Source organism: Mauremys reevesii, linkage group 1 (assembly GCF_016161935.1).
Source record: "Mauremys reevesii isolate NIE-2019 linkage group 1, ASM1616193v1, whole genome shotgun sequence".
NCBI classification, from domain to species: domain Eukaryota; kingdom Metazoa; phylum Chordata; order Testudines; family Geoemydidae; genus Mauremys; species Mauremys reevesii.
This window is the reverse complement of record NC_052623.1, coordinates 204,146,792-204,279,408: the sequence shown is the minus strand read 5'-3', so window position 1 is coordinate 204,279,408 and position 132,617 is coordinate 204,146,792. Positions and strand designations below refer to the sequence as shown.

Sequence of the window (132,617 nt, the reverse complement as noted above, 5' to 3'; positions counted from 1 at the left end):
AGTGGCTAAGGGATATGTAAGAGGTGTGGAGGATGGGGGTACAAGGTAATGGCTTATGAATATTTTAAGGTTATTAATGCTATGGAGAAAGAAACAGATGGGGGTTGGTACATAGAAGTGTGACTGGGAATAATGGGATAAAACTAAAAAAAGGATAAATTGAAGCTGAATAGCAGGTAAACATCTGGTAGGAAGATGTATTAGGGTGTAGTATAGTCTTAAAAGGAAAGGGATGGAATCTGCACTGTATTGTTGTACGCTATTATTTGAATTACTGTAGCATTTAGTAACCCCAGTCATGGACTAGGACCCTAGTGTGCTAGGCGCTGTACAAACACAGAACAAAAAGACAGACCCTGACCCAAAGAGCTTAGAACATAGCAAACTAAAGGCTAGAAGTTGTCCTGTAGGAGACAATCCTGCATTAGCAGGGAGATGGATTGGATGGAACCGAATGTATCTTTTCCATCTCTAGTTTCTATAATTCCTCTGGGCTGGGTGAGGGTGGGAGATGGATCGAGGAAGCAGAGGTGGTGACTGGCTGTTCCTGCTGCCCTTGCTCCGCTCCACCCCTTTCACTTACCCATCTCTGGCACAGCTCTCTCCTAACACCTGGAAAGTAGTCAACGTAACATTGCTGGAAATGTTCAAGTGAAGGGGAAAGGTTAAGTATCATGTTACTAGTATGGGAGACCTTATGCTGATGAGATGAGGTCATGTTTCTACGGGAGTAGCTTTACTAATGACTGAGCGTTATTACAGGCCTTAGGTGCTGAAGGGCGTGGCTACACTTCGAGTTGTGGGTTTGGTTCTGAATTTAAGGCGACATACTGGCGCTAGCTCTGATCAAGCTAGCATGCTAAAAATAGTGTCACTGTAGTGGCACAAGCAGCAGGAGGGGCTAGCTACCCATCAGAGACGATAGTCATGTATTTGGGCTGCTAGCCCCTCCCGTGCACTAGGTCAATCCCAACTAGCTCAAATATGTCTCTGACTGGGAATCACACCCCAGCTTCTCTGTAGACATACCCGCCGTCACTTTGGTTTTTTTGAAAATGCATGCAGAAGCCTAAGGAAACACAGACCGGGTACTTGTGCAGTGAATAAAAGGGCTGAGCCTGCCTCTTGGGCGCTGTACTATTGGTAGATGGCCCAGGTTGAGAGTCTCTCTTTTTGAATGCATGTGTCACAGAAGTCATTAGCCAGGGCCTGAGGAAGGGAAGAGACCTGTGATACCCAGGCCTAAACAGCTGGAAACCACCAGCAGCCTTTGAGCTTCAGATGAAACCTAAACCTTTAAAGAAAACAAAGATCAGGCAACCTCCCTAAGCAGTAATGTGCAACACCAGCGGGTTTGTGACTTTGGACGTTTTCCACGAGGAGGAAAGCAGATAGCATTTGCTGTCTGCCTCTTCCTTTCCATCTCTTTCCAAAACCTGAAAATCAATGGAGGGAGGGGAATAGGGTTACAACAAAGATTTCCCATTGCCTTATTGTTCACTTGTGCTGCCCCCATTTCTCCTCTGTGAGCCTGTTGCCCCAGCACGCACCTCCCCTACCTGCTGGCTTGCTGTGCTCATCACTCCAGGTCCCACATCTGACAGAGGAATGTGGGGGGCCCTTTCATCCCCACATTCCAGTGACAATCACCCAGATCCAACCACCCCTACCAGGTGGTGAAATCCTCTCTTGCTCCCGGAGTGATAAGTACCTTGATGCCTCTTCCTATGAAGAAAACCTTCCTGATCTCCCCACAGACTGACTAGACATAAGTCAAGCCAATTGGATTTCAGGTTTGCAAAGCCAGGGGTGTTTGGATCTAGGTCCCATTTTATTCAGATCCCGAAATGGGGGATTGGATAAACAGTTCTGGCTTTGGCTCATCTGACCGCTCCAGCTCCCCAAGCCCTCCCTCACCATCACCTTCCTAATGGCAAATACCTCCAACCTGCCCAGCTTCCAATCCCTCCATCCAATCCCAACCGCATTACGTAGGTTGTGAAAATTAGCCGGGGTCCCCACTCATTTGACTTCACATTGGGGCCTACACAAGCAGCATGTGATCTCACATCCACAGTAAAGACAGAGGGGGTCCCAGCCTGTCCATCCCATTTGTCATATTTGCCATTGTTCCCCACACAGGGGTGGATTAAGACTAAACAGACTGTGGGTCAACAAATTTCAGGGAACACCCTCTGCCATCAATAAACACACACTCTTCTTCCTAGCCTAGCTGCCCTCCCCACCGTAAACCATTCCCAAGTCAGGCCAGTTCAAGCACACCCCAGCAGGCCGTTAGTGGTGCACTCTATCACTGTCTATTGCCTTGCCTCTGCCTCACAGTTGAGCCTTCATCTCCCCTACCACTGACCTCAAGGGCTGGATTGCAAGGATCTGACTTTAATGCAGCCCAACCTCACAACATTCATTCTTCTCCATCTGAACACCCTGACCTACTACCCTCAAAACATTGGAGAGTTCCAGTGCTGTGCTCGCCCACTGAGGGCCTTACACACACTACACATACTAATAATTAATAGGGGGCCCCGTTGAGTAGCTCGGGGCCCTAAGCAATTGCTTAATCCGCTTATGCCTAGCACTGGCTCTGCTAGAGACGCCACCTTCTCTTTTGTGGGCCTACGCCTGTGACTTTGCAATGCACTCCCTTTCCAGTGTCCACCAGGAATGACCATTGGGCCATCTTCCAAACAGAGCTATTCTGTGTCCTGTTTGGCTTGTGTTTGTTTGCCAGCAGTGAAGATGGGAGGGCTTCTCAACATCTTGCAATGGTGCACTGATCCAAAGCCCATTGACGTCAATGTGACTTTTCCCATTGGTTTCCACGGGCTTTAGATTAGCCTTTAGTTGTTATTCTGCCTCAGACAGTGACCGATGCCAGATGCCTGAGAGAGATAAGGTTATCCCCTCTCCTGCAACTTAATAATGCATCTAACTGTGCCTATTATACCATGGACTTTAGTTTCTCCCTGACCCAGCTCTCAGTCAGCGTATATCTTCAAGCATGAGTACTGGGAGCCTTGGACAGAGGAAGGTGAGTAGTGTGAGAAAAAAACAAAGTGTTTTCCTCCAGGATAAGTGATAGAGGAAAGAATGAGTCTACGGCTTGTTTATTATTTGACTTCGCTTGACCTCTACTATGGGAAGTAAGGAAGGGTAATTGTTGAAAATAGGCTGTGATCCAAACTGTGCTGTTCAAGAAAGGGAAAATGGACAGCCAGCCATATGCACAAACAGATGGCTCATTCTTCTAATTCGTTACATTGACCAACCCCCAGACACCTCGCCTGCCACCTTGCTCATTTCAGACTATTGTTTGAATGGCCCAACTTGTCTTCAACTCTCCCTTGATGTCCCTAAGTTTTCTCTCCGGGCTATCTCAGGGACCTAGCGCCTGATTCACCATTGCCCTGCCCCCTCTGTAGCCATTTACACCGGCACAGAGTGCGTGTAAAACACTGCTAGATCAGGGGAGAAAGCCTTAGCTAGTGTCAATCAGCTTAGCTCCATCAACTTCAACAAAGATGTGCTGATTTACACCAGCTGAGGATCTGGTCCCAGAACTGCACCACTCCACACCCACTTTGCACTTAGTTTGTACTGGTGTGGCTACCAGAGGTGAAAGGCAATGGTGACTCGCACCTGTAGTTTCCGCTCCCTCTTCTTATCTAGCACCAGCTGGCAGCCTCCTTGATGTCCCTTCATACTGTCTCACAGTTGTGATGCACGATCCTTCTCCGCCGCAGCTCCTGTCATCTGCAGCGTCCTCTGTGTATCTCTCTGCCTCATCAGATCCTTATTTCAAATCTTTTCTGAAGTCTTTGACCATGCTTCAGCTTCTATCTCTGCTTTTATTTCACTCTATGGTAGCATCTGAAGATACAGTTTGTAGGAAAGAAAACAGGAAATTGCATGGTAGGCTTCCTTTCTGTGGTTCAGACATCATTCTGATTTAGTCTTCACTGTATGCACGCACACCAAAAAAGCAATCAGGACTTTCAAAAAATACCATAACATAGAGACCTGCCCTGTTGGCAACTTTTTGTTTTAAGCATTTGCAGATGGAAAACGTGGACATCCGCTGCATATTCTTTTTCCCTGTCTGAAATCTTACATGCGAGAGGGATTGCTGTAGAATTTCTAGAAAAGAAGAGGCTGCTCAAAGCCTTCTATGTGAGGTGCTGTGTTGCAAGTGGTCCTAAATTCCTTGGGTTCACACATAGAACTGAGACCCTGGGGAAGAAAAATGGCACTAAGTAGCTGAGGTGAATTAAATGAATGATGTTGCAATGTTGTCTTCTTTATCTTCAAGAAAAATAGGTTCATGTGTTAAACAGCTTTTGAATGATGTCTAAAACATGTGTGGGGATTCAAGGCAGATCAAAAATGATTGATGACTTCAACGAGCAGCAGCAAAGTTCAGTTCCTACCCACACCCACCATCTTCCACTAACATGCCTCTGCCTGGCGCTAGAGGGGCTAACTCTCTGAGTGAGGGGGGATAACACTTACACACCATACATGGCGGAGGGTGTTAGGGCAGAATGAAATGCTTTGAGATCCTTAGGTACAAGATGCTATGGAAGTGACAAGTATTATTATAATTATCTCATTTGTTAATTTCCCACTCATCCCCATTTCTCCACTTAGTCCTTGTCCCCTCTGGCCAACTGGTAACACTTTTGACGGTGCTGTTTGCAAGGTGGACACCTGTCCTCCACCCGTCTACATCTATACTTGCAATCTGTATCTATCTTTCTTTTTAGGTGCCTGTGAAGGAGTCCCACTCACTGCAGTGGCTCCTCCTTGTGGCTGGGTCTAGGAATTAGCTTTCACCCCTCTGGTCCCCCCTTCCATCAGCAGCTCACACTCTGGCCCTCTCTATCTCCATGACTTGGGGTGCTCCCTCTTCATGACTCAGCCCTCTGGCCAGGTCACTATGGGTATATGCACAGTGCAATTAGAAACCCTTGAATGGCCTGTGCCAGCTGATGGGCTCGCAGGGCCCAGCCTGTGGGGCTGTTTAATCACAGTGTAGACTTCCGAGCTTGGCCTGGAGCCTGGGCTCTAGGACCCTGCAAAATGGAACTGCCTCAGAGCTTGGTCTGCAGCCCTGTGCTGGAAGTCTACACTGAAATTAAGCAACTGAGCCCTAAGCAGCTGGCATGGGCCAGCCGTGGGTTTTTAATTGCAGTGTAGACATTCCCTACATAGTCCCTCCTTGTGAGGTAACTAAGTCTCCCTGGACAAGCTGTCCGTATGTCATCTCAGGCAGTCCTGTTACAGCTCCAAGTCCTGTGCCACTTTGCCAGGCTGGCAGGGGAACCCAGACCCTCCTGCTACTGTGGGTTCCAGTCTAGGGATCCTGTGACTAGCGAGCTAGGTCTGCTCAGTCTCAGACCCCCTGGGCTCCTTCCTACTTACCTCTAGCACCTTGCCTATCTCTGTGTTTACCACCAGAGCTTCCACCACCCTCATGTAGCTATTTCAGCCTTCTCAAATTCCCTGGTCCAGGGCAGGAACCAGGGCTTACTCCCCCTCCCCCCCGGATCTCCTCCTTGACTCTGAGTTTGGCGAACTCCCTTTCCCCCCAGAGACTGAGTGCAGGCGTCCTCCCTGCAGCCCCTTCCTGCTCTCACTCCCTAGCTTTATACTCCTATCCCAGTTCTTCCCCCAGCTGGGCTTCATCTGCAATTATTGCATATCAACTCTTGGTTTCCCCTCCAGGTGCAGCATCTAAGGTTAATTGGTCCCTTCTGGCCCACATTAACCTGCTCAGGGCTTGCATGGGGTGAACACTTCATCACAGAGCCCTACATTATAGTACCTAAGCACCAACTGGACACTAGCAAGTGGCCTGGGATCAGTTCATTTCACACAGGTCACCAGCTGGCATCTGGTTGAAAGCTGAGCTGGGGCAGCATTGAAAGGAGGGCTTGGGAATGGGATTCAGAAGCTGAGCTATCCAATCCCCACAGAACGCGTGAAAAATTTAGATGTGAGCCCAAACCAAAATCCTGGATGTGAACGCACCCAACTGTTGGGAAAGTTCAGATCCAGATCCTGGGATGGTGAGTCAGGCCCGTCTCTAACTACAGTGTATGTTTTTATTCACTTACTTTCACAATCGCTTGTGGTCAGGAAGTAGGTCATATCCTGTAGGAACAGGAGGAAGCGACCCGGCTTTGTGCATGAACCGCTAAGAACGGAAGTTTAATGACAATGGCTTATGGCTCTTCCTCATTAGTTTACAAGGGTTGTTGGATAGGGCCCAGCAGGTGGTATGGCGGCCAGAAGTCTTATGCTTATGAAAAGCCTGGGGCCTTCTTCAGTGGGTTTTGTCCTGGATGGTTTGGGCCCAAAGCAGAAGTAACAAAATGCTCTTCATGTGGTAATTCCAACAACATGCACATCAGCAGTTAGCTGGAAACTTTGTGAAGGAGCCTGTTCACATGAGATTTCCAGCTCAAATTTAGACCAAAGAGGTTAAAAAATAAAAAAGCACTCGAACTTTGGGATATAGCCAAATAAACCTCCAGATCCTTTGAAGTTCACCTGTCACTGACTGACCGTGCCCTCGCAGCCATTGAATTGACTACTTTCATGACTAGAAACAGGGCCAAGTTCTGAGGTGAGTTTAAGTGAGTCTATGCTGGTCCCATTTGCACCTCCTTCCAGACACTCACCTGGTAAATTATTCCAGTCCAGACTCAGTGGATCAGCTCCTGAAATGATGTGTAAGGGAGTATAAGTTACCTGTCAAAAACTGAGTGATAATTGAAGTTGGTATAATTTACATGCCAAGGATACAAAAGAAGGTATAAATTACACCATCTTAGCCTCATTCCTACATTTGGCTCGTAGTGCTTAAATGGAGACCAAGGGGGCAAAAGCCTGCATCTCCAGGAGGAAGAAGTGAGTTTCACCCACAATGAAGTACTGCAATACAGAAATATAACAGATAGCTACAAGATACCTGCTGCTATTCCTCTACTCATATGCACCATAACAGCAGATAACCACCATCCTTTTCCATGTAGGGGCCATCATGTTCACCTTGGACTTTCTCTTCATCCACCCTTTGCTCTTCTTAAAGAAAGTCATGTAAAGTCTCCCCATTCTCCTCCTGGAGCTTCCCCACCCTCTGGGCCTGAATGTTTCATCTTAGAAAAACAAGACTGCGGAGTTGGAATTACAAGTGGGAGAATAACCCAAAGAAGGGTAGTAGTAATAATAATGCTTTTCACTTCCATGGCTCTTTGCATCTGGGGATATATAGGTACTTTACGCACCCCTACCACCCTGGGCCCTGTATGGCAGGTATGTGTTATCCCATTTCGCATGAGTCACGGAGAGCTTAGGTGACTTGTCCACGGTCACACAACGAACCAAAGGCATAGAAAGAAAAAGAACAGAGATCTCCTGACACCCAGACTTCTGCTTTAAACCACTAGGCCATGGAATCTATTGCAACCTGTGTCCCACAATTCTCCAGTCTGTGTGTGACTGGTGTGAGATAACCACGTGTTCCAAATAAAGGGAGGTCATTGCAATAAGGCTCATTTTCAGACAATTTCCTTAGTTAGATTTTTAACATTCGTTCAATGTTAATAATCTAAGTAGTTATTTGAAAGAGAGATAGGGAAGTTTACTTTTAAAAAAGGGTGTTAGAACAACAGTGTCCCAGGGAAGGTTTAGAAAGGAAGGAAAAGTGGCTTTGTGGTTAAAGCAGGGACTCAGGAGACCCATGTTCAGTCCGTGGCTCTGCCACAAACTTCCTGTGTGACCTTAGGGAAGTTGTTTAGTCTCTCTGTGCCTCAGTTCCCATGTGGCTAATGCTGCTTCCTTAATAGGCAGCCAGTTTAAAATAAACAAAAGGAAGTATTTTTTCACACAACGCACAGTCCACCTGTGGAACTCCTTGCCAGAGGATGTTGTGAAGGCCAAGACTATAACAGGGTTCAAAAAAGAACTAGATAAGTTCATGGAGTCTAGGTCCATCAATGGCTCTTAGCCAGGATGGGCAGGGATGGTGTCCCCACCCTCTGTTTGCCAGAAGCTGGGAATGGGCGACGGGATGGATCACTTGATGATTACCTGTTCTGTTCATTCCCTCTGGGGCACCTGACATTGGCCACTGTTGGTAGACAGGATACTGGGCTAGATGGACCTTTGGTCTGACCTAGTATGGCCATTCTTATGTTCTTATGTTCATTCATCAAATTTGTTTGTCTATGGTGTTGGTCACTCATCTTTGACCACTAAACTAGATCAGACAGTTGTGCTTTCTGGTTCTCATGCACTACTACAATGTTGGTGTCTTTGGATTTCCAGTGAGATACAGGAGAATGTTTAAATCCAAATTACTTTCAATCAAATAAATAAATCATACAAATCTTAATAAAAGAAATACACCAACACGTACATTTCACTCAAGCCTCTAAGAAGTGTGTCTTTTACAGCATACATACAACTACTTGATTTTGGCTAAATCCTGCAGTCTTTACTTGGGAGAAGCAGTGGGAACTAGTCTTTGGAGCCAGACACATAGGGTAAGATCCTGGCCTTAGTATGTCAGTGACAGTTTTGCCACTGACTTCAGTGGAGCCAGGAACTGTTCTAGTTCTGCCATAGTGAAATTGAGATCGCACCACTGAAATCATTGGAGCTATGTCAATTTACATCTGCTGAGGATCTTCCATCTGCTCTGTGCCCACAGACAAGTCACTCAACCTCTCTCTTCCTGAATTTCTGCCATCTGTAAAATGGGACTAATACTACTTTGCAAATTATTTTGAGATGTACAGAAGAAAAACACTAATAAAAGTGCAAATGATGATTAATGACAATACTGAAAAGCACACTTTTGGGTTCAAGGACTCCAGGATTTGGGCCCTGATGCAATGACCATTGAAGTCAATGGGAGCTTTTCCACTGACTTCAGTGGACCTTGGATCAGTCCCAAGGTCTCTGTTGCAGAATGTGTTAGCCAGTGTTTTCCACTTATGTCACTTTCAGATCACTAAACCCCACCTGGAGTTTGATTGGCCTCACTATATCAATGCCTTTGAGCCTCAGAATAGAGGGACAGGACCAGCAGAGAAAGATGATCAGTGAAAGTCTGACCAGCTGGCGGGGATCAAGAAATACAAGAATGGAGTGAGTGAGTGCCTCACTTCAGACACTTGAGTTAAGTAATGTGTTACAGTGCTACTGTAAATAGGATTCAGTGGAGGGGATGCTGCCTGGAAGCCACTATGAGGCCATAAAGCCATGATGTTGAAAAACCAACTTGTCTGGGTCGTGTAAAGTAATCTGCAAAGTGATCCAACATCTGAGATACCTAAACTTTTCACCTAGGTATCAAACCAGCAGAAAGTCTTGATCTTCTATCAGCCATCAGGCTTTACCAGATGCTTCCACTTCTTCAACCGCCATCATCCCGAAGGAGTGAAAGTGAAGAGACATTCAGATGTCTCCTATGCCATATCACTCATGGTCTGAACTAAAGGGTGTACAGATAAGTAGGGTGGCCAGATAGAGCAGAGAAGAGAATCCAGGAGTTCTGACTCCTAGTCCAATACTGCAAACACTAGTCCAAGAACTACTGGAATGCCAGAAATGGAAGATGCCCTTACGGTTAAAACACTGGACTGAGACTCAGGAGATCTGACTTCAGTTCTCAGTTCTGCCAGACCTCCTGTGTGATCTTGGGCAAGTCACTTACTCACACTGCACCTCAGTTTTTTCATCTGCAAAATGGGAATAATACTTCCTTCCTCCCATTCTTGCCTGTTTAAATTGTAAACTCTTTGACTGACAAACACAGTAAGAGACTGTCCTTGACCCAATCTCTAGCTATCAGAGATCAGGAGCAGCCCTAATGTGGGGGATGAATTATCCCACATCAGACTAATGCAGGGATCTTATACCTTCTTCTGAAGCATGTGGTGCTGACCACTGTCAAAGACAGGATACTGGATTAGATGGATCTCAACTCTGATCCATTATAGCAATTCCTATGTCCCTAAATTAAAGCCTTTTGTGCGACCCCTTTGTGTAGAAACTCTTATTTTTGGATTAAAAATGCCTTATATCAATGTTCTTAAAATAACCAATTTAAAATGCTCCCCACAAGGGAGCTGCATGGATTTAACTAAATCAGTTTCCCAACTCATTTAGCTAAACTGGTGTATAAAATGCATGTGGACAAGGCATCAGTTTGACAAAAGTGTTCCCTGAAGCTGCATCCCATGGGCTTTGTGTGAAATGCTTTTTCATGCTCTTTACTGTGCCTTTACTTGGATCCGAGAAAGTATAGAGGTTCTTGTTCCTGTGACAGAATTGATAGGATCAAAGATGGAGCAATTACTTCCTCCAAGTGCATTGGATTTGCAAAGAAACCTGATTCAAAAATGGTATCAATTTTTAAGCAGTGCGTAAGACTGGGAAATATTAAGTGCAGGACAGGATCAACGATAAGGACATTTGTAGCTGAACCAAAAAGCCACCTCGATCAGCACTAGTTCCGTTTTGGCAGCTTTCTTGGTATGGACGTATTTTTAGGATGGAAGAGCAATGAATTAAAAAGCATGTTTACCAAGGAATGCTGCTACATTGCCAGTGATTACATGGGCATCACCTATTAACTTTCTAACTAGGATGAACAACTTGTCTAATCATGAGCTTAATTTCCTGTAAATGGCACAACGTCTAGCAGAGAGCAGAATGTAAACTGAGAGCATTCTCAGATGTCTTCAAGTGCCCAGAATATCTGGACAGAGACTAAAACACTGACAGATACATCAGGAATTCTCATCATCCATCCACCAAAAATATTCCATTGGCCTTAACAGATAAACAAAGACTATGATAATATGGAAAAGATGAGTTAATGACAAGGTGGAACAATGTACATTCAGGCTGAGTCAAATCCACGATTGTAACTGAGTAGCCAGATAAAGTATAGATATGAGTTGATCCATGTGATTTAAATCAAGCTGTAAATTTGAACAGTATCCAGGGAAAACTGTTGAAGTGGCAACTGTATTCTCCTAAGTAAAAACATATTTGGTATCAGTTGTGGGACATGCATTTTGGCAGGTAAAGTTAGAGGAGTCAGGCTTCAGGGTAGTAATGTAGTTATTATTTATTTGCATTGCAGTGATATCTAGGCCCCATTGTGCTATGTGCTGTACCAACACAGAACAAAAAGACGGTCCCTGCCCTGCCCCCAGGGAGCTTGGGTACATACTCGGCTTGCTAGCCTGTTCTAAAATCTGTGCTGTCACATCTTCACTACTATTGTTACTCATTCTAGCTTGATAAAGCTGGTGCAAGTATGCCAGCCTGCTCTGCAATCAGACCTTCACTTGAAGTGTAGACATATCCCAAGTGTGAAATGAGAGACCACTGCTAGTTATAACAATTTGTCAGGAGAGCACACACAAACAGACAATTAGTGCGAAAGGTAATACTTGTGTTACACCATTTGGAAGTTATATAGGCCAGATTCTCTACTGCCTTGTACTCTGTGTGGTTGGTGTAACATGTTACCAGGTCAGAGTGGTAGTGTCCTGGACCCACCTTGCAGAAGTGTAAATAACCATGCAAGGTGCAAGGCAGGGGAGAATCAGGATCTACGGGTTTAAGAAAATGTTTTCTGGTATCAGTTCAAATGAAAACCAAGATTTTTCTACATAGTAGCTGAGGAATGGGGATATGAGGGGCGGGGCATGTCACATGTGGGGCAGAGGAAGGTCCTGCTGCAAAGGGCCTCAGATTTTAAGAGGACAAAAGCTGAGGCCACTGACCCCATTAAGCAGCTGTTGGGGATGGCTTAGAACATTCAGATAGCTGCTTGCAGACCTGCTAAATAAGCATATCCTCCTGTGAGTTACTGCACCCATACACCAGCTTGATGCTAGGCCTATTGGCTAAGATTTTCAAACGCCACTAGCAATTTTGGGTGGCCAGTCTGAGATGCCTTAAGGAGCCCTGATTTTTTAGAAAGTGCTGGCCACATCCCCACCCACCCTCTCTTGGCAAATCAGGCTCCTTTAAGGCATTTCAAGTTGGGCAATTAAATTCACCTGAATTTTTGAGGCACCCAAAATCACTAGCCTTTTTGTAAACTTGGCCATTGATTGTAATCACTGGTTTTAATACAGCCAAGGTTTCTGTGTAGGGAACAAATGAGAAAAATGTGCACAAGCTTTTTGTATTAACTCAATTTGCAAGGGTGGGTCAAGCAAGACTAGGGTGACCAGACAGCAAGTGTGAAAAATCAGGACAGGGGGTTGGGGGTAATAGGAGCCTATATAAGAAAAAGACCCAAAAATCGGAACCGTCCCTATAAAATCAGGTCATCTGGTCACCCTAAGCAAGACTGGGGCTCCCTCTGAAACCCCTGGATTGAGCCAATGATCCAGTGTGTAAATCTTTCCTTCTTTCCCCCAAATCATATACTCTGCCAGCAGGTGGGGCTCAGGCTTTTGACCCTAAGGGTCAGACTATTCATGCCCTCAGAACTGTCAGAAATCTCAGGAAGGTTGGTGGTGCTGTGACTGTAGGTTAGCAGTGTTAGATCAATTTAACCCTGCACCCGTCCACACAACGAAGCCATTTGTGTCGACTTAAAGGGCTCTTAAAATTGATTTCTGTACTCCTCCCCAACAACGGGATTAGCGCTGAAATAGACCTTGCTGGGTCGAATTTGGGGTAGTGTGGGTGCAATTCGACGGTATTGGCCTCCATGAGCTATCCCAGAGTGCTCCATTGTGACCGCTCTGGACAGCACTCTGATCTCGGATGCACTGGCCAGGTAGACAGGAAAAGCCCCACAAACTTTTGAATTTCATTTTCTGTTCGGCCAGTGTGGCGAGTTCAGAGGTGACCATGCAGAGCTCATCAGCACAGCTGACCATGGAATCCCAGAATCACAAAAGAGCTCCAGCATGGACTGAACAGGAGGTACTGGATCTGATCGCTGTATGGGGAGAGTAATCCATGCTATCCAAACTCCGTTCCAAAAGACAAAATGCCAAAACATTTGAAAAAATCTCCAAGGGCATGAAGGACAGAGGCTATAACAGGGACTCGCAGCAGTGCCGCGTGAAACTTAAGGAGCTCAGGCAAGCCTACCAAAGAGCCAGAGAGGCAAACGGCCGCTCCGTGTCAGAGCCCCAGACATGCTGCTTCTATGATGAGCTGCACGCCATTCTGGGGGGTGCCCCTACAACTACCCCAGCCTTGTGCGTGGACTCTGTCAATGGATTCTCACACAACAGGGATGTGGATTTTGAAGACGAGGAAAATGAGGAGGAGGAGGAGGTTGAAGATAGCGCACAGCAAGCAAGTGGAGAAACCGTTTTCCCTGACATCCAGGAACCATTTTTCACCCTGGATATAGTACCCTCCCAACCCCCTGGAGGCGGGCTCCCAGACCTAGAAGGCAGAGAAGAGACCTCTGGTGAGTGTACCTTTGTAAACATAATACATGGTTTAAAAGCAAGCGTGTTTAATGATTAATTTGCCCTGAAGACTTGGGATGCATTCGCGGCCAGTACAGCTACTGGAAAAGTCTGTTAACGTGTCTGGGGATGGAGCGGAAATCCTCCAGGGACATCTCCATGAAGCTCTCCTGGAGGTACTCCCAAAGCCTGTTAGCCACGCAGCGTGGGGAGGGATGAAGCGATCATCCCAGAGAATTGGGTGAGTGTGGGGGGTTTAGTTGGGTTTGTGCTGCACGTTAACCTGAAAACCGCAGCCCCTTCTTTTAAATGGCCAACCCATTTTAAATGGCCAACCCAACAGGTGCTTGGTATGTGAAATGGGGGCGCTGCTGTTTGAAACAATGGGGTCACCAAGGGAACGTGCCAGCTTCCATTTCCCATTGTACGTTGATATGGACAGGGGTTCAGTCCCATGGGGAGGCATAGTGAACTTAATGAGGAGTGGGGTATCTATTCATAGAGTTACAGTGGATATGGGGTTCCTGTTCCTACAGCAGGAGGATGCATGCTCCTCACCCATGACTAAGGGGAAGAGGCTCTGATTCTCTAAGGGGGCTGTGTTAGTATCCTTCCCTCCCCCACTCTGAGCTGTCAGCCAACATAAAGTAGCTTGTTCTCCACCCCACGTGGCACTAGGGCAAGAAATGTGAACATCACACTAGTTTTTCAGCCTATCCCTGGCAGGGGTGGGACCCCCATGAGCCAGTGGGACCTAGCAGCTGCAGGGTTGACAGCATTGCCTGAACCTACCCTACTGGTACAAGCATAGAAGTGGCTCTTGCTAGCTTTGAAGCTTGCCCTCTGCACTCCCCATCGCCTTCTCAGTGTGTTCTTAGTGCTTCGCTCTCTTTGTTTTTCCGTTTCACATGTGGCTTCCTGCCAGTTTTGCTGAACTCTGCAAACCGTCCCTGACATCAGCTTTCCATAGTCATTGTTCCTCTGTGTAGTGCTCTCAGCTAAATGGGAGCAGGTTATTTTGGGACTGACCTTTGCTGTCTCTTCTATAAGAAATCGAGCAGCTAATGTCATGTTTATTCTATTGGGAAGAGGGGCCTGCATGAATGGAAGGCCTAGCAATGGTTGCTCAGAAAAACACAAACTAGATGGTGGGAGACCCGGTAACAGTGGCAGAAATAATATATTTTCAGAAATAATTGTATATAAAATGGAACAAAATATGTTTTTTATTAAAAATGCTGATTTTATTAACTGGAGACTTTGTGCATTCGTAAACCATTCATATTAAGATTAGAAAAGAAGGAAATTATGTTATATCCTTAGGGCTGTATTTCAACAGGTAGTGGTCAAGAATGCATGCAAATCCCACTGTAAATTTGTAGAATTCCTATTGAGAGTTTTTGTTGCCTTCTGCATAGCTCTTTGAAAATGCATTTTATTTTGGTTGCTAGAAGAATCATTCAAAATGGAATCCACTTTTAAGGCAGTCGGTGTGGAATAGTGTCTGGTAGCTAGAGCACAGGAATGGGACTCAGAATCTTGGGTTCTAGTCCCACAAACGTAATAGAAAGAGCCACAGATCAAACCATTGAATGTCTCTGTGCTCCCCTTTCTCTCTCTACTGGTAAACTGCAGGTAATGGGGCTTGTCATGAGGCATAAATTGTGCTTGAGATCTCTGATGGAAAATGTCATGGATGTGGCTAAGTATGATCATTGCTGGGATGTGCTAGTGATGGATGAATTTATGGTTTCTTGAAGGTGAAACAGAAAAATAAGGTTTATGGTCCCAAACTGCTAATAATATAGGCCATATTCTACCCTGAATAGAGCAGGTCAAAAAATGTCAAATTTAGAAAAATGTTAGCCAAAAAACAAATACATTTTTTACAAAAATTTTCATGAAAAAACCCCCAAAAACCCTGTTGTTCAACCAGCTCTAGTCCTGGCCACTGGGAATTTCCAAAAATCCGAACACTGCTCTGAATGCACTAAACAGAGGCCAAGTCCTTTGAAGGTCCAATCCTGCAATTTACAGTGTGTGGGCAGACCCCTGCATTGGCACGTAGTCCCACTGACTGGCTCTGCATGGGCACAGCAGTTCAGTCATTAACAGCAAAATTCCAACACTCGTGTGTGCATCATGTGGCAAAGTACCTGCTTCTCCTCAGCAGGCTCAGTCCTTTTTAGCCTTGGAGACACCGGCTTGGGCAAAGCAAATCCTTCCAAGTAGCACAGGGTCTGGCTGATCCTTCCCTCCCAGTCCATCCCTTGTGCTGGTTTTCTCCCCTTCTGGGGACAGAGTGCAGCCTTCCTTGCTGGAAGGATTCAGAGCCTTGCTGCACCTAACTTGCTGGCAGCTTTTCTGCTTCTCTCACTCTCCACCCCTGCTTCCATGCCAGTGAGGGTTTAAAAAGATCTCCAGCAGTTGGGGCCAGCTGAACCTAATTAGTTCCCTGGTAACTCCTTTTCCAGCTGAACCTTATTTTCCCATGGCTATCTCTCCTCAGTGGATAGGGAGAGGCCTTTTAACCCCCTGGGATGAATTACTACTCCTCCTTTTGTAGCCATTTGTCCTGGGTTTGCAACATAAGCTACACATGCATCCACACATACTGTTCACAGACAGGTAAATAAATATGTGCTAACTGAAGGTCTCTTTCTACGGTCCTAAGTAATTCCATTGATTTCAGTGGAATACTTCAGTTAGCAAGGCCTAAGGGTTTGTGGGATCCTGGTATTAGAGTCATTTACTGTACTAATATTTTCATAGATTAGATTAATAGATGTCTAGGCCAGAAGACACCATTCTGATCATCTGACCTCTTGCACAATATAGGCCACAGAATCTCACCCAGTAATCTCTGCATCAAGCCCATCACTTCTGTTTGAGCCAGAGCACCATCTTTTAGAAAGCTGTTCTCTCTCAATATAAAGACTGTTGGTGATGGAGAATCCATCTGGTTTGAATGTGCTAACTTTTTGTGGGGGCTCCGGTCATTTGGAGTGAGAGGTTGTAGGGCACATCCTTCCCTCAGATGAGCACATGCAGCTTTTGTTGGAGTCAACCCCTTGGGTGGAGCTGATGGGAGAACATATCCCTTAATAATTATGTCCCACAGCTGAAGAACCAGTTTGTGACTGGAATTTGGAAAAGCCAGGTCTGTTTCAGATTAAGAGAATGTTTTCAGCATTTATGCTTGATGCTGTCTTAAAAGAACCACAACAACAAATGTTTGCTCTGTAAAATACCCCGAGTCTTTTGGAAGGGGCAGTGGGGGATGGGACAACCACTATATCCATGCAAAATAAATCTTGTGTCCAGGGTACAGAAGACAATAGAGAAGTGGGGAAATAGAGTAGAATATGGAAGGGATGGGAGTTAAGTTACAATCTTGCCACAGGAAACGAAGGGCTTTGTAGCTGTCGCTGCTCAGAAATACTACATTTTTTTCAGACATGCGGTTTTCGTTAGCTTTGTTTTAAAAAAAATGTACAACTCCAGAAAAAAAAAGTGTCAGTGCTAGAAAATGAAAAGTTTAAAGAACAATAGTTCAAAACTCCCAAATATTAAAAAACCAAAAGGCCTGGTGTATTTGATTTGTGTCTGGCAGGGCAGATAGAAATAGGAGGGGGAACAATTGGCTTTTCTGTCAGTCTACCTCACCCCTGATCCCTTTTATTCCCCAGTGCTTTATGTAACTCAGATGTTTGTTTCGCATTAGGCTTGTCAAATGGCAGCAGTATCTCTGAGCAACTGTTTAAGTAAGACTCTTATTTTAACATGGCTTTGGATAAGGAAGGTTTTTTTATTATTATTTTAAAAAATTTATTATTTTTTCCAGTGGAAGCTTATTTTAATTTTACCTTAGAGGGAGAATATCGATATAATTGATACCCTAACCTTGGTTGGGGATCCAAATAGAAATATTTTCATGTTATTTTACTGTCAATGAAATACTTTTTTAAAAAATGTGAACATTCCCCTATAGTATTGAAATCTCAAACAGGGAGAGGGGTTAAACATGGAAGTCAGGAAATGGATAATGAAATTGACCAGCCTAATTTCACTATAGAATCGTGAAGAACAAAAAAATTGAACAAACAACATAGAAAGTATAAAGTAAATTATTGACCAAATTCTCCTCTCAAGTTCATTGGTGTAACTGTTAATGCAGCTGAATCAGTGCATGTGAGAGGAGAATTTTTGTTGCATATCTGTTTGCAGTTCGATTGAATGTGATGTAATAGTTATTGGGAAGGCTTTGAAAGTTGGATTTTGATAGGCACTAGATGGCGTTGCAAAACAGTTATGTTTCGGTTTAATGAAAATGTAACCTTTGGTAACAAGTTATGGTTGTTATATATTATACTATGTCAAGCTTTTGTCCACTAATGTCAAGAATCAGGGGGTAGCCGTGTTAGTCTGTATCCATAAAAACAACGAGTCCGATGGCACCTTAAAAACTAACAGATATATTTGGACATAAGCTTTCGTGGGTAAAAAAAACTCACTTCTTCAGATGCAACCACTCATGTTCACTCAAACTGGTCTGAGTTCAAGCTTTCTACCTTTTTTTTAAAGATTATTTAACTTAAGTATAAATGGACTTGAGAGCATTTTCTGTTGAATTTGATGGAAGAAGACATGGTAGAAACTCAGCCAAAGGATAAATGAACTAGAAAGGACTATTCACAAGCTAAACAGAGTCAGCAGCTGAGAATCCTCCTATTTGTATTTGACATTATAAATATTTGGCTGGAATGTGTGCTCGGAGAATAGATGAATTCTGGAACTGGAGGATTCTATACACAAAAGGCCTGATATTCTTTTAGTTCAAGGCCACTCCATACTGCTCTCGCAGCGTGAAATGGCTTTAAGGTGGGTACCTTCATCTAAATGAGAATTGGGGCAATAACTCTGAGGCTGTATCCACACTTAGGTTTTATATTTCAGATTATGGCCGTGATTTGGCAAGGTATTCTGGCATGTGCCTAATAGCACCTGATTAGTCCCGTTGGTCCCAGTTGGGGTCTAGTGCAGTTACACTCAAAGTGATTTTGTAAAAACAGATCCCATGTTTATCATGTCTCAATGACTCCAGATCAAAATGTGCTCATTTTAAAAGTAAAAAGCTGTTTTTCTAACTGCCAGCCCTGCAACATCACCCTGAGATCTGAGAGTCAAGCTGGTGTCCTTCCATTTCACACAGTACCAACAACAGTTCTACAGACCCTGTAGGCCAGATTTGGCTCTACCTTATAACTACCAATTGTCTTCCGAGTCTGTCTGATGCTGTGATGCCTCATGGGAAACAATGAGGTTGGCAGATAAAATGATTTTTGGGGAGGGGGGACATTTCTAGATTGCATTAGTAGTTTAGTTAACAAATCAGTTCATGATCCATGAGTGAAAGTAGAATCCAGCTCCATCTCTTGGGGTTGTGCTAGCTCTGTGGGGAAACCAGGAGGAAAGAATAATGTATTTTAGGCCTGGTCTACACTAGGACTTTAATTCGAATTTAGCAGCATTAATTCGAATTAACCGTGCACCCGTCCACACCAGAAAGCCATTTAATTCGACATAGAGGGCTCTTTAGTTTGAATTCTGTACTCCTCCCCGACGAGGGGAGTAGCGCTAAATTCGACATGGCTATGTCGAATTAGGCTAGGTGTGGATGCAAATCGAACTTAGTAGCTCCGGGAGCTATCCCACACTGCACCACTCTGTTGACGCTCTGGACAGCAGTCCGAGCTTGGATGTTCTGACCAGCCACACAGGAAAAGTCCCGGGAAAATTTGAATTCCTTTTCCTGTCTGGACAGTTAGAATCTCATTTCGTGGTTGGACATCGGGGTGAGCTCAGCAGCACCGGCAGCAATGCAGAGCTCTCCAGCAGAGGAGTTCATGTAATCTCTGAATAGAAAGAGGGACCCAGCATAGACTGACCGGGAAGTCTTGGATCTGATCGGTGTGTGGGGCGAGGAGTCTGTGCTTTCGGAGCTGCACTCCAAAAAACGGAATGCAAAGACCTACGGGAATGTCTCCAAAGCTATGAGAGACAGAGGATACAGGCGGGATGCAACGCAGCGCCGCGTGAAAATCAAGGACCCCAGACAAGGCTACCAAAAAATCAAAGCAGCAAATGGACGCTACGGAGCCTGCCACCACTGCCCCACCAGTGACCGTGGACTCTGACGATGGGACAGTGTCGACGGCCAGTTCCTCGGCGATGTTCGCGGACAGGGAAGATGAGGAAGGGTTTGTGGAGGACAAGGCAGGCGACAGCGCTTACAACGCTGGTTTCCCCGACAGCCAGGATCTCTTCAGCACCCTCACGGAGATCCCCCACCAACCCTCCCCGGCCGTTAACCTGGACCCTGAATCAGGGGAAGGAGCAGTCGGTAAGTGCTTTAAACATGTAAACTTTTATTATTAATGGAACAGGAATCTGAAGTATGTGAAAAGGAGGTCTCTCTATATATGGGGATAGAACAGAAATCCTCCTGGGAGATCTCCACGAGGTAATCGAAAAGCCTCCGCAGGAGGTTCCTGGGGAGAGCTGCCTTATTGGGTGCTCCATGGTAGCACACCTTTCTGCGCCAGGCTTTCATGAGGTACTCAGGGAGCATTGCCTCCCCGAGCACGGCTGCATAGGCCCCTGGTTTGTGCTGGCTTTCACACAGCATGCGCTCTCTATCTCCTTCAGTGACCCTCCTCAGGGCGATCTCGCTCGGCGACTCCTGCATCTAATTAGGAAAATTACCGTAATGTTACACCTGGTCCAAAGTATTTTTAAAAAATCTCCAGACAGACGGCATAGCAGACAGTCGGCACGCTGCTGCGTGACAAGTGTAACAGAAAGCCAAAGAATCAAATGGACGCTCATGGGGTGGGGGGGAATGAGGACGCAAGCTATCCCACAGTTCCCGCTGTGTCCGAAAATCATTTGCATTCTTGGCTGAGTTCCAAATGCTTCTAGGGTCAAACACAGTGTCCACGGTGGTTCAGGGCATAGCTCGTCAATGTACAGCCACCCCCCATCCCCAGAAGGAAAAGGGAAAGAAATCGTCTCTTGACTCTTGTAAATGTCACCCTATGTGTACTGAATGCTGCTGGTAGATGCGATGCTGCGGCACGCTACGGTAGCATCCTCGCCCCCCCTCCCCCGCCTCATGGGTGACTGACGGTGCAAAATGACTGGTACCCGTCCTCATCATCGGCCTTGCGGTAGATGGTGTAGTGCAATAGGACTGCTACCTGTCCTCGTCATCAGCCCATAAGTAGACGGCCTGCTAACCGTCTTCATCATAGCAACAGGGGGCACCCCCTGTGAATGGCACGCAGCTCGTCATTCCTGCGGGATCTGACACAGAGCGGTTGTGCTCTGTAGTTCTCTGATACACTGCAACTCTAGTACAGTTGCCCCATATTCTAGGCGGGACTGTTTCTATTTTTAGATACCATAAAGGAGGGACTGACTCGGGAGTCATTCCCAGTTTTGTCTTTTGTGCCCCCGGCTGATCTCGGCCATGGGCACCTATGACAGCAGCAGAAGGTGTAGTGCAATAGGACAGCTACCCGTCATCACCTTGCCAATTTACATTGGCGTGGTTGATGGTGCAATATGGCTGATAACCATCTCTGCTGTCATGCAAAAGCAAATGAATGCTGCTGTGTAGCGCTGCTGAATCGCCTCTGTCCGCGGCATCTAGTACACATACGGTGACAGTGACAAGAGGCAAAACAGGCTCCATGGTTGCCACGCTATGGCGTATGCCAGGGCAATCCAGGGAAAATGGGCTCGAAATGATTGTCTGGCGTTGCTTTCCCGGAGGAAGGAATGATTGACTACATTTACCCAGAACCACCCGCGACAATGAAATTTGCACCATCAGGCACTGGGATCTCAACCCAGAAGTGCAAGGGTCGGGGGACACTGCGATGGGGTGGAACAGGGGCAGAGTTTATGCTTTCAGGATTGTCTGCTGCAGGAGTGCGGACGAGATAGGTGCTGTGCATGGTGTTGTTCACAGACACAGACTAGACTGTGTTCATTGTTCGCAAAAATGTATCTTTGCAAGGAATTCACTACCTTTTTCCCATCACACAGCTTCGACTGTCTCCAGACCTGCCACAGCATCCCCCTCACAGAGGCTGGCAAAGATTAGGTGGCGAAAGAGAAAGACACGGGACGAGATGATCGCTGAAGTTATGGGGTGCTCCCGAGCCGAGGCGGACCAGCAGAGCCAGTGGAGGGAGACCCTCTCTCTGTACCAGCGCTCACACAGCGAACGGGAGGAGAGGTGGCGTGAGGAAGACAAGCAGGCGACTCAAACACTGCTTGGACTAATGAGGGAGCAAACAGACACGCTCTGGCGCCTTGTGGATGTTCTGCAGGACCGCAGCCAGGAGGACAGAGCCCCCCCACAGTGTATCTGCAACCGCCCTCCCCCGCCACAAAGTCCCATACCTCCCGTCACCCAAAGTAACCAGAAGGAGTGGCGCCAGGGGCCGTGAAAACTGTCACTGCACCCCAGCAGAGTGCTCAAGTACCCAAAAGCTCTCATTCCCTAATTTTTGAGAATTCCTTCCCTTCCTGACTCACCCTAGCCCCAATCCCAGTTTCATCCCCTGACTGTCTGGTTAATTATTAAAAATACTTTGCTGTTAATTACTGTTTCCATCATGGTTTTTTTACACAACGCTGCGTTTGAAGGGGTGGGTGGGTGGGTGGGGAAGGGGGTAGGGTATTGCATAGGACAGTCACCTTTAGCAGGGTACAGAGACGGGGGCAGGATCAGCAGCAGGTCACACACACAGTGCAGTCAGTAGGCACCCTGGTCGGTATGGGAGGTGGTTTGCAGGTTCTGTGTGGGTCGGGGGGTACGTGACTTTGTAGCGGGGGAGGGTGGTTACAGATCTCATGCAACGGTCCCTGTCCTGGACCACAGAGCCACACAGCAGAGGAATCTGTATCCGTCCTCCCCCGCCACAAGGCCACATAGCCCCCACACACAGAGTCCCAAAAAGGAAGGATGGCAGGCTCCATTGAAACAACCAGTCCAGCACTGCAGAGTCTGGGAGCAGGAGCCTGTCATTCCTCGAGTTTAGAGGTGGTCTTTACATCACCGCACACCCTACCCAGCACAGTCTGCGTCCCAGTTTCAACCCTTTAATGCAAAGTCATCAATAAAGAAACCTTTGTAAAGTTACAGTGGAACATGTATTTTATTTTTAAACGTGTGTTGGAAGTGGGGGAAACGGGGTGGACGGGGTATGTAACTGCAGATGCTAGTCAACAGTAACTTGGTAAAGAAACAGGGGCAGGTTCAGCTTCTCTGTAAAGAAACTGAACAGTCACAGGTCACGCTGCTCGCTGGTACTTGAAGAGTTCCTTGTCGCTGTGCAAGGCGCCTGCATAGGGCTTCACGAGCCAGGGCATTAGCAGGTAGGCTGGGTCCCCGAGGATCACTGTAGGCATCTGCACATCCCCAAGAGTTATTTTGTGGTCCGGGAAGAAACTACCTTCCTGCAGGCGTCTAAACAGAGCAGAGTTCCTGAACACACGCGCGTCATGAACCTTGCCCGGCCACCCGACGTAGATGTTGGTAAAACGTCCCCCATGGTCCACCAGTGCTCGCAGCACCATTGAAAAGTAACCCTATTTCTCAGCAGCTGACTGTGGAAGAGGTGGACGATAAGGTGCGAGGAGTTGACAACGGCCATAACTGCAGCGGGCTCTGTGCTCGCAGTGCTGTGGCGCCCGCGCTATCACTGAGCAGAAAAGCATGCATTGGGGGGAAATCCCAGAATTCCAATGGGCAGCGGGGAGTGCGGGAACTGTGGGATAGCTTCCCACAGTGCACCGCTTCCAAAGTCGACGCTGGCCCCGTTACTGTGGACTCACACAGTCGAATTAGTGTATTTAGTGTGGATACACAACTTCGACTTCATAAGGTCGATTCCACAAATTCGAATTAAGTTGATTCGAAATAGTCTTGTAGTGTAGACATACCCTTAGTCATGACAATCAGCAGCTCTAACTCTGATTCTTACAGGGAGCAGATCTCTTGAGTAAGAAAGGGATCATATTTTACTTAGAGTAGAAACACACTTTCAACAGTGTGGGTCTCTCTATTTTCATTTCTGCCTTCTAAGGTCTTTATGGAATGTATGTATTTGATACTTCAAGGAATGAAATAACAGAATCATGGATGTTACAGATGGAAAAGGCCTATTAGGTCATCTAGTCCGCATTCCCACACCAACACGATATTCTCTAGTGCTCTGCCCAGTCCATTTTTAAATGATTCAGACAAAAGGAATTCCATCATTTCCCTTGGGATACTACCGCACAGGTTTAACACATCTCATTACTAGGAAATATCTCAGAATAGTCAGCCTACATTTATCTTTGTTCAATCTGATCCCATCCCTATAAAAATTCCTCTACCCCTTTGGCTTTGAGACTACATCTCCCTCTTAGTTGTCTTTTGCCCAAGCTAAATGTATTTAGTTCCTTTAATCTCTCCTCCTAAATCAGTCCCCCAGCTCCTTAATCATTTGTGTTGCTCTTCTCAAAATAAGTGAAGTCCATCTCTATAAATAGCTCAGGTTGGTCTTCCAACCTGCTGTTATTTTTTCCATTCCCATCAGTTCTTGTCATTTTATAGCCCACTCTCTGCTGTACATGATGGTATGCAGATATTAGTCATACAAACGTTAGACATTTTTGGCCACTACTGTACCAATTAAGTAATACTTCTTTAACATCAAACTTTGAGAATTAACCTTAAAAAAAATAAGCAATGGAGGGTTTGCGCTCTCTCTCTCTCTTTCTCATTTTGTTCCTTTTTGTTGTTGACTTCTGACCAAACCTTTGTGCTTTCTTCCATGCTACCCCGCACACTTGGGAGGTGCTCCCTGTAAAACATCCACAAAGATACCTCATTATCCTCCTTCAAATTGCTTCTTAAAACTCTTCTTTTCAGTGATGCCCCAAAAAGTTTGTCAACATCAGGTCACTGGTGTGCTGAGACCGCTGCCGATCACACTGGCCAATATTGTCTCCGTGTTTCCTTGCGATCCCCTGTCTGTCCGTATCCACCTGTTGTCCCTTGCCTTATTCTTCCACGCAAGCTTTTTTATTTGTGTTTGTACACCAAGCACAATGAGCTCCTCGATACCACCACAATACAATTCTTATTCTTATTATATTAAGTAAAAAAATCAACCCCCATTTAAAAAACCCCAGATCCTCAATAAATAACACGAGGTTATATCAGAAATGGTGATGTACTTCCAGTGACTGGATTTAGGGCTAGCAAAGACCAGATCAATAGACACTGAACTAGGAATAGGCCTGAGGATATAATAGGACATGTTATCAAGAATTGACAAGAAAGAACCAGATTCATGATACAGAGACCCCAAACCTCAATTAAGATCCATTAATGTGCATCCCTGCACCTGTACAGTGTCCCATTGATATCAGTGAGACTCTGTATGGCCATAGGTGTCTGCACTAGAGATCCCAGTTCAGGATCAAAATGTAAGTTTGTTCCCCTTGTTAACATGTAATCTATGTTGTGTTTGTATTTTCTGGATAAGGTTTTGATATTGTTGAGGGGGACAACGAAACTGAGTGTCAGGACTCCTAAATTATGTTCCCAACTCTGTTCTAGACTTGCTGCATGGCCTGAGACAAAGCTATTTGCCCTTTATGTGACTTAGTTTCCCTATCTGCATAAAGGGTGTTTCATCTTTAGAACTTGTTCTGGAAGCTATTAAAAATAACGAAGAAAAACTGGTCACACTTTAAGGCTCCATTTATAAATGGTTGATAAACAATTAATAGCACATGCATAAAAGACGTTATAGATAGTTATAGTCTTCGTTGTAAGTAACCTAGGGAACTATTGGCCTCTATAACATGTATGAAAATTGTGTAACCATTTATTTTTCATCATTTATTAACCCTTTATGAACTATTTATAAATGGAATCTTCACATAAAAGTGTGACTGAAAAATGTATATACTCTTTCAGAGAAAGAGGAAGGCTGGTTTTGTGGTTAAGGCACTAGACTATGCTATAGACCTAGCTCTGCCACAGACATCCTGTGTGATATTAGGCAAGTTGTTTAATTCTGCTGTGTCTCAGTCCTGCATCTGTAAAAGGGGGAGGAGGGTATTTCATTCTCCCACCCTTTGTCTGTTTTGTCTGTTTAGACCTGGGTTCTCTTACATAATATTTTAACTCTGTCTCTCTGTCTAACTTCTTTCTCTCTTTTTTCTTCTTTCCCATTTTCTTTAATGTTTGAAAAAATATGGTCCCTCTAAAGTGTTAATCTTAATTATATAATATTATCTATATACACAAGGTGAAATCCTGATCCTAACCCTGTTGACATCAATAGGGCCAGGATTTCAATCTCTCTCCATATGATATGATTGTTCAACCATGAAGATAAGCGAGCAAAATCAATATTGGTAATATTCATCTTTAACATACATTTATTTGAAAAAAATCTGTATACAAAACTATGTAAAGTTTATGTTGCTTATTGTTATTAGAATGAATTCTCAGTGAGATTTTTATCTTTGAGGAGGGAGTGTCTTGCAGTTAAGGCACAGGCTGAGGCCTCAGACAATTTGAGTTCCATTACCAGTCCTGCTACAGACTTCCTCTCACTGAAACTTTGTGGGCCTCAGTTGGACCAAAAGAGCAATTTATTATCTGCATGTAATCCTATTTCCTGCTCCCACTCCTCAGATTTGTAGATGATAACACTGGCTAAAGTTTCAAGCCTTAAACTGACAAGAAGACAGGGATTTGCTTAGTTCTCATTCAGCTTAGGCATAAATTCAGCAAAGCATGTAAATATATGCTTAACTGTAAGTCAATGGAACTTGAGTGCTTTGCTGAATCAGGACCCTAAAAGGGTTTGAATGTTGTCCATGGACCAGTAGTGAATCTTGAGGCGAGCATGTGTGTGTAATATCTTTGTATACAAGTAATACTTTACATATTTTGCCATCAAAGCCCTCTATGAACATTATAATGAATTCCCAGACCAAAACCAATTAGTAACATGTAATTAAAGTGGAGGATGGGGAAATAAGGGAAGCACATTCAAAGAATGTTGTTGTTTGAAAAATTCGGACATTAGAAAGCCCAAACATTAAATGTTGAGGCAAAATTTAAAAAAAATAATAGTTTGGGTACTATAGAAATTCACATATTAAAGTACCTCAACCGTCTTATATTGTGTCCCTCATGAATAGCTTGTCTTGAGGGGCAGGGAGAAGGATGTGTGATCCTGAGACCTGCTGGTTAGACACATTGGACTTGGACTCAGGAAATCAGGGTTCTGTTCTGAGCTCTGCCACTGGCCTGATGGGTGACCTTGACCAAGTCACTTTGCCTCTTTGTGCCTCAGTTTCCCCACTGGTAAAATAGAGATAATGATACCAACCACCTTTGTAAACCCTTTGAGCTCTCCTGGTCAAAAGCACTAGGAACTATTGTTATCTCCACATGATCCCAAAGTATTTTCCATAGCTGATACATACAGAAATAGCTTCAGCCATATCTGAGGGGTGGTGTGTGACAGCTGATTAACAGCTCACATCAGCACTACTCAGTCATAGCCAAACCAGCATATAGCCAAGACACTGGGGCTAATCCTCTCTATTCCTGTGAAAAATATCATGGGAGCTTTAAACAACGGCTGGGGCCAACCTGATTTGCTGTGCCTAAATTTGAACCAAGTTTAAATAGTATAGGTCAGAGGTCAGCAGCCTTTCAGAAGTGGTGTGCCGAGTCTTCATTTATTTACTCTAATTTAAGGTTTTGCGTGCCAGTAATACATTTTTTACGTTTTTAGAAGATCTTTTTCTATAAGTCTATAATATATAACTAAACTATTGTATGTAAAGTAAATAAGGTTTTTAAAATGTTTAAGAAGTTTCATTTAAAATTAAATTAAAATGCAGAGCCCCCCCGGACCCAGGCCAGGACCCGGGCAGTGTGAGTGCCACTGAAAATTAGCTTGTGTGCTGCCTTTGGCACACGTGCCATAGGTTGCCTACCTCTGGCATAGGTCAAGCAGTTTGACTCAGATAATGTTGGAATTGAGTTCTGTTTAGGAGAGTCTGAAAAACGGAGCAGAGAGAGAAGAACCAATGGAAAAAAACCTGCGAGGAAATAAATACAAAGAAAAAGCAGACATTACCTCTGGGGCACCTTCTGATGCCAGCCTTGCTTTGGAAGACTCTGCAGTCCCTAATATATAACACAGGCAATCCTCTATCTTGAAAAACCCCTTTTTTGATCAACCAAACCACGCTTTTAAAAATCCCAAACGAACATGGATTTTAATTACAGGCCAAAGAAGGTTGACAAACTGGAACTGTTGACACAAGGCCTGGTAACCCAAAATAGCTTGCAGTTTGCTGAATCTCAAACCCTGTGGTATCAGCATCTTTAATGAGCACAAGGGTTCATCTGCTGTGGCTTACACCTCCAGGAAAAGATGGCACCTCCAACAGCACTCCTGTAACCCTGGGATACATGGGGTGAGGCACAGAAACAGTAATCAAGATTATTGTGAGTGTGGCTCAACCATTTGTGACTCAGTGGGCTAAATTTGTCTCTTATTTACCCTGGTGGAATTCCATTGAAATTGCTCTCCCAGAGTAGCTGAGAAGAGACTTTTGCCTGTTACATGAATGAGGTTTTTGTGTTGTGTTTATTTCACTTCCTAGTGTAGCAACCCATGACTTCATACACGGAGACACCACAGTCATCAGTGGTGACCAATCCCAGGAACTTAGCACCAAGAATTCAAGCTCCTGCCATTTGAGCTAAGAGGAATTGCTTCAGCTGTGTGCAGCTGCTGTGCTCTGGGCTGGAACTTTCAGTCTAAGTCCATTTTGTACTACAAAGTGATTGGAGATGACCAGCAGAGAATTTCCTTTGTGTAAGAGAACTCTCTGCTAAGAGAAAGCTGGCATGGCATAGTCACCTCCTGCATCAGATACTGCCCCCCCACCCCGAAAGGAAGGGGAGGGAGAGAGCATGTTGGGGAAAGGGAAGGCATGGAGCACCTTTGCAGCTCTGCACTGGGGCCATCAGTTAGGGTGACCAGATAGCAAATGTGAAAAATCGGGATGGGGTGGGGGGTAATAGGAGCCTATATAAGAAAAAGCCCTGAATATTGGGACTGTCCCTATAAAATCGGGACATCTGGTCACCCTACCATCAGTCAGCTGCAACTAACTCCTCCCACTGCACAAGCAGACACACTTGTGAAATCTGGCTCATTATTGTCACTGGGGTGAGCCACTTGAGGGAGACACGATCACATTCACTCAGCCAGTGTATTACATTGCTTTAAAAAAGATACCAACTCGCATTTTATGGGTTTCGGGGACATTTCTCAGCTGTAATACCTTGAGGGATGCAAACAATAGGACTTCTCAATGCGGCTGTACTTGGTGTAATTGGGATAATTTGGCTCTATATTCATTTTGGAGTATCCTAAATGGTAAGACTAGGGAGGGCCAGATTTTTTCCTGATTGAATTAATGTTATTTGTTCAGAGCTGTGTAAAGAGGAAAAAGCCATTTCCAGTGCACAATAACATTTTTGGTCCAGCAAACTTAGGAACAATATTACATATTCATAAGTGGCCATAAATGGTGATCTTTATATTCATTAACTGTCCACATGTACTCACATACATTCAGCTTTACTTTTTTTATGGATAATTCCAGCCGCACTAGTCAATATAGGGTAGAAGTTATATCAGTGCTGGACAGACTATGTTTTGATCTCCCTGGCTGACGACTCCATTCCAGATGTTAGCCAGACCCAGAACAAGAGATGTGTCCATGTGACAGCTTCATTCTCAAGAGGAAGTGTTGTAAACCTGACAGGGCAAGGTGCTGAGTTCAGGGACAGCATCAACACAGGCCCAAAAAAATACCCAAACACTGAAATCTCATTGCATCCAAAATAAAGCCTGGCGCTTTTGGTTACAACATTGCCAAGACATGGATTATTTTTTTCTAAAAAAAAGATGTCGGCATCAATGCCATCAGTTTTTATGCTGAGTTCCCCATGGATTTCAGGGGAGAGTTTGACTTAAAAATTGAAGGCCCAGTACAGACCGTCATATTTATCAACGATTCTTTTTTTATTTTAATCTGGTCAAACTAGCCATGCAATATTTTCTTTGTCAAAATCATGTTAGAATCATAGAAGATTAGGGTTGGAAGAGACCTCAGGAGGTCATCTAGTCCAATCCCCTGCTCAAAGCAAGACCAGTCCCCACTAAATCATCCCAGCCAGGGCTTTGTCAAGCCAGGCCTTAAAACCCCCCAAGGAAGGAGATTCCACCACCTCCCTGGGTAACCCATTCCAGTGCTTCACCACCCTCCTACTGAAATAGTGTTTCCTAACATCCAATCTAGACCTCCCCCACTGCAACTTGAGACCATTGTTCCTTGTTCTGTCATCTGCCACCACTGAGAACAGCCGAGCTCCATCCTCTTTGGAACCCCCCTTCAGGTAGTTGAAGGCTGCTATCAAATCCCACCTCACTCTTCTCTTCTGCAGACTTAACAAGCCCAGTTCCCTCAGCCTCTCCTCATCAGTCATGTGTCCCAGCCCCCTGATCATTTTAGGTGCCCTCCACTGGACTCTCTCCAATTTGTCCACATTCTTTCTGTAGTGGGGGCCCAAAACTGGACACAATACTCCAGATGTAGCCTCACCAGTGCCAAATAGAGGGGAAAAATCACTTCCCTCGATCTGCTGTCCATGCTCCTACTAATGCAGCCCAATATGCCATTAGCCTTCTTGGCAACAATTGGAAACCATGTTTTTTAATTCAGGCATTTAAAGTAAAGCATAGCAAAATTATTATTATTCTGCAACAGATCTGAACTCACCCTTTGTGGGGATGATCTGCATTTTTGGAATTTGTCAGCTATTGTAAGTGTTAACGATAGGGTAATTGCATGATGCCTTCCTAAAACTGCCCCCTGTAGTTCAAGTGGATAAAGCATTAATTTCCCTGAATCTTTGTGCAGAGTTGTTTAACAACAGTGGCTGCGTTTCACTCATGGGGAAAGAGATTCCTATATAAATACATTTATATGGCCTGATTATCCCTCCAAATTTTCTCCATGAATAGAGAGTGCAGAAAACCCACTATAAATGCTCAGACTCCATCAGAGGGAAGGTATCTGAGTCTAAGTAGCATCACTCCCCCAACTCCATACAGAAGCATTTTCACACATGAAGGGACCCATTGACAACAATACTATACACGGCCCTACTGCTAGAGGAATGGAGCTCCGGGAGTAATGTTAAGAAGCCAGTATTTTTTAGCTGCCCTGCACATTGCTCCACAGGTGGATATACTCATTCTGGGCCTGATCCAAATCCCACTGACATCAATGGAAAGATTCTCATTCACTGTGGATCAAGCTCTCAGTTCTTAGGCTCTGACCCTACAAACGCTACTGAGCATAGGCTTACTGCCGTGACTATTGATTTCAAATAGTAAGTGCTACTCCGCAGTAAGTGTTTGCCGGTCAGGCCCATAATTTGTAATCCACTTTAAGATCCTTGTGGACAAATGTGCTATAGAAACTTGAAATATTTGTATTCATTGTTATTGTATAATTTTATTTCAGTATGAATGTACTTGAAGCGTATGAGGCTAGACACATGCTACAGCAAAGTGCCTCTAACTCTGAAAGGGAGAACGACAAAAATGAGAAAAGGTTAGGGAAATACAACCTAGGAAATACTGAAAAGGTAAAAGAGCCTAAGAGAACTCACCGGCGCCACAGCATCACCCTCTGTGAGTGGGGCAACCACCCTCAGATTGTTAAGGCAGCCCATAGCCTTGGTGCACCCTGAACTCTGCGCCACTTCTGGGTACATGAAAAGCACCCTTTTTGGGCTATGGCTGACAAGAAGGCTATGCCCCATCCTGTTGGCGTGATCATGATGGCTTAACCATGGTGATCCATGTGTCTGTAACCACTAGGCCGAAAACATCATTTTCTGAACCTAGCTATGAAACCGTTGACCTTAAAACTACAACTGGTTCTGAACTGTGAAGCTTATTGGCACAGCAACACAGCCCCCTGAGTGCCCTGTCCTCTTCACCAGCTCCCCATGGAATACCAGCTCAAATTTGAAGTTTCAGTCTTCATCACCAAAGCCCTCCACGGGACTGAACCAAGTTTCCTGAGGGAATACCTCATCCTACCTGATCTTCAACTTTTGTTACAGCCTTTTCTTGTATCACAGCAAGGCTTGGTCCAGGCGAGATTTGTTCATGCACAGTGTAACAGGGGGCACTCACCTCATGAGTGCCTCATAGTGGCTGGGTGAGGTACTGCACTCTTTTTCCTGCTCCTGGCACCTGTAGGTTGCTGACCTCGCTTAGCAGGTCTTCAGTGGCTCAACCCGCTGGGCAAGTCATACAGTCAGAATAAACCCCTTCCCGGGCAGCAATGAGTTCAACAAGCTGTCTGCCCTCACCAGAGTCTTCAGCCCTGTCTCTGGGCCCTTTAAATCCAGCCCTTCGTTCAGGCTTCTAAAGGACCCTTGTCCCCTTCCTGGGGCTTAGGCCACTTTGCCAGTCACTGGTGGTGGGACCCAGGCCTGCCCACTACTCCGGTCCCAACTCAGGGACCCTATAAACAGCAGTCACATACTGCTCCCTTCAGTTAGTTGCTGCTACTTCTTTAGGCCTCTTCCCACGGGTTTCCTTTACCTCCGTCCGCTACTTTAAGGTTACAGTTCTCAGGTCCTCTCTCTCCCTTGTCCAGTAAATGCAGCCCGTCGAGCTCATCTGGCCAGAGCAAAGCTCCCTTCCTCACACCTCTGGCCAGAGTAGAGCCCCCTTTCTTGCACTTCTGGCCCCATCCAGGAACTTCCCTGCTAAGGCCCTGCAGCTTCTTTTATCTGAGCCTGGATGCTTCTGTGTAGCCTTTCTAGGCAGGCCTGAAAACCCCACCTTCACTGCTCCTTCCTGGCGCAGGATGTGATAGGACCACAGGGCCTCCAGCAGGGCCATGGACACCTCATCATACCTAGAAAGCATTCCAGTTTGGGATCATCCTGATTGCCCCTAGCAGGTTGTTCCAAAATCCACAGTGGAGGAATCCCTGCTGAGAATGTTCAGCTTCTGACTCCTAAAAAATATCACCCTGAGCCTAATACTGACAGCATCTTCAATGAGAGCAGCTGTCTCACCAGATCACGAGCAGAAGGGAGGTCTCTAGGGAAAGGCAAATTTCAGTACTTTTCAAAGGTTCTGTTCTAATGGCTGGCCTTTGATCGCAAATCTTGGCAGGAAGGGACTTTCCCAAAAGATGCTCAGCACTTCCTGTTCCCAGCAGAGCTGAAAATACCTTAAGAGCAGCCTTTTTTGCTATAAGATGGCATCTCCAGTCCTGGTCACTTCCAGATAATACATGGGCCACGTGGACGTGAAAACTGGACAGTGTTTAATTAAACACTGAATCTCCATCCACTTTTTTAGACGTTTTGAGTCAGCTTCTTAGTTTAGCCAAACAGTTCATCCATTCATAGATTTTAAGGCCAGAAAGGACCATTATGATTTAATCTGGCCTTGTCCATAACACAGAGCATAACCATAACAACCTCACCCAAAATTTCTGCATCAGGCCCATAATAGCTGTTGAGTTAGAGCATTCTTGATTTAGACTTCCAGTGATAGAGAATCCACCACCTCTCTAGGTAATTTGTTCCAATAGTTAATTACCCTCCCTGCTCAAATGAGCCCACCTTAACAAGTGACCCAAATCAGCCTGTTTAGATGATCTATGCCCATCATTATTTATATCTCCACCAATATCTGCGTCATCTTCAAATTTTACAGTACTGATAAAGATATTGAACAGGATTGGGTCAAGGACAGGTCCCTGAAGGACCCCATTAGAAACACCCCTGCAGGATGATTACTTCCCATTTACAATTACTTTTTGAGATCTATCAGTTAACCAAGTTTTGAACTGGGCTACACTGATTTTGCATAGTGCTAATTTTTTATCGGAATATTGTGGGAGTAAATCACATTCCTACAGATGTCGTAGCATATTAGTGTAATAGAATGTACAGTTGGACAATCCCTAACTACTGCAGTCAATAGATCTGCACCAACAGATCTACATCATGACCCTGTGCCATGCATGGTGGCTTCTCCTTGGCTGAGGAAGTCTAGACAGGCAGCTCTTCTGAGCTCATCAAAAACCCTTGACATCTCACTGTGCCAGAGTTGGGAGCCTGGTGGAGTGACACAGACCTCCCAGCTCCAGCTAGCCAGGGAACAACACACCAGGGGCACTGGTCTAACCACTGTTGTTTGCCTCCAACTTATTGCTTTGCAATAAGCTTCTGTTATTAAGCCTGATCCTGGAGGGGGTTGGGGGTGAATGCTCTCCACTCCTATTAAGAGATTAATGGCACACTACAGGATCCAGCCCTACATCAAGAGCAACCCATGAACCACAGAAATGTAACACTGCACCCATATGAGCGTAAAATAAAAACACCAGCAATGTTTTCCATAGCACTTGCCAACTTAAAACAAAAACAAAGCAAAGAAGAGACAGAGAGAGAATGAATATGCAAATACTTTGAAACAGAGGGGGAAAGTGTAGGGTATTTCGTTTTTTTAAAAGGCCACTTAAATTTGATCAGACATTTAATCTAGGATTTGTAAATAAAACTAGGCTTTGTAAAAAGGAATTATGATGATGATCATCATCATCTTTTCCAAATCAAAGAGCAATAGCAATGCTTCCATTCTAGTACTTTTAAGTGTTGTATATCAATTACCAATAAGTGATGTTTTACCACCTCTTGGGTATTAGTCAAGAGTCTGTGGACCAAATCTTCAGCTGGTATAAATCATCTTACTATGTCTGTTTGCAATGGAGCTATGCCAGTTCACACCAGCTGAGGATCTGCAGTCAATAGATCTACTCCGATTTACACCAGCTGGAGATCTAGTCTTTGCACATCTCTCTCTCTGCAAGTTTGCATCTTTTTGTTTTTGACTTGTATAATTCACACTTCTGTGAATCAAAAATTAATATAAATATGTATTTAAATTTTTTGATCCAGTTTTTAAAAATCAACTGACCCTTTGGTTATTTGCAAATTAAAGACTACAGCAGTTGTGGATGAGAATATGAAAGATAAATTGACTAGAAACTAAGGTGAAATTGACTGGTCTCTTTTTATTTGGGATTGAAATATAGAAAGTAAACAAACAGTGAAAATGGGGGGGGGAATCAGGTTTTTTTAAAAAAACTCTGCTTTTAACTATCTAATGTGCTGTTATTAACACAGGTAAGGAAATGAGTTTCTTAAGCATGTGATTTTTAACTTGTTGGTGTCATTTTAGTGGAATGAGAAAAGAAGACAAGGAAGGGAGGGCTAGGCGGGGAGGTCAAGCCAGTATGAGAGCTTGAGGTGCTTAAAGAGTTAAGGTCGCAGTCATCCTTTTCTAAAGTGATTTATGATGATGATGTGAAAAGTTTCAACCCCCTAAGAAATTTCCTCCGCCCTCCCTCAGTGAGTTGAAGTGGGAAGGAGGCGGTGTTCTGCTGATCTGTTAAATTCTTAGTGAAGTTTACCTCATTTCCAGTGGCGGCTGCTGTTTGAGTTTGGTTTAGATCAGGGCTGAGGTTATCCTGACATTTCTGGGATCACGTCTAGCAAAAAGGAAGAAAAAAAAGAAAAGATTGGGGAAAAAAAAGTGAGGAGAGAAAGAGCAAGCTAAAGGGGGCTTCTTTTCTCAACATTGCATTCCTGTGTTTTGCTTCAGCCTGGAAAATATATTAATCCCAGTGCTTTTCCTCTCTGGAAACAAAGGAGCTAAACTAGAGTGAGGAGGAAAGGAGTGATTAGAAGGATCATGGAACTTTAAAAGAGAGAGATTCAGAAACAGCTGAGAGTTCACTTTTATTAGATGAAATGTGTCTCTCTGTGTGTGTGACTGATACAGAAACAAGACAGACCTGCAGGTAAATGGAGCAGCAAAGATCACAAAGGAAATTCCCTTTCGCCTCATCCCACTTGTCAAGAAAGTGAAGAAAAACAAAAAAGTAGAAGCTCCACAGTGAACCGGACATTCTCTGGAGTCTGTTTTGTTACATAAAAACCAGTGAGCTGCAGCAAAACTCCATGGCATTGCTCTCCCTCTAAAGAAAGGGCTGGGATACACGTATCTTGAACAGAAACTTTCCTGAGAGGGTAAGTTTTAAGTTAAAAACAAACTCTTGGCTTACCACCTCTGAGCCTCTGTGTGTGTGTGTGTTTGTGTGTGTGTGATGTAAACATAATTATTGTATTTTTTTACTTATTTGGATAGATAGATAAATAGATTCATGTTATAGACTGATTATCTCATTTTTTGCCTAAATTAATCTACTTTGTGCTTTTCTAGAAATAGCCTCCAAAGTTTTTTATAGAAATACCATGGCAGGACTAAGTTGTATTTAGTACTTTATATAACTGAAACTTCCCAGTCTATGTGCTGTTCTCTGGTCACTAAGAAAGTGCAAGATCTATCTGTCGATGTCTATATCTAAAATTCTACTGTTAACATTTAACTTTTCTCCTCATTTCTTTTGAAGTGGATCGCACAATGAACTGGACACTCATTCTGAGTTTAGCCATGCTGTGGGCAACACGGCTAGAGTGTGACTCTGAGAAGACCGTGAGGCTAGCGGACAGAGAGAGCCATGGAATTAGTTACTTGCCTCTCTCTCACAGGGCTAGCAATGGATCGCTCCCCTTCCTGAGAAGGTCAGAGGCATCCCAGAGGAGTTGGACGCCTTCATTAGGGAATCTCCAACGTCCTGTTGCCAAGAGGGATACTCCGGCATCAAAAAATGTACAACCTGACCTGCTGCGAGATGAAGTGCCGGCCCAGGCCAGGAGCGTCAGGGCCAGAGTAAGGCAGACACAGAGACACACCACTGCAGCCAAACATCCCCAGCCTCAGATGATCAAGGACGAGGGGAAGTCTGCCGTGTCTCGGTCACGGATTGTACGTTTCCCTTCAGGGTCCAGTTCTCCCAATGTCCTGGCCAGCTTTGCCGGCAAGAACAGAGTCTGGGTCATCTCTGCCCCTCATGCCTCTGAAGGCTACTACCGGCTCATGATGAGCCTGCTTAAGAGTGATGTCTACTGTGAACTGGCCGAGAGGCACATCCAGCAGATTGTGTTGTTCCATGAGGAAGGGGAGGAAGGAGGGAAAGTCAGGAGGATAACCAGTGAAGGGAAAATCCTGGAGCAGCCTCTAGATCCCAGCCTCATCCCTAAGCTCATGAGCTTTCTGAAACTGGAGAAGGGGAAATTTGGCATGGTGCTGCTGAAGAAGACCCTACAGGTGGAGGAAAGGTATCCTTACCCTGTAAGGCTAGAGGCCATGTACGAAGTTATCGACCAGAGCCCCATCAGGAAAATTGAGAAGATGAGGCAGAAGGGCTTCATTCAGAAATGCAAAGCTGCCGGGGTGGAGGGGCAAGTGGTGGAGGAAAGTAACAATGGTGGCAGCACCAGACCTACATCAAGTGGTGGACAAGTCCAGCTGTCGGTAAGGAAGGAGGAGCCCAGGAGAAGCAATGCTCAGCCAACAAGGAGCAAAACAGTGAGGAAACTAATCACAACCACCGTGGCTCCTCTTCCCCCTACAACGAGGGCCATCACCCTCCCTCCCACAACCACCACTACCCAGGCAACCACCCGCACAGTGATGCTGCCGAGCAGACCTATCACCACAGTCACACCCCTTCCAACCACTCAGAGAACTTGGACCCCAAAGTCACACACCACTTCCGACTATGATAGGCTGCCCACAGCGCCCCAGGCAACTGCCCCACGGGGAACAGCCACTGATGATTTCTACTCCCCTGTGTGGAATGAGAACCGCAGAGACAGGCAGCATGGTCACCCGGAGAGACACCCAGTAGCCACCCGGAGACCTGGCAAAGTTGCCAGCTATGACAGCTACACAGAGGCTCCTCCGGCCGCCTCAGAGCACTACACGAGGGCAAACGCAGGTAGATTTAGAGACAACCGTACAGACCGGAAGGACTATATACACCGGGATCCCAGTGTCATGCCAGGCCAACACAAACCAGCCAAAGCCAAGCCACCTAAAAAGAGAACCCAGGAAAAGATCCTGAGCAATGAATACGAGGATAAATATGACCTGAGCAGGCCTGCTGTTCCCCACTTGGAGCAAGAGATCGCAGCAGGGAATGTCCCACCGAAGAAAGGGAAAGAGACAAAGAAGCATGACCGACCAGACAAGCCTGAGAAGAAGAAGAAGAAGGAGCGACCCGACAAGCTGCAGAAGAGCGAGAAGCAGGCCAAGAAGGACAAAGCTGAGAAGAAGAACAAGCAGGACAAAGATCGCAGCAAGAAGAACAAGAAGGGGAGCAGGACTGAGAACGAGGGCCACCTGAAGCCAAACACAAAGCCTTTTGTTCAGCCCTCCAGGAAATCGGTGACAAACCTCCTGGATTTTTTTGAAGGCAAACGGCGACTCATTGTAAGTAGCATGTTCCTGAGCATTATCACCTCACCCATTAAAATAATTCTCCCCCCCTAGTGAGACTGTAGTGAATGGGAAATCTGGGGTGGGGTTATTTTTTTTAACATTGTTTTTTACAATGGCGGTGAAAGGTACCAGCCTGACAGCTTTGGAGACGAAGGCCTCCAGTGGGGAAGCTTGCATCACTGCCCTCTGCACTATGCCTGTTCTTAACCTTGCATTGGTGGGACTCTCTCTCGGGGCGAAAGGGGAGTTCATCATCCATGGCCCATTCACTCCTTGACCTTCTGCTGCAACAGCCAATAAAGGGCACCAATCATGTTGGCATCTTTGATATGGTGGACAGCTGTCTGCGAGGAGTTGGACCGGAGCATTCTCATTTGCTTTGCAAACAGTAATCATTGTTTTGGCTCTGTATGGTGATGGGCTCTATATCTGGGATGATTAATGAAATGAGGTTGCAATGTGGGTTTTGTCCATCAACCAAATTGGGATGCTTGCTGGTGTTACCACTACCCTCTACATTCCAGTTCCCAGCATGCTCTGCCAGCTGACATCTGTTTCATAGCGATGCTAGTGTCCAACCTCTGGAAACAGGCCAAGTGGTTGGGCACTGCTTATGGGCATGTGTGAGCACGTATACAGGCTGAAGGTAGAATTTTCAAAGCTGCCATTAATTTCTGATGGGAACTGGGCATTCAGTTTTCTCTGGCGAGCCCACCCTATGCTAGTTTAATTACAACAGGCTCTTCGGGTGAGGTTCCAAGGCTTAGAAACTGAGCACAGCTTGGGAGCTGCTTCTCCCAGGGTTTAATAATATTGTATGTTTTTCCATTGTATGTATCTAAAAACATTTCACCTGTGAAAGGGAACAGTTCAAATGATTTCTTTGGTAGGCAGCATTCGCTTTAAAGGTTCATTTTGAAAAGTAGCTCTTTGAAAAATAGCATTGTGGGAGCTCCTCATTCAGTCTCACAGGTTAGCTCAGTTTACAAGGATTTTCCAGTGGCCAGTGTCACCAACAGCACCAGGGCTCCAAAAATCCAGCCAGGCTCTTCCTGCCCCTTATACCATCACCTGTAACAAAGATTCTGCCATTTGCCATGGGAGTTCAGTTGACAGTTCCGCTGATGATGCATGAGACAACACAGAATCCAACTTTCTCTCCCCTACTTGTATTAGCTCTGCAGGGCTAACAGGAATAAATGCGCTAGAGCAGTGGTTCTCAAACTAGGGCTGCCGCTTGTTCAGGGAAAGCCTTGGTGGGCCAGGCCGGTTTGTTTACCTGCCGCCTCTGCAGATTCACCCAATCGCAGCTCCCACTGGCTGTGGTTCGCTGCTCCAGGCCAATGGGGGCTGCAGGAAGGGCAGCCAGCACATCCCTTGGCCCACGCCACTTCCTGCAGCCCCCATTGGGTTTGGAGCAGCGAACCATGGCCAGTGGGAGCTGCGATTGGGTGAATCTGCGGACGCGGCAGGTAAACAAACCAGCCCGGCCCACCAAGGCTTTCCCTGAAAAAGTAGTGGCCCTCGTTTGAGAACCACTGCACTAGAGAGAGAGAGAGAGAGATCCAAACCAAAACAGCAGATTTGAACAGCACTGAATTTTGGAAACAGGGAGGGGGCCATGTGTTTGAAAAAAACCTGATCTTGGGGAATCTGAATTTTGCAAATGACCCTAGTCTTAATACTTGGCCAAACCAAGACCACAGATCAGAACTGCCCTGAAGTTTAGGGTCTTTGAAACCTGGCTTTAGTTCTGAACTTTGTGTCTTCCAAAAATTAGTGTTACATCAGGCCAAAAAAAGTGACGAGTACAAAATAGAAATCACAGAAGCCAGACAACCACTGCTTTCCTCCCCAAGGACCATGGTGACTCATCACTCAGTCTGGAATTTGAATCTCCTGATATCAGATCACTTCTCAGCTGGAGCTCAGAAATGAAATGAGTCGTCCAGTCTTGGGTAGTCGGGCCAGAACAGGCTGCAGGCAAACACTGCTACCAAGCTGCATTAGAATTTGTCACAGTGCGGTACTACCAGTAGTCTCCTCCTTCTGGAAGCTAGATTCATTATGCAGTAGTCATTAATGGAGGTGATGTTGGAGATACAGCACATGGCTCTGCCTTTGTTTTATGTGACACATGCACAAGGTAGATTAAAGGTAACTGAAATCTGGATCTACTGACATTTCAGGCCCCTTAAAATAAAAACCACCTTTCTTTGCACCCTTTCTCTTGCACTCTTTTCCCCAAGCAGACTTTTCTATCCAACTCAGCTACCTCTTTCTCTCGGGTCCAATTCTCCCAGGCAGTTGCCCCAGATGTACAGTTCGCTTACATTCCTGAGTCCTTGATCTTCTACCCAAAAGAATCAGCCCAGGCCTCTCTAGTATCAGCTCTGCCTGTGCTGTTTCCCACTGCTCTGCTACACTGTTCCCTTTGGGCCACTCGGATGACGGGACCTGGCTCCAAAAGATCCTGTCTCAATCCTCCTCCCAAACGTGAAGTTAGAGAGAGAATTGCTGCTTATGGTGGTTCAACCAGCCACTTCATAGGGGCGGGTTAAGTGCTACAACTGGCTAAACAGAGAGTTGGGCTCAAATTGCAGATTCTGATCTGAATTTCAAATGTCCAAAAGTTTGTAGGGTGTTCAGAGCAAGGGCTTTGGTTCATCCCTTAATAGATATAGGCTACTACTGTAATATCTGTATCCACATCTTGATCTGGATTTTGAAACCCCACCCTGGTTCAGATCTGTGGTCAGAAAGTTTTGCCTGAGGGAGTTTGGTTTTTGTGTATTATTCTGTGGTGATGAAGTGAAGACTGAGGGTTTGTATGTAGCATTTCATTCACACACACAGAGGACATAGGCAAGTAGCAGTTATAATGCAACCTAAAATTAAACCAATAAGTAAATCCCTGTTTGTTTTGCAGAGAATGCCAGGCTATTTTAAAGCTATGATTTGAGGTTTGCTTTGCCTCCCACTTTATCTGACAAGATTTGCCAGAGTGAGACAAACTCGTTGCTCACTTATACCCATACAGTTACACTGGGCCAAATTCTGCATTCATATCCACACACTGGCTGTGAAACTGGGCGCAGAACCTGGTTCGTTTTCTGGTACTTATTTGAGTTCTCAAACAATATTTAAAATACTTCTTTTTAAGCATTTTACTGCAACTTTAAAGTAACATGACTTGTGCTTATAGATTAGTAATCAAATCGTCTTGTGTTCATATAACCTCTATGGGCCTGAGTCTCATTTACACTAAAGCACTTTTTCATCACCAGGGTGATGTAAAGGAGCCTCAATATAAACGAGACTCAGGCCCTATAGTCCTATAGCTCGTCCTTGTAACTGAACATACTGATAAATTGTAATTATAAAGCATGTTTCATAAAAAGTATCCCAGAAAGCCTTACACAGTTAACAGAAGTACTTGTGGCACCTTAGAGACTAACAAATTTATTTCAGCATGAGCTTTCGTGAGCTACAGCTCACTTCTTCGGATGCATAGAATGGAACACACAGACAGGAGATATTTATACATACAGAGAACATGGAAAGGTGGAAGTATGCATACCAACAGGAAGAGTCTAATCAATTGAGATGAGCTATCATCAGCAGGAAAAAAAAAACTTTTGAAGTGATAATAGAAGGTGTGAGGAGAACTTAACATAGGGAAATAGATTCAATTAGTGTAATGACCCAACTATTCCCAGTCTCTGTTTAAGCCTAACTTAATTGTATCTAATTTGCATATTAATTCGAGTTCAGCAGTCTCTCTTTGGAGTCTGTTTTTGAAGTTTTTTTTGTTGCAAAATTGCCACCTTCAAGTCTGTCACTGAGTGGTTAGAAAGGTTGACGTGTTCTCCCACTGGTTTTTGAATGTTATGATTCCTGATGTCAGATTTGTGTCCATTTATTCTTTTGCGTAGAGACTGTCCGGTTTGGCCAATGTACATGGCAGAGGGGCATTGCTGGCACATGATGGCATATATCACGTTGGTAGATGTGCAGGTGAACAAGCCCCTGATGGCATGGCTGATGTGATTAGGTCCTATGATGGTGTCACTTGAATAGATATGTGGACAGAGCTGGCATCGGGCTTTGTTGCAAGGATAGGTTCCTGGGTTAGTGTTTATGTTGTATGGTGTGTGGTTGCTGGTGAGTATTTGCTTCAGGTTGGGAGGCTGTCTATAAGCGAGGACTGGCCTGTCTCCCAAGATCTGTGAGAGTGAGGGATCATCTTTAAGGATAGGTTGTAGATCTTTGATAATGCGCTGGAGAGGTTTTAGTTGGGGGCTGTAGGTGATGGTTAGTGGTGTTCTGTTATTTTCTTTGTTGGGCCTGTCCTGTAGTAGGTGGCTTCTGGGTACTCTTCTGGCTCTGTCAATCTGTTTTTTCACTTCAACAGGTGGGTATTGTAGTTTTAAGAATGCTTGATAGAGATCTTGTAGGTGTTGCCGACCCCTGGCTCAGATCCTCAAAGGTATTTAGGCATATAACTCCCATTGAAATCAGTGGGAGCTAGGCACCTCAATACCTTTGATGATCTGAGGCTATGTACCCAGTGTTCCTGCCTCTATAAACAAATGGATGTGAGGGTGGGTCGGCCTACCTACTCCCACCTCGATGGGTTGGGCTGGAAAACTGACTGGATTCAGAAAGGCAAAGATGTAAGAGGGGAGTAGGTTGTTCCTGGTTAGCAACTTACTCTTCTCCTACCAGCACAACAGAGGAGCACCAGAGTGACTGTGTCTTGGAGGGGTGTCTCTGGGGCTATTCCTCTAGCTGACCTATCACCTTTTGCTCGGGGCTGGGCCTAAAGACACAATCTATCCCTAAACAAATAAATGTAAGTTCCTGAACTGCTGGCTATTGTGTAGAAGAGAAACCTCAAGGGGCAAGCACTAAGATACTGTTCCGCTTTGGAGAGCTGCTCCTCTGACATAGGGGCTCGCTATGGCTTTGTTCCGAAACTAATCAAACTCTTTGTCTCTGCCATCCCCTAGCTGATCACGACCCCCAAGGCCGACAACACCATGTACGTGCAACAGCGAGACGAATACCTGGAGAGTTTCTGCAAGATGGCCACAAGGAAAATCTCAGTCATCACAATTTTTGGCACCATGAACAACAGCAGCATGAAGATTGACCACTTTCAACTAGGTTCATTTTTTTTACATATTTATTTCTCTCCTGTCTCTTTTTTTAAGGTGGGCCGAACATGGTGGAGGGAAGGGAGAAACCCAACTGGGATTAAAGTCTAAGAGAAATCCTTTGTTGTGGCAACTTCCCCCCGCCTACTGCCTGCACTTTGTATTTACATAGCTGTCTCTGGTATTTCCCATGTTTAGGTTTCCAGCACTGTAAGGTGAAATGTGTGGTAGTTTCTAATGCCAGTGGAAGAGTAGAAAGCAGAAAAGTATGACCGGGGGAGGGCAGGATGATCATTTGGTTCAGGCCTGTAGACATCCCACGTATTCATCTCTTGGGGTAACTGAATAGTTACATTTCCATGATATCACTGGATTTGTTTTGCAGACCATCAGCAGCAAGTGGCTGGCTACAGCCTGTTAGGCTTTAAGAACTGCCACAATAAATTGGCCAGTGTCACACACAGGAGTCATTTCACAACGGAGGGGGAAATTGGTTTCGATTAAATAAAAAGTTCCTCACAACTCAGACCAACCCAATTCCCATTCTGAAGTTCCAAATGGTTCCCTTCCTGTTGCTGAATGTTACATTTTCTCCTCCCTTTGCACTTGGTTTGGTTGGAACAGATTTGGAAGCACCCTTCCAAAATGCCATGCAAAATGCATTCCTCACAAACATGGGCTAAAACCAGGACAGACAGGAAATCTTACTAGACAGCTATTGTGTCAGAGTTCCTTCCCTTCTCTGAATCAGCTCTCTCCTCTCCAGCAAATGTCTGATTTTTAGCATGCCCACAGAATGAGTGTTCTCAGGCATGGTCATTGTAAGGGTGTGCTTTTCAGTATTTCCCCCACTTTGTTAAACATGTTTTGCCTAGAGATGGACCCCAACCAAACAGTGCAAAAATTCGGGGAAGGTAGTTTGAATCGGGTGCTGAGCGCAGCTTTAGTTTACTTTGTGGTGCGGATATTCTTTTGGCTATCTGGAGCCTTTTCATTCTCTTAGAAGGGGCTCAAGCAAACGTGCTTTCTTTACTCATAAAGCAATGTACAACCAGCCTGGCTACTGTCGGTGGCTGGTGTAAAGTTGTTCAGCTCATGGTACTATGCACCACCCCAACTGTCAGTGAATGAACCCAGGGTTCTTCTAGATACTTTGTTCAGCCCATGCATATTCCACTAAGCATCTAAACCAGCTACACACACCCTCTGCTGCCTTCTTTAAGGGGGGCATCTTCAAAGTGCCAAATGATAGCTGGGTATCCAATTCCCTTAGGCAGCTTTGCAAATCTGAGTGTACAAGTTCAGGTCCTGATGCAAAGCCTACTGAACTCAGTGGGAGTTTTTCTGTTGACTTCAGTGGGTTTTGGACCAGGTCCTTAGTTCCCAGTCCAGCAAAACACTTAAGCTTATGTGTAACTTTAAATATGTGAATAATCCCATTGATGTCAAATAGGGCTACTCCAGGGGTGTAGTCCTGAATGGGCAAGTACTGGTACTATCAGAATGCCCCAAGCGTGGGAACACCCCTGCCAGCATGGCCTCGGACGCACAGAGCATGCAAGGTCACACTGTGCAGAGGATGCCATTTTACTCTACAAAATGGTATCCTCTATAGGCCATGACCTCGGACGCACAGCGCATGTGAGGTCATGCTGTGTGTAGGATGCCATTTGACAACAAAATGGTGTCCTCCATGCGGCAAAAGTGCCGGTATGTCATTTCAGCGCAATCCGGCCCCACTACATCACAGGGCTGCTCTATGCTTAAAGTTACACATGGGTTTATGTGCTTTGCTGGATTGCAGCTTTTGAAGAGTTTATATAAGCTGAGGCTACACTTGCAGTTCAAAGCGCTGCCGCAGCAGCGCTTTGAAGCGCTAAGTGTAGTCAAAGCGCCAGCGCTGGGAGAGAGCTCTCCCAGCGCTGTCCGTACTCCACCTTCCTGTGGGGAATAACGTACAGCGCTGGGAGCCGCGCTCCCAGCGCTGGGGCTTTGACCACACTGGCGCTTTGCAGCGTCGCAATTTGCAGCACTGGAGAGGGTGTGTTTTCACACCCTGCTGCAGCGCTGCAAATTTGCAAGTGTAGCCATGGCCATAGAAACTATTGCTCTTTCTCATAGCTCTACCACATCAAACCCAGTTTCCTTTGGAAGTTTAGCTGTTTCTCCAAACTTCTTGGGTAAGGGAGACTGGCTGGAAATGTTATGAGCTCAGCTTTTTCATGGCATTTTAGGTCTGGTAGACAGCTGGTCTGAGGTTCAGGAAATTGTGACGGAATGCCTGCTACCACCCTGCTCCCTCAGAAGAGGCTCTAAGTCCCTGTGTCTGTGAGGGGTGTGACTCCCTGGGCCCATTTATTCCATCAAACATAATAGGAATTACCAGCCACTCAGAGTGGAGCACTGAAAGCAGAGTCTAGAGAGCATTTCTGTGTCTCTATAGCACACCTGGAGCAGGGAAAGCTCTTTCTAAGTAAGTCTAAGTTTACTCAAGATCACGCCATGCAGAATTAGGCCCATACACATGTCAATGCCCTGATAAGGATTATATGTAGTTGCAATCTGGCTAATAAAACAGAAATGCACTCTGTTTGACATACGCCATACTCCTTCTGCCTGTTCCAGGTTTAACCCAAACCCAGCAAAGTTCCAGAAACCATGCAAGTGTACGAGAGTGGAATCCTCAGATAGAAGAAAGAAACTAGGTGATGAAACACAGAAGGATTACAGGGTGTCAAGTATCAGGGGGTAGCCATGCTAGTCTGTATCCACAAAAACAACAAGTTGTCTGGTGGCACCTTGAAGACTAATAGATTTATTTGGGCATAAGCTTTCGTGGGTAAAAAAACTCACTTCTTCAGATGCATGGAGTGAAAATTACAGATGCAGGCATTATATACTGACACATGAAGAGAAGGGAGTTACCTCACAAGTGGAGAACCAGTGCTGGCAGGACCAATTCAATCAGGGTGGATGTAGTCCACTCCTAATAATAGATGAGGAGGTGTCAATTCCAGGAGAGGCAAAGCTGCTTTTGTAATGAGCCAGCCACTCCCAGTCCCTATTCAAGCCCAAATTAATGGTGTTAAATTTGCAAATGAATTTTAGTTCTGCAGTTTCTCTTTGAAGTCTATTTCTGAAGTGTTTTTGTTCAAGAAAATAGTTACTTTTAAATCTGTTATAGAAAGTCCAGGGAGATTGAAGTGTTCACTTACTGGCTTTTGTAGGTTCATCTCAGCTAGTGACACGAGAAAAACAACTTGGTTAAAATAGAGCCCACCTGAACTTGTGCCAAAGCCTGAACCTTTTATATATTCAGAAAATAGGAATTTATTTTTCTTTTTTCCCCTTTTCATTTTTTATTTGGTCCTGTCTGGCTTCTTGTCAGGACCAGAAGCAGCAATATCTCCCAAGGAGAGCTGTGCTGGCAATATTGATGGCCTAACCAGATGCACTAGTATCCAGCACAGTGGAGTCCCAGTCTTGGATGGGGCCTTCCTGCACTACTGTAAAACAAATACTAAATGATAATAATATAATAATCTCATGCAAGAATCTCTTCTCCTGAAATTTCCAGCTTAAGGACATGCTCTAGCTCAACCAAAATATATGGGCTTGATGCAGGAATCAATGGGTGAGGATTTCTGGCCTGTGTTGTGCAGAAGGTTGGATTAGATGATCATAATAGTCTCTTCTGGCCTTAAAATCTATGGATCTAAAGGAAAGCATAGATTTAAATCTCTCACCAGACACTAGTGAGCACTACTGACTGAACTCATAAAGTCTCCTTCAGAGTTGGCCTCATTCAATGCACATCTGAAAAGATACACACATTCAGTAGCAGGTTGGTTTCAAAAGCACTGGCTAGCTCTGCTCCTATTGTATCCCAGGAGAGTCTCCCAACTGACTTCCCTAAGAGCAGAGTTAGGTCAGTGCTGAGTGCTTTTGAAAATCCTACTCCAATTAGCCACATATGCATGGGCTGCACAGCCCACCTTCACTCCAAATGCTAGGACCTCATGTTAACAAACTAAGCATTGTACCCAAGACTACAATCCACATTGCTTAGGTCCATAGCCAATACTTAATGCACTGAGCCACTGTTCTGCTCATCCAAGCAACTCAACCTCGCTGTGACCTCATCTAAATCCTCTCCCCAAGCCCCTAAGTAGCTGGGCTGGGCACTGTGGAGATGTATGTGAGGGAGGGAGGAAACGAATTCTTCCCCTCAGTGGCAGAACTGCTCTGTGGCTGCTACTGAAGCCGTGAGGGTGCCAGGGTTCCTACATTCCTGCTGTGACCCCTCCAAAAAAGGTGGAAAGAGAGCAGCTTCCATGTGGCAGTAGATCATGTGGCCCCTCTCAATCCTGCCCTATCTTTGCACAGCTGAATGATGCTGGTCCTGCTGCTGGAGACCATCTCTGGCCGTGGAGGTTGAGGGCAGGTGGTGAATAACAGAGTGGTCTTGAAATGGACCCCTGGGTTCTCTGGCTAGTAATCTCTTCCCAGTTTGCAAAAATGTCTAGTTCTGTCTCCTGCTCCTGCCTTTAACTTCTAGTCTTACTCTCTGCCTTAAGCTATCAGTCGTCAAGAGGAGCGTTGTCAAATAGTTTGTCTTCTCTGGGCTCCCCTGAAGAGAAGCCCTAAAATGTCACCTCAGTGTTGACATTTGCAATATTAACAAAACAAATAGTGCCATGGTTATAGACACATGGTTAATGTTTGTTTTACATTTATATGGTGTCAAGTAACCTACCACTGAGCGGGCTGCAGTCACATTTCTCGCTGTTCTTTCTTGCCCTACTCTATTGAGATGGTTTGTCTTTGCTTTGCAGAGTTGTTTGCATTTATTAATAATTAGTATTAGTAATAATTAGTATATGTTTTAGAAGTCACATTTTATAAGAACATAGGACTGGAGGGGATCTCTTGGGTCATTGTGTCCAGTTCCCTGCTATCACAGGTAATCCCATCATATAGTCCCATTCAAAAATTTATCAAGCTCCATTTTACAATGTTTAAATTTTAAAATTTATCTTGCTCCTGCTGTTCCTTTTGGAAGGCTGTTCCGGAAACTCACTCATCAGATGGCTACAAACTTTCTTCTGCTTCCCAGCCTAAGTTTACTCCTGGCCAGTTTTACAATTTAAGAATACATGTATAAACATTTCATATGATTTACAGCTGTTTTAATAAATGGTAAAGTGATTGTCAGAGTCCAGGGACTCAATAGGCTGCTTATAACCAAGGCTTGTAATCAATGACATCATCTTCTACCGCTGTGCCTATGACCCTGTTTAGCACATATGAATCATGTCCATAACATGCTGTTAATCATGTACTAACCTTTCATAAACTATTTGTAAGTATACCCATAATAGAAAGTGTGACCACTGGAACATTCAGACTGTTGACTGTTTCTATTAGAAACAGGCCCAAGCTGCAAAAAGTTCAGATCCATATCTGAACAAGCAGGGGCGGCTCTAGACCCCAGCGCGCCAAATAGGCACGTGGGGCGGCCGTTTCCCGGGGGGGCGGCATTTGGCTCCGGTGGAGCTCCCGCCGGCATACCTGCGACAGGTCCACCGGAGCCCGGGACGAGCGGACCGGGCTCCGGTGGACCTGCCGCAGGCATGCCGGCAGGAGCTCCACCGGAGCCGCGGGAAGAGGGGACCCGCCGCGGGACCGGGGAAGGGCGGCGCAGCGCTCCGCGCTGCTTGGGGCAGCCTACTTTCTAGAGCCGCCCTGTGAACAAGATCCAGGGTTTTTGTGCATCCAGTTATAGAGACAATGGGCCTGCAGCGAGCTTTGAATCCACACTCATATCCCCCATAGCATGGAGATGTTCAGAAATGCATGAAAAAGAAAAGTAATGAATAGTGAACCAAACTGTTTGCAGAGATCAAATATTCTGATCAGTATAGTTTATCCAACTCAGCTTGCCTTGTCCCTATTCACTATTGTCTAATGGTTAGAGCAGGGGAGTGGGACTCCTGGGTCCTATTGCAGCTCTGCCATGGCTTGTTTCTGATTTAGGCAAGTCACTTAATACCTATGTCTCAGTTTCTCCATGTGCAATTGGGGATAGCAATATATACATCTTGGAGGGGGGGGGCTTCATTAATGATTGCAGTGTTTTGAGATCCTCAGGTGGCAGGTGCTATAGAATAGCATAGCACAGGTATTACTGTACTCTTTCACAGTTTACTGTGCCCCGCATTTCCTTTAATGGCATTTTTCATTTATTTATTTCTCTATTGCTACATGTTAATATGATTCCTGTGCTGTGAGATTTAATATATCTTATTGCTCCCGTTTCCACCTGCATTCTTAGGGAACTGCAATAGAAGATAGTGGGGGTACAGTATGATCTCACTCTCTATTGCATGTACCTTTTAATATCTCTTTTGGATATTACAAACACTTTGGATTATGCACCTTTTTCTTTCGGTGCTGTGTTGTGGTAATAGCCACTTTAAAGATGCCAGCTGAGGCAGAGTTAATCCCATTTAACAGGTGCTTCGTGTGCGATTGGGGCTTCCTTTACAGAAACTATACAAAACACTGCAGGAATGCTACTGTGTAGTGGAGTGTTTTAGATCCTTGCTGCAGTACTATAGAACAGCGCTATTGACACTGTGGCTGAGATTAAGATGATGATGACATTGCTATTTCAAACCTTTTTTAAGTCACCTGGCTATACCTTTATAATGGACTGGAATTTCTTATGATTTCTTATGGTCACTTCTTAGAAGTGATTTTTTTTTTTCTGGTGCATATGTGAAAGTGTCTGCAGGATCAGTTTGGTCATTTTGGTTATTCAGATGTAGGAAAACAAAAATAATGTTTTCACTTGTTAAAAATCTTTTCAGCTGTTTGAGATTTTGGTTAGTTTAGTTTTACTTTTGGGGGGGCTGCATGTGGGTAGCTCAAAGATGCTTTCTTTTCAAAATGAAAATACTGTCTCTGTGTCTTAGCAAGCCTTTTTTAATGTCTTCTGTGATCGCAGTAGAGATGAGTGTATTTACACAATCAGGCTTGACCTGCAGGCCTTTCTTTTTCAATTGTTGAGGGCTGGCATGGGGAAGTGTGTGTGTGTGTGTGTGTGTATGATCAGTAGGTGGCACTCAGTAGTAAATCAGTTCCCCAACATGGCACTAAAGGGTTGGACCTGCTGCCTTTTGGATGAAACAAAACAGCAGTCCTGGTCACGTGTGATCATTAATGATCCCATGTCAATTTTTGCAAGAATAGGGATGTTAACTCAGGAATTCTAACCAAAATCCAACTGTGCTAACTGTAATTTACAGTTTTAAATTCTCTGTGCTGTTTTACTTGGATATGTTGTTTTTCATAGAATATTGCAGTGCACTGTTAAATAAACACTACATACCATTCCAGAAGTGACTGCATTTCCGTTGTTGTGAAATATCTGTGAAGATCTTTGAGTTCCTTCAGGATAAACTCCATATGGCCTAGATTTTCAACAGTGACAGGCAATTTTGGATGTCCAGCTCAAGATACCTTTAAGGGGCCTGATTTTCAGAAGGTGGGGACTGAAAATCAGTCCGCTTTACGGTGCCACAAATTAGGCAACCAAAATCACTTCCCTTTTGAAAACCATGGCCCGTTATGACTGGTGAGAGCGAGAGCGGGTGATGTTTGGGCCCCTTTTGTATGACTTACGTGATGAAACTCATGAGAGTTTGCTCTGTGATTCCATGTTTATCAGCAGTTTATTTGCTTTTAAGATAATGAGAAGCCCATGAAGGTGGTAGAAGATGATGACCTAGTGGACCAGCACCTCATCAATGAGCTGAGGAAAGAATATGGGATGACCTACAATGACTTCTTCATGGTGCTGACGGATATTGACATGAGGGTCAAGGTGGGGAGTTGAGCTCTTTGAACATATAGGCATTGGAAAGCAGAAATATGCTGTGGACTGTTATGAGATGCACGAGAGAGGGTGGTTTGGGGCCTTGCCATTACTTGGAGGGTCAGAAGGATTTCATCAGCTAGAAGGTGGACAGCATGGGAGATTGACAGCAAACGGGAAGGGTGGAGGGCACAGTCCATCTTTTCAAGATGGGGAAACTCCAGTGGGAGGTCTGGGTTTGTGCTGGGATGGTGCTCTGGCAACTCACCACAAGCATAAAACTACCTCTATCTGGGGAGCTGAATGCAGCACGTGGTGTCCTGAAATGCAGCCTGGGGCTGCCATGGGATATAATGACACAACATGCTGATGCTGCATCGTATATGAATGATGTTCTAGGACACAGCATGATACTGCAAGATAACCTGATTCTAGTGAGCTGCATGCAGTGTCTTGACACACAAGTTTGTCCTACAAGGCAAACATTTAAAGCTGGAATCCTAAGAATAATCCAGTTCCTCACAATCAGACTCTGTGAAATCAGGGACAGTTTCCACCCTCTCTATCTCTTCTGGCAGTGGCATGTTATGTGCTTTGCTTGTAATTTGACCTATTCTTTACCTTTTATTTTATAGCAATATTATGAAGTGCCCATTGCAATGAAGTCGATATTTGATTTCGTTGACACCTTCCAGTCACGAATCAAAGATATGGAAAAGCAGAAGAGGGAAGGTATTGTCTGCAAAGATGACAAGAAACAGTCCCTGGAAAACTTCTTATCCAGGTATTACTTTCAGCACTGACCTGTTTCTAGCTGCTAGTGATAATTAATCATATTTAAAATATCTGGCATACTTTATTTTTAAGGAAAGAGGTTTTTTTTAATAGACTTCGCAATATTTATCATTTCCAGCAAATAATGAGATTTAACCACAGTTAACTCTGATACAGCTACAGCATACTCCTGTGGAGAGTACAGCCCTGGAAATGGGGTCTCCTGGGTTCTGTTTCCACAGGCTCACTGCACAGTCTTGGCCAAGATACTTCACTTTTCTGTGTCTGTTTCCACAGATAAAGTTAATCTGCTTCACAGGGGCAAGGGAGGATTAATTAGCTCATGTTTGTGCACTGCTTTGAACCTGTTAAGCTCTAAAATAACATTGCAATGTTTCTGTACTTCAGTCACTGGACGCCACATGCCACAATCTCATTATTTCAGCTGCAACTCCTTCCGTGCAGTGCAGATCACTGACTCCATTTTCCCTAACATCCTTCTTATCATGTCTGAAATAATTCTGCCTTTCTTTGCCCAGCGTTAGTCACCAGCCAGTATAAAAGAGCTGCAAATGCCTCCTGGAAAACATCTGAAAAAACCTGCTTAGAGAGACGGCTTTGCTCATGTAGTCTGTATATTCTGTATTACTCTTCTCCCCACAAAGCAAAACCCCTGGATGTAAACTGTGCCTGGACTTCGGAGAAATTCAGTTCTGAAGTTAAATGTTGCAGCTCTGACCCATCTCCATTACTGGGTGATCTGCACAAAAATGAGATCTCCTGTTGTTCAGGATTTCACCTGCTGCTGCTGCATATTCCTCCCCTATCATCAAAATCCTCAGTTTGTACTCTTATGCTTGATTGCTATGAAAATGACTGAGAGGACATTGAGGATTGTGACTCCAAGAGGAATAAGCAGCTGGGAGAGGTGAATGCATAAGTCATTGGTTCTTCAGAGAGAGAAAGTCTTTACCAGATCCACCACAGCTCCAAACTCCTACATTCCCCTCCTGCTTGGCTGTCAGAATGACTCATTCTACACCACCAAGAACCACCACACTTTGGGAACAGCTGTCCTAGGCAATAAAGAGCCTGTATACTAGCAGAGAAGGAAGCCACAAAATTGTGTTTCGCTAAAAATAGCCCTAGTAATAAAAAAAAAACAGGGGAAGAGAAAAGCAGAAATAGAGGATCTATAAACACAACTGTCTCCAAAGATGTTTTTTGTTTACTAGGAAGTGGGAATCAATGGGTCTTTAAAGGGTGGATAGATCGTGCCAGTCACTGAATCTGGCCTGGCCCTCAGCAGGGCTCATTTTATTTTGTCCATAAACTACCTCTCCCTGTGAATGAAACTGCTAGAACTGAGTCACCCCCTGCTGTCGCTCATCAGGGAAGTCAGTTAAACTATGTAAATATCATTCTTAATTTGCGTGAATGGCATGGAAGGAAACCACTAGTCAGAGCTGGCTTTGGGAACCCTTGAAACCCACAAATGTTCGTGGGGAGTGTCCATTGGGGGGTGGGGGGGCAGTCTGAGCTCACTGACCAGACTGAGACCATTGACCTCCCTTGCAGACTAATGTAGAGGATGGAGGGAGGTTGTAGGGAAAAGAGGTTGAAGATCTGAATACAAAGCTGCCTGGAGGCTCTCAGATTCCAAATGCCAGACCTGCTGCTTATCAGAAATAAGGCTCTGTTGAAGGGGTATGTGGGTGCCAGTCCCTTACTAACTGTGGGAAGCACTGTATCCTCTATTATCTTCATCCTTGCACAGCTGAAGGCTCATGGTACAAGTTCCTTGGTAAAGTTCATCCCCAAACATCTACACTGGTGATGACAGCATAGGCTGAGTGAGTGATTCATTCCAGCAGAGCCAGAGGGTTGGGCTGAGTCAGGCCGGTACTTGGATGGAAGACCAAGGGAAAAGGGGACTCAGTGTATCAGACACGTTTGTGCATAAGGACTGCGGTTACTCTTCCATCTCCTGTAGAACCTCTCCCTCCGGCCTTGCTCCAATTCTGCCCCCCTTGTTTTTTATGAATTAACTTTGTGAATGTTTTTCTTGAATAAACAACTCCTGCAAGAGGTTCTCACCATTTATGAGCCAAATTCCAGCCTGATTTACACCTTGGTCCATGTGGCTGCATGGCTAGGTGCCATGGCAGAATCTAATCCAAAATTTCCATCCTAAGCCCCTACTTATAGCTAGGATGGGGCTTTTCCCATGTTAAGTTTTGAAAATATCACAAAGAAGATTTTTGGATATTTTTTTTTAAAGGGTGACATGATTTTTGCCTTTCTTTCACTCCGCCCACGCGCTCCCACATAGGCTTCCTCCTGCCAGCAGGGCACTCTTCAGGGCTTAAGGCTCCCTCCGGGGAATCTCTCTCTTCAGTCGTACGGGAATGAAGAAGTCAGGCCCTTGATTGCCAAACCACCAGACCAGCTGGTTAGAAGCTGCCCTCGATTTCTTCACTGTGCTCCATGGGGAAACGGATCCAAAGCCCATTAAAGGCAGTGGAAAGACTACAGCAGACTTAAGTGGGTGGCCCTGGGTGGGGAAGCAGGGCCATTACCTCATCAGCAGACCAGCTAGTCAAGAGCTGGCTTGAATCTCTTTGCTATGCAGTATGGCTGAGGAACTCAGCCATTGCTTCATCAGCTGGCATCAATAGCCTAAAAAACAATGTAACTTGTTTTTTTACTTAAAATAAGAAAAACACAACAGCAACTCCCTGCCCCAACAAAAGTCCTGCCTTTTGTCCCAGAAGGCCTTGATGTGACACAAGCACTGGCCTACTTAGAACCTCCCCAGAAAATTACCATGCGTGTAGACCTTTCTTTTTGGACTCAGCCCAAAAATTTCTAAAAGACAAACAGCTAGTTCAAAGTTGCCTGTGAATGGTGACATTGACAGGTTCTGAAGCTTTGGGATGTCTTATAGGCTTGTATCATACTGCTCAAAGTAAACACTGTTGTTGTTGTTACGTATTATAGCAACATCTGCCTCCATTTAAAAGAGCATTTCCTGGTACAAAAATATCCCTGCAGTTCTGTGAATTTCTTTAATCCTAATTAGTTTGGGATGGGGAGGCACCTTTACAGAGAAAAGTGTTGTTTTAGAATACTAAGTAACCTTTCATTTAGGTTTTTGAGACTGGTTACAAATCTTTCCTTGTCACCACCCTTCTTGGATGGAAAATGCCAGGTGGTCCTCACAGTGAAATGTTCAGTTAGAAGGAGCAGCTCTAATCCATATACAAACTGTATGACTGCAATCTGTTGGAGCTCTTCTAGCAGCATAGAACTTGAAAGCTAACGTGTATTGTGAGAAATTCTATGGTGATTTTTCTGTCCCAGTCTGCAATACAATTCCCAGTGCCATTATATCAACTAGAGATGGCAATGGGTAAAGATCTTGAGATATGGAGGGTCAAGATGGCTGAGCATTCAAAATTCAGATGCTTAGTCAAGATGTTTGAATATGCAAAATTGAGATTAGGCTTTATCCTCTTCCAGTCCTGGACAGAACTGGGAAGAACATAGGTATGACAATTAGAGACGAAACTAAACTCCTAAATCCAGCACCCCCAAATATTGTAAGTGTTCAGATTTGGACCTGGACCCTCAAGTTACATCTGGCCTATATTCCTCTACTGCAAAGGTTCCCAAATGCTGGTCTGTGGAACACCTGATTCTGGTCCACAGGGAGCTGGCTAGTCACATGGTGCTGGCTCCTCCTTGTTCCAACTGCTAAAATGAAGCCAAGAGTACACTCAATACTTTTCTCTCATAGCTATATATATATGGCTCCCATTACCCCACTATCTGAGCATCTCACAGTCTTTATCACATTTACTGTCCCAACACCCCTCTGAGGTAGGGCAGTACTATTACCTACATTATACAGGATGAAGAACTGAGGCAGAGAGAGAGAGAGACTAAAATAACTTACCCCAAGGTTACACTGGAAAGCTAGGGTGGAGCAGGGACCTGAACCCATGTCTCCTAAGTCAGCACGCTAAATCACTACACCATCGTTCCTCTCATCCTCCTTTTCCATGGAAGAAATTGCTCTAGTTGCCACAGGGACATTGTACTCATAAATGGGAGGGGGAGGTGGTTTGTACATTCATGAATGTTGGGGGGAGGTGATCATGACAAACAGGAGTGGAGGAGATAAACCCTTTATTAAGATGGGTGCCACACCATGAAATTAATAGAGAATCCCAGCTGTAAATGGGATGAACCAAAGTCCTAGATCTGAACACTACCTGAACTTTGAGACAACTCAGGTCTGGATACAAACTTTGCAGCTCAGGCTCCATCTCTAATTCGAATACAAATAACGAATGAAAACATTGACCAAACATTTGGGAACCTTCATAAACATATGTCTTGAATTTGGTTCTAGAGTCAAATATAAATCAGAGAAGGGAGTGTTGGGGGAGAGCTTGGGTTTATTTTTAAGCTGCTTTGCCCATCCCGTTTCTCATTCTTCATCTCTTGCCTTCTTTCCCTTCTTCCTCTAGCACAGCGATACGCAGACCTCAGTGTTCAGGAGTCAAATTAGCAATCAACATTACCCAAACGAGCCACAGTAGTGTGAATAATGGGGGAAATATTTAGTTTTTTGTATATTATTCTCACAACAAATAAGTTAATAATTTAGTGCAAGTTGATAGCTTAATAACATAGTAAAAGTATCCTGATTGGTTAATAACAGACTGGTTAATACTTAAATCACACAGTGTTTTAATATCAAATGCTGTAAAGAGTTGCAGGAGACACATTAAAGAGCCACTTGTGGTTAAAAGCCGCAGTCTGAGTGTCCGTTCTGTAGCACATCTCCTCTAAGTTCTCAAAGTCTACATCTGCTTTGCAGCTGGTGGCGTAATTTCCAACTTGGGTAGACATACACACGCTAGTTTTGATCAAGCTAGTGCACTAAAAATAGCCATGTAGCTGTGGCAGTGTGATGGGCTAGCCACCCAAGTACGTACCTAGGGTCTCAGATAGGACTGTAGTTGAGGCAACTAGCCCATGCTGCTGCCAGTACCACTGCTATTTTTAGCACACTAGCTTACCAAACCTACCTCCACTGCAGTATGGACATACCCCCAAATATGAACTATGGAGCAATAATGAAAGCTGAGTTAAGCTGTTTTTCTATAATTCTATAACCCCTCCAAGCAAGTTAGGGGAGCACATTCAGCACCTAAGTTAACACTAACAAATCTTTTAAAAATGCTTCCCCACTAGAGATGGGTGGGAATTTTCCTTCAAAATGATGTTTTGACATAAAATGCAATTTCTGCAAAAATCAAAATTTTCATTTAGAAAGTTTTGAATTTGCCAACATTTTTCAATTTTCCATCAGGAAAAAAAAATGAAACATTGTTGCAGGTGAGGTCAGTTCATTTTGTGGAACTGAATAGAAACATTTTGTTTCATGTCAGTTCGACATTAAACTACTTACGGTGCTGCAGTACCTCATCGGAGTTGCCGTTTGGAAGCTTCAAGGGCCAGGCTCCTGGGTCAGACTACATCTTCCATGATGCACTGTGGTTCCCTTAGGAGCAAGATGCATTGCGCATCATGTGAGTCAAAGTAGCGTCTAATGGGCCCCCTTGGCTGCTCCATAAAGCACTTTGAAGGTTGTGAAATACCATATCTACACTGACCCCTCAATTAAAAACAATGCACAGGGTGCTTGAGGCAGCACAGAACAATGCTTCTCTGTTGTGTTCTCATCTCTTTCCAGGTTTCGATGGAGGAGGAGGCTGCTGGTGATCTCTGCTCCCAACGACGAGGACTGGGCCTATTCCCAGCAGCTTTCTGCCCTCAGTGGACAGGCCTGTAATTTTGGTAAGTTAGATTGTACTATGCTCTTGCTCCCCACACCACATCCTTCCAGAGTGCCATTTGGGGATGGATTCCTTCACTCAGATCTAAATCCTGACAGTCTGAGGAGGTCTGTCCAACTGAAAACTTAACCGAATCCACCCAGCTAGGGATGAAAGAAGACAAACCTCTGACATGAACCGTAGTAACCGCTGCCACCCAAGCATACCATTGGGGGTGCTGATACCTCCTCTGAAATCCCTCATTTAGATTAGGGAAAGGTTAAGTCCCTTAGACTCTCTCTCTGATGGGCATTTTAGCAATAGAACAGCCCTGGGCTTGTCCATCTTGTTGTCACAGCTCAGCAAATTAGTGGTATAAGCAAGTTGTGCTTATAGGAACCAATAATCAGCCCAGTACAGAGCCAGGATGGGCAGCAAGGAGATGCATGGAAGGATGGAGAGAGCTATGTTCTTTCCTTCCTCATCCCAACTATGCAAAGCATCTTCATGGAGGCCACTTCAAGCCCCTTAGCATGAAGAGCCCACAGGGCGCCCATAGCCCTTACTGGAAAGGAAGAGCTAGAGGATCCATGCAGTGGGGGTTCCCTCAGCTCAGTCTATACCCTGTCCTACCCCTACCAGCCATGTAAATGGAGCAAGTACACCACTGCCCAGCTTTCTGGTGTGTAGCCTCCTCCATGCATCATAGCTCCACACTGTCTGGAGTCTTCTGTGCAGCTGTAGTGGCAGGGGCTAGATTTTGTCCTTGTTGAACGGCAATGTAGTGGAATGTCTTCTGTAGCATATGTCTCCAGCTGTTTCAGTGAATGTCAGTGGTGCCTGAATAAACAGGGATCCACACAATGTCACTTAGGGTATGTCTTCACTACCAGCCAGATTGGCGGGCAGCGATCGATCCAGCGTGGATCAATTTATCGCATCTAGTCTAGACACAATAAATCGATCCCCGAGCGCTCCCCCATCAACTCCTGCACTCCAGCTCTGGGAGAGGCGCAGGCAGAGTCGATGGGGGAGCGGTAGCAGTCGACTCACCGTAGTGAAGACGCCACGGTAAATCAATCTAAGTTACGCAACTTCAGCTACGTGAATAACGTAGCTGAAGTTGTGTAACTTAGATCGATCCCCTCCCTACTGTAGACCAGGCCTTACAGAGTCACTCTCTTAATCACATTCACACTGTAATACACACCCTCAGCTGCTTCCATTTCCCTTGATACCAAATTAGTGTGTGATGTGGAACTTTGTCACATACTTTCTGAAGATCTGTATACATCCGCTATTCACTTAACTCTTTTCCTTTTGTTGGGGATATCCTTAAGGAATTCCAGAGAGTTAATAAGGCATGACCCTCCTTTTTTCCTCATGCCATTGTTGAATATTCTTAATCAAGTTGTCCATTTCCAAGCGTCCTGCCTCTGGGTCACTAAAATAGTAGCTTCCAGGACTCTTCCCAGTATAGAAAGAGATGCCTCACTAACTGGGATCCTGGTGCGTCTCTATGATCTTTTCTCAAAGACAACATTCCAATCCTCTGTCTAAAAAAGAAAAAATGGACGCCTGATTTAATCTGATCCATTTAGTAATTTCCCACTTGAGGGCTACAGGTTATGTTACTTCCAAACAGTTTGCCACTGTACATCTCATGAATAAGCACATTATTCTCTGCATGCTGACTTTTTCATGCATTTGGTGGGGTTCTCTCTTCATTTCTTTCAACTGATTTAAAATAAAGCTCTCACTACTCTTCTGATCTCCTGAGATTTTTTGCAAACTAAGGTAACAAAATCTCATGCCTCAAGGCATGAAGAGTGGGATTCACTAATATATTTAGGGACCTAACTCCCCTTGATTTCAATGGAAGATAGGTACCTAAAATACCTTTGTGAATCTCACCCCAACAACTGCTTCATGGGTCAGGAAGGAGTTTTCATCCCCATGAGCAGGGTTGCACAACTGGTCAGGAGTAATTAGGAGGGGTGATTTTCCCTTCTTTGATGCTTCTATTGCCAAAGGCAGGATACCAGACTAAGATGGACCAATGGTCTGATCCAGCATGGCAGGACACTCCCCTAGAGGGCTATGAGATTAGATGGACCAGTGGATTGATCTGGTATGGCGGGGGGTGGGGGGGAGATACTGGACTCATGGTCTGATACAGTAACATAGTTTTGCTTTGCACCTAGTGATGTTCTCTGACCATCCTTCAAGTATTAGGAGATCAACATGACACTTCTAAAGCTGCCTGATCAGTTACCAGACCCTACAGCTTCTTCACTTGAGATTATGCCCCCTGTCCCCCACAACCTAAGTTCCCTGTAAGCTGCATGGCTGCGCAGCAGCATATTTAGCACCACACAGGTGCTCAGGGAACCCGCCCATCCGGGATCAGCTGCAGTGCCCCTCCCCCAGCCCCAACTCAGCCCTGGACCTGTGCAGCTGGGACACCCTGGCCCCAACCCAGCCCTGACCCAGCCCTTCCGTGGCCGGGGGAGGGGCACCTATCCCCTGGCCCCAGACCCAGAGCTGCCGCAGCAGGGAGAGGCACCTCAGGAGGTCAGACTAGACTATCAGAATGGTTGCTTCAGTCTATGGTTCATGTGCAGCACTCCTATTGAAATCAGTGTCAGTCCCTGCACAGAAGGGTGGGATTGGACCCCAATAAACAAGCATGGAGCTGGACAGTTAAAAGAACATCTGTCCATGACTGAGTGGAAAGATCTGGTGTCACCCAAAGCCTCTCTCGTTCCTTTGCAGGTCTGCGCCACATAACTATCCTCAAGCTGCTAGGACTCGGGGAAGAGATCGGTGGTGTCTTAGAACTGTATCCCATCAATGGTGAGAAATGGTTTCTCAGTCTTTAATGACTGCTCATGAAGGGCACATACACAGGACTGTGTGTTTCTAAGGGGCAGCTGGGACCTTTGCTTGAAAGGGTGGTAAGAGGCACAGATATGACTAGAATTAAAGCACATTTACTAACTTTCATAACATTCCTGTTTAAGAGATGCTGCCAGGATAAAAATGATGGGCCTGAGCCTGAAAAGTGCAGCCAGGGCCGTCCTTAGGCATACGCAGAATACGCAGCTGCGTAGGGCACCATGAAATTTGGGGCACCAAATTGCCCCAAATTTCATGGTGCCCTATGCAGCTGCATGCTTTGATGCGGCAGCGCCGCCAGCCCCATCCCCTAGCTGGCCCCACTGTGTGTTCCTAGGGAGGTGCGGGGCCCAGGACAACTCCCTCTGCCCCTGCCCCACCACTTCCTGCCCCCATCCCACCTCTTCTCCCAAGCCCCCTCCCCCAGTGACAGACATGGCCCAAGGGATTAGCAGGGGGACCTGGCGCTGGCAGCACGTGTCAAGCTTACCCCTGCACTCACCGGCGGAGGCGGGAAGCAGAGCGCCCCAGGCCGCTCCACTCCGCTGGCTCCCTGCTGTGTCGCTCTGCTTCCTGCCGCCAGTGAGTGCGCGGGGGCAAGCCCCTTCCCCCAACCCCCCTCCCCCGAGCGACACAGCTGGGGCAGGGGGAACAAAGCAGGCTGGGGATGGGTTATTCCGCTTCCTGATGCTGGTGCCAGGCCCCCCGCTAATCCCCCGGGCCGCTCTGGGCCTGTGGGGGCCCCCAAAGCAGCCACCACACCTCCTGCCTCCACGGCCCCGCAGGCCTTGAGCACTGCCCAGACCCTCTGCCCGGGAGGGGGGCGCTCGGGCTGTGTAGGGCACCATAACTGGTAGGGACGGGGCTGGGTGCAGCATGGCTTTAGCTCCCACTGAAGTCAAAATAGAGTGGGTCAAATGCACTCTTCTCCTCGCCCCCTCCCCCGCCAAATGGGTGTCCATACCATTATCTTCTATAAGGGAAGTTAATAAAGCACAGTCACAGCTACTTCTCACGTGTAGGCCTCTGGCTTCATTCAAGGTTCCTTTCATCATCAATTCCTTCCTTCCTTCAGTGCCACAAGGCCCACATGGGGTTAGCCTTGCACTCAGACACATGTGTGAGTGTGTGATTATATCACCCTCTGTTGGCTACAGCCTGCAGAACAGATAAAACCCTACCGAAACAAATACATTCTTCTTCCGCTCACATGACAGTGACCTGCGTTTTTGGAAATAGGAGGTCCTGAAGTCAGTCTCTGCTGAGGAGGGTTGTGAGATCCTTACATTGACCAGGATCTTTTACAGAGGGCAGTAAAATAGCAAGAAAAGGCCACAGGGCATACTTTCCAAATTATCATTTAGCTGGGCAACCAAAACGCCAGCGTTGTTCCTCATTCTATCCTTTTCTAGGAAGCTCCAATGTGGAGCGAGAAGATGTCCCTGCTAACCTGGTGAAAGACATCCGCAATTATTTCCAAATCAGCCCTGAATATTTCTCCATGCTTCTGGTTGGGAAAGATGGAAACGTCAAATCCTGGTACCCTTCCCCAATGTGGTCCATGGTGATCGTGTATGACTTGATCGATTCCATGCAGCTCCGGCGACAGGAAATGGCAATTCAGCAATCACTTGGCATGCGATGCCCGGAAGATGAGTATGGTGGGTATGGTTACCATAGCTATCACCAGGGATACCAGGAAGGTTACCAAGATGACTACCGTCACCATGAAAGTTACCACCATGGATACCCATACTAAAAAGAGCAACTTAACCTTTGACTGCTGTCTCTTGCCTGCATCCTAATAGCTGTTCAAGCCGCAAGTGGCCAGACATGGAAATTCTTCTCAAGCCACCTAAATGCCCATGCCTCTTTCTTTCAGTATTCAGTCAAGGGCCTAAATAAACATTGTATTTGTCGTTTTGAAAATCCACAAGCCTTTACAGTGAAATATTTCAAACCAGTAGCACTGATGCTTTTAAGCAGTAAAGACTCCTTTATATTTTTTAACCCCTGTAACCAGAGGGCATCACCAGTTGCAGTTTGTTTGCATTAAACAAAACAAAAAAATTTCCCCCACCCTTTCAGCCACAGACCTCATACTGTAGCCAGGACATAAACTGTACAATAGACATTGTAACACTTTATATATATTTTTTCCAAGGAGAAAAACAAAGCATATTTATTGGAAAGTGAGAATTTTGTGTCATGCTGATGAACAGACACAGATGATCACGCCACAGGACTTTCCCGAGAAAGGAGATTTTAGGAAAGAAGTGTGGGGCAGGTTCTCTTTTATAATATTTTTTAAAAAACCCTTTCAAAATGCCTTGTCTAAAAAGACTGAATCTCTTTTATAACAGATCAGCTTTGTACTTAGCTGAGTTTCATCCATAACCTATCAAAATGCAACCCTAAGAGTTGCTAAAGGATTTGATACAATACAGCAGAAAAAGCTCTGAACGACAAATCTTGCTGCATGTCAGTATTTCTTTAGCTGGGGTTCTTGCTCTATGAGTCAATTAAATCTATCCTAGCTACAGCTCTGCTTAAGCCAGAGCTGTAAGCTAGTAGGGTTTGAATTCTAGGTGGTTGAAAAAAATTGAATTTTGGCAGAAAAGGAAGAAATTTCTCAAAAATATTTGTGAACATTTTTACTTGCTTTTCAACCAGCAATTTCTAATAACATTTTGGTGAAAATTCCATCTCCGGAGCCAGATAGATGAACATTTTTGTAAAAATATCTAACTTTCAAATTCCTTCTCTGCCCTCCCACGACCCCCCAAAAAAGGACAATTATTTTTTTACAAAAATGCTTATGAAAATTTGGACCTGCTTATTCAGCTAGCTCTGCTTCTGCTATGGTTTCTGTAACTAGCATGCTCACTGGCATTTTTTTGTTGTTGAGAAGTGTACTAGTCACACCATGCCATAGGCAATAACTCCTGAGCACCAATCTTCTATCCTAATGTTTTGTAACATACAGTTTAAAAATATGAACTCCACCTAGGGTACAGATGTCCTGATTTTATAGGGACAGTGCTGATTTTGGGGGCTTTTTCTTATATAGGCACCTATTACCCCCCCACTCCCGTCCCCATTTTTTACACTTGCTATCTGGTCACCCTAACTCCACCCTAGTCAAGGAAACGGTGTTAGAATATAGGGCTTGGAAAAATTAATTCCTAGAGAGCTCAAACCAACTCCCATTCAAATCAATGGGAAGGAGTCTATCTACTCATTTTATTGAGCTGAATCAGGCTTTTAACCCTTAAGGGCCCTACAGCAAAATTCAGGAACATCCCAATGAGAAGGCCTCATGCAAGATGTATCTGATTTAGTGGCTGCATAGCAGTCACTGCCATGATGGAAGGCACATCTAGGTGACCTTTAACCTCATTGATTATACAGAAACTTGATATCGTCATACACATCCCACTCATCACCCTTAGGGACACATCTGGAAAAGGATTCTTATCAGTGGTCAGAGCCACAAGGTAGAAACAAGTGGGAGCCAAAGTACAACCCACAGTGTGACATTAAGCAAGTAGTTGGAAATCTTTGTCACCCCAGATGAGAACAAAATTTAATAAAACAAGGGCTTCACTGAAAACCAGGTGTTTTCCTTAGAAACCATCTCAAAAATTCCAGCCTTGTATGCTAGTTCTGGGTAGGGTGACCAGATCCCAATTTTATAGGGACAGTCCTGATATTTGGGGCTTTTTCTTATAAAAAGGGCCTATTACCTCCCAGCCCCATACCAATTTTTCACACTTGCTATCTGGTCACCCTAGTTCTGGGTCATCCTGATAAGCACAGGAAGAGTGAAACACTGGCTTCTGAAGCAGTCTTCCCTCAGCACCAGGATTCCCAGCCACCTTCTGGAGCAGGCTTTCCTCAGTGCCATGAGGCCTAGTCATCATGGGACTAGTTTGACACTCACACCCAGATCCTCAAATGTCTGTAGGTGCTTAATCCTGTTCAAATCAATGGGAGTTAGGTGCCTAAATATCTTTGAGGATCTGGGCCTCACTCCCTAGGTAGAGAATGGTAATTGGGGCTTGCTGGTGAAGGGTGGCCCTGGAAGGAGCCATCTTAAAAAGACTGTTGACTTTGTAACTTCTATCTTTCAAGTTTGCTGCTGCCTGCAGCAATTCAGCAGCTGAAGTGGAGGGGGAAGGAATTTTTTTTTTTTAAAAGGCAAGAAGGAATGATAAAAAATAATGAGCCAGACTGAAGCATGTCTTAAAGGAAAGCATGACTCAGCTTAAGAAAATAAGTACTGATTGCCTTAGTGCAAAACGGTCAGCTGCTTAATCGTCTTGGCCTAAGGCAGACGCAGGATAAGATACACCAGATGTTTCTCTAACACTTACGTCCTTTAGATGAAAGATGCCATTTTAAGGAGATTTCTCAGTCATTTAAAACATTTCCATGTCTTTGTATTTTTGCAATGACTCTAAATGAATGCACAGTAAATCACACCGTAAATCATGAGTTAGCAGAAAGGCCCAGCTTTGGGGTGGGGGAGAAGGTACTTAATGTGCCAAAACAAATGGAAAAGTTCAACCAAATAGGCAAGAGCCTGAGAATTTAAAATTATGTATGCACCAGATGCTGATCCTGTCACTCTGTGGGTTTAGCACTGAAGTCGAGATAGGTATGTGGCTGTCAATGTATAGAGATTGATCCAAACAAAGTCTGCATCTGAATACCTGCAAGATTTAGGATTTTTCTTAACATGGATCTAAATTTTGGTGCTGACCCCTATTTCTAATAGACCAAACCTAAATCCCCTTTCTGAACAACTTGAAATGTTGAGGGATGGGGTTTGATATCCAGAACAGGTCTGAATTTTGCAGCCCCTCTCACCTTATCAAGTCCCCGGGCAGAAAATTTGGTTAACCTGGAGCTAAGGCTGAAATAATCTATCCCATAGTTAGCCAAAAAAACATTAAGAGAAAATTGTACCTTTCTCAAAACCCAACAAACATTAGAAAGCTGGAAACTTCCAAATTAAGGTTCCACTTTACCAAAAACAAAAATAGCCCCAAACATTTGAAAGTATGTTGTTAGTCTCACAAACAACCTTAATGCTGCCATTCTGTAGCAGCACTCTGAGAACAAGCAGAAACTGAGACATGCTTAGCTATCCATCATGCAGGTATATTAAGTTCATATTTCTATGCCTGTTAATGAAGCAATCCTTCATGGTAGATCGAGAACGATGTTTTGGAGTTTCTGAATGTTTGCAGGATTCCTAGGATTTTGGGTCATTTTTCCTATGGCTCTCTCCTATCACCAATGCTGTTGTGTTTGGATTCACAATACTGATGAAATTTACCAAAGGAAACACTATTTTCAAAAAAAAAAAATTAAAGAAAAAGAAACAAAAACCTCTCAACTTCAAAACACTGCCTATGCAGCTATTTTTAGAGCACTAGCACAAGTCCGAGGCTGTCGACCAGGGCTGGGATGCTCACTGCCACGGACTATGTAGATGTACCTCATATAACCCAGCTTGGAATGGTCTTCGGACATAATGCTCTCTGCCCAATTTATTTGTTAGAGGCCATGTGGCAGAAGCCAATGTTCTGCTCAGCCATTGCTCTCCTAAAGCACTCTGTTGTCATTTATGAGAGAAACATTGTAGAGGATGGTATTCACACCATCCTCGACAATGCTGCACGTTTACTCCCTGCAGTGTAAATGAAAATGTATGCCCAGTTCTGGGTGGGAGTCAATATTCCTATTGCTGCATAGACGAGGTATGTCTCCCTCCCCATTAGTAAGTTATCTATTTCTCTCTCCAATTCAATAGAACCTCACTAAGGGCCCCATCCAGCTCTTTTGAAATTAACGGAAAGACTTCCTCAAGAGTTGGATTTGGCCCTAATATCCCAAAGTCCTGTCCTTCCTTGGAGAGTTGCAGACACATGGGTTGGTGTATCTCTACAGTTACATACCTGATGTCTCCATATGGCTAGACCTGGTGTAGATACATCAAGCATGGAAGCATCATTCAATTTTCTTACAGATTTTTCAGCCAAGATTTTAGGATGTGGAAGGCCTCTCCATCTCGCCGGACTCTGCACTTCCTCCTCTGGCAGTGGCGGGGCCTGGGTTAAATCAGCCCCACTTTAGACAGTGTTTGTCCTCCCGCTCCGTGTTCTCTTATCAGTCCTTTCAAAGTAGGCCTGAAGACAGGACCAAGGATGGTTCCTCCTGCAAACAAAAAGGAACCAATTTACAAACACAAAGCAAAAGGGGAATACCTTTCCCATGCCCTCTTTGCTGGGGGGTGGCGGTGTCCTGCTGTTGAGCCCGGGGTGTCAGTCCTTCCCCTAAACAGGCAATCCACCTTGGGGGTTTCCCGCGATAGGGAGGAGAGCAGCCTCTCACCCTGGAGAAGCCTATCTCCCTGCTGCCATTAGCCTGGCAACAGCTTGTCTCTCCTCCCCCTCTCTAATCAGAGGAGGGGCTTTTCAAGTTCTCAGGTGCCCCTAATGGACCTGAGGTAACCCCTTCACAGTTTATAGGAAAAAAGGCCTTTATCTTTCTAGGGCTCACATACCTGCCTTCCATGACTCTCTTGCAGCTGCCCAGCTTAACGCTGTCACATGGGAAACTTGGAAAAATAATACCTAGCTCTTATATAGCACTTTTCATCAGCAGGTTTCAAAGTGCTTTACAAAGGTCAGTATCATTATCTCCACTTTACAGATGGCAAAACTGAAGCACAGAGAGGGGACATGACTTGCCCAAGGTCACCCAACAGGTCAGTAGCAGAGATGGGAATTGAACCCAGGTCTCCTGAGTGCCACTCCATCCTCTAGCCATTAGACTATACTGCCACCACTACATTAAGCACACTTTATAAAGTTCAGAAATGGCTTTTCTCTATCTCATTTGTCTTCAGACAGAAATCTCAGGCAGGGAGGCCAAAAGTGTGGTTTTGGAGACTGTCTGAACTGGTTTGATCTTCAGTCTCTCGAGGTGTTGGGCTGATTTATATGCTCAGACTTTGCATGTGGGAAAACTCTCTGGAAAAGTTTATGTAAAAGCTGTCACTCTCCTTTAAATGAAATATAATCTAAAGCTAATGGTTCCATATGTTGTTCTTGGAAATATTCTAAGGTTGACAGCTATCATGTTTGCAAAAGACAGGAAATTCAGGCACATACTGTATACTGCAAAGATGCATGTAATGGAAAGCAATGAAATGTGTCTTAAAGCACCTGAAATTTTAAGTTTTTTTGTGCATTAATGGTTTCTCTTCCCAAAACAGGCCATCGTCCATCAATGAAAATATGCATCTGGAAACTGCATTTAAATGTGTTTTCCTGTTACATTCTGTACAGGTTAAAGCAGGCAGGATTCTCTCTCTCTGTTAAAGAGCTACCGTAAAAGTATAGAAAATATGAGTCTGGTTGTGAAGTTTCACATCTAAGTGAAACTTAGAAAGTAATGGCTAATAAATAAATCACAACCATAATTTGTGGGTTTGTGTCTGACTCTTTAAAATACGCTAGAGAAAGGGCACTGCTCCCCTCAGGAGGAACATTTTTAAAAGTGAGGAACTAGAATACTAATTTTACATGCACACTGCTTTTCATCCAAGCGTCTCAAAATGCTTTAACAACTATTAAGACCTAAATTCCTAGACAGTAGCCTGGACTGTACATCCATATAATATGGACGTAAGAGTGTAAACGATCGCGCCGGGGCTCGACCCTCCTGGGGGCAGGAGGGGAGCCACACCGACTCACCACTTGTCCTCTGTTACAAGGGCTGAGCAACAGCACACAGTTCGGGGGGGCTCAGGCCCTCTGGTGCAGAGGCTGAGCAGTAACAGTACAAGGTCGGTATATAGGCCCAGGTCCTTGCACCTGAGCGTTGGGTGAGGGGGGAAAACTGCCACCCGTGAGTGTGGTGGCAGGGGGGACTGGGGTCGGCTACCCCCGGGCTACTTCCACTTTCCCCCTCAGGGCCTACCTGGTCTACGGCGTTGGTTCCAGGCCAGTCAACCAGCATGGGCTCCTCTCGACCAGGGCTTGGTGGCAGGTCCGGCAGCTCCTCCGGGAAGTCCGGCCTGGCGTGCTCGGGCGGCTCCTCCGGGTAACAGCAGGGACGGGGAGGCTCCGACGGCTCCTCCTCGTAGTGGGCGCAGGGGAGTTCCAGTGGCTCCTCCCAGTACCGGCCACGGGGAAGCTCTGGTGGCTCCTCCTCGTAGCGGGCGCGGGGAAGCTCCGGCCAGTCAGGACAGCTGCCTTGGGTCCTGGAGGTTTCCCAGTCGCAAGCTCCCGGCAGCATGTCTGCTCCCTCCAGCGGCTGGGCTCTGACTGAGCTCTGGCCGCCGGCTTTTCTACTTCCTGTCCCGCCCCTTGACTTCTGGAGGCGGGGGGAACAGGTGGCAGTGGCTCCGCGCACTTGTGTGTCTGCAAGGGCGCTCCCTCTGCTGGGCAGGAGGGGAGCCACACCGACTCACTACAAAGAGAAAGAGGTAAGTCGCCATCCTCCTGATGCCCCTGCATGGGCAATCCAGACCATGGGTCCAAGGATACCGAGACAAGGGGTGCTACACATTTACTTACTCTCTCCCAGAGCAGCAATCTGGAGTCTGACTCTACACCCTTAACGTACTGGCCAAAAGAGCTGAGCCAGCACAGCGTGGTGGGTAGCAACTTGTTGCTGGCATACACTAGCAGCAAATTATTTTCCACCACAGGAGGGGGCAAATAGGGAAGGAACAGTGGCTCCTTGACACACAATTCCTTTCCTAGGATGGCTCAACAACATGCCAAGGGACCCAATTTAATCCTAATTAAGCCTCAAAACATCCCAGTGCAATAGGCAAGGGAGAGCTAAGGACCACCTCATCCACAGCTGGGGTGGACCACTGTAGCTGATTAGCTGCACTACACAGCTGGAGAGGGCAGGAAGCATATCCACTGAAATCAAAAGGGTGTGTGTGGGGTGGGGGGGAAATCAAACCTTATTCTGATAAGTGCAATAAGAAAACTAACATGACCAATCTGAGAGATATCCATTGAAGCCTTCAGAAACCTGCACATTGACTTTAGCTTAGGGGTGTGGTTAGGGGATCTTGGCCATTTGTAATAGGTTCCTCCCCCAAATTGTGTTTTGATGATTCATACCTTTAACAACTGTAACCCCTTCTCTGGCTTTCCAGAAAGCTGCTCTGAATCTCTCATTCCTCCTGTAGCAGTGCTGCACTCACCTCTCGCAAGCTCCCCCGGCCGAGAGTGTGTGTGTGTGTGTGTGTGGTGGGTCTTCGCTGACTCAGCCCTCCGGCCAAGTCACACACGGTCTGTCTCAGGCCTTGTCCTGGTGGAGTCCCAGCAGCCAGCCCAGAGCACCACCAACCCCCCTCCAGCTCTAGCAAGAACCTGAACTGGCTCTGGCCCTGCACCTCTGTGTATACCAGCCTGCTGGGCCCGACTGGCCGCTTCCCACTCAGCCACTCTAAGCAGCTTGGGGGACCTCTCTACTGCCCTTTCCTGGGGCAGGGTGTGGCAGGGACACTAGCTCCAACAAGGGGCCTCAGGGCCTAGCCCCACTGTCTCTCGCACCCTCAGATCCCTCCAAACACTTTCGTGTTTTGCATACAAAGAGTTTAATAGCTGGACTTACCTAAGATGGCTCATGTATGGGAGGGTGCCATGGTCACATAAAAGAACCTGGATAGAAAATAGAATCAGTGAGTCCAAGTAAACCACCTTTGACCTCTTATTAGATGTGCAGGCCTCTCAGGTGCCTTTGTCCTCATCTTCAAGGCTCTTCATTACTGTATTCCATCTACCAATCTGCAACCGTTTCTCCATACCACCTGGTTGTAATGCTCTTTAAATAGTATGGGCTGGAATAAAGCATCACAATGGGGCCTTAACCCTGAATTGCTCCCAGCTTTAGCTGTTTAAAATCAAGCATTTTAACATTGAGGTGAATTAGACATGCAATTCAGGAGCTGACTGCGGCAGCAGTTGGAGGGGAAACACCAAGCGCAACTTGACAGGTTTTGGCACAACTGAAGGTTGGATATCACACTTGATGGACCAATGAACTGATCAAGCGTGGCAGAGGGTGTATATTAATAAGCAGTAGAACACATTTCCTCGTGAATTTTGGAGCACAAGTTCAAAGGCAGGATTTCCTTCAGCCCACTGAGAAACTCTGCAGCAGCACACATGGGGACCCAGAGCCAGCTGCCTGCACTGGGAGCTGCAGTTTCCCTGTAAAGCCTGTTTGCGTTGCTCTGAATTTCTAGCTTGAAAATGGAGAGGTGCATCTGGGCACCTGTTTTGGAGTTGTGAAGTAGTGTGGAGCTGGGGGTCCCAGGTGTATGTTTGTGTACTGGGCTCAGCCCCCGCTGTGAATTGCGGTGGCTTTGCCTGTCTCGTCAGGAGTTGGGGTGTGTTAAGCAAAGTTGAAGTGGGTGGGCTGTCAGTCTAACTTCAAAAAAGAGAAAGGGTGTGTATTTACAGGATGCTGTCAACTCAAATTTGGCCCAGAGTTTAGTCTCTGTAAAAATTAAGTTCCTTCAACACCCAAGAATAGTATAAATCAGTGATACTCAGACCTCAGTGGTTCAGGAGCCAAATTAGCCATCAACATTACCCAAAAGAGTCACAGTAGTGTGACTTCATTGTTTCCATTTACTGTAGTATTATTCATGTTTAAACACAAAGGACTTTTATAGATAGATAAAGTTAATACCTTAGTGCAAGCTGATAACATAATTGGTCAATAATAAAAGCATCCCGACCGGTTAATAATTAAATCACATAGTGCAGGGATCGGCAACTTTTGGCAGGTTGCCCGTCAGGAAATCTGCTGGCAGGCTGGGATGGTGTTTACCTGCAGCATCCGCAGGTTCAGCCGATCGCAGCTCCCATTGGCCGTGGTTCGCTGTTGCAGGCCAATGGGGGCTGTGGGAAGCAGTGTGGGCCAAGGGATGTGCTGGCCGCCACTTCCCACAGCCCACATTGGCCTGGAACGGCAAACTGCGGCCAGTGGGAGCTGCGATTGGTCAAACCTGCGGACGCTGCTGGTAAACAAATGGTCCTGACCCGCCAGCGGATTTCCCTGACGGGCTGCATACCAAAGGTTGCTGATCCCTGACATAGTGTTTTAATATCACGTTTTGCAAAGAGCTGCTGCTGCACACTCTGGCATAGCTTAACAATGGAGCATGGATCATTAAATAACCCTTTAAGAAATAGTTTTGTGAAGAATTATCCAGTGGATGTTTCCACTATGAAAGATACTTCCTAAAAGGGAGAAAATTATACCTTCTTTTCACCACTAATTTGACTATATTTCTTCTAAAAAAAATTCTTCTTCTTTCAAGTTTATCTGAACTATATGGACCCCATTTTCCCATCCCCAGATGTTCTTCCAGCAACATTTCATCACCCAGCAGCCACTTTCAACTCACTTTACCCAGCATCTTGCATAATTATATATACCAGTGCAGAGTGGGTATAAAATGCTACCAGTGTAGAGAAACCCTACATAGCTAAGAGATTATAATTAAACTGCTTACCTTACAGAAACAACCAAATGTCATTATGTACTGCACCCTCTCTCTCTCATGCTGCAACTGTCAAATGTTCTACCGTCATTGAGAATACACTGTGTTTCTGTTTTTATTTAATAGCTCTAGTGGAAACAGAGAGAAAAGGAATAGCATATCTCTTGTTTGCTGCCCCCTCTATGAAACCATGAATACACCACACACAAGAAAGAACTTATGATGCAATCATTTCATAATGAACTTTAATTTATTCAGGCTTGTTTCACAATTAGGCATAATAAATTACATGTAAAACAACACCTATTTACAAAGCGGTCATATACCATAGGCACCAGTACATATGAAAGCAGCAGAGTCTCACACAGAATGCAATATAAGGGTGAGTTGCTGGAAATCAACAGGCCTTATTCTGCTCTCAGTTACACCAGCGTACATAAGGAGGAACTCTACACAAGGCAATAGTGACCCTGGCATAAAACTGAGGTAAACTCAGAATCTGGACCACGGTCAAACCACACATTCTTTATTCACATTCAAGAGCTGCACCTGTAATAGGGAATACATCCCTAACCCAAATGGTATGTTTGAGAGGACACTGTCAGGTTAAAAAAAAATGACGAGCCAAATTCAAAGGGGCTCTCTGATTAAGCTGGGTTTACAGGTGCTTTGTATGGCCAGTGTCAAAAAGCAGCTCAAACATACGAGTGAATCTGGCCTTATATTTAAAAACCAAAACACAAGTGTTCTTATCTTCTTAGTAACAGCTTAAATTATTGAAACACATTGAAGTGTTTGTATAGTTTTTTACTGTTCAAAGTGCTGCACAAACATTCAATAATTAATCCTCAGAACACACCTGTGAGGTAGGTAACAGTATTATCTCTATATTACAAATGGGGAAACTCAGGCAGGAAGCTGAAATGGCTGAGGCAAGGTGGCTAACTGAAGCAGTGGAAGAAAAAGGCATTAGACTCGGGAGTTGCTGAGTCCGCCAGATCATGCTGCATAGAATAAAAGATTATTTTCAAAACTGAACAGACTTTTCACTATTTCTCTCCTCTTGGACAATGATAATAGATTTTCCAAATTACCCCACAGTTTCTACTCAATTTCACTGTCAGGGTCATAGAATCATCAAAACGTAGGATTGGAAGGGAACTCGATAGGTCATCTAGTCCAGACCCTACACTGAGGCAGGACTATGTATTATCTAGACCATCCCACACGCTAGCGCAGTTTTGTAGCATCTGGGCTGCAAACAATGCAGAAAAATGTTAGTCTAAACAGAACTGATTTTTTTTAAGACTACAGAAATATTTCTTAGGGTTGTTTTTTTTTAAGCTTGTTTTTACAAAAATCTAAATTTTGGGTCAAGTTTATCTTTTTAAATTTAAAACACTGTATTTACAGATATGGTGAAATGCATTTACAGTGAATTTGGACATAAGGTAATTACTTTTATAGTGAACTAGAATGAAAATCCCTGATGTCTTGTGATGGGCAAACTACAATTCCAGGTAGAGTAAGAATGAAATACTTTCCTTTGGGGAAGTGTAGGGAGGCACCCTGGCTCCCCGCCACGCCTGAGAAGGATGAGCCAGACCAGGTGCCAGAGTGGGTGGAGCCACCGCCGCCTGTCCCCGCCCCCGGAAGTCAAGGGGCAGGACAGGAAGTATAAAAGCCCGGCCCCAGCGCTCAGTTAGGTGGAGGCTGCTGGAGTGGACAGATGCCGGTGCTCAAGCTCCCGCTGGGGCCAGCCTTCCCCGTGCCCGGTATCCTGAGGAGCACTGGCCTGACCTTCCCTGGACCCGGTACCCCGAGGAGCTTCCAGAACTCCCCTACGCCCGGTATCCGGAGGAGCTGCCTGAGCGTCCCCATGCCCAGAGGAGTCGCCTGAGCTCCCCTCTGCCCGGTATCCGGAGGAGTTGCCTGAGCTCCCCTCCGCCCGGTATCCGGAGGAGTTGCCTGAGCTCCCCTCCGCCCGGTATCCTGAGGAGCCCATGGTCTGGGACCCACCGGATGATGCCGGCGAAGAACAGGTACCTAGGGAGGGGGAGATTGGAAGTGGCCTGGGGGTAGCCAACCCCAATCAGGCTGCAGATATACCTGAGCCTATGTCAGTGTGTTGCGGCCAGAATCCCCACTGACAGCAGCGAGTCTTTGCCGCTGCTAGGGCCCCGGGCTGGGACGCAGTGGAGCGGGAGGGCCTGCGTCCCCCCCTGCCACCCTTCCCAGGGCAGCAGACTCCCCCTCCCCCTGGCCTGAGGAGGCCTTTGCTATTGTTTAGTTTGCTGCTCAGCCCCTGCCTAAGGATCTGAGCCTTACCTGTGTTTGTTGCCCCGCCCTGAGCCAGGGCTTGGGCTATCTAGACTGCTACTGTTTAGATCGCTGCTGAAAGGCCTGAGCCTGAACTGCTGTTGCCCCGCCCTGCTCCAGGGCCGGGCTTATAGACACTGGGTTTACTCGGGCCCTGCTAAAGGGCCGGGACTCTGCCTTGTGTAGAGACTATTGGTTTGTTCAGCCCTTGCGGAAGGGTCTGAGCCGGACTGCTGCCTGTAGGGAGGCACCCTGGCTCCCCGCCGCGCCTGAGAAGGACGAGCCCCTTACCGGACCTTTACAGGAAGTAATATGAACCCTCTGTTTATTTAAAAGCTTGTATTCTGAATATCAGGAAAGCTTCTCTGCCACTGTGCAACACTAATCACGTTATCAAACAAACAGAACATACTTATAATTGGGTGTAATGTTCCACAGGACACATAGGAGCAGCAGCGCCTGCAAATCACTGCAGAAATGAGGAAACTCATTCTGCAGCTGTGGAATCATCCCTCAATCAAACTGCAGAAGGGTGCACAATACCAATGAACATGTAGCCCTGGAAATAAGAATACTTAGCACTTATATAACACTTCATATCTTTATAGCGCTTTACAAATGTTAGGGGCCCATTCAATGGGACTATTCTCAACTGAGTCAGGATCACGGATGTGAGGTTTACAGGATCAGGCCCGTCACCAGTGAGAAATATTATCCCCATACAACCCTAGTATATGATAGACAAACACGTACAATTGAGAACACCGAGTGTTCTGGATTACTATACATAATTCAGCTCCCATGTGACCCAGATCATTAAGCTAGGGCCGAACCTTTCTCTCATATCACTTTTATTATCAGTTTATCATTGACTGCACTGGAATTAACTTCTGATTTACACTAGTGTAAGAAGAGAAAAAAAAACCCTTAATATATAAGGCTCAAACTGATAATTCTCTAGGTTTTCCTTGTCAACTGCTGAAATCCAATGGGCTTTACTCATTTTTTCTGAACGGGTATCTCAGCCCCAAACCTGGACACACCGTATTCTGATCTCGGAGCTGTGTTTTATTTGCACAACTTAAAAACACAATACAAATCCTCTGGAATCACAAAACCATCCAAACAGTTTTAACTGTTGCACTTAGAAAAAAGACTATCCCATAGTTTAAAAAGATACCAACACTGTTCTCTTGGAGAATACCCAGCATTCAGTTGCACAAGCTCATGCTAGAAGGCATCTTCATCTGTATCAATGTCACTGTTTGCTTTGGTCAGTCTCTCAAGTTCCTCTCCATCCTACAGGAGCCGAAAAATGGAGGGGAAGAAGATAGTAACAGCATTAGCAAAATTTTCTTCTTGTTAGTAATACTTACCCTGAAGCAGTCCAGTGACAACTGCAAAATCAAGGACCTGTACTTACAAGCTTTTGTACTGGGGCACTAAGATCCTTGTTTAAGATACAACATACATAGCTGTTCCTGAAGGACAGTCCCTAGATATTTTTTATAGCTAAATATTTACCATTTTTCCATGGTGTCCTTCCTGAAATCTTTCCAATTGCACTGTATTCAACTAATAGATGTGTCCCTTCCTATGTTGGCAAATACATAGGTGCTGAGTAACTTGCACTGTAGCTAATTAATTACATCTGCTGAAACATGCAGTGATTGATTTTACAAATGCGTGACTATATGTATTATTTACTGTTAAATATCACTCTGCAATAGCACTGTGCAGAATTCCAAGAAAACATCGACCCTCCTCTTTCTGGGATAAATGAAGTTTCCCAAGACTAAATGCAGACAGTGCCCTCTGCTGCTCACAGGCCATAAATATACTATCAATACTGCAGACTTATTTCTCAGTTCACCTGAATGTGAAGTCTGGGAGCAAGCCGCTTCCCCAAAGATTTTCCTAGATTCTAAGCCTCTGGATCTTCATTCATAGAAGAGCAGAAATTATAGGAGGAGGCTGCAGGAACTGATTCATGAGGAAGGGGCAACTACCATGTTGAAAATCTTACATTAAAAATATCCTTACCTGCGTTTCTTAAAAAAAAAAAATTACCTAAATTTCTTAACATCTTAAACTGTTAAAGCTGAAAAAAAATTAAATATCTAATTTAGTTTCCTCCCATTTATGCTGTATGTTTGCTTTCTGCATTTAGCTGAACCTGGGCTATGAAAATAGACTAGTCAGTTTTCCTTTTTTATAATCAGTTCCCCAGTATAATGCTGGGATATTTGGGTTTGATGGGGTATTTGGCTGCAAATGCTAAAAGAATGTTCAAGCTGAGATGGCTGAAGGATCATCTGAGGTCAGAGCAGAGAGGTAAAGCTTCTGCCAGGCATCAGGAAACAAGAGGAAGCTACACATAGAAGTATGGAGCTAAAACAAAGAGTTATTTACAAGCCTGAGACTGATCTTGTATCATTTAAATGAAAGTGACAATTTGGTTGAATTGTGAGTCCAGCCACATGTGTGGTGAACTCTAAATGGTCAACTGGGTAAACAGTCTGTGAGAAAGGGAGTCAATCAGAGATGCAAGCATTTCAAAGCCTTACCCCGCTGGATCGCTCCCAGATCTCACTGAGGAATTTGTTCCTCTCCTGCTGAGTGGCATATTCCAGGCCTTGATGTTTGCTGGCATTGTAGATAAATATGGAAAGAAGCACCACAGGTGCTTCCAAGAAGAAGTCCAGAGAAGGCTTGAAGTCAAAGATGACAATGGACACAATGGTGATGATCACAGTGGTGATCTGCGCAGTCAGGACGTGGAACATGTTGTCGCGGAACTTCAGAATGAAGGCCACGGACAGCCCCAGGAAGGCAGTGACAAAAATGAGAGCTACAGAGAACACATTGTGGCCATAAAAGAAGCCGCAGTACTCTATCTGCCAACGGTTCTCAGAGCGCAGGCCCAGCATCAGCCCATTGAACAGCACCCCGAAGACATATAGCTTGCTATTCTGCACAAATATACTTTCATTGAGCTGGTCCCCTTCCTTCAGGATCTTTTCATTATAGATGTTGGCCAAAGCGGAGATGAAACACTGCACTATTATCAGCAGATGGCCCAAACCGAGGCGGAGAGGCTTCAATGCTCCTGCAGTGGTAGCAGTGACATTCCACTTGAAGCTGGGAAAGAACCCTGTTTCCGTACAGTTGTCTCCTCCCCAGCACTCTTCCTCCGGCCTGGTGTACTGAAGGCAGCGATTAGATGAGCTGAAAAACATGTCATGATGAAACCCATGTGTGGCCAAGCTGTGCTGATTGCTTCCGGTCCCTGCAGTCAGAGCTATGATGGACAGGAACAAAATCAGTAGAGATGCCCACTGCACCCAGGAGAGCTGCCGTCTGTGTGGAGACAAAAAACCCAAAACCTTTAGAGTACAGGGACAGGTGTTCAGCATTTTCAAAACAAATGACACGTGGCACGGAGAAACCTCCACGCCACAGGCAAACCCAGAGAGAGAGCATGAAATCTCAGCTCCATTGAGCAGATAAAATTCCTATTAACTTCTATGGGGTGAGGATTTCCCTAGAGCTTCATCTCAGACCTCAAAGAGGCAGTGCGCTCAAGCGCCTCCCCAGCTGCCTACAAGGAGCCAGGTGAGTTCCTGCATGACTCTCAATAGAGACAAAATGACAATACAATACAATTATGATTCTGTTTTATCCATTACAGAAGAATGAAGGACTGAGACAAATTTGCTGAAATTTAAACTTGTGATTCCAACTAAGCTAAGTATTTCATACCTAGTGTAACAGTTAAACCACTAAGCCATTATTGGTGCTTGTATGCCAAAGACTACAGAAAATACAGAGTATTTTTAATACTATCGCCCTCATGTGGCGAAACAGAATCCAGCATAACTTCCCCAATGTTTTATTTGCTTTCATAGCTACTTACTTTAGAACTATCCTGAATAGGAGCGCTGTTGTTATAATGATAAAATTTGAGAATAATACAGCCATGGCCTAGAAAAAGAGGACAGGGAAAAAATTACAATCCAGACAGAATCTGACCAACAAAAATCAACTCACAGTGTTCATCTATCAGAAGACCCCACAGCAAAAAGTGATCATATTGGGACAGACCTTACACTCAGGGTGAAATTCACTCTTGCACAGAGGAACCATACAAGATCCTAAATGCCAGTTCCACATTAATGGCTTAAGTGGTACACAGAATCTTGCCAGGGTTTTCTGCAATGGGGCAGATTTCATCCCGGGCTAACCAGAGTTGGAAAAACGTCCACTGACTTCAGTGAGCACTAGATCAAGCACTTTGGGCCAATATATATATTTTTTTAAATCAGCCATGAGTTAGAATTTTAATACATAGAATATTTAGTCATTTCAATTGTGACGTGTTCACTTTTTTTTTTGCTGTTGTAGTAAGATGAGGCACTGAAATATAAACTCTTGTGTCAGAGGCCTAGTCTGAGGCCTGAAGCCTGAACTAAAGTACTTCCAGAGGCAGGCCTCACTCACAGAAGCTGGCGAGAAGAGGGTTGTTAGAAGCAGGTGCATTCACACACATAAGTGCTAAAAAGAGGAACTTGTGCCAAGATGGCACCTGGACAGCCCAATACAAGGACACTCCATAGGCATAACAAGGAACAGGCAGGTGCATCTTAAAGACAGGACAGCATGATGGATAGATCTGTTTGTCTGGAACAACATGATCAAAGGGGAGACAGCACCCTAATGAACCAAGAAGCTGTACCTCAATACGTCAGTAGGGATGAGTAATCTGTCCTGTAACTGTATAAAAGTAGGTCCCGGAGTGCGCATCTTTGTACAGCCTAGAGTGCAGTGGAGTGTCCTGCCACTGACTGAGCTGTGTCCATTGCCAGGGGGCACAAATTCGTACTATGTCCTGTAGAGTTTATAGGAAACTATTACTGTTCTTCGTTTGACAATAAACCTGGCTCAGGTTCCTTCATACCTTACTAGAGTCTGATCATTGGGGGTTCTCTTGGGGTTTGCTGTGCCAGCTATCTACGCAGAGCCGGAGCAGCACACAGAGGAAACACGCGTGCAGCCGACTGTTATCATCGAACAAGAGCAGAGCACCACACTGGTAGCTATTGATAACAGCTGTTTGTACTCTGATGTTTGAGCATTATTACAATCTCAGGAGTGCGCATGAAAACAGACGTATAAATCACAGTTCTGCTCTGGAAAGTGACTGTGTAAAAATGGCTCCTTCCTAATCCTATTGTCTGTGAGTATAAGTCAGATCTACTGATTTTACTAAAAGAAAGGGAAAAAAAAGCCTGCTATCTTTTACTCTGGCTAGCTGTGCATAACCAATACAGCTCCTGGAGTCTATTCTGGCTCACTCATCAACAGAATTGTCAACTAAGTATCAATTACAAGACTAAGACTTTGTCTACGCTGGCATCTGAATGGCAAAACTTTTGTCTTTCAGAAGTGTTTAAAAAACCTCCCCCAAAAGACAAAAGTTTAGTGTTGCTAAAAGCTGCATAGTGTAGACATAGCCTAATGCTGTCGCACAGATGTAACAGCATAATTTGAAGAGAACGGGTCTGCAGAGGTTTAACTGAAGGAAGAATTTGGTCTGCAAAATCTTCATTATTTGTGATAATGCATGGAAGGAAAGAACCCAGGGCAAGCTTGCAGCAGCATTAATTAAAACAACAACACTGTTTTTTTTTGGGAAATGGGAACAAATTTGATTTGGATACTTCATAAACAATGGCATTTTTCAGAGCAGAACCACACTTTAAAAAGTCTTAAGAGTCAGAAGAGTCTCAATTCAGATTCCCACGGGGATTTTCTATAACCCTACCCATGTCCTCAAAGTCATTCCAGGCTGTCTTAGCTAGGAAGTAGTGGGTTCCCATTAATATGTTTGGCATGCCATGACTGTCGTCGTTAAACATGAACTGCCAAGCAAAATTCAAAACTGAATTACTGCCCTCACCAACCAGGTTAAGGGATCATTGAAGACATCTGAGAATGCATCATTTATAGTACATCATTGGCACCAGAGGAGCCAGTGGCCATATGAGACTTGTAGTATCTTATGTCCCAGAACAATGTTTTTCTGGTGCAACCCTAATGAATCCCGAACAGAAAGAGAGGTTAAAAGTAATTTTTAAAAAATATTTTTCTGTCATATGCCTTTTCTTATCTCACAGCCTGTTTAACGAAGAGTGATAACACAAATCTGGGTTTAACTTACCTTGAGTCTCCCCCTGCAGTAGACCTTTATGAAGAAAGATTTCTTCATTACATAATAGATTTTAATCAAATATTTATATAAATAACTTCCATGTTGTGCGTATATTCTGACCTTCATGACTTATGTCTTTAAATTCACAACTCTAACTTTGCATCAATGTTGTCTTGCGTTAACCAGTAAAAAGGGCAGTTCTTTTCCATTATAATCCAATGTATTATTTGCCAAGTAGCAGGTCACATTTTCCAGTACTGTGTTCCCATTTAATCAAAGATACTAAGTGCAATGAATACACACAAGAGGTCAGAGTTAGTTTCCTCTGATTTTCTTGACTTGTGAAATTAAAGCCTCATTTTTTAAAACTGTTACTGGACCATTAAGCATAACATTTCCTTAGTTCTGCTTTTAAGAGTAAGAAAAATATTTGACTAAATAGGTGAATCCAGAATTGACAGAGGAGGTTCTTCAAGAGATGGACTAGCAGATACAGGGATGGCTACACAATTGAAATGTGCTCCATTTAACATTTTTGTTTTAGCTTTGTGGTCATCAATCAAGTACAAACCAACATTTGTATCATGTCCTGTCTCTAACAGCCTGTGGTGCAATATCTACTGGATACTGTTTTCCAGTATTTATTCACAGATGTCCCAAGGAACAAGATAACGGGGCAGGAATCAGAGCCAAATCTACCAGAGACCACTACACAACACATCAGATAACATCACATAAAATAAAATCTTATTTATAAGTCACATTAAATAATTAAGAACAGCCACTGCTCCAAGCACAGACCCCTCGGTATTTCAGGCAGTCACTCATTCAAGTACTAATTAGACCCATATCTACTTAGTTTTTAAAATCACATGAGACAAGGCTTACATGCATTTTCTTTCATGCAACTAGCTACTGTCTCTTCAATTGCAGCTTACCAAGCCTTCCAGAATTTATTCAGCCCAGGATGCACTTAAATATCTGAAATGTTATTATTCATTCTTGTTTTTCCATTATAGCGCTACAATTTAATAAACTTCTATGAAATATACCAGATCGAAAGTTAAAGACAAATAATTATATAAAGGGTTTTGAACAGCGTTCGCTCTAGGGGAAGAAATACAAATTACTAGTCTGTGTACAACCTTGCTGTATGATTTTTATAAAAGATCTCCTCAACCAAAAGCCAAGTTGCTTATTTAAGAAAATGACAGCATGTGGATGTAATCTTTCAAACATTAGATCCTGTAATTATTCAGGGGCATTATAATACCTGTGCTCACCTTTCAAAAGCTAATAAAACAGTGCATATGTTGTTTTAAATCACCCAGACTTCCCCCCCCTAAAACCAGATGTTTGTAAACCAGGCAAGTGCAACAGTCCTGTTGACTACATGCTGTCCATGCCAGAAATTTGAGCCTTAAAGGACAATTTTTTTGAGACAGCCTGAGAGTGAAAATAAAGATTTAGATTAGGTTTAAATATAATTTCTCTAGTGTCATGATAAATATATTGAGAATTCCCTGTTATTTTATAGTCAACACTAATAAAACTTGAACCAAAAAAACAATAATCCCAGGCTTAAAATGAAGAGAACAGTTTTCTGAACAGTTGTAGATTGATTCCAGGTTCTATGAATAAAAGCAGCAAATGTTTGTCACACTGGATACTAGCTCAGGTACTGGAGGTAATTAAATGCAAAAAATCAGCATCCAACACACTCTCCACCTCCCCCTTCCTCTCACTTTTGAGGTTTGATCATAATGGTATTGATGCAGAATAGAAGAAAGCAAAATACAAAAGTGACTGAATGAAGTCATTCATAGAAAGACATTAATGGTAGGAGCTGTATGGGGGATGGGACTCAAAAACCCACCTTCAAAGCAAACTGAGCTCAAGAAAGGAGGAGGAAGGTCCAAGTCTTGCATCACACTGAAGCCATTCAACGCTACCTCTAAATCAGGAAGGAAGTAGATAATACAGAAAGATTCTCTCTCAACTGGAAGCTACAAAACAGGATCTGATGGGCAGGTGGATGGAAGGGATTAATAGAAATGGTCCTTGTGTACAAGGCAGCCTTAGACAGATCAAATGCAGGACCATGAAACCCCAACTAGCAAACCTCCAACAAGAGAGAGACTTGGATCATTTCAATGCTATTTTAGTTGGTCTGTGTGTACTTACTGGTTGGAGGTAGGACAATACATAGAAAACAATCAGGTTATCCAAAAAGTACAGAAAGGCTGGAATTGACCACTTCATGTAGTTACAAAACGCCTTCCATGAGGTGCATCCAAAGTCACTATATGAACGTCCCTCTAAAAGAAAAGGAAAAAAATCAGTGAGTAAAATGAACTTGATTAGAATGATGAAAATCTGTGTAAAAAGACTTTCCATGTTAATGGAAGTGTGTTTTAATCCCCATCTGACAGCAATTGCTTTTTTTTGTTTGTTTTAAAGCAAATGTAGCATTTGATGAACGGTGTCAGAATGACAGCCCTGGAGACCTTCGTCTTCCATTAATCCACAGGAGATACACAACACAAGCAGAGGCAGCAATAGCTTCCCTATATTCTCGTCAATCTGCCTTAACTGAGCACCTAAAGCAACAACCTCTAAGGAGAGGAGTTCAATCTCAACTGTCATTTGGTCTTCTGCCTCCGCAAAAAGACCATCAGCAAGGCTGGTGGTCCTTTTGCACAATACTCACTAGGAACTAGGATGAGACCATCCATCATTATTGATGTCTAAAGAATGACAGTCAGATAGAAATGACTTCTGCTGACTACTGAGCATGCCTAGATTTGAAACAATAGCCTAGATGTAAGAGACCTGCATATATAGCACCCAAAGTACAGTAGCGTTTTACAGACAAAAAAGACAGTCCCTGTTCTCACAGAGCTTACAGTCTAAATGACGATAGGACATAAGACAAGACAGTGAGAAAAGGGAGAAGATGCAAGATTACACATGGTTTGTAAGCTCTTTGTGGCAGGGATCACCTTATTGTTCTAGGTTTGTATAGCACCTAGCATGCTGGGATCCTGGTCCATGACGAGGGTGCCTACGTGCTACAGTAATACAAATACAAAAAGAATAATAATTACATGTGCTTAAATGTTCAGGGGATGTGTGTCTTAAAACATAATGTAATTTTAAATGTGAATAGCATTGAGGGTGCGGATGAGAGGAATAGAAGAAAATGTGTTTAAAGGCTCAAAAGGATAAGGCAAGGGGAAGAAGGTGAAGGGGAAAATTTAGGTGGGAATGGGCTGACTAGTTTCAGCTTCCCTTCAAACGACGTTAGATTTGAGGGGTGAAAGTTTGAAAGATAAATGTACCCTTAGGCATTCTCAATCAATAGTCTTTTGAATGCAGGTGTGCGTCATTTCTTCTCCTCAATCTGACTACACTTTATTCCCAAATCAAAGAATTAAATTGCTTAGTACACGTTTGTAAAGCACTTTGGAATGAGAGGTGCTCTCTCCAGGAAATACCGGTATACAGAAGGAGCAAAACATCAGTATCAAACATAAGAACATACGTAAGAATGGCCATACTGGGTCAGACCAAAGGTCCATCCAGCCCAGTATCCTGTCTACCGACAGTGGCCAATGCCAGGTGCCCCAGAGGGAGTGGACCTAACAGGCAATGATCAAGTGATCTCTCTCCTGCCATCCATCTCCACCCTCTGATAGACAGAGGCTAGGGACACCATTCCTTACCCATCCTGGCTAATAGCCATTAATGGACTTAACCTCCAGAATTTATCTAGTTCTCTTTTAAACGCTGTTATAGTCAGAGCCTTCACAACCTCCTCAGGCAAGGAGTTCCACAAGTTGACTATGCGCTGTGTGAAGAACTTCCTTTTATTTGTTTTAAACCTGCTGCCCATTAATTTCATTTGGTGGCCCCTAGTTCTTATATTATGGGAACAAGTAAATAACTTTTCCTTATTCACTTTCTCCACACCACTCATGATTTTATATACACCTCTATCGTATCCCCCCCTAGTCTTCTCTTTTCCAAGATGCAAATCCTAGCCTCTTTAATCTCTCCTCATATGGGACCCATTCCAAACCCCTAATCATTTTAGTTGCCCTTCTCTGAACCTTTTCTGATGCCAGTATATCTTTTTTGAGATGAGACCACCATATCCGTATGCAGTATTCAAGACGTGGGCGTAGCATGGATTTATATAAGGGCAATAAGATATTCTCTGTCTTATTCTCTATCCCTTTTTTTAATGATTCCTAACATCCTGTTTGCTTTTTTGACTGCCGCTGCACACTGCGTGGAAGTCTTCAGAGAACTATCCATGATGACTCAAAGATCTCTTTCCTGATTAGCTGTAACTAAATTAGCCCCCATCATATTGTATGTATAGTAACATGCAGTAGGTAGAAAACCTTCACTGTCAGGGAGATAGATTGGATGACCCAATATGTCTTTCCACCTCTAGATCATCATCAGCGTGGACACTTGCCCATAAAGGCTTTACTCCTTTAAACGTGAACTTTAAAAAACAGCATTTATTTGCTGAGCACATGGAAAAGGACACACATGCACATGGCACTGGCATGTGTCATCCTCATCTTCTGTGACTGGGAAGCTGGAAATTCTACTCAGCTGACACTGATTGGTAGTGACATACCAACTACACGGTCCAGGCTGATAGCCCAACGCTTTCATGTGTGAGCCTTCAAGTAAATACATGTAGCAGACATGTCACAGTGGCTTCTGGTTTAAAAAAAAGGAACTGATTGTTATATATATTTTGATACATAGTTGATTACAAGGAAAAAGGTCAACCTACTACAGTTAGGAAATCAACCTATTTTGGAAGACAGGCCATTTTTATCTACCCCTTTCATACAACAGCTTGTTGGGTGCTACAGTCATTTGTGGGGGAAAAAATCCAGTTTAGTTTATTTTTGAAAACATGGGTTGTGCACTGTATTTATGATCTGCCTGAACTTGGCTTTTTCATTAACATTTGTGGAAACCAGTATTTCACTCAAGTTCCTTTTCAGGATCTATTACAAAATGGTTGACGTCCCACAAGGTTGTCGTTCTCTCCTGTACAAAAGTATCAGAGTCTTTTACTATTTTGCTTTATGAAATGGTGAGGTTAACCACTGATCTTTTTCACTTTATGAAGTAGCTACAGAGAGGCTGGGTGGAAAAGGAAGAACTACAATCAACAATAATTTTACTATCAGAGGGGTAGCCGTGTTAGTCTGGATCTGTAAAAGCAGCAAAGAATCCTGTGGCACCTTATAGACTAACAGACGTCTGGTCCTGAAGTTGTTTTGCTGCAGGATGGCCACCTTAAGATCTGCTATTGTGTGGCCAGGGAGGTTGAAGTGTTCTCCTACAGGTTTTTGTATATTGCCATTCCTAATATCTGATCTGTGTCCATTTATCCTTTTCCTTAGAGACTGTCCAGTTTGGCCAATGTACATAGCAGAAGGGCATTGCTGGCATATGATGGCATATATTACATTGGTGGACGTGCAGGTGAATGAACCAGTGATGGTGTGGCTGATCTGGTTAGGTCCTGTGATGGTGTCGCTGGTGTAGATATGTGGGCAGAGTTGGCATCGAGGTTTGTTGCATGGATTGGTTCCTGAGCTAGAGTTACTATGGTGCGGTGTGCAGTTACTGGTGAGAATATGCTTCAGGTTGGCAGGTTGTCTGTGGGCGAGGACTGGCCTGCGAAAGTGTGGGATCATTGTCCAGGATGCGTTGTAGACAGTTTCTCACTTTAGGACTGTCTGGATATGTGGACTCTCTACTCAGACCCTATGCCACCAGCACTCCCAGCTATCTCCAGACTTCAAAGGGAAACTGCTGAGCTTCAGTTCATCTGCAAATCTGACACCATCAGCTCAAGATTAAACAAAGACTGTGAATGGCTTGCCAGCTACAGAACCAGTTTCTCCTCCCTTGGTTTTCATACCTCTACTGCTAGAACAGAGGGCCTCATCCTCCCTGATTGAACTAACCTCGTTATCTCTAGCTTGCTTCTTGCTTGCATATATATATATATATATATATATATATATATATATACCTGCCCCTGGAAATTTCCACTACTTGCATCCAACGAAGTGGGTATTCACCCACGAAAGCTCATGCTGCAAAACGTCTGTTAGTCTATAAGGTGCCACAGGATTCTTTGCTGCTTTTAATAATTTTACTATTCCCTTGTGCCTTTCCTATGAGTCTCTCCAAGTGCTTTATAAACATGAAACAAGCCTTACAAAATGTACACTGGAAAAACTGGAGAACAGTGTAGTTAAGGGATTTGTTCAAAGTATACAGTGATGGAGCCAAGGAGCAGAACAAGAAATTCTCGTTTCCAATTCTACATTTGAACCACAGGACCACTCCCTTCCTTCTAAGGTTGAAGACTACTGTATCTAACAAACTACAGGGAGAAATTTGCTAGACAGAATATAGTTACCTAAAGTGAAATTCAGGCAGATCACCATAAAATCTTTGACCACAAGTGATCAGAAACTGATGTCTCATCTGGAGAAAAAAAAAAAAAGTACCACAAGCAGCATGCCCTGTGCTGGGACATTGAATCAGCACTGGCTCAGAAGGAAGAGTATAGCCTACTGAATCGCTGAGACACAGAGGCTGCTTGGCAAAGGGTCCCCTGTTCTTTGTAAACAACTCACCTCAGACCTGACAAACTCACTACAGCAAACATGTTTTGCAGGATAATTATGCATAAATAGTAATATATAAGGCATCTATGGAAAGCTTGTAACTTGTCAAGATTCATAACCATTGCAAGATGCATGTATGGGCAATATTTAAGGAACAAGGTAGTTATACTCAAAGTATACTTTATAGACTTGGAGCAGAAGTAAGTCACCAGAGGATAATGTGTCTTTGTGATGGCTCATTCAAACAGGAAGGAGATGTCACCCCCTGTCCTGGTTAGCCAGTGATGAAGGCTAAATTGTCTAGCCTTGCTCCCTCTCAAGATTTTCAATGGAAAACCATCGGAGGCAACTGCAAACTATCGAAACCACTTGTAGGTAAAAAAGAAACACTACAACAGACAGAGAATTACCCTGCCTATGGCCTAGTCTACACGGGGGAGGGAGGGGGTGTCGATGTAAGATACGCAACTTCAGCTATGGGAATAGCGTAGAGGAAGTCGACCTATCTTATTTCGACTTACCTCCCGTCCTCACGGCACGGGATCGATGGCCGTGGCTCCCTCATCAACTCTGCTACCGCTGCTTGCCCTGGTGGAGATCCAGAGTCGACGGGAGCGCATTTGGGGATTGATGTATCGCGTCTCGTCTAGACGCGATATATCGATACCCGATAGATCAATCGCTACCCGCCGATCCGGAGGGTAATCTGGACGTACTTTAGGAATAGAGACAAAAGATTGTTTCAGTACAAAACAGAGCATGGAGGATACTCTATATACTTACACTGAGGAGGAAACATCTTGAGGCGCAGGAATGTTCCCATGAAAAATTGGATCCTAGTCTGTGAAACCAGCCAGATCTGCCACAGTCTGTACTACTTTTTTTTTTTTTTGGGGGGGGGGGGGGGGGGGCGCCACGGGACCTACTTATTTTAGATAGGAAAGGTAATTATTTATGAACGTAGACCCAGGTTCATCCTTTAGGATTTTGCTTTGTATTCTTTCTTAAAAGAAGATTAAGTGCTTGTAAGAGCTTTCCATTATATAGAGGAGAGGATTTAAGGTAAAACTAGTAAACTGCAGTACACTGTACCTTTGGGGGCAGAGGATCTGGGATTTCTGAGAGTAGCCAGTGTCAGGGGCTGGAAATCACAAGGGAACTCTTGAAGGGACTCAAGGACCAGGATGCACCTACTGTTAATCTGAAAGGTAAAGACAGTACTGGCGTAGCTCAGAGGAGAGTGCTTCAGTGCCTGACAGGCTGGTGTTAGGGAGCTGATGCCCAGCAAGGCACAGGCAAGACTTCCTCACGCTGGAGGCAGAGGGTAATAAGATGACTCACAGTCCTGGGTATCCCGAGAGCCATAACAGTCGCCATCAGCACTTTTTACAGGTAACCAACCTGACCCTGGCTTAGCTGATAAGATCTGAAGAGATCACAGACCCAGGGCTTGTCTTCACTTCAGAGTTAACTCAAGTTATAACTTGAGTGTAGCCCCTAGCTCTAGTCCTATCCATACACAAAAACCCTTCACTACAGCATGATGGTGTTTTTTACTTGAGTTGATTGCCTGTCAGGGTGTACATACAGACCAGGGTGGATAAAAATCAATGATTTAAAAAAAAAACCCAACAAACAGATGTTTTTTTATTTAAATGCTTTTTGAGGAAAATACCCATCTAAAGATAATTTTAATTAAGATACATTATAGCTCAAAGCTATCTCATCATGGAATAGGGATTATAAATTCTAATTCTATAGTATGACACAATATATTCATGTAACGTTTAAGAAAAGTTTTGTAAATGAGTGCCAATAGTTCATGGATTAGGGACCCAATCTTATGGGGTTCCAGGGGCTTCTGTACAGATTATTTAGGTTAATCTTTCTATCTACCCAATGGGACTCAGTGCTCAGTCTAGAAGGATACCATCAGAGATGCTTAGTTTTGCAGTTCTCAAAGTGTGGATTTGTGTCTCCAGAGATAACATGCTTGTTAACAGCAAAAATGTTTTTAAATAAATGAATAATATATAGAGGTAAGAAATAATAGACCTGTTGTCCCTCTGCAAATTTGTGTACACCGAGTCAATCCCTTACGTCTCTCTAAAAGATCTGGACAAGGAGAAGTCTGGAGATAAATGTGAGAAGGGAGGGACAGGCAGTAGAAACGAAAGTGAAACTGTTTGAGCAGCATATTCCAGAAGTCTTGAGGTCTTTCTGAGTGTAGCCTTCGTTGATCTGAGATCTACCATACCATTCTCTCACTAGAAGGGAAAACCTATAATGGCAGCAGGCCGTAAAAGAGACCCATAGAAATATATGTTTGCTGATGATGTTTTAAAGAAAGTCACACCAGTGAACTGGTGAAAGTCACTTAAGCACTTGGATTCAGAGACTGTTGAAGTGATAATCTCACTTTTAACAGCAGTAGCTTCTTCTGCTGGTGTAGAAAGAATATTTTCTTCCTTTGGACTAATTCACTCCAAACTGAGAAATCGTTTGAGACCTGAAAAAGCAGGAAAGCTTGTTTTCCTTTTCCAGATTATGAACAAACAGGAAAATTAAGGTGAAGACGACTGAGTGAGCTGCAGAAGCCAATATTTTAAGTTTCTCATGTTGACCTTACTGACATAATCTATTTAATTTTGGGTTTTTTTAAAAAATATTTCATTTAACTATTTTAGTCAAAAATAATTTTTAACAAAAACAAACCTGATTTTAAAAAACTTGAATGTTTAACTAAATTCAAAAATTCATATGCTTGTTTTGTAAAAATATGATGTTTCCTGTTGAAAAAAAAAATCCAGAATACATAATGATGTTTTAGTTAAATAAAATTTAAATGTCTGTCTGGTGATGTTCTCCTCCTAATACAGCATGGCAAGAAAATCCTCCAAATATTAACGATTAACCTGTTGAATTGGAAATAGTTCATCTCCCAATGACTTCACAAATATCTGCTTCAATTACCTTTGGTAAATGAAATAACCAAACAATCATTCATTTTCTGATATAACTGTAAAACTAATCTGAAAAGTTTTCAAAATAAATCACTTTAAAAAGGTATAGTGTATACCTTCTAAAAATGAAACCTACATCTGAGTTGTGAATAATGCGTATTAAGGTTATAACCAACAAGAATGCACTTTTATGCAGAAATACATGATTAAATTGAGTCTTCCTGATTTGATTTAAATCAAACCCAACCTGGTACAGACTATGGGTATGTCTACACTACAGAGACTATACCAGCATAGTCCCGTAGCGCAGACACAGTCTACGCCAACAGAAGGGGTTTTTCTGTTAGCATACAAATACCACCTCCACAAATAATGTCGGCTACACTGATAGAAGCATTGTCAACATAACTGAGTCTACAGTGGGGTCTATGCCAAAATAAATTCCATGTGTAGACCAAGCCTACAGCTTGAGTTTGTCAGCTGCTAACACAATCATTCTGTGTTGCTTATACAATTACTCTGTACAATTTCACAGTGTAGCCTCTGTCACTCAAGCTACACTAACTCAAGAGGAGTTAATCGAGTGCAGAGTGCAACTCACGTTAACTCTCAGTGAAGATACTGTCCCCATTACCACTGCAAATAGGCTCTACCATGGTACACCACGCATATAGTACAATCACTGTACATTAAATCCATCTGCTTTTGTATGATGGATTCAAAAGTATACGGTGAACAGATTTTTAGCCATATGAACTTACCTTTTGTTGTTATCCAGAGTGCCACTGTCATACATAGCACCAGTTTAACTAGCTCAGAGCACACATTCACAGTTGCAGGAAGGTAATCGTATTTGTTATCTGTGAAATTCAGCAAAATTATTATAGCAAATAAACACTCTTACTCATCCAACTTTTCCAATCGCATTTAGAGCAACAGAAAGAGCACAACGATTCCATGATAATCGCTTAAACACATCCATTAAAAAGTTTTGACCAGGTCCCATAAACAACGCACACTTTGTAAATTAAGGTTATGTTCATGAATTTAATTATAAATACTCCATATTTTCAATGGCACAGAACTTCTTGAACGTTTCACTTTCCAGGCTGAAGTTTTCCATGCTTAGTCTCAAGCGCACAAGCTTGAATTCTTCAGGAAAGGCTCAGTACAATTAGTTCAGCCATTATAGAGTGCTACTGAAAGATGAAAAATCATACTTTCCCAATTTAATTAAATTTGAGCTTTTTTGTTGTTGCTCACACAAAACAAAACCAACAATTTTACAAGTTTGAGGTTGTTAAGTTGGCTAACCCTTCTTCAAGGATTAGGCCCTTTCATTGTTAGCTAGAATTATTGTAAGTATTTAAAATCTGTTTCACACATACTCTTTATCAGTTTTTACTAAAGTTAGCAGCCACAATACTATATAGTAACAGAAGGCCTGATCCTGAAAGACTGACTTCTGTGGGAGCTGAGGGCATAGAACCTTCCAATATCGGGCACATCAGGGCTAAATAGAAGGTTTTCAGCATAGAAAAAACTCTCTTTGCTGACAGATTCCAATGCACAACAACAACAACTAGGTCTTATATCACTCTTGTCATCAGTAGATCTGAAAGAGCTTTAAATGAAAGAGGTGCCATACCCCCATTTTACAGATGGGAAAACAGAGGCACAGACTTGCCCAAGGTTACCCAGCAGGCCACCAGCAGAATGAGGAATAGAATCCAGGTCTCCCGAGTCCAGTGCTCTATCCACTAGACCAGGGGTTCTCATAACAATTTTTTTGGTGGCCTCAGAGCATGAGAAGGTAGGTACAGAGGCAGCAGGGGCCAGTGGTGATGAGCACTGGGAGAGGCAGCAGGGAGCAGAGGTGACGGGGGGGGATGAGCTTGGGCTCAGAGCCCATCACCACACAGCCAAGGAATGGAGCCCGAAGCCTCACACCCAGGGGACAGAGCCTGAAGCCCCGTGGCAGAAGCCTACCACCCGAGGACTGAAGCCCAGTCCCACTGCCCCTGGGAAGGTGGGGAACTCACTGGCTGCCTGTTCCTCCAGCTTGTCTCTCTCCGGAGGGGGGGAGGGCCCAATCACTCCTGGTGGCCCCTGGGGAGAGGTCGCTGCTTTTCGCCTGCCCTGCCCCCCACAATCACCACCCAGGAGGCTGTGGCCACAAGAAAAGCCCCTGGTGGCTGCATCTGAGAAACACTATGCTAGACCACACGGCTCCCCCAGAAACAGATTCTGTATTAAAATATTTATTCTCCTAACAAACCTGCCGGTGAAACGCAAGGATAAACATACTAGGTTTGATGTCCCATTCGAGCAGTAAATATATTTGCAATAGAGTGGTTTAATTTCAGCATCTACATTGTTTTACCCCAAATGGAAAACAAATTTCTGCAGGTAATGCATTATATATTAAACATCCTACCTTACCTTCGTTGGCAGAATATTTCATCAGGAGAATACGACTTGAACCCAAGGTAACAAATGCTCCTCCTAGCAGGAATGTGTACAAGGCTGACTTGGAGCACCATAAAGACGGGCTGCAGCACTTGGTCTCCATTCTGCTGCCTGGCTGGCAATGCCCTTTGGACAACAAAATGAAAATACCTTGTATACGTATTTTCAGACACTGATAACAGATATCTAAGCACACATGATTTTATTGCTTTCTGGAGCCCTACCATAGTTTCATTCTATTGCTGCTTTGGAAAAATCTCTGAGCAGCAGCAAAAGAGATACACAACATGCACTGAATGCTCCAGTGGAAGACCCAATAAAGCAATGCTGGGAGAGGGATGTATGTGTACAATGCTGAATAACTACTGGGTTTAAACAAATGTCATATTCTTGGTATCTATTATTCTATGACTTCTCACATTTTAAAAAACAATCTTGTTCCTACTGTTGGCAATTTGCTAAGTCTCATGTGCTGAAACAGGATCTCATTCATTTCCATAGAGTCCAACTATAGTAGTCCAAACCCCTGAGTCTTACTAAACAGATATATTAACATGATCAAGACTTACGTTTACTTTAATTTAGTTACCTGAAGCACCGAAATTAGGAAATGAGAATGCAAACAGAAACCCTCTCCTGTTTCTTATTGGTACTGCTAAGATAAAGAGCAGAAGCCCCAAACTTTGTTTCACTAAGGGCTGGTCTACACTACGAGGTTAGGTAGAATTTAGCCGCCTTAGGTCTATTTTATAAGCAATGTGGCTACACAACCAACTCCGTTCCGTCGACCTAAAGGGCTCTTAAAATCAACTGCTGTACTCCTCCCTGACGAGGGGAGTAGCGCTAAAATCAACTTTCTTGGGTCAAATTTGGGGTAGTGCAGATGCAGTGTTGTGCAATTAGATGGTATTGGCCTCCAGGATCTATCCCAGAGTGTTCCAATGTGATCGCTCTTGACAGCACTTTCAACTTTGATGCACTAGCCAGGTAGACAGGAAAACCCCCGGGAACTTTTGAATTTCATTTCCTGTTTGCTCAGCATGGCAGGCTCAGCAGCACAGGTGACCAGAATCGCAAATGAGCTCCAGCATGGAGCGAACGGGAGACACTGGAACTGATTGCTGTATGGGGAGAAGAATCTGTGCAGGCAGAACTCCGATCAAAAAGAAGAAATGCTTTATATATATAAAGCACACACACACATATATATACACACATACACACACACACACAAAAGCATATATCTCAAAATCGCACAGGACATGGTGGAGAGAGGCTATACCAGGGACATACAACAGTGCCATGTGAAAGTTAAGGAGCTCAGGTAAGCCTACTACAAGACAAAGGCGGCAAACGGTCGCTCCAGATCAGAGCTCCATACATGTCATTTCTGTGATCAGCTGCATGCCATTCTAGGGGGGACTCTACCAGTACCCCACCACTGTCCGTGAACATCTGCAAGGGGGGAGTCTCATGCAACACAGAGGAGGATTTTGTGGATAAGGAGGAGGAGGAGGAGGAAGAGAATGCGCAGCAGGCAAGCAGAAAATCCGTTCTCCCCGGCAGCCAGGAACTTTTCATCACCCTGAATCCAATACCCTCCTAATGCAAGTTCCCAGACCCTGAAGGTGGAGAAGGCACCTCTGGTGAATGCACATTTGTAACTACACTACAGGGTTTAAAAGCAATTGTTTTTAATGTTTGATTTGCCCTGTAGAATTGGGATGCATTCATGGCCAATACAGCTACTGGAAAAGTCTAACATGTCTGGGGATGGAGCAGGAATACTCCAGGGACATCTCCATGAAGCTCTCCTGGAGGTATTCTGAAAGCCTTTGCAGGTTTCTGGGGAGGGCTGCCTTATTCTGTCCTCCACAGTAGGACACTTTACCACACCAAGCCAGTAGCAAGTAGTCTGGAATCACTGCAGCACAAAGCATGGCAGCGAATGGTCCTGGGTTTTGGTCGCATTCATGCAACATTTGGTCTTTATATTTCTGTGTTAGCCTCAGGAAAGTGATATTCATGGTCACCTGGTTGAAATAGGGGAAGTTTTGTAAGGGAACAGTAAAAGGACCCCATTCACGCTGGGCTGTTTGCGCTCGGCTAAAAGGGATCATCCTGGAGAATAGCCACAGGGTGGGGGGAGAGGTGTGCTGCACATCCACCCCAAAATCACAGCCCCTCCTTTTAAACGGCAAACCCAACTATCATTGCTTGCTATGGGAAAGGAGGGTACTGCAGTCTGAAACCATTTCCACATGTTATGAAGGCAGAAGAAGCCAACCCCGTGTACCCTTTGGTTTACCATGGCTGCCTGGAAACCGAATTCTGTTGCCCAGTGTGTGATGTGTCACAATACCAGCAGGTGCTCAATAGAAAAGGCAAAATGTGACCTCGTACCTTAAGCACATGTGCTGTCTGCTATGAATTGTTTGATTCACTGTGAGAGTCTCCCTTTTGTTCTCAGAAATGTATCTTCTTAAATTTTACTTTCCCTTTTTATCCCCTATGCAGGTGCAAATGTTTCTATGTTCTCCATATCATCTCTCTCCCTGAGGTTATCGCAGATTAAAAGGTGAAAAAAAATGCACTCGCGATGACATGTTTTCTGAGCTCATGTAATCCTCCTGGACTGATAGGACACAGCTGAATGCATGGAAGCATTCAGTGGCAGAGGCCAGGAAAGCACTGAGTGAGCGTGATGAGAAGAGGCAGGATGCAATGCTGAGGCTAATGGGGGAGCAAACGGACATGCTCAGGTATCTGGTGGAGCTGCAGGAAAGGCAACAAGAGCACAGACCGCTACTGCATCCATTGTATAACTGCCTTCCCTCCTCACCCAGTTCCATATCCTCCTCACCCAGACGCCCAAAAACTCAGAGGGGGAGGCTCCAGTCACCCAGCCACTCCACTCCAGAGGATGGCCCAAGCAACAGAATGCTGTCATTCAAACAGCTGTGATTTGTAGTGTAGCTCCAATAAGCAATGTGGCCTTGTCCTTCCCACCTCCTCCACCCTACCTGGGCTACCTTGTCAGTGATCTCACTTTTTTTTTTTTTAATAAATAAAGAATACATGGATTCAAAACAATAGAGACTTTATTTCCTTTGCCAGCTGTGGTCGGTGGTGGGGGGGCAAAGAGGGGCAGGGAAGAGATTGGCTTACAGGGAAGTACATTCAACAAAGGGGGTGGTTTTGCATCTGTAGCCTGGCCAGTCATGAAATTGTTTTTCAAAGTCTCTCTTGATGCGCAGCACTCCTAGCTGTGCTCTTCTAATCGCCCTGGTGTCTGACTGTTCAAAATTGGCCGCCAGGTGATTTGCCTCAACCTCCCACCCCGCCATAAACATCTCCCCCTTACTCTCTCAGATATTATGGAGCACCCAGCAAGCTGCAATAACAATAGGAATGTTGGTTGCGCTGAGGTTTAACCTAGTCAGCAAACAGCGCCAGCAGGCTTTTAAATGTCCAAAGGACTTAACTGCACTTGCTCAGCCTATAGTTGAACTGCTCCTTACCACTGTCCAGGCTGCCTGTGTATAGCTTCATGAGCCATGGGAGCAAGAGGTAGGCTGGGTCCCCAAAGATAACTATAGGCATTTCAACATCCCCAACGGTAATTTTCTGGTCTGGGAAGTATGTCCCTTCTTGCACTATTTCGAATAGCCTGGAGTTCCTAAAGATGCGAGCATCATGCACCTTTTCTGACCATCCCACGTTGATGTTAGTGAAACGATCCTTGTGATCCACCAGTGTGTGCAGCACCATTGAGAAGTACCCCTTGCGGTATATGTATTGGTTGGCAAGGTGGTCCAGTGCCAAGATAGGGATGTGTTCCATCTATCGCCCCACCAGTTAGGAAACCCACTGCAGCAAAGCCATCCACTATGACCTTCACATTTCCCAGGCTCACTACCCTGGCTAGCAGGTTAGTGATTGCCTTGGTTACTTGGATCACAGCAGCCCCCATGGTAGATTTGCCCACTCAAAATTGAATCCCAGCTGACTGGTAGCAGTCAGATGTTGCAAGCTTCCACAGGGCTATCACCACTCGCTTCCCAACTGTCAGGGCAGGTCTCATCTTGGTATTCCTGTGCTTCAGGGTGGGGGAAAGCAAATCACAAAGTTCCATTAAAGTACCCTTACGCATGCGAAAATTTGCAGCCACTGGGAATAATCTCATACCTGCAACACTATGTGGTCCCACCTGTCTGTGCTTGTTTGATGGGCCCAGAATCAACGTTTCACTGTATCAACCTGCCCCACTAGCGCCATGATATCTCAACTACCACAGCCCATGGTTTCACAAATGTCTGTGTCCATGTCCTCCTCACAATCATCCTCGTGCTGGCGGCTCCTAGCGAAGTACTGCACATACTGCAGAATAATGCACGAGGTGTTTACAATGCTCACAACAGCTGCGCTGAGCTGAGTGGTCTCCATGCTTGCCGCGCTATGCAACCTGCATGGGTAACCCAGGAAAAAAGGCACGGAACGATTGTTTGCTGTTGCTTTTAAGTAGGGAGGGAGGAGCGACTGACAACATGTATCCAAAACCACCTGCAACAATGTTTTTGCTCCATCAGACATTGGGAGCTTAACCCAGAATTCCAATGGGCAGCAGGGACTGTGGGAACTATAGGATAGCTACCCACAGTGCACCGCTCTGTGCCTCGATGCTACCCACAGTATTGAAGCCGCACTCCACCGACCAGGGCCGGCTCCAGACCCCAGCACGCGCTTGGGGCGGCATTTTGCCAGGAGGGCAGCAGGCGGCTCCGGCGGAGCTCCCGCAGGCACGCCTGCGAGAGGTCCCCTGGAGCCGCGGGACCGGTGTGCTTGGGGGGGCCAAATTCCTAGAGCCGCCCGTGCCACCGACCTACTGCGCTTAATGGGGACATATACAATTGACTGTATAAAACTGATGTCTAAAGATTGTGGTCTATAAAACTGACCTAATTTTGTAGCGTAACCATGCCCTGAGAGCCAAGCTGGCAAACTGCCTGGAGACCGATGGGCTGAATCAAGTGTCGGTACAGAAGAGGCTGCAGGTGCCCGGAAATCCGGAAATCGTGGGTACAAAGACGTGGCATGTGCAGCTGCCCGGCTCGGCCCTTACCCTAGAAAACTGCTCCCGGGGGCGGCCCTGCTGCAGTACAGACGGGAGGGGCCGCCTCTGACGGGGAGCAGCAAATACCCAGGCTGGTGCGGGGGGAGGGGCGTGGGGGGCAGCGCTGGGCACGGGCCGCCCTGGCTAGCGGATGCCCCGACACGTCGCTCCGGGCTGATGCGGGCGGCGCGCTGCTCCCCGGCCGAGGCAGCGCCGCTCCCCGGGGCTCCCGCGCCGGCCCCACCATCCCGACGCTGCATCGTGGGTCCCTCGGCGCGGGGACAGCGAGCGACACGCGCCCTCCCAGCTCCCAGACCCCGCCCCCAGCTCACCAGGCGGCAGCAGCAGCAGCTCCCCCGTCCAACATCACCACTCGCGCACGCGCAGTGCTAGACAATTAGCAGCCCGCCCCTTGCCGCTTAGTCACGTGTTAGGGGGCGCGCCCCACACAGTCACGTGATTCCTTCCCCGTGCAGCCCCGTTGCGCACGTCCTTTCTCCTCTTCCTTATCCGCCCCCCCCCCCCGTTCTACGCGTGCGCTCAGGGAAACTGTCTCTTCAGGTGCGCATGCGCATTGTGCGTCCTAGCCGGCAATCTGCCGCGCAAGCATAAAGCTGTGAGCGGAGCTTTTCCCCTGTCCGGGCTTCTGTATCACGTGCGTGGGGGGGGACCGGTCATGTGACTCTGGCTGGCGGTGGGCGCTGCTGAAGGCTTGAGGGGTGAGCGGGGCTGTGGGCGCTAGGGACCCCTGCGCGCGCCGGCAGGATGCAGAACGTCATCAACACGGTGAAGGGGAAGGCGCTGGAGGTGGCCGAGTACCTCACTCCCGTGCTCAAGGTACCGCCCGGTGGGGCCGCCGCAGCCTGACCCCGGGCGGGGCGGGTGGGCCTGGAGGTGCCTCTTCCCCTCGGACCCCCCCACCCCGGGGCGGTTCCCGCGGCCGCGCAGCCCGCTCGTGTCCGGGGCAGGCTCGTGTCCCAGCGAGAGCCGCGAAACGGCCCCTTGGCAGCCTCTGCCCGTGTCACCCGGGGCGTGCGGGGCTGTCACGGCGCGGGGAGGGAGCCCGCGGTGCTCCAGGCCGGGAGGCGCAGCCCCGGGCACGGGGAGGGCTACAGGTGGGCAGGGAGCCCTCAACGGTGACTTGCCCTCGGGTACCGACCCGTAGGCCTGGGCGGTGACCGTTCTGGTGCCGGTGTTGCTGTGTTGGTTAGGGGCGTGACCCCTCTCCTAGGGGTTGTACTGGTCTAGGTGCAGTTTCTGGGTGGAAAGGTGCCTTTAGGGTGACCAGATGTCCTGATATTTTCAGGATCGCCCTGATACTAAGGGCTTTGTCTTTATACACAACTAAACCTTCCTCGTCTCTCTTCCCAAAAGTTTGTCCTGATTTTTCACACTTGCTTTCTGGTCACCCTAGGTGCCTTAACCACTATAGCTTGTTCGCCTTCTTTTATAGGAGGAAAAAAACTATGCTGGTATACAGGACCGGCTTTAGGCCAATTCCCCCGAATCGGGCCTCGCACCTAAGAGAGCCCCGCTCCCAGTGGCAGGGCCACCGGGGATGTGGGGGACAAGTGGCTGAGAATCCCTTCCCTGGCTGCAGGCTCCTTTTTAATTTTTACTCACCCGGCAGCGCTCCGGGTCTTCAGCAGCACTTTGGCGGTGGGTCCTTCGCTCACTCCAGGTCTTCGGCAGCACTTCAGCGGCAGGTCCTTCAGTGCCGCCAAAGACCCGGAGCGAGTGAAGGACCCGCTGCTGAAAACTAGGAGCGCCGCCCAGTGAGTACAAGCCCCATGTGTTTTTTTACCTGTGGGTTTTTTTTTTTTTTACTCATCCCTGCCGGGGCCCCGTTGAAACTGTTCGAATCGGGCCCCACACTTGCTAAAGCCAGCCCTGCTGGTATAAGCACCTGGGTATAACTGAGTCCACACTTCGGGGGTTGGTGGGAGGATTGTACCACTCTTATTATACCAGTGTAGTTCAAGCAGTACAGTTTTTGTGTGTAGGCAAGGCCTTTAAATAAGGCTGTGTCTACACAGTAGCTAAACCTGTGCAGCTGGCCTTGCCTGCCATAAGTGTCTAGTTGCTGTGTTAGACCTAGCCTAATACTCGCCAAACCCTTGTAACACATGCAAATACTTCTATCTACCTCTGTACTTCATGTAGCTGTAACACATGCAGGTACTTCTGTCGCTTTAGTTCTTTGTTACATGTAGCTGCTCTACTGCAAAGTATTCTTGCCTCTGTTACTAATAATCCCTTGTATTAAAACTGATGATTTTTTTTTTAAAAATCCCCATTTTCTTCTCTTGTTGTCAATTTAGTCTCTGGATTTTCCTCAGTCCAGGTAATGAAGACAGTGAAGACAGTTTTGCTTTCAGAACTTTAGTGCCTGCTTTCAGAAGAGTTGTTTCTACTGGGACCCTTTTAATGGAAAAATCAAAAACGCAATCCTCTTGATCAGTTCAGGCTTCTGTAATGTAACTTCCTTACATATTTTGTACTTCACGTAAGAGATCCTTGTTTGTAGACCACTTTATAGCATTCTTCATTCATGAACCAAATTTTCTTGCCCCTGTGAAGAAAATATTATGGTGGTGTCCATGTTTTAGCTAAGTTTTTATAACATTGCCCATTACTGTGATTGTGAGTATAGAGACAGAAACTGAGGCACAGTGACTTGTCTGAGTTTACTGAGTAGGTCACTTGCTGTGCTAGAAATAGAGCCCAGGAGTTATAACTCCAAATTTCCTCTTCTAACCACTGTAACACAATGTATTAAAGGATCTAGACTGTTCCCAGTGGTATGAGATGACAGAACAAGGAGTAATGGTCTCAAGTTGCAGTGGGGTAGGTTTAGGTTGGATATTAGGAAAGCCTTTTTCACTAGGAGGGTGGTGAAGCACTGGAATGGGTTACCTAGGGAGGTGGTGGAATCTCCTTCCTTAGAGGTTTTTAAGGTCAGGCTTGACAAAGCCCTGGCTGGGGTGATTTAGTTGGGAATTGGTCCTGCTTTCAGCAGGGGGTTGGACTAGATGACCTCCTGAGGTCCTTTCCAACCCTGATATTCTATGATTCTAAGACACGTGCTGTTCACCATCCTTGCACTTTGAATAGCTTGTTGTGAGAGACTGGAATGCTACAAAACAACAACTGAAAACCAAGTGAATGGTGGTGTCAGTTGTTGGCTGCATGTATGTTCTTGCTGTGTGTTGCACAGGCTCTGACAAGATAGCTCGCACAGCAGACTTTGATTGAACTGCCCAAGAAGACCACAGACTGTTCAGTGGTGAAGGCGCTAGGCCAGGTTTATTGCCAACAAAGCACAGTATTAGTTCCCTATATGTGCTACAGGTAAATTTAATACGTTTGCCCATGACAGTGAATCAGCAGCTGGACAAAGGGTGAAGGTGAAGCATTCCAGCATTTATAGACTGAAACAAGCCATCTGGGATAAACAACTTGCATATCACCTTACGTGTTTCATGACATTTAGTACCTCCCCTGTACCTTTCTCCTGATATTTCAGACAAAACATCACTAGTCATCACTTCTGTCAAACCATCTTATCTGCTAGGTTGGGGTGTTCTTGTCCTAGCCTGCTGGAATGTATTTACGTAATCAGTGTATTTTAGCAATGCTGGCGTCGAGTTCATGTACCTAACAGTGAACTTGCAGGCAAGCATCTCCTTTTGAGAGGGCCTCACTTTTGCTCAAAGCATAACTTTTGTTGACTTTGATTCAGGACTTGTACCAGGCCTCTGCTTCAGGCTCTCTTTCTACTACAGATGGATGGGATTTTAAAAATACCCACTAGGAATGCAGCATAATGTAGCCTTGCCTTCTAAAGAAGCCAAACTTTTACACTTCACTAGGTTGACAGGGGATCCAGGCTGGTCTGGTTTTGGCCCCGCCCACTCTCAAGATCCCAGACTTGTATGTGCTGTATGATGCACCTTGGGAACAAGTTCTAAGATCATTGCATTCTGAGACTTTGATACGGTAACATAATGCACTGCCATAAAGTCTTCAGATTTATCTATTATGCCAAACTCTTAAAAGGAGAATTTTCATTAGCATGCAGTGTTGTTATTCTATTGTCTCGCAGTGGTACCACAAGAGTTTTGCCTGTCTCATCTGAATCATGCACTTAAATTATATTTTTCCTTCATCTTTGGAGGGCGGGGAGGAGAGAGACTAGATATGCTGATATGGACAAGACGTTGCTTTTTCCAGCTCCCTTGTTAGAAGGTGACAATTTGAACATCCTCAGACTTTGTCTGTGCCCCATGCAGTGCATCTATGGCAATTAACTCTGGCAGTGGAAGCAGTAGAACGTATGCTTAACTGAAGACTGAATGATATTGGAGGATTGAACAGGATGGAATTGTAGCCCAGAGTCAGAGTACTGGTTGAAAAGAGGACTGAGACTTGATAATGAAATCTGAGGGCTGTTCAGGGCAGTAGGAAGGAAATCCACCTCAGATATTACAGAGATGGGTGGTACATCCCAAATATGGATAACTACTGGTTCTCTCATTCTTCGGTAGTCTTAAAATTATGGGAGGAAACTTCTGGTCTTTCAGTGCTGATATTTCTTCTAGATTCTAAAATTTTCTGTGCATTCTGAGTTTACATGAGCATGAATCACACCTGTTTTTTACACTTAAACTTTCTAGATGTCTGTCTGAATGCAAAAGTAAACTGAAATCTTAGATAGCAATGTACCTTGTCCAAACTGAGAACAAGTTAATGAAAACAGCATGAGAAAATTCAAGAAACTCAAAACTATTTGCATGTGGCGCACAATAAAGGAGTGTGTGTGTGTGTGTGTGTGTAATACACACACACCAAAAAAGCAAATATATCTCTACAAAATGGGTCCAAGGCACATTGGCAGTGGGCACAATCAGTCTTAATTTCTGGACTTCTTTGCTTTTTTTAATCTCAAACTGATGCATTATGTTAATAATTCTTAGTTTAGTACTTGGAGCAGTTACAGAAATCATGGCTGAGAGTGCCTGGTTCTGATTGGCTTTCTGCCTCTTAAGCAAGTATAGCACTGATCACAGGACCTCTCTTATTAGCCAACTGAATATTGATAACCACAGCATATTTTTCTGCAGTTATGTGGCAGTTCTGATAACCTCTTAGATTCTTCAAAGAACTACTTTCTTGCTAATGTTTTGTGCTATAGAAAATGGCTGCAGGCTGGCTACAAACTAGGGTACTGACCCCACAACTGCCTTCAAGCTGGTGCACAGAGCTACCTAGAGCAGGGGTTCTCAAACTTCATTGCACTATAACCCCCTTCTGACAACAAAAATTACTCCATGAGCCAGGAGCGGGGACTGACACCTGAGCCCCACCACACTGGGTGAAGGAACCAAAGCCTGAGCCCCACTGCCATGGGGTGGTGTGGGGGGGCCAAAGCCTAAAGGCTTCAGCCCCAGGCAAGGGGCCTGTAACCTGAGCCCCGCTACCTAGGGCTGAAGTCTTCGGACTTGAGCCCTGGACCCCAGCGAGTCTAAGCCAGCTCTGGCAACCCCATTAAAATGGGGTCACAACCCACAGTTTGAGAATCGCTGACCTAGAGAGAAACATTTGCAGGATCAGGGCCTAGCAGAGTTTCTTCAGCTTTAGAGAAAGGGATTCAAATGTCAACAGAGATGTAAATGTTTCTGAATTGTCTTTATTCTAGGAGTCAAAGTTTAAAGAAACTGGAGTCATCACTCCTGAAGAGGTGAGTGTTTAGAACTTATAAAATGTACTTAAGCAAGCTATTAAAATAGTAATAACTTGTGGTAAAAGTTGCCATAACATTATAATCAATCTTAAATTGACTCTTGCAACTGCTAACTTAGTGAAAATTTGAGGATGTGATAACTACTAGTACATCTCTACCCCGATATAACACGACCCGATATAACACGGTAAAGCAGCGCTCCGGGGGGGGGGCGGGGCTGCGCGCTCCAATGAATCAAAGCAAGTTTGATATAACATGGTTTCACCTATAATGCGGTAAGATTCTTTTGGCTCCCGAGGACAGTGTTATATCGGGGTAGAGGTGTATGTGCAAAGTATTTCTGCTGTTGAAGTCTGTCAGCAACAGAATTCCTCTTGGAATGGAGTTTGGGGCACAAGCCCTAAGCATCCTAATATAGGCTGAGGGAGAACCCACCCTTCTCTGAACATTGTTTAGATCGGGGGTGGGCATACTACGGCCTGTGGGCCGGATCTGGCCCCTCAGGGCTTTGGATCCTGCCCGCGGCACCGCCGGCACCATGTCCCAACGGCCCCAGGTGGAGGTGGGGGGGAGCAGAGGGCTCTGTGCACCGCCTGCCCACAGCTCCCATTGGCCGGGAATGGGGATCCGCGGCCAATGGGAGCTTCGGGGGAGGTACCTAGAGGCATGGCAAGGGGAGCACACGCAGAGCCCTCTGCCTCCCCTCCCTCAGGGGCCGCAGTGCTTCCAGGAGCGGCGCGGGGACAGGGCAGGCAGGCAGGGAGCCTGCCCTGGTCCCGATGCGTGCCACTGTAACCCCGGAACCACTTGAGGTAAGTGATACTGGGCCGGAGCCCGAACCCCTCCTGTACCCTGCCCCCCAACTCCCTGTCCTAAGCCCCCTGCCTGCACCCCTCCAGCACCCCACTCCCTTGCCCTGAGCCCCCTGCTGCATCCTGTACCCCCTGTGCACCCCAAGCCCCTGCCCTGAGCCCCCTCGTACGTCCCACACCCCTCCTGCACCCCAACCCCCTGCCCTGAGCCCCCTCGTACATCCCACACTCCTCCTCTGCCCCAATCCCTTGCTCCGAGCCCCTTCCTGCACCCCCTTCCACACCCCGCACTCCCTCACGCGCCCCAACCCCCTGCCCTGGCCTTGCATATAATTTCCCCACGCGGATGTGTCCCTTGGCCCAAAAAGTTTGCCCACCCCTGGTTTAGATCTTTTGGTTTTCCTGGGTCAGCAGCTCCATTCTGCATTGAAGTCTGAGCAGGAAAGAGTTCATTGGACTGAAAACTCCCCCTCCCTTAAGCAATCCAGGGACTGCCCAGGCTTGCTGAAAGCACCCCGTGCTTTCCACCATCTGTTTTGTTCCCCTGCTGCTGAGAGTGTGGTGGGGTCACAACATATTGTTGTCCATCTGCCATGCACAAGCATTTTTCTGTACTCCTCTATAGGCTGCCCCTAGCTTGGCCATGTTTCCAGTAAGTGTCTCTGGTAGCAGCTTACAAAGGAGTCCGTTGTAAAAGGAAACAAGGATTACAGATTCCTGGCCAGTTTCTTCTCTGTATCGAATGCAATGGTGTTTTTTGGTTTTACTCCTCTTTACACGAGGATGGGAAGGGCTAGCGTTTGAAAGCTGTTGTCTCTGAAACTGTCTACTCAGACTACAAAAGAGTAAAATGGAAGCAGGGAGGATGAAGGAGAGAGGTAAGGTAAAGACAAATGCAGAGAAGGAAGGAGACAGAATCAGACAAAAATGAAGATAGTGGTGGCAAGACAGACAAATAACATAGGAAGATACATGAGGCAGAAATATTATACCAATATTGGCATCTGAAACATTTCTACTGAGCTACGCTATGTGCCAGAGGAGATCATTTTTGCTAGCCTACTGGAGTACTATAGAATTAACCAATTTTTAGGGCTAAACAATCTTTTGAGGTAGTTTTGTTTATTTTCTTCTCACTTCACAGTGACCACCCAAAAAAAAATTCTAGATAACTCTGAACTGACACTTAGCCCCATCATCTGTGGCAAAAAGCTGCACAGGGATGTCCTAATTAGAAGGGGTTTCCCTTTTGGGTCAGCTTGCTATATGCACTGTGGAGGGAGTCTTTGCCGTTTGCAGCATTAGATATAAATCCATGCCAGAGGCAGGATCTTAGATTTAATGAACCATTGGTGTCATATATTATGGCATACACTCTTCTTGCCGGATGTGTGAGGAGACTGCCTGTCCTCTTTTACCTGTAAAGGGTTAAGAAGCTCAGGTAACCTGGCTGACACCAAGTGTAGTGATTCCCAAGAGGTTGAGAGCTCATGTGCTCTCCATGTATCTTGGCAATTTGCTTTCAAAGAGTTACGGCTTTTTATTCCAACTCTGCCTTGATGGGTTCTCTGACTGGGTAGCCTTTCTGCCACAAGTATGTTGTATCAGTTGGGCCCCTGGTTCTGACTCTGTCTTTGTAAACATGACCCAGGTTATTAATTTATTTTAGAAGACTCAGAGCTGTTCTGTGTATCTTAATCTGTGAAAGTCTCTCTTGCTTAGGCAACATTGTGTCTTAAGAGTCCCACATAAAGTATCTTCAAATGTATTGCGTTAACCTCAATCTTTAGCTCCATGGAGGAACTGATTTTTGGTTGGTTCTTTGATTGACCATTTGGTAGGTTTCCATGGCTGAGTTTTTCTGCAGGGGGGTGGAGAGGGAGAGTGCAGGTAGGTCAAAAAGAACCAGTGAAAGACTTGCTTTAACAGGGTGTCTCCTCTCGATGGAAACAGACCATAGTAAAGCAGATGGTCAGAGGAGTAAAGTAGTGAATCATTGCACCAAGGTTGGGTGCCTTGACCAATATAGGGTAGGATTTTTAAGGGTTCAACTGCCATTTGTGCTTCTGAAAAATTTTCCTCCACTATCCCTAATTGTTCTAGGAGCTGTAGCTCTTGCCCTGTCCTACAGTTATCATTAAAGAGAAATTCTGTCAAGTGTGTAAGAGGAGGCTGTCTCTTTAATGGTAGCGCTCATATGTTTGTTTTGAGTGTGTCAGTGAACTGTAATACACACAAGCAGTGAAGGGGTACCTACTGCCAGATAACTCTTTGTTTTGCTGGCCCACAAACTTATACCACTTTGCTAATGCATTTCAATTCCATGCTTGCATTTTGTTATGGTTTTTGTTGTTGTTCCAATCTTTTTGGTCTCTGAAATGCTGATTGCAAATTGTGATTCAGTCTATGGCAGTTTTGTGACTTGGTCCTATGGTCTAAAGCTAGGTCTAATAATATCTCTTGAGGTGGCTATCTAGCTAATTTACCCACTGCATCACCTGGCTAAACTCCTATCCTGCCTCTTCTTGTTTCTAGTATATTGACAGATATTTGAATTCATTTTAACACTTTTTTTGGATGTCACATGAGTATTCTGTTAAATCCTTGCTAGTAACATTTCAAAAGGACACCACCAGACTTAATTTTATAAAATTTTAAATGTACGCTTACTGAAAATTATTTGTATTAACATATTTAAGGATGTTTAAGTTAAATATTTTCTTGCAGTACTGTGAACACAAACCTATGTTCATAGAACTACTGCATGGAAATCAAAGTGAAACTGACTGGCTTAGTTTCACTGTAAAAACTGAAGGATGAAAAGCAAATGAGATTTAAAGTTCACTTTAGTAATTTATGTGGTTAACCTAGGTAAGAAAACACTTTAAAATGACATCTTATGTTGACGATGTTATTAAAATGGTTAGGATGTACCTATTTTCCCCATTTCTACAAGCAATCCATTCAAGTGTTTTAAACAAGTACAGGATTATAAAGAATGCTGCAGTTTTCTACATAATACAGAGTGTTTTCATGTATGAGTGAATGACTTTATAGATCTTTCCTGGTTTTTTTGTTATTTTTAAATTTTATTTTAACTGTTTTTCCCCATTACGGTAAAACATCTCTTTTGATAGAGGTCAGTCTCCAGACGCTTTCCTAGAAAGAGGAAATTACTTTTCCTTGGAGTAAATCTATTATCCATACTGAACAAACATTGATATTTTTGTTATGCTGACTTGCATTGTTTTTGGAGCACATGGAGAGAAAATGGTTGGCCAATCTATACTATAGCCTGTGAAGCCATTCTGCAATGAGTTTGTCAGCTGAGTAGCATGTTACTGTGAAGTAGTATTTTAAAATGGGGAAGCAGCTGGAACAACAGATGTGTAAGCCATCTGCAAAACTAACAACATTGTAAAAGAACGAGCAAAACAAATTCACTATGGGCTTTAAAACTTCAGCTGATCCTTCCCATTATGAACAGAATAAGGGACAAACAAATGACTGGATGAGACTGCATTAATATTCACTCTATGTAGCTCTTAAATGCTGTTGTTTTTTTAAATATACTAGAAACATAATTAAGAAATTTCTTTACCTCAGTTACTATTTACAGTTTATTAAGAGTTTTTTTTAAAATCTAACTCTTCAGGACAGGGACCTATTTTCATATGTTTTCACAGCACCTAGCACACTTTGATATCCATTCATAATTGGCATCTTTGGGCACTGCCATGCTATAATGCTTGTATCTGCTTGCTTACTCACTTGCATTTCTCTCGACTTTAACAATGAATAAGTGATGTCCGTTTCACTTTCAGTTTCTTCATGTTACAGTGTTTGGCTTTGAACACTGCAGGGAAATGTTTTTAAGAACTTCTAGTTAAAATTTGAGAATGGGGAAATACTTCCATTTGGGTTTTTTTAAAGAAGAAAATCTTTCACAAAAATTAAATGTCAATCCAAATTCTACTTGCCTGTATTGCTAACTGTAACAAGCATTTATTTAATAAAGCAGTCTTGTCAAATCCTGATATAGGCGAGAGTAAACTTTCCCCATGGGCAAATAAAACTAGCTTTTTTTCACTGCTGTCTTCATGGTGGAGTGAACAAATGTCAGGGTTTTCTCCCCACCCTGAACTTTAGGGAACAGACGTGGGGACCTGCATGGAGACCCTCTAAGCTTATTTTTACCAGCTTAGGTTAAAAACTCCTATTCCTTGGATTAAGTAATGCTGCCACCACCAAGTGATTTAAACAAACATTTAGGGAGGGCCACTTGGAGCCCTACCTTCCCCAAATATCCCCCCAAACCGCCTACACCCCTTTTCCTGGGCAGGCTTGAGAATAATCCCCTAAGCCCCGACACCCCCTTTCCTGGGGAGAGTTAAGAATAATATCCTCACAAATTGGTACTGGTGAACACAGACCCAAACCATTGGATCTTAAAACAATGAAAAATCAATCAGGTTCTTAAAAGAAGAATTTTAATTAAATCAAAGGTAAAAGAATTACCTCTCTAAAATCAGGGTGGTAAGTACTTTACAGAATAACAAAAGACTCAAGAACATAGAGGATTTCCTCTCTAGGCAAAACCTTAAAGTTACAAATCCAGGGATAAACCTGCCTCTACACAAGACCTCCCTCTAGACAAGGAAAATTACAAGCCAAAATAAAAGTAAGCTAACACATTCCCTTATTATTACTTACTAATTCTAATTGAGTTGGATTTCTTGCCTTCTTGGTCTGTCTCCGGCAAGCACGCAGAATAGACAGAACAGACAAAACAAAGCCTTTTCCCCCTCCCCAGATTTGAAAGTATCTTGTCCCCTTATTGATCCTTTTGGTCAGGTGTCAGCCAGGTTACCTGAGCTGCTTAACCCTTTACAGGTAAAAGGATTTTGTGCCTCTGGCCAGAAGGGATTTTATAGTACTGTATACAGAAAGGTGGTTACTCTTCCCTTTATATTTATGACAAGTATATTTTAAATGTACTAGCCTGGTAAATGTTCATAAACCTTTTTGGGTTTGCCATAAGGTATAGAGAAAACTCTTAGAAGTTCTGTCCATCTTTGCAGTTATGATTCTCTTTACTGCATGGGTCCTCGAGATGAAAGAAATCAGTCAGTGTCTGTCTACACCAGTTGGAGGAAACAGATGCTTTTTCTTTTCACTGCATCTCTAAAGCATAAAGTGCTATGAAGATTACATTGAACACACTTACAAAAATGTGATCTCTGTACAACTGAAATGTTAATACTGCTCAGTTCATAAGAGTTTCCATATACTACGTACGCATTTCACCTTTTTCTTTGTGCCCAAACAGTTTGTGGCAGCTGGAGACCATTTAGTTCACCACTGTCCTACTTGGCAATGGTAAGTAAGAGAATGAGGCACAAAGAGCTAGAGGTGTGGAAAGCTAGAGGAACAGCACATTTTTTTGTCATATTACATTTGCATCAGATGCAAAAATGTATGGTATATCTCAATTTAATGTAGATGAGAACTAAATCTAGACATGAACTCTGGCCGTAGAACCCATGCCATTGATATCTTTGTCATGATCCAAATTACAGTCACTTTTTTGGGAGCGGGGGAGGCTTTTGTATTAGCTACCATTTGTAGCTGCAGTCAGGATGGTTTCTTCTGAGGTGGATATAGAAAACAGACCACTCTGGTATGAATACTTTGAATTTCTAATGGTAATAGCAGGCTCATTCTCCCTTGGGACCTTTCTTGGCTCCATTGGTTATGGGGAATCTGAAGTCTTGAGATCATGTTCTCTGTCATGGTGGCAGAGAGTCACTGAACTTACTAACTACAAGGGGCTACTTGTGAAGTCATTGGCTTGATGTAACCTACATATTAAAAACAATAGCTTATACTACTTAAATTTGATCTTGAGTCCATATCCAGCTGAGTTATAGATTAGAAAATACTGGTGTCTCTCTCTGAATATACATGCCATAATCACTCTGAGAAGGCTTTTTTTAACGTTTCTGAAATGCAATGAGAATATACAAAAAATGTACTCAATAAATTTTAACAGGGTCTTTCTTACCTCACAAAAATAAATCATGAAATGGTTAGTGGTTAGAACATAACATTAGTGTTCAGATTATTATTGTTCAAGCCAAAAACTAATGCATGTGGGCAATATATGATTAGTAGATTTAGATTTGTCAGCATGGCAAGAGTCACAATAGGTTGTGAGGTGATTCTGCTGAAAGCTTTTAAATATACTTCTTCCCAGCCCCTTCCTGCTCACACTTGGGATCACCTCATTGGTCAGCTTGGTATGTTTCAAATTGCAAAGAGGTAGGTTGTTTTTGCAGTATATCTCAAGTTCTGCTACTACATATGTGGTGGTTACTAATCTCAAACAGAAGCAGGAAGGTGGTATTTTTGTCTTCTGGCCACACAGACTGAAAATAGAAGTGTTCTTGTCTCTACAAAACAAGTTTTCACTTTTTTGTGGTATGCTTTTTTTAAAGGGCTTCAGGAGAAGAATTAAAGGTCAAGGCTTATCTGCCAACAGACAAACAGTTTTTGGTAACTAAAAATGGTAAGAATGACTCTTAGTAGAGTTGAATGCAGTACAGCTCTTGTGAATGACTTGAGGGGAAAATAATTGTAGGCCTATTGGAACATGCTTGTGCACCCAAATTTTACCCTATACATAAAATTGATAATGAAAACTAACCTTCCCTTGTATCTTCTGCATTTTAATTTTGTGGTGACACAAGCAGCAGATTGTCTGAACTTGAGTATTCAGATCTCTCTTCTCACAGAATCTGTTATCAGCGAGCATGAAGATGATAAATATATGCTTGGGGTCAGCATTGCAGCTTGCATTGTGAAATTGAAAACTTTAAGTCCAGAAACACTAAATAGCCCTCCTTATCTTTCCTTCCTTGCTTGCTTCCTCTAATCCTCCACCTCCTCTCCCCCCCGCCCTTCCACACACAATGGTTAGCAAGGGTGAGATTTTAACTTAAAATTCTTCTTCCTTCACCCTCCCCAATACTGGATCTTTAGTAAGCCAGGTTCTTCCTGGCTTACTAAAGGTATTCCAAAATGCTTTACTTGGTAACACTCATACTTTTAATCTCATACAAACCATGTAACTCAGATCACCATATTAGTGAAACTGCAGAATTCTGCTGTGAAACAGGTCAACTGATGGTCACAAAATTAAAGCATTGTATAATGCTAGTACTGACTGCCCCACTTGCTATAAAAGAGGAAAACTTGCATCTGAGCCAAAACTATGGGGGAAGCTTTCTTTTCACAAAAGAAACATAGGCAAAGTTTGAGACAAAAGACAATCACAAAAATGCCAATGTAGCCCCCTCAGTTCTGGCTTGCAAAAACTATGTAATTGAAGGCCTGCGAGAAGGAATTATGGCCTCATGAGGTGGCATTCCATGCTTTGACTTGACTTACCCATTTTGGAGACTTGAAATCCTCAGTGGGCCAATGGAATGCCCTGTGGTCTGCAGAGAAATTAATTGAATTATTTACCATCCCACCCCTAGTGCTGCCTACAGTTGCAATGAACTTGCTATGCAGGCAATAGCAATGACTGCATGGCTAAGTGATGTACTTGCAATTTCTGTGGGATCTTCTGGTGCCCTTTCTCTCCCGGTCACTCTTCAGAGGAAGAAAATCCAGGATTCCATGTTTCTTGCGCTCAGTCGTCTGGGACCACGGTATACTGGTAACCTCTGACTTAAGTTAAATGCTTGCAGAAAAGATGCCACAGAGCACCCTACTAACCAGTTTCCAGGGAGATGTCCTCTAGTTTTCATTGACCCTGTCCCCATGCCCTGTTTTTTGTAGAAGGTCTACAGTCCGCTTATGAAGTGTAGCTCTTATATACTAATTCTCTTCTCCAGGGCTGGGTTTGAGTGTTGCAGACGTAATCTTTCTATTTATGTTAATGAAAATGTCAGTTTTGCCTTTAAATCAGATATGTACTATTACGCAAACTTTTACTGTGCCTCTAAGATCTCTTGTGTAGTCGCTCTATGCCAACAGGAGAGAGCTCTCCTGTCGGCATAATTAAACCACCCACAACGAGCAGCAGTAGCTATGTTGGCGGGAGACTCTCTCCGCTGACATAGCGCTGTCCACACCAGCGCTTTTGTTGGTGCAACTTACATTGGTCGGGGGGGGGTTCCCCACACCCCTGACTGACAAAAGGTTTGTCAGTAAAAATGCTAATGTAGAAAGCACAACTTGAACATATGCATATGATTAACGGTAAACTAATCTTGTTAAATAACCATGTTACTGTTAACAGCAGTTTTCCAGGTGACAAACTGATCTGTCACTTACATGACTACTGCACTTTAAGTAGAAGTCTGCCCAGCAGAGAACCAGTAAAAGTTGCACGTTCCAATTCAGCCAAGATCTGCACTGACTAAAAGCTGTTCAGTGACATGCATGAAACAAATGGATAGGTAGTTCCCAGATACCACCAAATGGTTCGCAGTCTCAGAAAATCTGGAGACTCAAACTCCCTTCTGACCCTTACAGGTCAGGGTTGAGGCACAATGACAAGTGGCAGAAAAATGTAAGATGATTGTGTGACCACTGCCTGGAATGTACCAGCTCTTTAACTAGAGTCCAAGTATCATTTTGCCTTCCCCTGCACTAAATTCACATGAATAATTAAGGTTGGAAATTCTAAAAGATTAACCCAAATGTACTGAAATTGTATAATGTTGAAGGTATTTTGTCTAAATTTATATTTTTAACCTATTTATTTAAAAAAAAACAAAAAAACCTTGTACCACAGAGAGCAAATAGGGGCTGGGGGAAACTTATTCACTGCAGAATGCTTTGCAGAGTGAGTTTGTCTCTGCTCTGTCTAGTATCTGATTGCAGTTATCCTATTCCTCGTAAGAGTTTGCTGATCTTTACAGTGCCATGCTACAAGCGGTGTAAACAGATGGAGTATTCAGATGAACTGGAAGCAATTATAGAAGAAGATGATGGTGATGGGGGATGGGTAGACACATTTCACAATGCAGGTACTGAAATGCTTGTTTTTAACTTTCCACTGCTAACTAATATTAAAGACCTTGACTCTTAATTTTAATTTCGAAATGTCTATTAACTCTCATATGTGATGTCTTAATAGCTAGTTTGAGAGACCCGAGTTACATTCCCGGTTAAATACCTGTGTACTCTGTGTGACATTAGCAAGTTGTTTAACCTCTCTGTCTGTTTCTGTCTGTGAAATGAAGTAATACCTCAGAGGTGTGGCTTCTTAAAGCTTTAAGTCCTTTGAGAAGCACAATAGAGATGCATATTACTATATTTGGTAAGGTAAATATTCCACATGCAGGGGACCAAACTTGTTACTCAAGAGATACTGAGAGAAATAAAAGCATCATTCTCTTCACCTTATGTGAAGAATAATGGCATACTGACCTCTCTTGTCAGTGAGTTTAAGTATGAGATGTGCAACAGTTAAGTGTCTCTCTCAATTAAGCAGTGACACAACTGTGATATTGCCCCACCTTAGATGAACGTTTGATCTCTAGTCCCAACAGCTCAGTGTTGCTAGAAGGTACCTGTCTCCTTGGTATCTAAGGGCCCTCAGATAAATTGGGATGATAAAAGGAAACTGTAGTTAACTACAGAAAATTGAGTTAGTACTTTTCATAAATTTGAAAGCTTTAGTCCTAGAGACAGACTTCTCTGCTAAATGGATGCCTTTGTCACCGTGAAAGAGAAATTCAAAAACTAAAAATAACCGTTCACCTGACTCTACTGTGTAGTCAGTCTAACTCCCAAGTGCCTAGCAAAATCTCTTCCATAGTATACTCCTTTCAGCTTTTCTTTTTGAGAGTAGATGATTGTTTTAACACAGCCTGAGAAGGTTGACCTTTAGATTCCAGGATGAAGGTGTTTGAGAATAGCCTTTAAAGGTAAGTTTCTCTCCTTTCTATGTATCAAAAGTACTCAAAGCATTTTCACCCCTTGAGTAATGCAACATCTCTCAGTAGCTCTGTAGCCATTCAGAGGCTTTCTAAGGGCTTGTCTACATTGGCACTTTATAGTGCTGCAACTTTCTCGCTCAGGGGTGTGAAAAAACACCCCCCTGAGCGCTGCAAGTTTCAGCGTTGTAAAGTGGTAGTGTAGACAGTTCTCCCAGCACTGGTAGCTATTCCCCTCGTGGAGGTGGGTTTTTTTTGTAGCGCTGGGACAGCTCTCTCCCAGCACTGGTGCCGTGACTACACAGATGTTGTTAGTGAAGACATGCCCTAAGAGAAACAGCTCCTTAGTGTGATTGGAATACCCCAGGAGAAGTTAATTTCTTTATCCTGTGTTTGCTGGTGTTTTAACTCCTATTTTTGTCACTAGAAATCTCTGTATTTTTGATTGGTCACTCCCAGTGATTTTTGGGAGTTTCACTGATATTGTAATGAGTAATGAGTTCTGTAAACAAAAATATCTGACAGTGTTAGGATATTATAGAGCTAAGAGTACCTTCAGTGCTGGCAGGAGAAACAATATGTAGGAGTGACTACACCAGCCAGTTGAAATGATTGTTCCCAAACAGTGTTCATTTGCTGATGTGTTGTGTTGCTAGTATGCTGCCTGTGTCTTTCCTGAATGGTAGGGTATGCTGTCTACTAATGGATATTCTCCTAAGATAATGCATTGTATCTTTGAGGAAGTCATCTGAGATCCCCTTCCTCTTCAGTTGGTTAACTAGACTTGAGATTGTATCGAAACAGAGTGATGTTGTATTACAGGACAGTGGAGAAGAACAGCAGTAAACAAGAAGTAATAGAAGGATAAGTGGGATGGGTGGACAAGAAGTGGCAATGCATTGGGTGTTCCTTTTTCTGAATGACAGAGGCTTCGGCTATATTACAGCTTAAGTCAACATAAGTAATGTCGCTCGGGTGTGAATTAGCCAGCCCCCTGAGTGACATAAATGCTGATGTGGACAGCACTAAATTACGTCAGCATACGTTGGCCAGAGAGCATCTCTCCACCAGCATAGCTACTACTGCTTGCAGGACTGGCGTAGTTAAGCCAATGGGAGAGCTCTCTTGTCGCCTTAGAGCAGCTACACTAAAATATTTACATGGCACAAAGCTCTCTGGTGTAGCCACAGTATCAGGCTCTTCTCCTAATGCTTATTAATTGATAGTGGCAAGCTGCTACTTTTTAAATATAAGCTCCTTGGAACAGGGACATGTCAGTATTTATTTGAATTATTTTATACACGTATGGCACTCTAGAAATAACATTTGGCTAAGAAGGAAGCATGTTCAACCACAGTCAAGCTGCTACATGGACAGGATGCTTTGAATGTACAGTAGCTCTTGCCACATACTCAAATTATTATTATTATTGGAGTGCACCTTGCTTTCATGTGCTTGAGGTTACTATGTGTAAGGTAGTGTTCATGAGTAGTACAGTGTGACTATTAGTCCATCTAGATTTTTTGCAGTGGTAAGAGCTATCTGTCATCAGTTAAATTATTGCCCCCAACTTATTACTTGTGCAGAAACTCCTTAAGATTCCTCTATCAAAACTCTTGTCTCATGATAAGTCTTCCCTATGTGATTAGTCTGTACTAGCCTACATAAGTCTGCTTGGGGGAGGGATAGTCTTTTCCAGCTCAGAATAATGTGTCCTTCCAGATTCTAAAGTTATTTTATAAAAATGTAATTGAAAGGATCACATACTCCTTTCTGAGCCATTTGTACCATCCTGGCAATAAAGAAACAGGCTCTTCTAATCTGGACTATTTTCAATGTTGATGTTCAATCAACAGGTATTGCAGGCGGGACAGAAGCAATTAAGGAGATCACACTGGAGAGCAAGGTATTTGTTAGCTTGTGAATATTGACTACTTATACTAGAAGGTTAAAGTACAATAGATGTCTGATAGTGTCCCTAAACAGCCATGTGAGCTAATTCTGTATGTGAAAGACCAGTACAGAGGCCAGGAAATACGTGAAGGTGGGGTGAGCTATGAACTGAAATAGTAACCCATTATAATATCAGTGTAAGCATGTATCCCCTCCCATTATCATGGAATGAGGCACTGTTCATCTGGAGTATTTCCATTCAACATACACATTCACTAATATTCCACATACACCTAGAAACTGATTTCACTCAACTTTGAGGTGAGCATGTGCAGAGCTATTAGAATGCTGACAAATTGTTAGATTTAAAAAAAAAAACCTATTGTATGGTAAAATGGGGCTTATTCAATAAGTTTTGTATAGTTTTAAGATCCTGATCCCTTAAGGTAGGCTAGGGAAGGTACATCTTGATTTGGATAAGTCACGTCCTGCCAAACTTCTGTCTCCAGTTGCTGAGGCACTAATGTAGCTTAATTCATTTTTTTTTAGTGCATTTTTATTAACTGCCACCATACTTCTCAAATCATCATAGGGCCGAGATGAAATCTGGAAAACTTCCAGCTGCTCTCAGCTTCCTCTAAGGCTGAGGAGACACTTAAGATAGCATGAACCTTTCCATTCTCAACAATGACATGTATATGTTTAAAAAGCATTATTGGGTGAAAGGCATCTGTAGAAATGCCTCTTAAAAAGGAACCTGACTAAAATGGAGCTGTGCCTCTGAGCTGCAATTGGAAGGCTTCTTTGAATCTAAAAGCAGTATAAATCTGGTGTGTGAAGTGTGTGGGGGCGGAATTGGTAAGGACTGCAACAGACCACTTTAATTCAGTGGTCCCTCATGGTGCTTACAGACCTATTGTAGCTGACCAACAACATTGTCTTGTACAACAATATTTTTACTATGTTTATGGGGCCCAGGGCAAACACACACTTTTCAAGCAGAAATAAAAGCCCTTGGCATGCTTGTCACCTATTCTTTCAGACTGTGAAGTATCTGCACTGTACATAATGCATTGTGTAACTGGCTCCACATATGCATTGTGTGGCAAGGGTTTTGCCTTCATCAGATGCGCCAAAAAAAACCCAAAAATCTGCTTTTTGCAGGATACTTGGTTTGATGGGCCAGTGGCCCAATACAACATGGCAAATCTTTGCGTTCCTGTGTAATATTATTATAACAGGATTTGCTTTTATGTAGTGTCTTCTGTACACAGGTACTGTATCCCAAAGCAGTTTATTATGCACTTAGCAAGCTTGTATAGAACCTTTAATGTTAGAACCTGTTTTATATGGAAAGGGAAGAATGTTGGCCATTAACACCCAGGATCTCTCTTTTCCAATCTCGGATCTCTAACTTGTCAGACTGTGGATCAATGTCTCAAACAAGCTGAGAATCTTGCATGGCTTTAAAACAAGTGTGGAATTATTGGACAACTGGCTTTTGCTATGGTACTAACAAGCTTTAAACCAGGTACTTAATTTTAAGTATAATTGTACCTGATTCCTTTAAATTGACTTGCCCAATGTACCAGCTCTGTATGTCTTCAAGTCACACTGCTCTTTGCTGACAACTTCTTCCTGCTAGCTGTATAGTCTGTGTGGTGCCGCCGAGCAAACTGGATTCTGTTCTGCCTTGGGAAACAGCAGGCTCATCAGTTATGCTCTGACAGCAGTCTCTCTATCTTGGTGGTGATATAGAAGTACATGTATTTTCAGAACAGAATTTACAACATGGATAGTTACAGAAGTCATCCTTTGACTTGGAGCCTGAGCAGAGTTGATCTGGAAGCAAGAGATTTTGGATTTTGAATGTACAAAAACCTTTAAATCCCTGAGAATGTAGTACCTACTAATGTGAATATCATTTTTCTTATATATGTTGATTGGCTTTATAGGAATAAATGGAAAATACTCATTTGTAAATAGATTTTCCAAGGCAGATGAATTGCATATCACATCTCTTGAACCCAAGTGTCCGTAAAGCATTGTTCTCATTTGCTTTCAATTTAACTTAAAAGGACAGTATAAAACTACCAGGACATCCAGCCTCTTGTGAAGATGATGAGGAAGATGAAGAAGAAGCAGCTGACATGGAAGGTATTTCCCTTTAAGTCGGATAGGATGCACTTTATTTCAGCCATGTAACTAGGGCAGCACTCTAGGAAAGAACTACTGCTTGTTTCCATGTAATGCCTATTAACAGTCCCATGTTGGACCTGATTCTCCTTTCACATTGGGTTTACACCACCACAACTCCACTGGAATGCACAAGTGTCAGTGACTGGAAAATTAGGCCAGTAGGCAGTGGAATAGACAAGTCTAGCATGGCAACACTGTGACTGTTTTGAGCACAAACTTCAGTTTCTGAAACTCACCCAGTGAAAAATGCTGACTTCCTAGAGCAGCGGTCTCAAACTCAAATGACCACGAGGGCCACGTGAGGACTAGTACATTGGCCCAAGGACCGCATTATTTTCACACACACACACACACACACACACACACACACACCCCGCCACCCTCGGCCCCGCCCCCACTCCACCTCTTCCATGAGGCCCTACCCCTGCCCTGCCTCTTCCCACCCCTTCCCTGAAATCCCCAGGGGGTGCAGGAGGGGTGTGGGGTGTGGTAGGGGCTCAGGGCAGGGAGTTGGGGTGAGGGGTGTGGCAGGGCAGGGGATCGGGGTGCAGCGGGGGCTCAAGGCACTTGGTTGCAGTGTGGGTTGCAGGAGGGGTGTGGCAGGGGGTCGGGGTGCAGCAAGGGGCTCAAGGCAGGGGGTTCGACTGCATAAAGGGTTTGGGGGGTGGGCTCTGGCCCGGCGCGCACCGGGGGCAGGGCAGGCTGCCTGCCTGCCTGCCCTGCACCCATGCCTCTCCGGGAAACAGACGGAACCTGGGGGAGCAGGGGCACCGCCCTCAACATCTCCCATTGGCCAGGAACGGGGAACCGCGGCCAATGGGAGCTGCTGGGGGCGATGCCTGAAGCAATATCAACACACACCCCTGCGCCTCCTCCCCCAGGTTCTTTCGGCTTCCCGGAGTAGTGCGGGGGTGAGGCAGGGCCAGACCTGCTCTAGGTAAAGGCTGTGAGGGCGGTGGGGCCGCGAGGAGCTCGCAGGCCGCAAAAAATAATCTCGCGGGCCGCATGTTTGAGACCCCTGTCCTAGAGGCTTCCAAAATGAGTGTCTAGTGGAGTCATATGGTAGACAATCTTCAGATTTACAGTATTAGAGTCTAGGTGTAGTTGAATGGTACTGGAAAATTAGGAAGTCTACTTGGATAAAGCATGTATATTAGATGCTTGCAGATTTTAAGGACACACTCTTGGTTGCATATTTTTAAGCTTCTGATGACCAATTACAAGCTTGGCATGAACTTAATAGACATTCTCTTTTTCCTTTCAGAATATGAAGAGAGTGGGCTACTGGAGACAGATGACGTGAGTGAACTGTTCTCTACCTCCTCCACAGCATTAACACCCTTTCTACTTTGTGCTCAAACTAGTAACACTGTCAAATGGCTAATATGCTTTTTTTTTAAATGCATTTACTAAAACTTTTAAAAGCACCAATTTTTGTTATAAATGAATATTATAACTGACACATTGATCAGAATACTATGGTCTTCAGATGCCTTTTTAGGTATGGGGCAAAGGTGAATAAAGGCATAGTGTTACTTAAATATTTGTTTTACTGTTATTGACTTTATTCTTTTATCTTAAATCTTTACCCTCAGGCAACTCTTGATACAAGAAAAATAGCAGAAGCTAGCAAAGCTAAAGCTGATGTCGGAGGGGAAGATGCCATCCTGCAGACCAGAACTTATGACCTCTACATCACTTATGACAAATACTACCAAACCCCAAGGCTGTGGTTATTTGGATATGATGAGGTATTACCAGTATTTTTTTCCCCCCAGTGTTAAGACTCACCAGTTAAGGTAGCAAGGTCAGTTTGTTGCTACTTGATTTAATATATGTTTAAGGGAAGAATTGAGGAGATCAGTGTAAAGCCAGGACTTCAGCCAAGATTTACTGGGCCTGTGAGAATAAGTAAAAGCAATCTCACCACACCTTGAATGGCCCTGTAATTGGATCTTCGTAACCAGTTTTGACGGTGGACGTGAAAGAAAAGATTCTAGTTCTCTGAGCTGTTGGCTTTCTGTGGGTAACAAGAATGAAAACCATTAAATCTGTTGTCAGTAAAGCAAGAAGGTGTGAGAACCAAGTGGACACAGGCAGCAGGAAGTTGAGTAAGGAAGCATTCTTCTTCCACTTTACACTATGGAATCTTGTAAGTTTGACTTAGTGATATAAGCCTTAGTCTAGAAATATCTAGGTTCCCTGGAACCACAGGTTCAGCTCCCAGTTCTCCCACTGTACTATAAACAAAGTACTATGGATCTAAACTGGCTATCAGGAAGTTTAGACTTGAAATTAGATGAAGGTTTCTAACCATCAGAGGAGTGAAGTTCTGGAACAGCCTTCCAAGGGGAGTAGTGGGGGCAAAAAACATATCTGGCTTCAAGACTAAGCTTGATAAGTTTATGGAGGGGATGGTATAATGGGATAGCCTAATTTTGGCAGTTAATTTGTCTTTGACTACTAGTGGTAAATATGCCCGATGGGATGTTAGATGGGGTGGGATCTGAGTTACTACAGAAAATTCTTTCCTGGGGTTGGGAAGGAATTTTCCTCCAGGGCAGATTGGCAGAATCCGTGGGGGGTTTTCGCCTTCCTCTGCAGTGTGGGGCATGGGTCACTTGCTGAAAGGTTCTCTGCACCTTGAAGTCTTTAAACCGTGATTTGAGGACTTCAGTGGCTCAGGCACAGGTTTGATACAGGAGTGGGTGGGTGAGATTCTGTGGCCTGCATTGTGCAGGAGGTCAGATTAGATTCTTAATGGTCCCTTCTGACCTTAAAGTCTATGATTCTACTATTCTATAATTATATCTACTCTGTATGGATCTTATGGATCCTGCAGCATTTTTCATAAGAATAGAGGTTTGCCCTGTCATTAAGATCCCCTTTCTCACTTGTTGTCCCTATGGTTGCTTGCCACTTTTGATTTCAGTGCTATGTTTAGTTTATAAAGTACTCTAGGGTCCTTTAAGCACAGATAACATGTATACCTGCAAAATGCTACATTAGTGCTATCCTACTTTCTGAGTAGGAGGAAAATATTGTTTGTGCGACACTGTTCCTGCTACACATTTCTTTTCTTTTCAGCAACGGCAGCCTTTAACGGTAGACTACATGTATGAAGATATTAGTCAAGATCATGTCAAAAAAACAGTAACAATTGAAAATCATCCCCATCTTCCTCCACCACCTATGTGTTCAGTTCATCCATGCAGGTATCTTCAGTCTTTCAGTATTTCTTTACTGAGTCCAGCTTATGGATACGTTTGTGAAAAGGTCATTCTGTCTAATTAAAATTGCCTTTTGTCCATCCTTTTGTGATCTATCAAACAATCATAAATTCCCATTTCCTGGACACTTTTCCACAGCTGTCTGTCTGCATGAGCTGTTCCCTTTTGCAGAGGGAAGAAGAGTCAGCAATTGTTTGAGCAGCCATCACAGTGCTAAATGTGCATTAAGAGAATTGGTTTGGTTTTTCCTTTGTGCCTCTGTTTTGTAGTAGCATCTCAAAACTGTATTCTCCATAAGTCTCCTCTTCTAGAAAGTCTAGAATCAGGCTATTCTTGTGTTGATCTTTTGCTGCAAAAAAATATTTTTGTTCTACTCTAGCATGATCTTTTGGGAAGTTACAGTAGGTTTTTGGTAAACAATTTATTTTGAAAGCTACTGCAGGTTGTTTTTGTGTATCCAATTTAAAAAAAAAAAAAAAAAAGCCAGTCACACAATTGCACTTTCACATCAACTCCAGAAGGTGGCAGACAGCTATGCTTAGACCAGGGGTGGACAAACTTTTCGGCCTGAGGGCCGCATCGGTTTTCAGAAATTGTATGGAGGGCCAGTTAGGTGAGGGAGGGGGTCATGGCCTGGCCCCCACCCCCTATCGCTGCCCCCCTTCCAGGATTCCTGCCCCATCCATCCCTCCCTCCCCCCTCGCTCCCTGTCCCCCTACCGCCCCCAGAACTCCTGCCTCTGACTGCCCCCCGCTGCCGCTGACAGCCCCCCCGAGACCCCAGCCCCCATTCAACCTCCCTGTTCCCTGCCCTCTGACTGCCCTGACCACCACCCCTGAACTCCCCTGCCCTCTATCCAACCCCCCCACTCCCTGCCCCCTTACCATGCCACCTGGAGCACTAGGGGCTGACGGTGCTACAGCCACGCTGCCCTGCTGGAACAAGCATGCTGTCGCCACCGTGCAGCTCACAGCACTGGGTCAGGCTGGGCTCTGCAGCTGCGCTGCCCCAGGAGCTCACAGCCCTGCCAGCCAGAGCATTGCGCCGGTGGCAGAGCGAGTAAGCTGAGGCTGCGGGGGAGGGGGAACAGCAGGGGAGGAGCTGGGGGCTAGCCTCACGGGCCAGAAGCTCTGGGGTCAGGCAGGAGGGTCACGCAGGCTGGATGTGGCCCGCGGGCCATAGTTTGCCCACCTCTGGCTTAGACTGTTACATGTAAAGAAACTAATTTTTTGCCTGTATTCATGCTATGGTGCTGCCTTAGAACCCAGTGCTGTTGGTTCTCTTGGGTTACAATGATCTGCTGTTAAGTCTCCCAATTTTCTAACTACCAGCTGTTGAACTACTTGGACAGGCTGTCGGCTATCTACCCAGCAGGATCATGCTTTCAATTAAGGTCCTGCCTTTTATTGAATTGTATGGTTGTCAGTTAAGGTACAAGTTCAAGTGACTTCCTGAAAGTGTCCAGTTTAATCACTCATCTCTGAATTGACTCTTTGTAGATTTGGTGCAAGCACATCCTGCATTCTCCTCCCCCTCCCCCCCATGGATCTACTTGGTTGAGCCTCCCATTATTGCAACTAAAGATACATATAACTCTCGGATTAGGACACATGGATGTGGAGTAGGAGAAGCAGAGGTACATGGCAGGCTGGCTGGGAGGCAGAACAGATAGGGCTGACTAGGAAGTGTAAAGAGAAGGGAAAAAGAGTCATGAAACTGCAAAAGGGAAGAAGAGGCAGAGCAAAGTGTCAGCACTCTTGTCAAGGAACTTAGGCCTGTGCTCAAGAAGCAGTTTTTTCATGCTGATAGTCTCTCCAATTGCTATTCTTCCTGTTTCGGGGGGGATGGTGGGTTGGAGAGGGAAAGCTGAGACTGTACTGAGACCGCTCCAATATTAACCAGCATTTTGATCTTCCTTGAGTCCTGTCAGTCTGGCTTCAGGCCAGAGAGTGATACAGATACCACAGGTCTTGTTTGTATATGTTTGTATATGTTCTGGCTGTGGACATGGGGCATTTAACTATTTCTGATTCTAGTAAATTGACCAGCTGCCTTTGATAGTGCTAATGCAACTACAAACTCTGGGAGGCATATACAGGTTTTAATTAAATAGCTGTTCTCTCAAAGAGCCAGAGAGTGGGATCTGGGCAGTTGTTGCTTAATATGCAGTTCTCTACCATCTCATCTGGCATGTGCCTGTGTGTGACACACACCTAGGGGAGACAGGCAGCTGGATTGGGCTTCAGAACCATCAGAAAATCAAGCTGAATTGTAAATGGTGGATTCTCTGTAACTTGAAGTCTTTAAACCATGATTTGAGGATTTCAGTAACTCAGCCAGAGGTTAGGGGTGGATGAGGTTCTGTGGCCTGCAATGTGGACATGGTCAGAATAGATGATCATGATGGTCCATTCTGACCTTAAAGTCTATGAATTAGATCAGGGGTTGGCAACCTTTCAGAAGTGGTGTGCCGAGTCTTCATTTATTCACTCTGATTTAAGGTTTTGCGTGCCAGTCATACATTGTAATGTTTTTAGAAGGTCTCTTTCTATAAGTCTATAATATATAACTAAACTGTTGTTGTATGTAGAATAAACAAGGTTTTTAAAATGTTTAAGAAGCTTCATTTAAAATTAAACTAAAATGCAGAGTTCCCCGGACCAGTGGCCAGGACCTGGGCAGTGAGAGTGCCACTGAAAATCAGCTCGCGTGCCGCCTTTGGCACACATGCCATAGGTTGCCTACCCCTGAATTAGATGGTGTGGAACTGCCTGGTTTGGGGCAGAGGGGTGGGAGAGGGGGTGAAAGGTGTCTGACTATTGAGTGGGAATTGCCCACTCCAGTCAGTTAACTTTTGAAGTTAAAAGAGCCTGTTGGATTCCAAGCTGCTTCACGTAGAAACGGTAGCTAGGGGTGCTGTTTTAATCTTTGCTTCACAAAGAAGTTCCAGTCTTTCCTCTCTCATCCCTGTCACTTCCTTGCCCACCCCATAAATTGTGCAATGTGGTGTACGTTGGGCTATGCTTGATGACAACTGGGAAAGTACCTGTTGGCTCACAACACTCTGGCAGCCTACTCACTCAGCAGTTTTTCTTTTGTAGCATGTGTATCAAAGGAGGAACTGAAAAAGAGAGACCGTGGCAAGCCACACGCTAACCACTTGTTGAATCATTACTTTAAATGTTCTGTTCAATCAACATTGTCACACAAGTTGTGTTTTGGCAATTGCTTGATGGGTAAAAGCAGTCTTTACTGACTTCCTGTTAGAAGTAGTCAATTGGCAGCCATTTAATCAATTTGTCAATAATAAATGCTGAACCACAAGTTTGTAGATGTAGAAATTGGGCAATGAAAAGTGACTGAGTCAGGGAAAGAGACTTTGTAGCCTATGGATTCATTAGGGCATGCATCTAGGATGTGGGAGACTAAGTTCAAGGCTCTGCTCCAATAATTATTTATCCACTTTTTGTAAGTAAAACAGCTTCAAGAGGAGAAATTGAGAGAACCCCTTACCCAGAATATCCCTTGCTCCAGGGGCTAGGACCCTCTCCTACAATGTGGGAGACCCAAGTTCAAATTCCTTCTCTGCAAATTGAACCTGGGTAGTCTACATCCCAATGAGTTTTAAGGAGTGGGGGCATCACCATCCCTGCCCCTCCTCCTATCTCCCCCCCCACCCCCCATTTTGTAGATCTAGACCTACTTTCAGTGCCCAAAATCAAAATAAAAAATCCTTGAGTCAGGTCAAAATGAAATGTGACTTTGACTTTTCCGAAACATTTTGATATTTGTTTGCTCAAAACTATTATGTGAACTTGAGATGATTTCACAAATAGTTTGTTGACCTAAAACTGCATTTTTTGGTGATTTAAAGAATTAACCCAAAAAAAGTGATATACTGTCAGCTGAAGGATTCACTCCTATGCCCTTCAGTGTCTATGGTGCAGTTTCACTCTGTAGTTTGCATTATAACGAGTGTTGTGGGAGTAGAGGAGGGAGACCACCTAGTGTATCCAACTTCAGTGCTTTCCAAGATGGCTTGGTGTTGGTCAGTTTGGAGGTCCAGGAAGCTGCAGTTAAAGGTAATGCTGGTTTTGCTACTAGTTCTCGTTCACTTCACTGTGTTTGAGCAGGTACAGAAGTCATCTTCATAAACAGGTTCCACACTGACACACTTTATCATGGGGGATCTTTGAATTTTCCCTACTTCATTATTAAAACGTCCTTTCCCGTTGAAGTTTGTCATGGTGAAAGCCCAAGAGACAAATCACTTTTGTTGGACCAGACTATCCTGTTTCATTCCATTCTGGAAAACCTTTCTCTTTTGACCTAACCTTTTTTAATGAACATGAATTACACAATTCACAAAGTGTAACTAAGCCACCAGGCTAGCATTTTCAAACTTGAGTGCTTAAGTTCGTCACTTAATACAATTTGTTCAAGGCGCACAGATGTCTGAAAGATTTTCCTGGTAGTTAATTTGGTCTCCTACACCGGTAGGAAGAGGGTCCTTGGAATTGGGAGATCAAATTCTCAGTGAGAGAGCTTCTTTCTGAGGCCTTTGTGTTAGGAAGCTTATTTTGATGGCTGTTCCATTTGTTGAAGCCTGTGGGACTGAAAGAAGCCCAATGCATGACTGTCACCAAATCTTCTTTGATAGGAGTAGCAATGTTTGACATTATCTGGACGAAAGTTCTTAGTCCTAGTGTAACTAGTTAATTGATTGCTAGTTAATTTAAGGCAACTAATATGGTTGTGACATGTGTAGATCATCATTTGCAAACATTTGTTCTAGGACACAAATGTTTTTGGTCCAATCTAGGCTACAGGGTGGATCAGTTGTTTGTAGTGAAATAAGCATTGGTGGAGTATCTAGCTAGCTCAAGTTAACTGGCAAACATTTAACTCTAATTACAAAAGGATTAAACTCTAGATTAAACAAGGCCTTCAGGACCCTTTTAGGTTGTAGTTCTTCAGATTGCTGTTTTCACATGGCTGTCTCACATTCCTTTTCGTTCTCATTGAAAACCATAAAGTGTGGTTTGATACAGGATAATGTCTAGCAAAGATACAATTTCCCATCTGTTCTTCAAAACTCCTGTGAGTCCAGGTAGCCATCCTTTATCACACACCCAAAAGCATTTCCCAGGATTACTTTTTGTACATGTTTCGCTTTAAAATTGTGAGGGACTGTTGAGCCTAGAATTTCTGGCTTAGTCTAGTACAGACTGCAGGACTACTATCTCTTCTTTCTCTACTTTGCAGGGAGGAGGCTTGTGGCTGATATTGAAGTTATAAGATCTTTGCTTCCCTTTGAAAATGAAGTGCTCAAATAAAACACTTCAGATCTTTCCAGTCTTAGTTCTGCTTTCACAAGTGCTTGTGCATATGTTTATAAAACTGTGTAGGGATGAAAGAGTGACACTAATATGTTGGCTCCTATGGGACTGCTAATTATTGAAATCTGTCAGGTCTTGCATTCTAAGGAACACAATGGCAGCATTTTATGGCTAGATTGTATAATGAAAAATTGCAGTGCTATTGTAATAACTCTTCCACCAAGCTGCAGCATTGTTCTGTTGTTTTGAGATGAAGTATTCAATGGCAATGGAATGAACTTCTTTACTTTCTGAACTAGAATGAAACAGCCTTAGCATGGCTGAACTGACATGGGAGAATTCAGAGAGGCTAACAGCTTGACTGCTCCTGAAATAAATAAATATATAAAAGCACCTGCTGTGTAAATTTTTGTCAATGCACTCTACAGTAGTATTGCAGTGCGACTAATAAAATATTAAAGGGCTATGATTTCCCAGCAAGTGCATGTAAGGACAAGTAGTATAGCTTGTGAGAGAGATGGTCCTCTGATATTGCCCAACACCACTTCTTCTCTTTGACTCATTCCACTTCACAATATCCGTTTTAATAACGTGGTAACCACTTATTTGCATTCTCAGAATCACACGAGCAAAATGGCTAGATTTTGAGCTGACAGTTGAGACTGACTGCAAATTAATAGCCATCTACTTAAGCATTTATATAATGCTATCTGAGCCCTTTTGTTGAATTCTGTAAGCTTCCCCTAAATAGCGATCAGTTTGAGATGACCATTTTTAAAAAAAATCCTGTTAATTTCTTTGCGGTCTTCCCTTGGTTCGTCTTCATAATCTGAAGATTTTTCACAAATTAAGGTTTGACTACAAAAGCCTAAAATAAAAGCATAGCTAAAGCAATTTTCATGTGAAGCATCTCCTTTGTCGTTTTTGCTGCCTCCTTCTCTCCCCTGCCATCCTGCGTGAGAAATATTGTCTGCTCAGTCCTCTCTCCTTCCTACTCTGTACCCCTTCTCACTGCTGCTCCCTGCCCTGCCATATCTACAAATGTTATATTGGAAATGTGTTAGACAGCCATCTTTACTTTGAGACTGTAACTGGTTGTGAAAAGTTCTGATGCATTGGCAGGAGCAGCTCTATATGCAGCTACTGATGTAGTTTCTCCAGATATGTGTCAAAACATGCTAGCTTAAAGTGCCAAACACTTTAAAAGAGAAATATTTCCAGTGTTTAGAATGCCAATAAGTGAGTACATCTGGGCCCATATTTGAGATAAAAGAAAAACAGTGGTGATAGCTTACAAAAGCAAAGAACAGTTACTGACCATCAAATTACATACACTGTCTGCCATGCAAGCCAAGTTATGTAAAATGTAGAATTGCCAGTGGCCAAAATATTTCTTAGTATTTTGAGCATCAGATCTTGAAGCACAAGTTTGGATCCAGGCAGGGATGATCAAGCCCTTCCTTTCTCTGGGGCAAATAAACTCAAAGTGAACTACATAGAGCTTTGACAAAATCTTTAACTGGGGTTGTTGTCTGCATGGACATATTAAAGGTCCCATAGCTATTCTTAAAGAGTAGAGTTTTGCCCCAGTGTCATTAGGTGGAAATACTCACTTTCTCCTCCCTTACGATTGTGCAGCACATTTAAGCCCCTTTATTTTCAATTGAAACTGATTGAAAATATCCCAGGTTTTACAAAAAGCATTATTTGTTGTTTGTTCTGATTTTCACTCTACTTTTGTCATTCAAATACATAAAAAATAACTTTTTTTTTTTTTTTTTTTTTTTTGGAAAATACAATCCATTGCATGAGATATATGTATTATGATGATACATTTCTTTGTGTATATGCAAAGCTGTCAGTTGAAGTAAGGCCATGTGTCTAGAAGATGCACACAATAAACAAGCACGCCCACAAGCTCCGAAGTGTGTACACATCTGAACATACTGATGACTCTCACGCCCACCATGGACACATTTCAAGCTGTTAGCAGATAAAGTTTTCAAGATCTGAGACACTAAAATGTTATCGGAATACGTTTCAGAACACGAAGTATTTTAAAGTATTTACAAAAAACCAACCAAAAAACAGGAGAAAAGATGAAGTTGAGTATATGCACTGCAAACAGCGTGGCCCAATTATTAAATGTAAATATTATAGGCTAGTAGTTCTAAGTCTAAAACAGTAAACTGTTTATTCAAATGAAAAGTTTTATTGGGATTAGAGATCGTTTCCTTAAACTCGGAGGTGGCATTGTTTTTAGTTCTGCAGCAAATCACATTTAAATTCCATTCTTCGAAGCATTAATCTACTGAATATTGTTCCCCTTTCCTTCCGTCCACCAAAACAAACCCAATATTTACCCAGAAAATGTTTTCCATCGTTGTTTTTCACCTGTTTTTGTTGTTGTAATAAATGCTGATAAATTCCTGGGAAAAATTAAATAAAATAAAAACTGAAAACGAAGGGCCCTAAACATATTCTAATTGCTCCTATCTCTCTGCAGCCCATTTCAGCGGTGGATGAAGTGCTTTCTTCATAGTTTGAAAAGCACCATGTATGAAAGATGCTAGCTGAAAATACAAATATAAATAATTAGTGAACCTGATCTTAATCTCACTCTGGCCACAGTGCTCCATGGTCAGATTTATGCTAACAGCTAGTAAAATGACTTGATTAATGGGACGGTGAATTTAAACTGCCATTTGTGGAAGGGTTAAATGTAACTTAAACCCCCTAAAATAAAATAAGATCATCTTACTTCAGTTTAAGGTGTTGACACAACTATTGCAAAAAACTGGAACTTTCTAACTCTGATATGGCAGGTAAGTAAAAGCAAGATCTGAGTTTTAAACTTATTCTGAAAAAATGAAAATCACTTGTAACTTTGAAGTGTATTCTGTTAGTATGATTTGATTTTTAAAGTCTTGTGCATGATCTGGAATAAGAATCTCAGCCATAACTAGCTTGAAGATTGCCACTGTAATACTAAACCATAAAGTATGAGACTTAACAGTATGAAGGGCATCTTGTGGTTTAAAACTGGTCTGTGAAAACTCTCATGCATTGATCTGTTTGCCCAGCACCAAAACTTTTAAAAACAATGTTTTAGTGATGGAAACAACCTACCCTCAGGTAAGTTAATTCCATTGTTGAGACACTGTGGAATAAATTGTACTTCCTCTCTGACACAGTGCAGCAATGTCCAGGATGAAGCAGGGTATTTTCTGATCTGGACTAAGTATGCCCTATTCTTTCAGAAGCCTAACCAAACAGCTGTTGGTTGGTAATAACTTCATCATGGTTTGGAGTTGATTTGATGCCAGTAAGCTAAAGGTTAAAAAAATTCCTATCCAAATGCCACTTTCCATAGCCATCCAGTCATACTTCTTAAGGCTATTAATCTGCACAAATAATCTAATTTTGTTGAGTTATGGAAGATTGAGTTGTCTTGGCATGATATCTCTAAGAGTCCCAATCTACTTTCAGGCATGCAGAAGTGATGAAGAAAATAATTGAAACAGTTGCAGAAGGTGGGGGAGAACTTGGAGTTCATATGTATCCTTTCCATGGAATGTCAGGAGACCTCTGAAGAGTACGTTATCTAATAAAGGTCTAATCCATCCTCCGCCCATTCCTAAAACTTTATTTTGCAGGTAATTTGTGAGGCTTTCTGCTATTGAAGTCACTTTTAGATTAGCAATAACATCCAAGGCACACCAACTTGCCATTTTTTCTTATGTGCAGGAACTGGGAAGTAGCATGCATGTTCTGACTGAGCTCCCCCAGCAAAGTTCATTAGCAATCTCATGCTAGTTCTAAAACAAATGCAATTGACCAACAGAACAGTGAAAATAATTCACAGAGCTAATCCCTTTCACTCTTCTGTTGGTCAGTTGCATTTGTACAAATAGTACTTTCTCTGATCTCTGAGATGAGGGATCTTAAGTGATACTTGTAATAACAGTAGGTACAATAATTACACAATTAGTATATTAGTACAACACTTTCAGACAGAAATGTCACTTTCAAGGTACCAGTGTCCCATTAAATGAATCCTTCATTTGGCTTTCCTGCCCTAAAACAAGAAGGGAAGGGGGGCTCCGGTGCTGCTGAAAGCTCTGAACCACCCACAGCAGCTTTCATACCAGCTAGTCTTAGACCTTGAATAAACAAGAAAGTTGTACCAGTATAAATTACAGCTAGTGTAGGCTGATAACTAAGCTAATAGTGGAGTTTTAACCCTTCATGTGGCTGCCATTCTACTACAGTTCGAGATGGACACAAACTGTAGAGTCTGCTTCATATCCGCTACCTGTGGATGGGACAGATTATCTGGTGTAACATGTGTCCAAAGCAAGTTAAACTGGAAGGTAAATTGTAGAAAGCAATTCAATGTGTACACACAGTATTTCATGCAAAACTGGCTTAGTGTTAGCAGGGTAAAGTTTTTTTTTAATAAGTGAATTTATTAAACTTGAAATAATACCTGATCATTCAAATCATAAGTTTTGAGAAGTGCCATTCTTCACTGTATTAGTGATTTGTTTTCTTGTCCCCTTTAGACTTTCTAAGCTGTACTTTTCCTACCTAATGAAATACTAATAAGATTCAGGCCACTTACAAAAGGCATGATTTCACCTAGTTTTCTTGGATATAAAGTAAGTATTTAATTACTCTTTTACTCCATGTTAACCTTAACTAGAGATTCAGGTACCTTCTTATTTTCTTGAAATTTGTACAAGCGGTCATTCCAACAATAGAATATGACTACACAAGACACTTTACAATGTAACTAGAAATCACAAATGTCTATGCTAATTACTGGTTCTGATTTTTTAAAAAAAAAACAACCCTATACATGTGACTTGTTTGTTCAGCATTGTACACAGTTTCTGTAACATTCAACTTTTATCAAGTTTATGCATCAAAATAAAAAGTTCCACTACCAGCCTTACTTTTTAATGAAGATCTATGTGTAAAATAAACCACTCTTCATTCCTATACTTGCAGTATAGGTTTTTATTTTCACACATTAATCTAGCTAGTCCTTAAGCACCTTTTTTACTTATAGCTAGTAGCTCTTTCATATCAAAGGTTAAAACTTTGCTTTCCGGTATGAGCCTAAGCTTGATTCTTTTGGCTTCAGCAATAAAATTCTTTATATTTTTCAAGTAACTTCCAGTTCAAATGTTTTTTGAACTACATGGTGAAACTTGTGGTGATTTGCTCAAGTGCCTTTCTGAGAAGATGCAGGAGAAAAGGAAGTAATAATCATGTCTAAGTTTTAACTCTTTGTACTGCACCACAAGCAAAAATAGCTAGTCCTAGAAACAGCGAAGATGGCTTATATGAAATGTTGTGAAAGCATAGTGTTGAGATGGTGGGCAAAGAAGCCTATTTGGGAGATACATACTCTCATTCCTAACTCAGTGTATTTTCTCTTGGCCTCCAGATT

The 132,617-nt window shown here is 44.2% G+C and overlaps 3 protein-coding genes across 6 annotated transcripts; 2 read left to right on the top strand and 1 right to left on the bottom strand.

Annotated features, from left to right (window-relative positions):
* The first annotated feature begins 35,130 nt into the window (after positions 1-35,130).
* On the top strand, positions 35,131-67,557 carry CCDC80 (coiled-coil domain containing 80). Its single transcript, XM_039542659.1, has 8 exons — positions 35,131-35,805; positions 36,189-38,113; positions 43,135-43,291; positions 51,033-51,169; positions 51,796-51,944; positions 57,702-57,805; positions 60,559-60,639; positions 62,094-67,557. The coding sequence occupies exons 2-8, from the start codon at positions 36,200-36,202 to the stop codon at positions 62,438-62,440; spliced, it is 2,889 nt and encodes a 962-aa protein (XP_039398593.1). The 5' UTR covers positions 35,131-35,805; positions 36,189-36,199; the 3' UTR covers positions 62,441-67,557.
* Positions 67,558-74,487: 6,930 nt separating this feature from the next.
* SLC35A5 (solute carrier family 35 member A5) lies at positions 74,488-98,477 on the bottom strand. 4 transcript variants are annotated; one of them, XM_039528721.1, is made up of 7 exons: positions 98,323-98,477; positions 92,851-93,003; positions 91,170-91,268; positions 82,950-83,083; positions 78,471-78,538; positions 77,148-77,914; positions 74,488-75,853 (listed from the first exon to the last, which is right to left on the bottom strand). In XM_039528721.1, exons 2-7 carry the CDS (start codon positions 92,978-92,980, stop codon positions 75,837-75,839), a joined length of 1,215 nt encoding a protein of 404 aa, XP_039384655.1. In that variant the 5' UTR covers positions 92,981-93,003; positions 98,323-98,477; the 3' UTR covers positions 74,488-75,836. The 4 variants fall into 4 exon arrangements, with proteins under 4 accessions (XP_039384655.1, XP_039384639.1, XP_039384650.1 ...); XM_039528705.1 differs by having other exon boundaries at positions 74,489-75,853; positions 77,122-77,914; XM_039528716.1 differs by lacking the exon at positions 98,323-98,477 and adding an exon at positions 97,836-98,197 and having other exon boundaries at positions 74,489-75,853; positions 77,122-77,914.
* Positions 98,478-98,567: 90 nt separating this feature from the next.
* On the top strand, positions 98,568-132,116 carry ATG3 (autophagy related 3). The gene is made up of 12 exons (XM_039528736.1): positions 98,568-98,827; positions 103,689-103,730; positions 109,875-109,924; positions 111,043-111,113; positions 113,479-113,586; positions 116,355-116,404; positions 118,470-118,548; positions 119,855-119,889; positions 120,186-120,341; positions 121,678-121,805; positions 130,649-130,717; positions 131,873-132,116. The coding sequence occupies exons 1-12, from the start codon at positions 98,756-98,758 to the stop codon at positions 131,952-131,954; spliced, it is 942 nt and encodes a 313-aa protein (XP_039384670.1). The 5' UTR covers positions 98,568-98,755; the 3' UTR covers positions 131,955-132,116.
* The last annotated feature ends 501 nt before the right edge of the window (positions 132,117-132,617 follow it).

Bases quoted from the DNA above. Each gene is read 5' to 3' on its own strand.
- CCDC80 (XM_039542659.1), top strand. From the start codon at position 36,200: ATGAACTGGACACTCATTCTGAGTTTAGCCATGCTGTGGGCAACACGG. The intron at 57,806-60,558 runs GTAAGTTAGATT...GTTCCTTTGCAG, and splicing joins TGGACAGGCCTGTAATTTTG to GTCTGCGCCACATAACTATC. The intron at 60,640-62,093 runs GTGAGAAATGGT...ATCCTTTTCTAG, and splicing joins AGAACTGTATCCCATCAATG to GAAGCTCCAATGTGGAGCGA.
- SLC35A5 (XM_039528705.1), bottom strand. From the start codon at position 92,980: ATGGAGACCAAGTGCTGCAGCCCGTCTTTATGGTGCTCCAAGTCAGCC. The intron at 78,539-82,949 runs GTAAGTACACAC...CTCTTTTTCTAG, and splicing joins TATTGTCCTACCTCCAACCA to GCCATGGCTGTATTATTCTC. The intron at 75,854-77,121 runs GTAAGGCTTTGA...CGGCTCCTGTAG, and splicing joins TCTGGGAGCGATCCAGCGGG to GATGGAGAGGAACTTGAGAG.
- ATG3 (XM_039528736.1), top strand. From the start codon at position 98,756: ATGCAGAACGTCATCAACACGGTGAAGGGGAAGGCGCTGGAGGTGGCC. The intron at 103,731-109,874 runs GTGAGTGTTTAG...GTGCCCAAACAG, and splicing joins GAGTCATCACTCCTGAAGAG to TTTGTGGCAGCTGGAGACCA. The intron at 116,405-118,469 runs GTATTTGTTAGC...TTAACTTAAAAG, and splicing joins AGATCACACTGGAGAGCAAG to GACAGTATAAAACTACCAGG.